We start from the raw sequence: 144,179 nt of genomic DNA, 5'->3' as shown, positions 1-144,179 counted from the left end.
TATAAACCTCACTGGTATACTAGTAAACCTGAAGTATGAAAGGTTGGTTGTATTTCTGTATTCAATATGAGCTACCAAGCGTTCTTTCAATTTGTTCACCACTGCTGAGCCTATGGGAAAAGAACAGGTTGCAGAATGGGGGCCCAGGGAAGAGGATGGAAGCAATGAAGGAAGATACAAATGAAATCTAAGGCAGTGATCACCAGGCCAACAGAAATGGTGACATAGCTTCCGTTAGAATCTGCCCTCACTTCAGTGTCATTGCAGATCATCTACCAAAGTCAGTCCTTCTCCTGCGTCAGAATTATGTGCATGCTTTGTTCTCAAGTACAGTCCTGACAAATTCCCCAAATCTCTTAGCCAAACTGGGGTTTGGTCACAAGAAGAAGAAAAGAATATCCAAGTTGATTTCTCAAGTTTATTATCCCACCACAGACACCAGCCTTCTTTAAGCAATCAGATTAGTTATCAGTCTTATTTGAACCAATATATCAGGTTGTCCCAATACCTGAGCAATTTTCTATCCATTACCATCAGTACCCATAAAGGATAGAAAGAAGGAACTAACTTGGGCCCAGAAGTGTGTATTTGATCACATCAACATAATGAATATACCATGGTCGAGTAATATAACAAGATATTTCTTTCATGTCCTGACCTATATTATACTTCTTTTTTTAAAATTATTTAGTTTACTCCTTAACTTCTAAATTTATATTTAAAGATTACTTGGGGAAAGAAACGAGAGAAACACAGATTATACTCCCTGAAACCTGTGAGAAATGTTTCTGTCTTCTATCCTCTGCTTTAAAAAATAACCTGACACACAAAATAGTTTCTTTTTCTTAAGCTCCATCATTCAAGAGAAGTTGCCCACTGCAGACAGATGCTTATTATGAATGATCTTTTTAAAGATTATATAAAACATGAAAGTAACAAGGCAGGCATAAGTGGTTCTTATATAACTTATACCAGTCTCTCCTCTTTATCTACCATATTTACCTAGTGTACACAGCTAGTGCATTTAACCACTGAAACATAGACTGTCTTTCACTCTCCTCCTTCACATGACAAAATTACTTTTAGTACAAATACAAAATAAAATAAATAATAGACAGAAAATAAATGCAGACAGTTAACATTTTATTTTACTGAACTTTGAATATACATATCATACCAATAAAAATAAGAAGTTATTTTAATATTGGGGGAGAGGGGGATGGGATAGGGCAATGGGGAAAAAAGGGACATATGTAATACTTTCAACAATAAAGATTTATTTTAAAAAAGAAGTTATTTTAATAAAGCTGAAACATCCACAAAAGTTAAAACTTCATGGCATTTTAAATCACACTACTAATGTAATGTCTTTATGTCATCATTTTTTTTCTTTAGTTTAATAATTAATAAAAATAAAATTCTATGTTGAAGATATTAGTCAAATCCTGAGAATTATATTATGTAGGAATTTAATTTGCTCTAACCAAACCAAAATATTACATCCTCTAGTGAGCACTGCTTCACTGCTTTTAATTTCAAACACAAATTTAAAACTGTTTCACCGTTTTTAATTTAAACACAAATAAAAACAAAGACTGAAGAATTAAAATCACTCAAGTTCTGTTGCTTCCTCTTTGTAATCTTCATACCACCACTGATTATCTCAGATCTACTACTTAAATGCAGGAGTATATAATACCCCAGGGTATGGAGACACAGACTTTGTCAGAAGTGACTGGAATAATTCCAAAGTCTTATGAACTTACTCTAGAAACAAGTGTGTGGCTAAACCCACATGTGTTAGGAGCCAATGGGAGAACTGGGAATCCTCCAAATTAACGTCTATGTAAAATACAATGTTTATTAAAAGACAACTAAGAAATACCTACGAATTTGGAGCATATAGAGGTACACCTATATAGGTACATATGTGTGCGTATTATGAAAACTTAGTAGTAACTATAAAAATCGTTTGGAATGTAAACCAACAACAGATTGTTTTTCAAGGATTATTTCATCGCTGACATTGTTTAGAATTGCTAGCACGTGGAGATGATTAAAAGCAGACGGACCTGTATTCAGTTTTATGATTGTTTTTGAACTCTCTACAGACAATGCACTTCCGTATTGCTGCCCAGAGGGCTGACTGCTCCTAGCGCCTCACCCTCGGAACACCACCACACCACGGAGTCTTACTAAATAGCATGTAATTGCAGAAACTCAATTTGCATGCCAATTTAAAATGTTGGAATAAATTTCCAATGTTCTATCCAGGCCTCTACTGGGCTTTTTGGTGTGTTTTTTTAAAGTTTCACTTAACAATATAACATGTAGGGGATCATGATTGGCACTTATTTCACTTCAAGAGGTTTGGTATTAACTTAAATTTTAGCTAGTTATTCATAATAACTTATGGTACTTTCATCCCAGAATTTCTCTAAACACCTTGGAACCTATTCTATTTTCCTCATGGCCCACATTAGGGGTTATGAGTACTCTACCTTTAATACCTGCTATTTACTATTCCACTTCTTGTTCTCTTTCAACTTTGTTCTTTCAAACTCCAAGGGTTGTCTCCTAGGTTCTGGATTCCAAGATTTGCTTATATAATTTTGGTCACATTTCAGAAATACATTCAGAGAACATAAAATTAAACAGTGTTTGTTGTTTTATACTTTTTAGATAATTTTTACACCTCCTCCCCCCTTATTGCTAAGCAGACATAAAACTGAGTTGAGAAAGGAGAAAAGTAAACCCTCAAGCTGTAATTAAAGCTTTATTTGCAGTAATACACCAGCACATAGAATAGTTTAGAGACAGGGACAATGGGCAGCATCCTAGAATCAGGAGGCTGTGGCCAATCTACGTTTGAAACCTGGAATGACTGAACAGCAGTGGTACCTCCACTAAGAACACAAACACACCTGTGCTTCCTATTTACGGTCGCCTGCTAATGAATACCCCCGTGTTGTTGCACAATGACTCCTGGGCTTGTAGGCGGCTGCCTTCTCCATGTGTCTTCACAGGGCCTCCCTTCAGGCCTGTTTGTGTTCCAACTTCTTCTTATAAAGACGCCAGTCCATTTGGGTCAGGGCCCACCCTAATGACTTAATTTTAACCTGATTATCTCTTTAAAAACCCTATCTCCAAATACAGTTATGTTTTGAGGTACTGGGAGTCAGGACTTCCCTGCATAAATTTGGAGGGGGACACAATTCAGCAAATAACAGTTCATAATTCTTTTTTTTCTCCTGCACCACCAATTCCATAGCGTCCCCCGAAAAGGACATGTTTGCCCTGGCTACCTTACTTTAGCCACTCATCATGCATCATTTATTGGTTTCAGTTCATACTTTCTACTTTCAAATATTATAAGCAAATCATCTAACAAATTAGAGAGTATTAGCAATTTGATTCTTTCAATTTGTAAGCATATTAATTTCCCAGGTAACAGGAACTTTCTGGGGACAATGCTGTTATTGAAAACCAGTCCTAGAATGGCAAGAATTTCAGGAATCTTTAAAGCTGGAAATAGGAGATTTGAGGGAAGATGGCGATTTGCACTTGGCTTCTAATAAAGAGGAGATGCATGGAAGGTCCCAGCCCAGGGCCTGGTGCCCACTAGGGTCTGAATCCTCATTAGTTCTCTTATGCACAGAGGCGGATGTCCGTAGATCTGACCACCACCTTGTCCACCCACCACCATCCTCTGGTCCAGTGCTCCAGCCTCCTAATGTGTTTCTCCATTTTCATTTATGGCCCCTATGCTTGCTCTCCATAGTCCCCAAGGTAAATTTGTAAAAGTACAAATGAAGTGATGTTGCAGACACCTCTCCACATTCCCGTAAAGTGCTTCAAGAAATTCTTATTGCTTAGAAAAAGTATTTGCTTCTCATCGTGGTCTTTGAGCTGACCCACTGCCTGTCTCTGTACAGCCCGTAATACAAGAATAAATTTTCCTTTTTCAAATAGCTGAAAAAATTCAAAAGAGGTTTCATGACGCACGACTATGTCATAAAATTCAGATTATAGGATCTAGAAGTAAAGTTTATTGAAACATAACTACAGTCATTTATTTACATATTGTCTGTGGCTGCTTCTCACATGATGGCAGAGTTGAACAGTATGTATTGTAGTCCCGCAAAACCTAAAGTATTAACTATCTCCCCTCTTCGCAGAAAAACTTATCAACCCCTGCCTTAGAAAATCTGGGTCATTCGACGCCTCTCATCCTTACCTCGGGTGCTCCCCCACCACTCACGATGCTTCTGCCACAGGAACCCTACGGGTCCCTCACACAAGCTGAGCACAGGCAGCCCCAGGGCTTTGAACTTGCTGTGTCCTCTGCCTGGAATGTTCTGGCTCAGCTCTCCATGAACTGGTTTCTTTTTCCTTAGGACTCAGCAAAAATGTTATTTCTTCTGAGAGGCTTTCCCTGAAGACGCTGTGAAGTAGCTCCCCAGACCACCTTCCATGTTCTGTTTGAAATTAAATAAATTACCTCTATTACACCAAGGCATTTAAGACAGTTTTAACTTTGTAGTTGTTGAAAAATAAGATAACATATTGTCCCTAATTTTTAAGCAAAAATTCAAAATAAGAATAATAACAACTTAATTGGTTATCATCTAAAGGTGATATGTGTTGCCCTGGCTCGTTTGACTCAGTGGATAGAGCGTTGGCCTGCAGACTGAAGGGTCCCGAGTTCGATTCTGGTCAAGGGCACATGCCCAGGTTGCAGGCTCGATCCCTAGTAGGGGGGCATGCAGGAGATAGCCAATCAATGATTCTCTCATCATTGATATTTCTATCTCTCTCTGCCTCTTCCTTCCCCTCCGAAATCAATAAAAATATAAAATAAATAAAAGTGATATTTGCCTATTTAGGTGATTTTTAAAACTATAAAAATATATAAAGAAGGAAATAAGAAATAACTCCAGAATGCCACCTCCTTCAGATTATCACCTTCAATATTTGATGTGTATCCTTTGATTTTCTATATAGCTTTGTTTTTAAACTGAAGCAACATAGCTAGCCTACGATTAGAGAGGCCTAACTCTAAAATATGCATGTATCTGTTTGGTGCTATAATAGGTATTAGAGAATATCAATTTATTAATTCATGAATTAAGATACTGTTTGTTTATATTTTAAGTAAGGATCATATCCAAACTTGATTCTGTATTATGAAAGGTAAATGTTAATCTCTTAGGAGATTCCAAAGCATAAGAGGAAGGAAGGAAGGAAGGAAGGAAGGAAGGAAGGAAGGAAGGAAGGAAGGAAGGGAGGGAGGGAGGGAGGGAGGGAGGGAGGGAGGGAGGGAGGGAGGGAGGAAGGAAGGAAGGAAGGAAGGAAGGAAGGAAGGAAGGAAGGAAGGAAGGAAGGAGAAAAGGGAGAAAGGGAGGGAGAAGGAAAGAATGGAGAGGAGAGGAGAGGAGAGGAGAGGAGAGGAGAGGAGAGGAGAGGAGAGGAGAGGAGAGGAGAGGAGAGGAGAGGAGAGGAGAGGAGAGGAGAGGAGAGGAGAGGAGAGGAGAGGAGAGGAGAGGAGAGAAAAGAAAGGGAAGGGAAGGGAAGGGAAGGGAAGGGAAGGGAAGGGAAGGGAAGGGAAGGGAAGGGAAGGGAAGGGAAGGGAAGGGAAGGGAAATGAAAAGAAAAGAAATTGAGGGAAAGGATGAGGGAAGAGTTATTTTTCCTGAGTTTAATTATATCTTTACAATAAATTGCATGCCCATCTCATTTCTGTGTATTCTCTTTAAAGTTTCATACTAATTAGCCTTTGAGCACCATTTTGGAGACAACTGCACACAAATTGAAGGTGCCCTTGATCTGGTCATTTCGAAGGCCTTCATTTCTCTTTCACCCCAGTGCCAGCAGCAGCACCATTCCGTTTTGCTTGGTGTGGCCACCGCCAACACATCTGCAAAGCTGTTGACACTCCTATTGGGAGGTGTGGCCCATGTTCCTCTCCTTGATTCTGAACAGGCTGTGGCAGCTGCAACCGACAGAGTGTGTCAGAAACGGTGCTGTGTGATGTTGGAAACAAGGCCAGGAAAGATCAGGAAGCTTCCTCCCAGTTCTCAGGATGTTTGCTCGTGAGCAGTTAGTCAATCGTCACGTAAGAAATTCAACTACTCTCAGACCACCACACTTAGGTTCTCTGTCAACAGGTCAACAGCCCAGCTGAGCTCCTAGCAGCCAGCCAGCCTCCACTGCCAACCTTGCAAATGAGCCATCTTGGACATTCAGCCCTAACTAGTGGGTATGGATTGAATTGTGATCCCCCAAAAAGACATTTGCAAGTCCTAACCTGTGGAACCTGTAACTGTGACCTTGTTTGGAAATAGGGTCTTTGCAGAGATAAGTTAAGATGAAGTCCTACTAGATTAGAGTGGTACCTAATCTAAAGACTGTCCTTACAAGAGGGAAATTTGTACCCAGTGACACTTACAAAGAGAAGGTGACTCTTGAAGAGAGGGACAGCGAGAACACCAGGTGACAATGAAGGCAGAGATTGACGGGTCCATCTATAAGCCAAGGATGATCAGTCGCCCTCAGAAGCTAGGAAGCGGCAAGTAATGACCCTCACTTGTGTCTTCAGCAAGAGCATACCCCTCTGTGAAGGAGAGACTGATCCATGATGTGACCACTGCTGGACCCGGGAGATAAATCCTGTGCTAAACAGACATTGCTTCTCATCATTCCCCTCAGAGATGGTCTGATCATAATCAATGCTTTCCTTCTGACATAAACGAGTGTCTTTTCCTTGTGTCCCATGGTGTGCTAGTTCCTGAAAGAGGTTATAGTCCTGATGTGGACAAGCATGTAAAGCATTTTCCCTTACCTGGAGGGCTCACTACCAGCTCCCCTTTCCATCCTGCCCTGTTCTGTAGAATCCTGTTGCTCACTAGCCCAGTGGCATGGATATATCCACTTTCCTTGCAACTTCCCAAGATGGGCCTTGAATGTAAGTTCCCCTTAATACATTCTGTTAACAGCCAGACTAGAGTGTCTGTCTCTTTCTTCTGTCTGTCCCTGCCTTCCACTTATGGAGGTAGGTTTTCAGTCTCAGGGCTTTTCCCTGGGTCTGTCTACAACATCTGGATGCTGGACTCCTGGTCTCCAGATCTGTGAGAAATATACTTCTGTAGTTTTAAACCACACAGTTTGTGATACTTTGTCACAGCAGCCCTAGGAAGTGAATACACTAGCCCTCAGATGACCGCAGCCCAGTAATCACCTAGCCGCAAACACCTGAGACACTCCAAGTGACAACTCCCCACCATGACACTCTCAATTTCCTGACCCTCCCAGTTCAGAGTGAAGTGAAATGGTTGTTTAAAACTCAAAGGTTTGAGGTGATTTGTTGCATAGCAATCGTGACTAGAATACCTGGATGGCTCCCACTCACCCTTCAGGTTTTAGTTTAGCTGTTAATCTAGGAAGACTTCTTTAATCTACTGAACCTCCATTGCATGTCCCACCTTTGAACTCCCATTGTTACTGGTCCAGAAGTTTGTGTGTGTGATGCTTCAAATGGCCAATATTCAAAACGTCAAAGTTTGGGGTAAGGGAAGGTTTATTGATCAAGAAGGTGCACAATCAAGAAGATGGGGGCCACAGAGGGTCCTCAAATCCATCCATCTTCCCCAAGTTCAAAGATCAGGCATCTTTTAAATCAAGGGAAGGGGAAGATGGATGGGGCAAAAGGTGATTGATGACCCCTATCTGAGCACCAGCAGGGATCTGAGGAAGAACATGAAATCTCTAAATCTTGAAATCTTGAGGCTCCTGCAAATCTTTGTTAAACAGTCCTTATTTTGTACACATTTCCCCACCTTACCAGGAGAGGCAACTTCTGGGAAGGAGCTGTTCTTTTCAAAATTCAAGCCTCAAACAGAATTCCTCTAATTAGCATTGGGAAATTCCTGTAATAATTAGGCCATGGGAAGAGTGCAGGCAAAAATTAAGATGGAGTCAGAGAGACCAAATATCTCACTGTTACCCCACTTTTCACTCTGCATCATCCGTGGAACTCATCTATCCCCCAAAACCAAACTTTTCATTTGACATATTCCAGTAACTCTTCACATTCACCCCAAAACATTAACTTACCCTCTTCACCTCAAAGCAGTTAAGTGCATTGTTGTTGTTTTTATTAATTAAATATGTTGGGTGACATTGCTTAAGAAGACTATATAGGTTTCAAGTGTACATTGCATTACGTGCCCACCAATCAAAGTCAAATTATCTCTTGTCACCATATACACGGTTTCCCCCCAAAATGTATACACAGTTTAACAGCTGAGAGCTCAGTTTTGAAAATGAGCTGTATTTTAATAAGCACTGACTTTATAATTATTCAAAGTGTGTGTCTGCATTTTTGGGGACAACCTATATTTGGCCCCTTTACCCTTTGCTACCCCTCAACCCCCTACCCTCTAGTGATCACCCTACTGTTGTCCTTGTCAACAAGTTTCAGTTTACCAAAGGTTTGTGGAGGAGGTAGAAGAGAAAGATTGTGATATGCACGCTCAGAGCAGATAACTGAAACATTCACCAGTGGACATATTGTTGTTTGTTTAGCCTGAAGTCCTCCAGGGAGTTCTCTACTGCAGAGATTCTCAGAACCCTTCTGATGTCAATGATGCTCCCCAAGGAAGAGAAAATATTGAGGGTTTCCAAAACTTACGAAATCACTGAATAGCTTAAATGGCGTGGGATTGTCCTAAATTTGATCCAACTATAAACACTCATTATTATAAACTCCTTGTAAGTAACGCACTGCATTCTTTCCACCAGAGGTATAGACTCTCTGAAGAAGCAAGACCCTATTGTTTTACTTTGGCTTCTTTGTTATCGTCAAGAAGTCCCAGACCGAGATTCCATAGAGACCCGTGAAGAGTCTTACCACTCTGGCCCACGTTTCCTGCACTTCATACCGAGAGCATTCCAGACAACAAACTCCCTCTGTGCTTCCCCACTGCCCAAAGCCAGCTGCAGAGCCACTTGGGGCACACAGAGTGCTCAGTTTGTCAGCTCACTATTCTTTTTAGATTGAGGCATAATACTAGTAGACTATTTTTAAAGTTTATGGCTCCTGGGTATGTGGCACCGAGGAAGTCCTGCCGGGCCAGAAGAAAGTTCTAATGGCTCTCCAAGCACAGTTCTATCACCTCCCAAATGACCATCAGCCCCAAGGAACTGTCTGGTCAGCAATGCCTTATGGCCAGTTAAAAAGTTTTGTTTGCAGATGTTTGTAGATGACAAAGCAAGTGATGTTATTCTCTAGCCACCAAGAAATATGAGTGTCCTGTGAGCAGCATGATAGCCTTGGTGAGCGCTGGCCCAGTGTGGGGTGATCCGGTTGGCAGAGGAAGGCTCCCACAGGACCTCGCTCAGGCTTCCTGTTCCTCTTTCTTTGTGTGCTCATTGTCCTCTGGTCCTTATCTGTATGGTTTTTCATAGTCATAGGAGTTTGAAATGAAAGAACTGTTCATATTTGAACTCCTATAGGGTAAAGAGAAACCCAAACATGGCCTTTTAATAATTGAAATGTTATGACCATGGTAAAGATTGTGATGTGTACTATATTCCCAGTTGGTAACAGTGAGGCCTCCTAAGGATTGCCTTTCTTTAGACTGAAGGTCATCCATCCCCTAAACTGAAAATATATTGTCCCCATCCCTCAACACACTCACATTTTCTCATATATACAAACACACACACACACACACACACACATACACACATACATACACACACACACATTTTTGTGTGACTATGGTTCCCCCTATGACTATTGTTAGGGTCACTGAAGTGGTAAAGAATTACAAATTTATTAGGTCATCTGGAAATCAGATGGGATGAGCCCCAAAATGGCATCAGCACCCAGGGACTGGGGAGTCAGAGGTTGTAAAAGACTCTAGGTGGGCTTTTTCAGCAGGGAATTGTCTGAGCAGGTCCAGATCCTGGGCAAGTCTGGAGAGGAAAGTTACTAGTCTTAGCAAATGGAATGTGGTCTAAGTGAAAGGGAATGTCTGTTGTGAAATGATCTTAAGGTTAGTTTTCCAGGGGACAGGGTATCGATTTGATTACTTGATCAGACCTAACATTCCAGCCTTTTTGTTTTATGTAATAGGGACGGAGGTCATTTCTATCATAGTTATTTCCTGCTGAGAGGGAACATCGAGATCATAAGGGGATGGACTTTGATTGTAATTGGCCGCTGGACCATTAACATTCTTATTCCTCATCCTTGTTATTGGCCCATTGTATTCTACGTAATTTTTCATCTTTCCTTCTGGACTGCTTTCCAGCCTTCACCAACCAGTCTCTCAGGGAAATTATTCTGCTGCAACCACTTGCTCCAACCATGAGGAATCCATACAGTATTCCAGCTGAGGACCTTTCCCTTAGACCACATTCCATTTGCTAAGACCAGTAACTTTCCCCTCTGGACCTGCCCAGACAAATCCCTGCTGAAAAAGCCCACCTAGAGTCCTTTAAAACCTCTGACTCCTCAGTCCCTGGGTGCTGACGCCATTTTGGGACTCAGTCCATCTGGTTTCCAGATGACCTAATAAATTCATAATTCTTTACTACTTTCAGCCTCATGCATACCTCCTTCGGTGACACTAACAACTATCCTGCTTAGCACTCTTCATTCTACCTGCTTGGTTTTCAAAATGAAACTGGGAGTGATGCTTTCTTCTTTCTTCCTCCTCTCCATCAACATTGAACAGCTATTACTGAACTGAAGGGGTTTGTTTGCCTGTGTACATCAAAACCCAAAAAATGCAAACAAGAGTTTTCAGCACACAAAGTAAAGGTTTATTTAAGGAAATGATGCTAGGCCCAGAGATACAGGTGAGCTAGTGCCCTAACACCTGGCTTTGAGATGGCCTCTAGGGGATAGATTATACAGGGGAGGGGGGCGGGGAATCATTCCTCATGGTGACTAAGGAAGTTGGGATCATGGGCTCTACTGACTGTCTGGGGCCAAGATAGGGAATAGTTGATCATTGTGCCAGGTCCTGATGCCAGCCATCATGTCATTCTGTCTGGTTTTCATGGGGATGTGGTCCGTAGGGTCCTTTGGCTCGGGCCTGGGGCTGAAACACAACTTAGGTCAAGATGTCATCTTTAGTTTGACCAAAACTCTCTTTTCTTGATCAACAGACCTGAGGCTTTATTCTTAAAACAGCCTGATGCTGACCAGGAACCTATGTCCTAAGGGAAGGGAGTGGACATGCAGCTTGTACAATGGTGGGGGCATCTGGTTGAAAGGAGGCAAGTGAGTCATGACTGCCAAGGCTGGCCTGAATTAAGGAAAAAGTCATGTTAAATAAATGAATCTCCTGTGTGGTTACACTCTACCTCTTGTCCAACCCTGATGTCCATCCCCTTCTCTGCTGACTCCAGCACTCAGCACTCAGCACTGTGCATAATCACCAAAAGCTTTGCCTGGCTCTTCCCTAAAGACACCAATCTACATTTATACAATCTTTGTGCCTTAGGCCTTGACAGAATAACACCTGGCACCTAGCAGGTCCTCAATCATGTTTGCTAAATGAATGATTTTCTTATACAACCTCTTCATACATTTGCAAGAACGTATGGCTGCCCAGGTGGTATGATTGGCAGGCAACCAAATGGAGTACAGAAGCGATGCAAACCCACCTCCCCACAACATGATATAATGCCAGAAATCTCCACTGGAAAAATAGAAGTAACTTCTGAGCTAAAGCCTTATGTTTCCAGGAGGCCTGTGTTAAAAAATCAAGCGTATCCTCTAAGAATAAGTACATCAGATCAATGTATTTGATCAATTAGCAGGGTTCTGAGTGGGATATGGGACAGGTAAGTTGTGATAACCTAATTGGCTATCAGTGGCATAAAACATTGCTCCATGGATGGACAGGGTTTGAAGGAAAATCACAGAAATAAAATTCAGGACATTTAGGCTTTGCCTCTAAAATTAGATATATCATGAGAGAGAAAAACAGATAATTCGTGTTTGAGTCAAAAATAGGAGAGGCTGTACTTCCTGGCTCAGGCATGGCCTCTACGCTCTGCTTCAATTTAGAGGAATAATTCTCATTCTCGACATGAATCTAATAAAACCATGTGTCTGAATTTCCTGGAATTTTCCTAACTCTGAATATGGACTTGTTCCCAAAAACTTCCACATTCCATCTGCCCTCGTGAGTGGGCAGCTTCCATGATGTCAGCAGAGGGAAGCAGAAAGCTGCCCGATGCCTGCTCAGCTCTGCCAGATTGTATCTCCACCCTTTCATCTGAGTCAAAATAGGATGAAATGAAAGCTAATAAAATAATTAAGTTGGCCAGACAGTGTTCTACATCCTATTTCTAAGAATGCTCCAAACCAGGTTGAACCATCTCAGGAACTACCAGATGTCACTGCTAATTAGAGTCGCTGTAAGCTCACTGGGCTTTCTCCCTTCTCCTTCTGCTCCTCCCTACTTCTCCTCCTCTTTTCTATTCCCTTTCCTTCCTTCCCTTCCTTTCTTCTTTCTCCCTTCCTTCCCTTCTGTTTCTCCTTCCCTCTCTTCTTTCTTTTATTCCTTTCTTTCTTCATCTTCTTCCATCCTTTATTCATTAAAAAAAATACTGGTTGAGGGCTTACCACAGGTCAGATGCCGCACAGAATAATGAGACAAAGATAACTGTACAAAATCCCTTTTCTACACACACACACACACATACACACACACACACACACACACACACACACACACACTCCTATTTTGGGATGCAGCAGCTTCTCAGATTGAGCTCGATGTTAGCTTTTGTCCATTACAGTTAATGGCACAGCATTCCTGTTATTAAGTGGCATGCTAAAGGCCAAGACAGGATGGGACAGTGAAGTGATAGGAGATCTGCGTTTCACTCCTGGCTCTGCCTTTGACTTTATGAATGACCTTGACAGGGAGGCATAAGGTCCTCACCTGAAGAAAAGAAGGGTGGGCCTAGATGCCTGCTCAATTCTCTCAGTCTCCACTGCTGATAAGATCTGAAAGGTCCTCTCAATGTGTGTAAAATATTCAAGTAAAATATTCAACTTGGTTTTCTGGGTCAGCCTTTGCAGGATCAATGCCAGTGAGATTTGAGGAAATGGAGTAGATAACGGAAATTTTCTGTAGTAGGGCAGCGCCACCTGCTGGATCACAGTGACTTCGCAGGTGGTAAATATAAATCATAACAAATTGTTGTCTGGGGCTTCACTGAAGCTGAGCCTTTAAACGTTGGCATGACCATCATTCTGTGGAAAGACTTCTCCACAGGTTGATTTTAGCCATGTTTTAGGTTTACTTTTGCATCAATCTGTTCATCCAGGCTATCCATCTTTCTTTATAAATCATCCTCAGTAATATCTATCTATCTAAAAGCCTAATATGCAAGCTGTCCCTTCAGGAGTTCGACCAGGAGACCAGACCCGGAGTTTGATCACTCACTATGATGTGCGCTGACCACCAGGGGACAGTGCAGAACAAAGTAAGGCCCTGGATGGCAGCAGGAAGGAAGGCCCGGATCGGCCCTGATGGCCGACCAGGGCTAGGGACCCTACCCATGCATGAATTTCATGCACTGGGCCTCTGGTGTACTAATAAAAACCACTTAGTCAAAACCTTTTTGAGTACATAACTAGGTTCAAAGGTCTAAGGCAGTGATGGGCAACCTTTTGAGCTTGGTGTGTCAAACTTTGCCAAAAAACTGAGCATAACTCGGGTAGTGTGTCACTTTGAGGAAAAAACATTATTTCGCAAATGTTTCATCCTCAGGAGCAGCAAATGTTTCATCCTCGGCATGTGACCGCCTCAGCGGCCGCGTGTCATCAGAAATGCTACACGTGTCAGTGCTGACACGCGTATCATAGGTTCGCCATCACTGGTCTAAGGTGTCCTTTAGTCCAGACTCTATTAGTAAACAACAACCCTTCAAATCCCCCACTCCCTCTCCAACTCTAGAATTCAGCCACATGGAGAAAATCATGTATTTGTTGAGTTCTTTTAAACACAAGGCATTTAATATACTGAGGGATAGAGAAAGAGAAGTGTAAGACATATTCCTGATCATTCATTGTGGAGAATTGGCATGACAAGGTACAAATGTTAAGTAGCAATTAGAAAAGCTAAATAGTTATGCCAATCAGCAAACAAAATATGTCCCAGGGTGGAGTGGACCATTACTGTTTTGATAACTATTGCTTCAGGCAGAGAACACAGAAGGTCTTATGTGTTTGTTTAGGGCAATGATTATGGCTTATGCATGCCCATTTCACCAAAACCTAGCAAAGCAGATGACATTAGCGAATGAATTTATTTTTAAAAGTCTGGAACCCAAGTGGCAGCCAGGTTGTGCTCAGGTCAGGAGCCAGGCAGCTCTGGATCACGCTTCACCACTCTCAAGAACTTGCCCAACTCTTGAAGCACAATCAACTTTCCTGGATGCAGAGAGCCCTTGGACACCTAATTTAATTGAAAGACTCCAAAGAGTTCTCAGTGCCATCTCTGAGGATACAGACAAGCCAGAGTCTTGAAGGCAGTACTCTGATGACTTAGTTCCCCATTGAACTAAGAATCAGGCTTGCAATAGAATCTTTGCAAGATAAATTTAAATAACAATGAACTCTTTTGTGTAGAGTTAAAGAGGATTCTTGAGAATGTGACAGCCCAGCTTCCTCTGTGCTCAGGATTTCATTGTCATTTATTAGTCAATTTTCTTTCTCCCTACCCTCCTTCTTTCCCTCCCTCCCACTTTTTTTTTGGTCTTTCTGCCTATAACACCCCCTATTTGGGGATACCTAAACAGGGTATTGCGGGATTTCAAAAAAGAAAATAAGATAACAGACTCTGTTCCAAAGGTATGCATTTGACATCTATTTATTCTGAAAATAATTTAAAAATTATTTTCTTTCATTTTGAAAGAAAAATCTTTCAATGTTTTGATACCTTTACTTTCTACAACTAATGAAAGGGAGATTACAAAAGATGAATTATTAAATGTTTAATTTTTTATATAGACAAAAGTAGCAAATGTTATTCTTAAAAATTAATGAATATAAAACTGTATAAAGCAGAGTAAAAGCAACATAGAAATCACAGAGTAAGAGCATGAGTGTGTCTTGGACACGTTTGTCCATGCGTATACACATTTGCAACATTTATATAGCAAAATGGTACGAGACTCTTCTTTGTACTTGAAATCTTGGCTAAAGCTCCAAAGCTGAGGCCAATAAAGTCACACTTTGTAAATATAGTGTGGAAGAACTGCCCCTCCTGCCTTCTGCCTTATATAGAGTTGGTCCTTTATCCTCACCTCACTACTCCATCCACCCTCCAGAAGTAGGTCAGGCTCAGACAAGGACAAAAGGAGTCATCCAGGTCATGAGGTCCAAGCCTGGAGGAAAGGGGCTTTTGCAGGAGCAGGGATGCTCCCTCCAATCTCCCAACCCAATCCATGCAGGGTGGGCACCAAGAGCAGAAATCACCGAGCAGGAGGGTGTCAACTGGCACCTTACTCAGCCAGGAGACTTCCTAGGGGAGCTTGCTGTGTGTCCCTGAGCACATAGAGACTGGAACTGACTTTTCACCTGGAGCTTCAGAAGGCAGCCAGGCTGCCTGTGATGGCAGAGCGAGGGGAGGAGGCAGCAGCACAATGGGGCACACCCACCATTCAGCAGAGCAATGAAGTGTGACCTGAATGCCTGGTGACTAGGAAAATATAAATGCAAATATTGAAACACCCTTATCTCATGGGTGGGCCAAAATTTAAAAGACTGATCAAATCATGTGTTGGCAAGATTATGTGGAAAAGGGCATTCTCAGACTTCACATATAGGAACATACATTTGAATATATTTTTTAGAGGAAAACTGGCAGTATCTATCAAAATTTTAGAAACATATACCTTTATCCCCAATAATTCTACTTGTAGCAATATATCTTTAAAAACAAAACACCAAAAAAATGATAACCTCCACAGGTAGTTGGGAAACATGGATAGAGCTTTTGGGAGGCTTTGAACACATCCAGATAAAGACTTAAACTAAGAGAATGGCAGTGAGGAAGAGGAGGAGATGGACTTGAGAGATAGCTAATAGGTAGAATTAACAGAATTAGAGGCTGTCATGGATTGAATTTTATCCCTCAAAAGATATATTGAAGCCCTATTTCCCAGTACCCATGAATGTGACTTTATTTGGAAATAGGTTTTTGCAGATGTAATCAAGTTAAAAATAAGGACACACTCAGTGAAGGTAAGTCCTAAATCCAATATGACTTGTGTCCTAATAAGAAAAGAAGAGACACAGAGACACAATGGAAAATGTCATGTGGGGACAGAGACAAGAGATTGGAACATTGCACCTATAAGCCAACAAATGCCAAGTTTACCAGAAAATAAGAAAAGACATGGAACAGATTCTCCCTTAGAGCCTTCAGAGAGAGCGTGACCCTGCCGACATTGGACTTGGGACATCTAGATTCCAGAACTGTAAGAGAATAAATTTCTTTTGGACTAAGCCACACAGTTTGTGGTACCTTAAAGCCGCTGTAGGGAGCTAATACAGAGACCAGCTGCTGTGAGTGGTCAGGAAGAGGGAGGAATCAAAGATGTTTCTGGAGAGAACCAGGAGGGCAGCGTAGGTAAATGCCGGTGTAGGTAAATGGCAGCGTAGGTAAATGCTCACTGCCTCCCACAACCACCTGATCCTTCTGTATTTCAGTTGTAATTCCGGATGTGGTCATAGGGTACTAGAGTGTATAAGCCTGAAGGTTCAGCCACATGCCAGCTGCCACCTCCAGATGTAATCACAGGCCAAGGCTCAGCTGCTGCTGGAAGCTGCCAGCTGCAGGGCAGGAAGTTTATCCTCCAGAGAGAGCAGAGGAAAGGAAAGCAGAATGCTTTCATCCCTGTTCTCTCCTCTTTTCCTCTCTTATTCTTTCCTTTCTCTCGGGCCATCCAATTTCCCCCTCCCTTCCCTTTTCTTTGTCTTCATTCTTATTATTTCTTCCCCTCTCCTCTTTCTATCTCTTTCATATTCTCCCCTCTATCCTGTCTTTCCCCCTTAATGCTCAACCCCAACCGTGGTCTATGGAATGAATGGGTCTGTCCCTTCCAAAAAGGTTGCAGTGCCTTCCAGTGGTCAAGGGCTGGCCCCCACGTAGTCACCAGCCCATCGTGGCTCCCTGGTTCCCTGGATGTCTGAGCATCAAAATCATCAGAATTTCATGATACTGATTCCTAGCTCCATTCTCAACTGACAGAGTAAACTGAACATGTATAGGAAATACCCCTCTACTCCCAAAATATAGAATGGATAGAAAAAAGAAGCCCTCTAATAATGGGCCTCTTTTCATCTCACAGATGACAGACTCGGAGGTATCTTGCATTAAAACCTGCTTTAATCCTGGATGTTAGCAAATAAGCAGTCAGCATAAAAATAAGCCCATTGGTTTCTAAAGTTGAATCTTTGGAATTTTGCCTGGAATCAATCATTCTTTTATTTGCCAAAACCTACAAACATAGTCATATATACCCAAAAGCCACCCCTTGTTGGGTGTTTTTTTTTTAAAATATATTTTATTGATTTTTTACAGAGAGGAAGAGAGAGGGATAGAGAGAAACATTGATGAGAGAGAAACATCAATCAGCTGCCTCTTGCACACCCCCTACTGGGGATGTGCCCGGAATCGAACCTGGGACCCTTGAGTCCGCAGGCCGATGCCCTATCCACTAAGCCAAACCGGTTTCAGCCCCTTGTTGGTTTTTATGAAAGTTCATTAACAGCTCCATTGTTGGCAGGCCATTTAGGCACACTCAGCTAGAAATACTGGCTGCTTCACTCCAGTTACGGAGTAGCAGCCCAGCAGGGCAATTCAGGCCCACTTAGATTGTGTAGCATGCACGTGAATGACTGTCTCATATTTTTATTCTAACCTTTTCCATCCGCCTGGAGAGCCACCTCCAGAATACTAACCTGAAGAAGTGGTAGTCTCCACCTGCCAATCAAATCACTCAAATATGGATTTACAATGGACTTTTTCATTTCCTTTGATCATGATAGCTTCATTTGTCTAGAATTTTGCAAGTTTACAAAATACTTTCACAGGATACCCAGTTCCAATAAGGTAGCTAAAAGAGCCAACGTGCCCTTCCGCGGATGTGAAAAAGAGGTTCAAGGAGCTTTGGTGACCTGTTCAAAGTTCCACAGAAAAGCTAGGGTTTGAATGCAGGTTTCCGGTCCACTACACCAAGTGACCAAGTAGCCTGTCCTTCCAATGACCATGACCTCCATTCTCCCTATCTTGACACTGATTGAATTTGACTATCCTGCACTCTTTTTGAAAAAAAAAAAAATTGTAGTAAAATATACATAACAAACATTAATCATTTTTAAGTGTATTATTCAGGGCATTGAATACATTCATGTTGTTGTGCAATCATCAATACCATCTACCTCCAGAATCTTTTCCTTATCCCAAATTGAAACTTTGTACCCACTAAAAGTGACTTCCCACCTCCCAAACCCCCAAGGCCCTAGTAACTACTACTCTACTTTCTGAATAATATTGCATTGTATGCACATTCTACATTTTGTTTATTCGTTCATCTGTCCACGGTGCACTGAACTCCTATCTCCTTCTGTGAGAAACAGTGCTTTAGTTTTCCTTTAAGAAATTACCTCTTCCCATGGATAAAGCCTGGTGGAAGTATTAATTAGGAAGTTAGGATGCTCTGGGCTGAGAACAATCCAAGTAGCTGTTCTCTCTTACAATCTGAAACCCAAGCAACATGATAAAAAGAATAAAAATGGAATAGGCTTTTAGAAAAATGCAGCTATAACTAGGAAAGACTAAGCAGTAGTTTTGGATACATAGAGATGTTCCAGTTCCTTATTATTATTATTTCTCAAGTGTTCCCTTTGGTTATGTGACTTACACCACAACCAGTATTAGATTCTGTTGCTAAAAACCAAAGAACTGTTAACATTTATTAAAAGCAAATGAAGGGTATCCCACTTCTACATCCTCCATTCTGGCTATGGACATGATTTCTTTTCCCCTTAAAAAATATTCAATGTTTATTTTTACATTATTTACCTACATAGATTTGCAGGAACAGGATATAGAAAGTAGGGGGTAAGGAGAAGGTAAAACAGAAGTTTGTTGCCAACTATTTGCCCTATAGATGAACTTGAATTTCTGTTTAAAACCTGTTTATTTTCACTCTTTCTTTTATGTCAATTCTGGGCCTAATATATAAGGACTTAATTGTCAGTATTAAGAGGCTTTATAACTCTCTCCAATCTAGTCTCCCCAAATTCCTTGGGGGTCTTTGAGATGGGTCTACAGGATGACCCATTTTTTTAAGTGTTCTGCAATACCAAATCCTAACTGTTATGCTTTTGTTTTCACCTACAAAACAAGGTCTCATTTCTCTCCAAATATTCACTTATTCAACAAATAATTATTGCACACCTGAAATATACCAGCCACTGGGCTAGGTTCTGGGGACTCAGCAGCAAACAAGATAGACATGCTCTTGGCACTTGTGAAGCTTCCCTTCCAGTGGGAGAGACCAAAGGTAATTAAATAATCAGGCAAAACTGTGAAATTCTAACTCAGCTAAGTGCTCTGAGCAACTTTGAGGCAGGATGTCACCTGGTCAGGGATGCAGAAAAGGTGATTAAAATGAGCCTAGCCAGCGTGACTCAGTGCTTGAGCATCGACCTATGAACCAGGAGGTTATGGTTCGATTCCCAGTCAGGGCATATGACCGGCAGCTCTATCCCAGTGAGGGGCATGTAGAAGGCAGCTGATCCATGATTTTCTCTCATCATTGATGTTTCTATGTCTCTCTCCCTCTCCCTTCCTCTCTGAAATCAATAAAAGAAAAAAAATTTTTTTAAAAGGTAAGTAGAATAAGTAGGAGTTACCTAAGTGAAATAATGGGGTCTGTGGAAAGAAGTGTTTGGGCAAAAGAACAGCCAGTATAAGCAAAAGTTGGAATGTGGCCTAGCATCTCTGTCTCATAAAATTTCAGAATTTCATTCTTATTTTACCTAATAATTATTACATGGATTTTTCTTTTGGAAAATGCTTTAATATAACATATCTAATGTTGAACTCACAACAGCCCCGTTAGACTAAGAATATCAGGTTTTGCCTGGGCCCCAGCATCTGCAGCCCATTTCTCCTTCCCCTTTTCCACGCACACAGCATCCACTTGAACTTTATAGGCAAGTTGAGCACCACATGGCCTGAGAAAGAAGGGACTAAAGGAGTTCTGGGCTCAAGTCAATGTGATGACTAGTTTAACCCTGACCTTGTGTCTCAGTTCTCATAACCATGTCGCTAAAATAAGACTATTTTACCCCACACTTAGTGACAACTCCTTTTCTGGGTAACCTTCTTGGCCCTCCCATTTCTGTGGAGCCCTGGGGTGCAGCCTTGCTTTTTCCAATCTCTCTGCTGGGAATCAGAGCCCCCCTGAATTCCAGCCAAGTCCTTTGATCTACAACCGCATTCCCTGAGGCCACGATCTGCTTGCCAGCGATTGGGAACTCTCTTTCTCAGTACATCCCATTGTAAAGTCTGCCCTGGTAGGACAGGCACCCTTCTGCTTCCAGCTGTGTGCAGTGACCGCCCCCTGGTGGTCATTGTCACAGTCACACTCTCACTTCCCAGCTCAGCTCTGCAAGGCATTAGGCCTTTCAGCACCTGCCCCACTCCTTTGGGGACATCCAGTACAGGGTCCTGTGTGTTACTAGTCTTCTACAATTAACCAGGTCATACCCCCCTCAGACCAGACCCTTGGCTGAACTACAGCTGAGCCACATCTTCTGACTTCCTGGTCCAGGGCTCATCACACTCCATCCAAGTCCTATCTATACCTTATAAATAAAACTAGCTATTAACTGGGATTTGTGCACTCTGATTTAGATGTAAAAAATAATTTGTGATTAGAGAGGGATCTTATTACTTAAGGAGCACTGTCATCTTCAGTATGTATTTCCTCGGCTGCTCAAGAAACATTTGTGATGAAGTGATTTTCTGTCAATGAAACTCATACTGTCAACAGATTGACCGAGAGCATGAGCCATAAACCAAGCGGCCAGGATCCATGATGATTAGATCAGGATATAGAAATAGATCTGACCACTTCCCCTCCCTGAGGTCGGCCAGGATTCCTGTGGGGAGAGACTACAGTTGATTGCAGTTTCTCTACTCAGCTCTCAGGGCCCTACCTCCCCGGGGCACTCAAGGCATCAGCTCTCCAGTACTGAGCAGCCCTGTGCCCAGCTCAAACGGAGCCCGGTTTCCCAGCCCTCTCAGTCATTGTACCAGGAGGGTATTTTAGTGCCTGTGAGCTCAGGGGCTGAGTCAATGCGAGGGATGACTAGCCCGGCTGGACTTTTTCTTTCCTCTGTTCCTGCTCTTTGACACAATTTGAAGAGCCGATAAGATGTCTCCTCATATGTCCTCATTCCCGGCCACCGGACCAGAACAAAACCTCTCAGCCATTTCCTTGAAAAACTGCACATTTTGCAGAAAGGCCGAGCTCAAAAAATGCGCCAGGGAATGGGAGTTGTCAGGCCACCTCACAGGAGGGCTCAGAATCTGAACTTAATACCAATCCCCATCATCTTAACACTTCATCGTACTTAGCCCTACTCGGGTGACAGCAATGCGAGTGCAGAGGGCAGGGAGGCCATGCCACAGCGCTGAGCACAGGCTGTTCTGACCGTATCTGAGAAATACCTAAGGGTGGGGAGGGGGTGGGGAGGTGGGGAATGTTTGATAACACAGATAGAGAATTTTAAAATCTGGACAACGGCACACTAATAAAATTACTGTGTAGACATACCTAAAAACAAAAAGTAATAAGTAGGATGAGAAGGAAAAGGAGGAAGAGGAAGAAGAAAAGGAATGTAAAATGGTAGAAAGCAAGAGGCCCCGCTGCTAAATGAGTCGCCTATACAGGCCTCACACACATGGTCACAGTTATTACTGCAGATCCTCTGTCCTGGAGAGAAAGTGTACCAGTGTTTTCTAAATGATCCACGCTCACCTCCTCAACTTCGGTAAGCAGATGTCACCAGGATGGGGGAAAAAACAATGACAAACATGGGAGCTGTGGTCCTGAGCCCGGAGCAGTTGCCGGAAGCAGTTCATTGATGTCATTCCCACCGAGGAGGGTTTGGGGCAGGGATAACTAGTCCAACTCCAGGTTCTCTTATCCCATTAGCTTAAAGCTGCTTGCCAGGCGCTTGAGCATGGCCCAAACCTCCGTAACTGAACACCCTCAGAGCCGGCCCAGGGCACTCCCAGGCAGCCTGCTGGTATTTTCCATCCACAGTAAGGCAGAGAAAGTGCTGAGAGCCAAGTGGTTGTGCAATGCCTGAATGAGATCAAATAGGATTTAGCAGGCATGGAGTGCCCCTACATCTGGCCAGTTCAGGTACATAGAGCATTTCGCAGCTCCAAGAGTGGGCGGTAGGTATGGAAATAGTCGCATTTAAAATCCTGTGCTGACCATTTGAAGGAAAACTCTGCTAGAGAAATAAATGTAACCATTTGCACACTTAACCTAGAAAGGCCTTGAGAAATTGTTAAAAGAAAGGAAGCTTTTCTTACAAAATATATGCTTTTAGGAGTGTGATTATTTAATCCAGTAAAGCTTGTTCAGTTAAAAATCCTATCAAACTTATGAACCAGGAGGTCATGGTTCGATTCCCAGTCAGGGCACATGCCCACGTTAACAGGCTCAATCCCCCAATTGGGGGCGTACAATCAATGATTCTCGTCATTGATGTTTCTATCTTTCTCTCCCTCTCCCTTCCTCTCTGAAATCAATACAATTTTTTTTAATCATGTCAAAAATAAGTACTTGAAATGGGGAAACTCCACACTACAAAATAAATATCTAACGGTTAATGGAAGAGCAACAATCATGGAGGAAAGGAAAGGAAATGAGGCCTGAAACCACCAGGAACCAAATGGCTCCACAGAAGACAGCGAGTGTCCCCAAATTAGACAGAGACTCCCAGGACCAGAATGCATGGCTTCAGTTTTCCTACCTCACTACCCTTGGCTTTCTTTAAGGAAACACCCCACACAATTCACACAGTCACCTCAGGCTGGGCAAGGAGATAAAAGGCATGTCTGTGTAGAAGCAGCCCTCTTGTACAAGTGCCAGTAATTCACCAGTTCCTGAACAATGGAATTATCTGCCAGACAAGGAATATAATGACAATAATGTTCTATTAAAACTGTCTCCATGCTCATGAATACATTTCCTTTCCTAGAATTCCAGCAGTCAAATAAACCCTGTGCTTTTTCAAAACTTCCTGACATTTTTTTTCATGAGAAAATACCACTTTATGGTAATTTCCACCGTGTTTTATATTTTATTTACTTATAGGAGTCGGTATTACTAATTTTGCTTCTATGCTTCAGCCATTTCTCTTTCATTCTCCCTCACTGAAAATGCTGTGATTTGATAGCCTCAGAATCTGTGTTTCTTTTCTGCTTCATTGTATGATCCCATGAAGACAATGGGCATTCAAAATATGTATCTTTATTGAATGTTCAAAGTATAACAGTAAAAATTATTACATAAAAAGATTTCTTTCAGATACAAAAGTCTTGAAAAAATGTGAAAAACATCCACTTTCGTTCTGCACCCATGATCTGAACTTCCTGTCCACTTTCTCGCGGTTGACTATTAAAAGTTAGATGTGGTAGAGTCCTTGTGGGTCAGTTCAACTCCTTTTCCATAGACCTTAACATGATGACTACCCACTGGAACTTACTCTCTTCATTTCCATTCTTAGAGTAAGCCTGGAACCCTGAAGTGCAGAATTTGTTCTCACACTTGCATGTTATCCTTGTTCATGCACTGCTCTCTGAGTACATAGGGTATCGAGGACCCTCCCAAGGTTTAGAAACCCCAATTACCCACAGCATCCACATCACTAGCCCTCCAACCTGGCATTTACTTCTTCCAGAATATACTCACCCAAGCATAACAACCAAATATGTCTTCACTTAAACTGTAGTGGATTGTTTTTCTTTAAGAAGTGGGAAACATGAAATGAAGGGGACCAGACTATGGCACCCCAAAAATATACCACTTTGGCATAAAGATTATTTTGAGCTGAAAACAACTGAGAAAAAACAGACACCAGAAGAGTTCTTCCCTCCTTTTTTTTATCTAAAAGTAGGGCATAAATTCCCCTGTGAAGGAATCCCCTGCCCTCTCCCATATCAGGAAGAGGATCACCAAACTTGGAGACAGCACTTAAATAAGTCTGCATAAACAAGCCTTAATAAATAACCCTTAGCCTTAGCTAGTTTGGCTCAGTGGATAGAGCGACAGCCTGTGGACTGAAGGGTCCTGGGTTCAGTTCTGATCAAGGGCACATGCCCAGGTTGTGAGCTCAGTTCCCAGTAGGGGGTGTGCAGGAGACAGCCAATCAATGATTCTCTCTCATCAATGATGTTTCTCTCTCTCTCTCTCTCTTCTCTCTCTCTCTCTCTCTCTCTCTCTCTTCCTTCCTCTCTGAAATAAAAAATAAATAAATAACCCTTAGCTACCATTAAATTTTTCCATATATTTACCTTAACATAATTTTGTCTAGTCACTTCTCCAGAATTTATTGCCTTTGCTAAAATGGTATATAAGTCCTCTGAGCTTAACTGATTCTTTGTTTTCATTTCTTTCCTGTAAAATAAAATTTAAAATAAAAACGTTGTGTCTTTTTCTCTTGTTAATCTGTTTTGTTTTATTTTTCAGTTTAATTTACATGCCCCAGGTCCAGATCCTAAGAAGGTAGAAGAAAAGTTTTTCCTCCCCTGCAGAAATAAGATGAAAAATATGTTCATCTAATTTTTGTTTCTCAGGCATGGACCAAATTCAAAACTTTTCATTTGCCATGATAACAGAGCTAACACAGGAATAAAGGAAATGAAAGAAGAAACAATGGCTTTGAGGTTTTCAAGAGCTAAAAGTAGAAGTTGTGGATGACATGTTCATGTTCTGTCTCCAGGGACTTTTCTGGCTCATGATGTCCCCTCATTAAATGGCCATATCATCCAACTAGAAAGCTCCATTTTATAAAATATAAATTCATTGCTTTAGTGAGTTTAATACAAAACATTTGAATCAATACTTTCTTAATTTTAAAGTCCTACAAAAATGTCAGTTCATGCTCCTAATTGACTCTTTTCTTATTAGATGGATTTATTGGTACCTTCTCTCTCTGAGGTTTTCAACTACAAAGCATCCTTTTCTGCCTTGGAGCCCAGGCACACAAGTTGAAGAGTATTACAGAAATTCTAATATTTGTTCTAGAGCTACAAGGCAGTGGTGAGGAAGCCACTGCCTTTCAGTCATATAAGGAAGCCTAGGCCCCTGGAGTCACATTTCATGGATTCTGAACACAGTATTCTTGACTAACAGGCTGGGTCAGGTCACACCTGCTTGAGTGGTGGTCTGAGGCCCTGGCTTCTGGGATGAATGTGCCTCCTTAGAAATCAGTAAAAACTAACATAATTATTACCACTCGGTTTTACGTGTGTTATTTCTCCAGGTCACAAGACAGTGCATACAGTCATAGAGTGATTTCTATTTTTATGAAATTCAGTACAGCAAACCTTTATTCAGTCTCTACTCTGTCAAAGGCCTGGGTCTAGAATCTGTAAGGATAAAGAAAATGCTGACAAGCATCTAACAGGGAAAACATTCCCCAACTTTAAGGAGCTTGCACTCCTCGGAAAATTCTCAGAGCACTGCATCTGAAGGACAGAGGTGACTCTTACATATGTTTCAAAACAATTAATCATTGAAAAAGAAAAAAAAAAAAAACAGGACTAGGCCACTTTAAGATCCTTCAGAGCTTAAATTTAAATGTTGCTTTCTGAATGGTTGACCTCTAAGGCAATCAAAATAAGACATAAAAAGCTACCAATTGCTGCTGAAGTTTAAATCATTTTTCCAAAATGGGTTTGCCAAGATAAAAGGAGGTGTTTTCTGCGGTGAAGGGAAGGTGAATGGGAGGGAGCGTTGAGCAGTCCCAAGGAATCACATGTGTCTAGGTTTCTGCATTTATCCGGCCCTCTGCTTCTGAGAGCAAAGCAGCCAAAAGGCAGAAACTGCAGTGCTCACCTCATCTTGCCACGGATGTTACATTCTCTCTATGAACAATAAGGTGCAAAGGTTCAGGGAGAGTGAGAAGTCTGACCTGAAGCAATTTTTCCACTACTTATCATTTTTGACAGTTACCAGAAATCAAGAGAAGGGATTTTCTTGTCTTATTAATTTCTAATCTTAAAGTTCAGGGGGTTAGTCTTTCTCAAGATTAGGATGCACTAAACACATCCGGAGGAAAGGGCGCAGTGCATTTTCTGAGAACACTGTCCAGATATGAACTCTCTCCTTCTATTCAGGATCTCAGAGGAAGGGGCAGGAGAGGGGAGGAGAGTTCAGTCACCTCGGCTCAGAGCGGATGCTTCAGTAAGCGCTTTATATCGCTTCCACCCGCAACAGGGCAGGAGCCATCCTGGTGATGGAACTCAGTCCCAGCGCAGAGCCCACGTCCCAGCCAGCGGCCATGGGACCCCACGCAGCTATAGAGAGCCCCCCAGAACTGCCTTGGGTGACTTGTTACTACCAAGTGGGAGCGTGCACTCCTGGAAGATCCCTAAAGTGAATGCAAAAAGGGCTCCAGAAGCATGCCTTTGGCTGAACTTTAAACATCAGAGAAATAGTTGCAATGTCTCAGAAGGCATAAATATGCTGATCTTCCCGTTTTAACCTATCTCATGCTGTGATTTCTCAAGGCGGTTGCATGAAAATCCTATTTCTCCTCTTTAGGAATCGGTGGGCTCCTGCTGCTTATTTTCCGGTGGCAGACCTTGTGACCTGATATATGGACACTTTGATGAGCCACTGTGGCTAGAGCATTTGACACCAGCACAGACATCTGCTCCTGCACAAGCAATAGGCACCTGGTGCAGGGAGGGGCCCCACAGCTCGTGCTACCACAGAAATCACTCAAGTCAGAGACTGTTCCCACCATCCCACCCCAGCAGCCCCATCACCCCAAACAGGAGCACCTCCGAGCTTAGAGTCCTCCAGAAAAGGGGTTTCCACCATTCACTCTCTCTGACCTTGAGACATTAAAATAAAGCACTTCCATGAGCGTGTACTATGTCCAGAAAAGAGGTTTCTGGAAGGGAGGGTGACTTATACAAGAAATACTGGTACTGCAATCCTATATAATAAACAAGTAATATGCAAATTGACCCTCACGCCCTCGCACAAGATGGCCACCCCCATGTGGTCAAAGATGGTCACCCCCATGTGGTCAAAGATGGAAGCCCCCATGTGGTCAAAGATGGCCTCCACAAGATGGCCGGCAGGGGAGGGTAGTTGTGGGCGATCAGGCCAGTAGGGGAAGGCAGTTGGGGGAGACCAGACCTGCAGGGGAGGGCAGTTAGGGGTGACCAGGCCAGCAGGGGAGGGCAGTTGGGAGCGACCAGGCCTGCAGGGGAGGGCAATTAAGGGCAACCAGGCCTGCAGGGGAGGGCAGTTGGGGGGGACCAGGCCAGCAGGGGAGGGCAGTTGGGAGCAATTGGGCCAGCAGGGAGCAGTTAGGTTTTGATCAGGCTGGCAGAGGAGTGGTTAGGGGGTGATCAGGCTGGCAGTCAGGCGGTTGGGAGCCAGCAGTCCCGGATTGTGAGGGGGATGTCCCAGATAGGAGAGGGTGCAAGCTGGGCTGAGGGACAACACCCCCCCCCCCAGTGCATGAATTTCATGCACCGGTCCTCTAGTAAGAAATAAATAAATAAAGTACTTCTAGGTTTTCATATAAACTCAAACCGTATTTAAGAACCTATCTCCCCCTCCCCCAATATCTTGTCCACAGTGGAGACAGAGGCCAGCCACTTGCTATCTGTGGGAGGAAACTCCAGAATTTGCAGTTATTGTTCCTTGTCCTCATACTACCTCTACCTCTTGCTAGTTATGCACATTTCCGTATCTCCAAACCTTATTAGAAGCAAGATATATAACAAGTCAATATATATAACTGACCTCTCTGTGCCTTGGTTGTCCATCTGGGGGTGGGGAGAGAGCTACAGAGGGTGATCTCAAGATCCTTGGCACCTGTACCTGGTCAGGGTTCAATGATTCCAGCAGTCCTTAATACTCCAAGAAGTGGTTTTTAATGCTTTGTGGAAATGGTTGAGTCACACTGGGATGATAATTTTAAGATGAGGTTGGAGTATAATCATATCTCTTTAATAAGATTGGATTGAGGAATGTGGATCAGGAATGCAATGTGGTGTGGGTGGGAAAGCGTAATCAGAGTGCAGCGATGGCATATCCTCAGCCCACAGACAAGATTAGGCAAATTCCCGACACTTGATGAATGATCCGCTGCCATAGGAAACATGACTCTTCCCTGAAGAGCTGCCTATCATCTGTTTGGCAGGAGCCTCAGAGTAGTGACGCCGATGGTTTGCTCAGTCCCTGGGTGAGTCAGCAATGACGGGGGTGTTGACAAGCGTGGGAACAGAGACTGACAAGGTGAAGGCCGGGTCTGTTAGGCTGATGATCGCCCGGACACATTCCAGGAGGCTTGCTGTAGACACCCATGAACAAAATGTCCTAAAACTAACCCTTGAACCCTCACTTGCGAAGCCTGAAGTGAAGGGCCTTGGGACATCCTAGGGGTGGATCCGCCCACCATGGATGGGGTCACAGGCAGCTGCAGGCACCGCCAAGAAAAGGACACGGGAAATTCCCAGGAGATAAGCAAGTGCGAAGCAAAGAAGGGCCGCATCTTTGGAATTTTCTTTCAAAAGTCGGGGCTCAGGGTTAGGGGAGTATCCAATCTGATGAGAACTATCCTGGACAGGCCTCACCCTCCCTGCGCAGTGGGAGAGGGTCCCTGGGTTGCCTCTGAGGAGCTCCACTGAGTAGCGTGGCAGCTTCCCCAGGTTCACTCCCATCGGCTGGGTCTCCCAGGCACCAGGTGATCTCAGATCTTATAAAGCAACAGGGTCAGAGCACTCAAGACCTGGAGTCCCCTTCCCAGTTCCCACACATGTGAAAAACTTCACTGGGAGAGTTTGTAAATACAAATATTATTATTTATAAAAGGTTGTTCTAACATATTTAAAAAATAAACTCCCCCATTCTTAGTTCTATTTCCCCGAAGACCCATTTTTAAATAGCTCTGATTGTAGGTCTTCTACATCATAGAACTAATCCATATGTGTGCGCCTGTGTTTCTGCCTTATCAGCTTCAAATAATAGTTTCCTACCATGAAAGGCGTGTGGATTCAGTGCACTGCCCTACCTCTCAGCTATCTGCATTTCACCTTCCTGTTCTTATGAGTTACAGTGACATTGTAAGATCTCTAATTTTAAGGTCTCTAATGGTTACATGTATAATTTTAATATGCACAAATTCTTATCTTCAGCTTCTAACGTTATCAACCTGCTCCCCATTCTGTAAAATGAGGAAAGCAGCTCACGACCTATAACCTTGGCCCCCCACCCTTTCCTCTTCCCCGCTTGTCTGCTTACTAATATCATCCAGGCTTGTAACCTTTCGCACTCTGTTCTGTAATTTTAAATTCGTTTTCTGCTCAACTTTAAAAATTGAAAACCAATAAGACACATTCATAATATATAAATAGTAATTGCAGAATCAAGACCCATAAAGATGGAAATGTGATTTTGTTACCAAAAATATGCATTCAAAAAATGCTTGAAAAACGGGTTCCCTTTACTTACACTCCTATTTTTCTAAGTCATGTCACATTTCAATTTGCTTCATCTTATCATGACTTCAGAATAGTTTTTTCTTTCCTTTATTGTAATGGATAGAAAAAATATACATGTACCTTTTTACATATCTAAGATCTTTCAGATTATTAAACATATTTTTTTCAATCCATATTTTTTAATCACCACTTCCTGTCTTCCCTGTTCTAATTAGGGCCAATTGTTTTCTAGGCCTGTTTTACAGCTAACAACTTGAAATTTTTCATTTTATTCCTGAGGCAGTTTTTTTCTGTTTATTAGATTATGTTTCCTGCATCCCTAAGTCATACCAGGGAGAGTAAATAGGAGCATCTTTCTGGGTCATTAGATACCTTACTCTGCATTCATTCTTAAGTAACAGGTTGCTGGCTATAAATTTAGGTTCAAAATAATTTTCTCTGATAATTTTAAAGACTTGCTCCACTGTCTTCTAACACCAATATTATTAATGCAAAGAGTGATGACACTTTTTTTCAGGTATTCTGTTAATTCTCTCCACAAGCTTTATACTAGGAATTTTTTTTTTTTTTCAACAGAATAGTTCTTGGCACATGGTGAATATTTTCCATCTGAAAATATTTTTTTAGTTCAGGTAAATTATCTTTTCTTATTTACTTGATTCTTCATCTCTGTTCTGTCATCTTGGATTAGTTACATAGTAATAGCTTTCTAGATCTATCCCCCATCTCAACTTCTTTCTGATAGCTTTCCTTTCTGTCATTCTCTACGTTCTCAATTTTATCTTCTCTATTACTTATTTAGTTTTCAGCCGTATCAATGATTCAAGTAATTGATTTTTAAAAATAATTTGGGGAACCAATGTTCAATATTTCAAGGGCTCTTTCACGTTCCTCCTTGCTCCCTTTCTTAGTAGTCTATTCTTCTGTATGGACACACCATCCCCTCAAATCTCTCTGAGGAGTAATTCAGTGTTTAATGCCTTCCTTCTTTCTTTTACCTGTTTGTCCCATGGTTAGTTGCTTGTTCACACATTTTGGTATTTCTCATTTACCAAATATTTGATGATCCTTCATTAACCACCATTTTTAAATATATTTTATTGATTTCAGAGAGGAAGGAAGAGGGAAAGAGAGATAGAAACATCAGTGATGAGAGAGAATTGTTGATTTGCTGCCTCCTGCACACCCCACACTGGGTATCAAGCCCACACCTGGGTATGTGCAACCCAGGCATGTGCAACCCAGGAATCCAACCGTGACCTCCTAGTTCATAGATCGAGGCTCAACCACTGAGCCCTGCCGACTGGATGATCACTAATTTTTTAACAAAACAAAACAAAACACATATTATGTAAGTATTTCCTACTTTAAAAAAATAGTATAGTAAACACCCAAATACCCACCATCCAGCTTAGAAATAAAACTTTACAAATATAATTGAAACTCTTGTGATTACCACCACCACCACCACCCGGATTTTCTTCATTTCAGTTCTGAGCACAGCATGGCAGGGGCCCTGGCAGCCCCACAGCTGAAGGCACTTCTCCAGGGCACTCTGTCCTGGGGTGGGCACAGACCTAAATGGCATGTGGCCATCAAAACAGGACTGATGTGGGGCTTGAGATAGTGGGATAGCCTGGGACGGGGTAGGATCTTGGCATGATACTCACCCAGTTGGATGGGCTAGAATAAAGGAGGAAAGGCCAAATGGGATGCTAAGACATAATAGCCACTGCTTTCAATGAATGAGAATTGGGATAATGTTGGCATGGGGAGAACAGCATTTAGTCAAATACGTGTTAATCAGACTGCCTTGTGAGCCCAGGAGTAGCTTCTGAAGGTCCAAAGAGACACAGAAGCGGGGAATGGTATCCAGAGTGTCTGTCAGGAGAAGCAAGCCCCTTCATAAGGCAGGATCCAGAGCCCAGAGAGAAGTGACAACAGCTGGGCTGGCTCCAAGTCCTAGAGAGAAATACTTGTAGGCAGAAAACAAGTGTGGGAGATGGGCTTCCAGGCACAGGGAGCAAAGAGGTTCAGTTGCCAGAATTTGGAATCAAGATATGCTTAGGTCTGAGAAGTAAGGATGAGCTTGGCCAGACCAATGACAAGAATGAAGATGAGCCCTAGCCAGTTTGGCTCAATGGATAGACTGTCAGCCTGCTGACCAAAAGATCCCGGGTTCGATTCCGGTCAAGGGCATGGACCTTGGTTGCAGGCTCCTCCCTGGTCCGGGCCCTGGTCAGGGCTCGTGCAGAAGGCAACCACATTGATATTTCTCTCTGTCTTTCCCTCTCTCTTCTGCTCTCCCTAAAAATCAATGAAAAAATATCCTCGAATGAGGATTAACAAACAAACAAAAAAATAGAATGAAGATTCTTAGAGACTGGAGCTGCTGAAATTCCTCCAACCGATACTCAGAATTGGTCTTAGACTTAATTAATCAAAGTCAAGAATTCTTAGCCAGGGAAGACGGGAGGTGGGGAAAGGAGGGGGAAAGGAAGATAAACCTTAGGAATCAGGTATGGTCTGACACCATCACTTGACTTCAAGGGGATTTATATTTTTCAGCATTTGTGAATGAGCCAACATATCCAAAACCCTATGCAAAATTATAAAAACAAAACCCTATGCTAAATTATAAAAACAAAACCGTATGCTAAATTATAAAGATCAATGTGCCAACCCCCCCACACACACACACACCAGCTCCCTATATACCATCCAATAAATATCCCAGAGCTCCAAGAAGACCTGGTTCCATTCCCAAAACATGTTTGGAGCACCTTCTATGTGCCAGGCACTGTGCTGTGAAAGGAGACTTCAGAGGGGATAAACATCTGCTTGGCCATCAGTGATTCCTGTCCTGTCGGGAAGTCGGACTGTTTCAGGCAGTATGAAAAGGGCTGTGCTGGAGGTGAAGAGGGAAGAGGCCAAGCAGGAGGAGACAAGGAAGGGAGACACACCGTGATGTTCTATGAACTATAGTACTTGGCTGCTTCTGGAACACAGTTCAAGGCAAGTATTAAGTGGTCAGAAAGCATGGCATTGGAGTCAGAGCCCTGGCGTTGGAGTCAGACCTACCTCTTCCCATACCTTTTGTGTAATCCTGAACATGCTATTTTAAGGTCTATAAACCTTGTCACAGCACAGTGCCTGGCACATAGAAGGTGCTCAAAACAAGTTTCTCCTCTGATCACCAGGGGATCTAGAAAAGAAAGCACTAGAAATACCTTTATTACTTAGTATAAGGCCATACTCCTGAGAGGATGGGGATAAGGAGGAATAAAGGACAATTCAAAAAGAAGATATATGCCATACTGGTTACTAAAATTGCTTAACATTTATTGCTTCCTTTAGGATTAGTAAATTGTTAAGTCTCATTAGGTACACACACTAAGAATTGGAATTGATTAGACATCATAGTAGGAATGGATTGATTTCTTCTTGTCCTAAGTTTCCTCCAAAAGTAATAGTTATGTTATTTTTTTTTTGTGCTTATGCAGATATATTTATTGGGAGATACCATATGTTCCTTCTCTGACAAATCCCATGCTGTGTTTATCATTGACATTCCCGGTCCCTTCATAATGAGGTACAGTCAATTAACAATTAGCCATGCTGCTGACTGATGGATAGGAGACCATCTTGACAATCTCCCTAAAGGTAGGAAATTATGGTGATTTGTTTCTCTTTGGCTTTGTAGGTTTATTTTAACTACTTACTTGCAAATGAAAAAAAAAATCTGATTATCTGTGAATTTCCAGGAGTCTAATCAAAATGATTTTTTTTAAATCCTATGAACACACAACATAGGAGGACAATTGTTTGGCTTCCTTTTTGTGTCTTCCTAAGCAGAAGTATTACATTGTTTTTCTTCACCTTTAAAATAGACAGCATCTCTTCACCAAGCAGGTAAAAATACTAACTACTGAAGATAAGCTAGAGATAACCTTCAGCTGAGTCAAGCCCTGGCTGGAATTTCTGTCACTATTTCCATTCACCACATTGCACCACTGATTGTCTGTAGCCAGGCATTGACCATAACAATTTCTCCACTGGCCAAGGTCAGTGTTTAATGGTGATGGTTTTGACTTCAGTGAAGAATTCATAAGAGTCCTTGGCGCCTTCTCTACCCACTCCAGAACTCTTCATCCCCCCGAAAGGAAGGTTCAGCTCCCTGATGAGCCAGCAATTGGTCCAGACCAAGCCTGATTGCAACTTCTTAGCCACCCGGTGGATACGCCCCACGTCGCTAGACCACACGGTCGCTGCCAGCCCATATTTCACACTATTGGCTCTTTTAATCACTTCCTCTTCGCTATAAAAGGGGACAACACACGTCACAGGGCCAAATATCTCTTCCTTCATGCAGCAGGACTCGTCCTTAATGTCTGTTATCACGGTGGGAAGCATAAAATAGCCTCCCTGATTCCTGGGGGGAAGATTCAACTTGTCCACTCCCTCACCGCACAGAATCTGGGCCCCTTCAGCACGAGCTTTCTTGATGTAACTTCGGACCTGGGTGGGTGAAAACCATGATTAGTAACATCTTACCTTCACACAAAGCAACAAAAAATTCAGTATTTTGAAATCATCTAGGAAAGACGTATGAGGTCATTGCCAAGAAATCTAAGATCGATTATCTTATTACTCAGCTGCTGAGCCTGAGGAGCACAAGTGCTCATCACTTGGGCATTCAGTCCTCATATGGAAAAGGAGAGAGTAATTTACTTAATGTTTAAGTACATGTGTGCCTTACATATACTCTCAAAAGTCTGTTGGCAATGTATTGTTATCCTCTACTTGCTGAAAATGTCATTGAGCCTCAGAAAGGGTAGGCATTTCATAAAACTAATAAACGGGAACACTAGAATTCACATTCAGCCATATTCAGTAATTAAATACACAAAAAGAATATTTTATCACTTTTTGAGGGGCTATGCCCATTGTAGAAAGTGTGAAGTGGAATGGTGTACAAGATTTAATTAAAGTCCAGGATATCCTTCAAATATCTGAACTTCCAGAACAAATAATTTCTAGTATCATTACTGATTATATTCAGAAATATATCTAGGTAACTATAATGGAAAATAAGTTATGTAATAAGCTAACCCAGTGACTTAGAGATAATGACAGATACTTATTACTAATGGTTATAGACTTATAATAATGATATATGTATTTATATATGGAAATGTTTAAGTCACAATGATATATGAGTCTGCCTCTGAGCAGTATTATAAGCATAGGAGAAATATAAAAATAATCCCCAAAATTTAAAATACAGAACAAGAGTCAAGTAGTACAGCAAAGGCAAGGTCAATTTTGAAGGGGCATTTTAGGTTCCTACTTATTATTTATCGTCTGAGGATCCTGTCCCAGTATTGAATTAGAACTCCACTGTAGAACTATATTCAAAATAGAGCTATATATTTGCCATGTAAAAATAAAAAAGGTAGTGTTATCTTATTACTTGTTGCTCCAATTTGGAGCACACTTAATACGCCATAAGTCAAAGACTTTTTAAAAACAGAACATTTGGTTCAATTTATCCTCCCCTCTGCCACACCTCCTCCCCCAGCTGGCACGATGAGCTCAAAGCCTTCCCAGAAAACCCCTAGGCCAGTTTGTGGGTAGAGATTAAAATAGGTCTGGACTTCTCTTCTCCCTCCTCTCTCACTCCTTTTAAAACAACCCACCCACATTAATGAAAAGATGTTGAAGGCTGCCTCTGGGGTGAATGAAGGAAGTCCAGGCCAGGGTCTCCAGCAGCACATTCTGGAGGCAGTGCCAGGAAATATGTCACAATTCCATGTACAAGGAGTGCTCTGGCTTCACATTGTCACGTCTAAACGGAATTACAGGGTTATCTCTTAGAAGCTCTTGGGATAATCAAATATGAAGAGAGGTGTTAGTTTCAAATTGTGGGTTTATCAAAATATTTAATGCATAAGGTGACTCATACTAAACTGAATTTATTTTTTAGAGGGATGATAGAATGATACCTATACTAGCAGCTCAGGAACTGAGATTTTCAGTAAAATCTGGGGGGAAAAAAACAACCTTGGGACTGTTAATATGCTATGAAAGGTAATGAATTATTATTACAAAACTTTTCCTGAGTGGAGAATTGTTAGTACTTACTAGCTTTGCATATAAAATCAGAGCACAGAGAAGAGTGGACTTGGGAGCTCAACTGTGCTCAAATTACTTACTAGCTAAGGGATTCTAAATGCTCTGTCTCAGTTTCATCATCTGAAAATAAGATTAACACTGCCACCTATTCATAGGATTAAATAAAATATGTACAATATTTAGCATAATGTCTGGGGCACAGTAAGTCTCTTGGATGCCAGCGGTGGTCATTGCTGTTGATGAAGATGACAATGAATGCATGATCTGACACTTACGAGCTAAGAGACTTCAGAGGTGTCACCCCTCTGTGTGTTACTTTGCTTAGCTGACAGGAGATAGGAAACTTTAAGAGTGGACCTCATTGCCTGGTCCAACTGGGAGATGCATCTGTGAACATCCTCTGGGCTTCCCCAGCCTTCCTGTAAACACTCGAGAATTCTATATCACTAGTTACGTGCATGTATGGGAAGACAGGCATACAGCCAGATTCTCCAGACAGACAAGTAGGGGAGGATTATGGAGGGTAAAAATAGAAAGAAAAAGCAACTGTCTGAAATAGGCAAGGGAGACTTTCCTTCATTCCTTGAGGACAGAATCATTGCAATTTACTTTGCATCCCCTGTAGCTACTAGGAACCTGGGATATGACATTTCCACTTAGGAACATGTGAGACACTCTGTCTCTGTGAGTTTCTGAACCCTTTGCCATTACAGCACAACCTTTACACATTCTACTTGGATTCTTCTGTCACTGCATCACCATTCTATTATGACAATCACACAGAGGTAGGATGGACACAAAGACCCCAGACTCTGCAGGGCTATTTCAATTTGGAGAGGATATAGACATAGTGCAGAAGAGGAGATGAGGAATGCAAAGATGGCAAATAGACCTTCCTTGGCACACAGCCCCCAGAGCTTTCTGCTGAAAGGCAAGGAAAGATGTCCCCTGTCTCCTGATCCCAGATGGTTTGACAGACTGAACTGAAAAGTCACAATCTGAAAAGGCCAAGAGGAGGAAGTGGGGGAAAACCAGGCTCTCCCTTCGTATCTTAGCCTGGACTCAGATGAGAACTAGCTCACTTGGTGAAACTCACATGGGGAGCTGGGCTGAGGCAGGAGATGGACCTGGGGTTGGGGTTACCCAGAACCTGCAGGTGGTGCACTCCTGTCTGTGCACAGGTGCTAAGGGGACACACACATGCTAAAGGAGACCTCAGCTCCCACCTGCCCTTGATACATTCTCAGTCTGCAGCAGGTAAGTCCTCAGGATCCACCAGGACACCCCGTGCGTGGGGATCCCTGTCATTGGACCCCAAACACCAACATACTGAAAAGAAGGTGATTTAAGGTCTTCTCTGTGGAGCCACTTAAATACACAAAGTTTAAGGTGTGTATTTTACCCTAGAACATTTTTTGAAAATTGTATACAAAAATTGTATACAAAAACTTGCTAAATTCTCTGTGTTCATTTTAGGGGTAATTAAAATTACTGGGAATCACCAAAAACAAAATGAAACAAAAGTTTGATAATTTGGAGGAATATGTTGTTTTCAACTAAAATGTATTATAATTGAAAAATTGTGGTACCTTTTTATAAGTTGGTTCTTGAGAAAGCAAGAACATTGGGGGGCGGGGGATGTGAACCTACAGAAAACGGTCCACTTGCCTATTTGTAGTAATTCTGTAAAAATCTCTAATGAATTTAGAAAATAAGCTGATCATATTTTTTGAAATTCTTAGTTGACATGTAAGAAGTTGGATTTGTATAATAATGAGGAGTTGAACACCAATATTTTTTCAAAGATTTTTAAGAAACTAAAATTCCGTTCTAAAGTTGCCTGTGACATAAGCTGAAATAACCAATGAAAAGATGAAGAGTTAGAGGAGAGTCTGAAGCAAAACCTCAAAGGCTTGTATGTGTTTATATGGATTTTTTATTGTTATTGTGATTTAATGATCAGTGAGACCAGATGCTTGTGTTCAAGTGTTCAAGGAAAATGGAATCCTCAAGTTTGGGGGTATAACTAGAACACAAGATGTAGTGTTAATTCAAACATTTGTCCAACAATAATATGCAACTATTATGTTCCAGGCACTTTTTTGGGATGTAAGGATCTAGCAGTGAATGAAACTGATCATGGAGCTTGCATTCTAGTCAAGTAAAAATAGTTAATAAAGGAATAAATAATACATATTATATGTCAGGTGGTAGTAAGAGTCACGGAGAAAAATAAAGCTGCAAAGAGACAGAGGAAGTTCTGGTGGGTGTGACTTTATATAGGGTGAGCAGGCAAGCTCTAATTCAGAGGGTAACATTTGATCTAAGGAGAAAGCCAAGTAAATCTCTGAAGGAAGAACATTCCAGGGGGCATGGGCAGCAAGAGCAAAGGGCAAGAAGGAGGGGCCTGATATTTTCAAGGAAGAATAGGGAAGTTAGCATGCAGCAGCTGAATGAGAGAGGGGAAGGGTGACAGAGGTAATAGGGACAGTGGTAATGGGTGACAGACTCCCGGGTCACTTTAAAGACTCAGGCTTGACTGTGAACAAGGTGAGGTATGACCATACATAACAAGATACATCACAGCCAGGTGTATCAAATAACTATGATACTAAAGCAAGGTTTAAAAGTAACTTGGCTAATCTGGAAATATCAGCATGGACACAGGATCCTCTTAAAAGGACAGTATGTGAGCTCAGCACAACCAGGTTTTAAGTTGCCTCCTCTTGATTGCTATCAGCATCCTGGGACATCTAATGAGCACCCACACGGTCTGATGCTGGCTTTGAAGAGGGCCTATTGCCCATGTGAGGAAGAGCAACTCATATGGCTGAAGCTGTTTGTTGTCAGAGAGCAGAGATGCCTACAAGGGGGCCTTGGGTGGAGCTCAGAAGAACCATGAGGCAGCCTAAAGAAAAGGCCACTGTGGGCAAGTAGGGTCGTGCTGAGCATAAAAAATATCATGTTATGACCAGCCAGTGTGGTTCAGTGGTTGAATGTCAACCTATGAACCAAGAGGTCACAGTTCGATTCCCAGTCAGGGCATGTGCCTAGGTTTTGGACTCGATCCCCAGTGCGGGGAATGCAGGAGGCAGCCAGTCAATGTTTCTCTTTCATCATTGATGTTTCTATCTCCCGCTCCCTTTTCCTTCCCCTCTGAAATAAATAAAAATATATTTTTTAAATATTATGTTAAAGCCCACAGGAAAATCAAATACTTTTATTTACTTTACTGATATATATCCCTTCACTGGGTGAATTATGGCCTAAGATAGAAAAAAAAAAATAGTCTCTCTGTTGATTTCCTATAGAGAGAACTTTAAACTTCAGGTGAGTGGTGAATTGCAAAGGGGACTTCAGACTGCACCAAGCCCCTGAGCCTACTGCAAAAATGCTTCTGGAAGTTAGCTTTTGCTCCATAGGAAGCATTCAGAACATGCTTAACTTGTTTTGCAACAGTTATTTGCATGTATGGGTGGGCAGGCATGGAGGCCTGGTGTGCAGAACAGCCGTACAAGAGAGGACAAAGAAGCCTCCTGCACCTGGTGATTCCTCATTCCACGAGGGGGCAACATCCACAACTATAAGTCCCATGGGCGCTCTGAGGACTGCTGCCTAGGCACCTGGAATCTTGCAGGTGAATTTGACTGGAAGAAAACAGCCATGCTGGCTAGCCTCACTTTAAATAAGTGACCACAAGCCTCAATGAGCCCTTAGAGTTGCCTGCTGACAACACAATCATTTCAAAGTCCATTCTCTCTCCTGATCTGCAAGACTATTCCATACCTTCTCCTCTCTCCTGAAACCCCCAACACCTTCTCTCCCCATCACCTGCTTCCTATTTCACTGAGAAAAAAAAAAAAAAGAAGAGACCATCAAGCAACATCACCCTCCCACCTATGACCTCTGTGCTTCACAATATTGTGAAGGTCAATGTTAAACTGTGCTAAGTCTGCCAAATCAGTGCAGTGCCACAGATTTCTACAAACTTAAGTAACGGCTTCGTCCCTTAGTGACTGATGATGGAGGCACATTTTCCTTGGTGGGCCTTAGTTACTGCAGCTGAAGACAAGAGCCTTCCAGTACCAAAATCTATGACTTATTTTGGGAAGAGTGACATCAGGTAATAAATTAAAATGACTTTAGAAATCGAAATTCCATAAACCACCCATACACCATCAATGGCTTCTCCCATGTAAGCCACCGCTAGTCACTCCACTAACTAAAGACCACATAATTTGGACTGTGTGTTCTGGCAATTACAAAATGCTATCTGCTGTAAGCCAGAGGCAGTACCCTCTCCACTGGGAACAGTGACTTATGGAGATTTTGACCTTTATGCTTTGAAAATTGCCTTTCTCACTCTTCTGGTGGTATCTCCATGCTGACTTCTCAAGTGCATTCATTTCACACAGATGCTGTTTTAAATCTGCACTACATTTGTTTATTCACATCCAACATTTTTAGACTCTGTATCCAGAGATAATTTCCCACAGGTCATAACTGCTCAAAAATAAGGTAGTAATTAACAATATTTCAAAGCATGCCTTGCACTGAGCTTCTCTCCAAACAAGAACTCTTCCTGTGAGGTACATGGCAGAGATTTACTTACTTTCTCCAAATGAGCTTTACTTATCAGAGCTCCCATGCTGGCCGACGGGTCGGAGGGAATGCCTACTTTCCACAGTCTAGTAGCTTCTAGAAACCTCTTTAAAAATTCACTATAGATGCTCTTCTGGACAAAGATTCTGCTGGTACAGAGGCAGATTTCACCCTGCCAAGAATGACACATGAGGAAAATGACAAGACTGCAGGACACACTCCTTCATGGACAGATCATGCTGCATTCTGAGTAATATATATATATTTCTAAGCCACTTTCTGTAGGAATTTCTGAGAGAGAATTAATTACAATTATAGTGATCATGAAAATAATCATTATACAGAATGTTTTTCACAAAAACCCTATTGGAAGGCATAATTATTACAATTTCCATAATTTACTGGTAAAGAAGTGAAGGTTCAAAAGATTATGCAAATTATTCAAGTTAGGTTGAATAAAGATATATCTCATTCCACTCATCTTTCCTTCTATGGAAGTTCTAACTCTTTGGCTTAAGTCTTTGTTTTTTATCTTAAAAAAGTTAAAACACAGCTTTGGAGAAAACCATTCAATATGTATGCCCCATCCTAGGGACTGTCCTGGGTGTTGAGGCTAATACGTTGCACAGAAGCAGGCACAATTACCCTCTCCATGAAGCCTACAGTGTAGGGTATCTGATCTCGTGTTCCTCACCCTCTGGGATGCTATGGCCTTGAAGACCCTGATGAGAACTATGGACCCCAGGAAAACACCTGTTACACAGTTTCAGGAGATGCAAAGTTGCCCTGAAACTCATCTGTGACTTTAAGGTAAGAAACCAGCTCTAGACTGGTTCTAGTATTTATTTCTAAGGATAAGAATGCATTTGAAAGGCTTCTGAGAGGAGAAAAAGGTTTACTGGAGGTAGGCCATCTAGACAGCAAGAAGAGTCTGGGGAAATCGATGAATACCAGCATGGATAAGCTTGGAGTAGCAAAAATCAATCATTTTGCCCATGGCTGCTCCCTGATAAAAGTTGTGTAACTCAAGAAAAGGAATGTGCTGAACAGAAGCTGTGACTCCAAAGGCTATGGATTGACACTAAGATTGAACAGATGGTCAATGGAGTAACACAAAGTAACGATTCTCCTTTCACTGATATAGCACCGGATTGACCTACTCCTGGCTGGGCATTGAGATGAAACAGATCCTACTTGACAGGGCAGCAGAGTTCAAAACCAACCAACAAACAAGCAAACCAAAACCCAGAGGACATGCCTGGTTGGCAAAGCTGGACCTGACAGTGGTTGGAATACACTCCTCCAGGTTGGCATCCTCAAAGATGATGGCAGGGTTCTTGCCCCCCAGCTCCAGGGAGAGCCTCTTGCAGTGGGGAGCACTCAGCAGTGTGATCCGCTCGGCTGTGGGCTGGCTCCCAGTGAAGGAGATGAGGGGCACCTCTGGATGGGACACCAGGGCCTCGCCTACCCTGGGCCCTGTGCCGAACACAATATTTACCACACCTGGTGGAACACCTGGATGGGAAACAGTATCCGTTACAGTAAGTATTCTCAGCATGCTGAGGACTTTGAGTTACATGTCAATTCTCCTTGAAAGCCCAGTAGGTGGGATTGAACTCTTATGGCCATCTCTAGTTTAATAGTAAAGCAAAAACTACAGTATCACCTCTGCCTAGCATACACCCTAGGCGGAATTCTCCAGATGCTTTGCCCCAGAAACTTCAGGGTACGACATTCTACATAATTCATTCTATAAAACTGACTAGGCCTCCGAGGCTGAGGATGCAGAGATTCTTCCAGTAGGTCAAGCCCTGTGAGGGAGGAGAGCCCTGCTCCAAGCTGGCATCCAGGAGTCACAATGCAGTGTGAAAATGTCAAGTAGAGGGGAGGGCAAGTGCTGCAAAATCCAGGGAAGAAGTTGACTCTCTTGGTCCAGGGGAGTGAAGGCAGCTCTCCCCACCCCAGGAAGGTAAGTTTTGAGTTGAAGGTCCTGAGCCCCATGATATAAATGTGTCATTACAATCTAGGTCTGACTTAAAGTACCAAGAACACCCAAAATTAGATGCCCCAGTCCAGTCTTTTCTATCATGAGATCCTACTGCCCTATGTCTGCATGTATTTACTTATATGTTTACCTGTTTACTAATATGTATACCCTCCACTAGAAGGTACACTAGCTAAGGGCAGGTTAGTACCTGATTTTTGCTCTCCATTGTATGTACTTCCTGCACACAGCCTAGTTTGCCACATAGGATTAATACCAGTAAGTGCTAATTCACATTTACTGGATGCTTACTGTAGGTCTGTCATTGCTGTGAGGGATTTACCTTCTTTAGATTCCCCCAACACTTCTATTAGGGAGGTAGCATTATTAGGAAATAATTGTTAAGTAAATGGATGCTTATCTAAATGTGCATTATCTGAATTAGAAATGGCCCTTGACTTCAAGTGTTCAGAGAGAAAATCTGTGTGCAATTGTGTTGTGTCCTGGAAGCCCTTAGGGTTTGCCTGGAGGCAGCTGAGTTTGTTCCCTCTGTTTCTCCAGGCTTGAAGTACATCAGAGACAGAAGTCTCCAGTGTATGAGGATTTTGAACTACTTCCTGCTCCTAGTATTTTTCCCTTGCTCCAGATTAGACATTCTCTCAACAGAAACATAATTTTTTTGGATTAGAACATTCTCTTCAAGGATATGCTTTTAAAGTATAAATAATAATTTTACATTGATGATTCATTATCATCCAAAACATATTTGCGTAGAGCCACAGCCTTAGTCCAATCACCTTGAGGCCACAACCGAGGCCCCATTCAGGTGAGCCCCCAAGGAGAAGATTCAAGCCTCATTTCCAGTGATGGCTCCTCTACACTCAATGTGCACATGTTGAAATCTAGCATAGAAGTCAGCTTTCTGGGTCATATATCTCTGCCAGGTGAGGGCAGGCCCAAAGCCAGGCACCATGTGACAGCAGCTAGGCCCTGGGTTGGGGCAAAGAAGATGCTTGGGGGAGAAGTCCTCCCTGTGGCTGATGGGAGGAAAACAAGAGCAAGTGTCCCATCATTGGCAAGAGGGGGCCCTGCATTGCCGTCAAACATCGGGCATGTGGTTATTTATCTGATATTTGGATGGGGGTGGGGGCATGAGAAGGTGGACTCTATTTTGTAAAGAAAGGGATTAGAACCTGATCCCTGTGTAAGGGAGGGATGGCACATTCTGGAACACGAGAGAGTCAGGCACATTCACATCATACACCCTCCAGAGGCCTAGGGCATCCACAGACGTGATCCCAAAGACCTAGGCTGGGAGGCCTCGTGCCTCGGTAGGATACAAGGGGAACGGGCAGCTGAACAAGGTTATAGGCCCAGTGCTCTTCTCTAAACAGGCATGGTTTAGCCTGTCCTCTAAATCTTAAAGAACTGACTCAACTTTCCTGGGAGCCAATGTGCACGTTTTTTACTTCGAGAGAAAAGACATCCAGAAAAGAGAGATGGGCTCTTTCCAAATAGCCACTCAGTGGACACAGGTGTGCCCAGTAGTACCTCCTCTGTTGGAAGCTGCCCGTTGCCTTCACTAGCAGAAAGGGGTGGACAAGGAGTCCTGAAGGCTGGTCAACCTTGAGGCTCTGGCAAGGGTCAGAGCCATACACCCACTGTCTGGTGGAGACAAAGGGAGCTGAAGCAACTTCCACCTTTTAGTCTCATGTAAATCCTTGCTGATGGGCTATCATTGAGCTTTTACTGGAATTGCCTGCCTAAGGGCTATAGGTGGATCCCAAACCTGAATAAAAGGGATGGCAAGGCCAGAGCAAGGCGTAGTCCTCTCTTGGGCTTCCACCTGGCCCCCAATTCCCAAATTAATATTTTCTTGTCTTGTCTCTTTCATTTGTGTGCGGCCTCCTCCAGAGCCCGAACCCTGAAACTGAACCCTGAACCACGTGGAATGTGGGGGGGACGCTCGCACTCCTCTTTGAAGGAAGCACGCACAGCAGAGACCAAGAGAGCCAGAAAGACAGCCCCCTCCCTAACACCCACCCATCATTCCCACCCAGGCCATGGAAACACGAGCTGAGGGACCTGGCAGCGAGCGGCCTTCTCATGGGGTGCAAGACAGGCTCTCCTGAGTGCTACCTTCCAACCCTGGTGCAGTGTCAGGCTGAACACCCCAAAACTAAACCAGAAACCCACCCTGAATGTGGTCATTGCAATATTAGCAAAAAGGGGACACGAAGCCAGGTTATATCAGCACCTGAGTAGTGATTCCAAATGCAGGGGAAACAGAGGGGTGTATTTCAAATCTCTTGAAAATGGGCTGTTCCTAGCAGGTATTCTATAGCTATACAAACCAGAGAAGTACCAGTAGTACTCTTACTTTCATCAAGATTAACTTGTGGTTCCAACATCAGATTTAAATTGACTATCAAGGACAGCCCCTGGAGCAGGCTGGCATCTGGCTCATTGGGGCTCTTTAAGCCTGTCCTTGTCTTCCTATCATGTGCCCTTTGCTGCCACCTGAGCCCGCAGGGAGGAACTGTCCTGCAGTGGCACGTTCTAGGGTTGAATAGAGGAAGCCCTGTGAGCAAGCCCCACGGACGAAGGGAATTTCTCAGAAAAGGAACAGGGAGACAAAAACCAAAGATGTCCGTGGAATCTGTTTTGCTGTTTAGTAGGTTTCTATCCAAAATGACTTTTCAAATGTCAGTAACCCTAAGGGGACTAAAGCCTACACAAAGTGCAGCCCCAAAGCCAATCCTCCCTCAAACTCTGACACCCAATTACCTGCTTTCTCCAGGAGTTTGCACATCATCCACGCAGTCACTGAGGTCAGCTCGCTGGGCTTGGCGATCACAGTGTTGCCCGCAGCAATCGCCGGAGCGATCTTCCAGGTCAGCAAGTAGAGTGGCAAATTCCAGGGACTGATCAGACCAGCTAACCGAGAGCAGAAGCGTGCCAAAATGACATGCCCCTCAGAGCAGACCGGCCCTACGGGGTTCTCCTTCCGCTGCATGGAACCTAAGCTCCTCAGACCCCCAACTTTGCTTATCTGGAGCCAACTTCAGGGAAATCGTTCTAAAATGTATTACCAACAACTGTGCCTTGTAAAACTATAATCAATACAGTTCAGTCTTTTCCTGATAGCTTACAATTATATTAATGAGCAACAGTTGTATAAATTTGGGGGCTAAACAGTTCCATAATGTGATGAGTTTTGAGATTTATGGACTCATCTTTACATGTGTCTAAATCTCTCCCTCCTCATCATTAAACTGTCCAGCTACCATTTCTTCAGAGTTTATTGGATGGAGACATAAAATTCAAGCTTTTTAGAACTATTTATAAAATAAGAGCAAATAGGTTCTGAGGTTGTGAAATCCATCTTAGATCGGCCAGAGGATTTTTGCATTAAAAAAGTTTCTCTAAGTTCTCACCTGTATCCTGATCAGATGGGTTTTCTCTTTAGTTAACAGAACCAACAACTAGAATGTATCTTCATATGATAGTATGAAACTGCCCAGCCTCCCAACCATGAAACAAGCAAAAATAAAAACAAAGTCACTTAATTTATAATCTGCCTTCAAGTCTGTGCTATAAAAGTATATAAGCATAGTTTATGTTATTACATTTCCCATTGAAAACTCTTTGCTTTAGGAGATAATATTTTTGCAGCATAATGTATTCGCATACTTCTTAGGATGATGTCTGAGTTTTTCATAATGCCTTGAAAATACCATTTCCAAAGGTTTCAAATAATCAAATTGGTAAGATGTCCCATTTTCTTTCCTTTTAACATATTCTTTTATCCTGTCATAAAACATAACTAGTAAAATATGAACAGTGGGGGTTTTCTGAGAGGAAATATTGACATCTAGTGGAAATTTTCAGTCATTGCAGATAATTAGGGGTCTTCAAAAGGCAGGAAGCAAAGAAATGAGTGAGGAAAGTAGATAATTCAGCCAAAGCTTATTTACCATGTACCTGGCACTGTTCTGAATGTTCTACACTTACTAATTTATTTAATTCATATAAAATATATAAAGACAAAATCAAACTATTCTTTCAGTTTTTCAGATAAGAATAGTGCAGCACACAAATGCTATGTAATTTGCCCCACACACATCCAGAAGCCATGCTCTTAATCTACTTCCTGGAAATAGACATTTTTTTGTTACAAAGGGCGGTGGGGGGAATCCTCCTTCATGAATTTCCTCTCTGCATCATTCTTTTACCTGTGATTTCCCAAGAACAAGCTTCCAGGAATAAGTAGAGAATTTCACACAAAGAAAATAAACCAGAAATCGATTTTTAAGGCCAAAACTGTATTTTAGTCACAGTAGAAGAAGTCTTTCCTTTGCCTTAATCTGTCCCTTTAGATCAATTCTACAGAACTGACTGAGCTGCTCTCTGTGCAGTCATGTTCCAGGCTTTCCTGGAAAGGCACCTACCGATCCCCACAGGGGCCCGCACGGTGTAGTGCAGACAGCCCACGTGGTCCATCTGGGTGCACTCTGACGTGTGGTGCAGGATGGAGGAGGCAAAGAACCGGAAGTTCTGTACAGACCGGGGAATGTCCATGGTTCTTGCCAGGGTTATGGTTTTCCCTGTGAAAACAGTCAACAACAGAAAGCACAGTCGGTGTATTTCACCACGGACAGTGGAGACAGGATGACACACATACCCCGCTCACCCTGCCGGTGCCCCCGTTCCTTCCAGCCTGGGACAGACATTCACTGACTATACAAAGCATTGGTCGTGGTTTAATAAAACCATGAAATAATTAGATATGAAGTTATAAGGTGAGGTGGGGGAGGTAAATTGAGTCAAATGATCGTTGCTTTGTGGACTGCACAATTCAGAGAGCTGTCATCATAAATCTGCCAGATGCTAACACTTCCCCCACACCAGCTCCTTCAAAATCGCAAGCTTTGTACACGTCCCAAAGAGGGAGTTGGCATCGTGGGTGTAAAGATAGCTGCTATTTGCACATCACCAAAAATCCACTTGGATAAACACGTGATGTATATTAAATGTACCCCTTCCCCCAACACAGAGAGGGGTCATTAAGATGGGCACGTGGCAGAACTACAGCAGGAAACCCCTGGCGCTGCTGTGGCACTCGATCGCCCATCACGTGCCCCACGCGCATCCTAGCTCCTGGTTGAACAAACCAGAAACCCAAGCTTGCCTGGAGTGTTCCTTAGTTGCCCTCAGAGACGCGGGGACACTGCGGTGCCAGGAGCTCCAGGAGGAACCATTTTCTTCCTAAGGGCGTGGAGGCAGCCTGCTGCCTAACTGCAGGCTGGTTTACAGCACGCACATCATTTTAAGCAATTGCCTTTCCTAATAGATATTATTGCAAAGGCCTACAGGCATTTACTCCATGACCCTGACTTCTGGGAAGCAGGTAAAAAATTGGGACAACTGTGTGGGAAGTAGAACAGCGGTATCTCAGATCGCTTTCTAAGCAACTTGACTGTGAACTGCTCTTCAAATTACCTTTGCTTTCTAATTCGCCTCTTAGAATTGGTGGAAGATGACGTGATCAACCCTAGTTCTTCCTCCCTCCCCAGCTCCATGCCCTTTGACATGCATGTTTGCAGTTCCTTCCACCAAACAGAGTGTATTTATTTCCCTGCCCCTTGAACTTGGGTTCAGCGGGGACTCGCTTTGGCCACGAGAATGAGGCGCCTCCGACCTCAGAGGCCTTGGGTGGTTTTGCTTCCCCCTCCTCCTCCGCCAGGAGAAGCCTGGGTGCCTGTGGCCTGGTGGTCCCAGGAGGGGTAACACGAAGAGAGTGCCCAGTTCCAGCGATTACAGTTGAGGAAGAATCGTTGTCCAGCCTCTGAGGAATGGGTTACACTTTCCATAAAGCATTTAGTAAGCGACAGGTGCACTCAACCCCCGGCTCTGGCAGAGACAGCCCTGCAGATGCGCCCGCCTCACCTTGGTCCTTGGATTCGGCCTGAGCCAGCTCCTCCAGGGACTGTTCCAGCAGGTCCGCCAGGCGGTGCAGCACCTGCGAGCGCTCCTGCGGGCTCCTGGCCGACCAGCCCGGGAAGGCGGCTCTGGCAGCCTCCACCGCAGCCTCTACCTTTGAGGAGCAAACAGAAGAGGGTTGTCTTACTCCTTACGACTGTTGTTGCTCCCAGGGATCGCAGGAATCCAGAATCCATACACGCCAAGATTATTTCCTGCCTAATTCCGAATATTCCCAGTGCTGATTTACCCACAAGGTGTTTGCTGATGTGACCAGCAAAGCAGGGGAACCACAAAAACAAAGAAAAATGCTCCATCTCGAGCCCCGTATCCAGAATGTGGCAATCAGATAATTAGAAAGAAGCTATTTGAATTTTAACAGATGCACATTTTCAGTCATTGCATAATATAGACTTTTAAAAATATCGTATGAGAGGGGAAACTTAGTTGAGATCCACAGAATCTCTAAACTCTTAATCCAGCTCAGACATACCTGATAATTTTGTTTGAAATCACTGTCATCCCATTTGGAATGACCAGTCATATTGGTCATTTATTGACTAACTAGAGGCCCAGTGCTTGAAAATTCATGCACTGGTGCGGGGGGGGGGGGGGGTCCCTCAGCCTGGCCTGCCCCCTCTCATAGTCCAGGAGCCCTCAGGGGATGTCCTACTGACAGCTTAGGCCTGCTCCCCACAGCCGATCAGGGGAAGGCACCACCCCCTCACTGCTGTTGCCTCTGGCCTCCCTCTGTGGGAGGAGACCTGGCAATCAGGGGACAGCAAAGCCCCCATCACACCTCTGCTGCTGCTGCTGCTGCTGCTGCTGCTGCTGCTGCCACTGCTAGCCACACGGCTGCCTGAGCCTCAGCCTTCACAGCCACCATGGTTTGCCTGAGCCTCAGCCCAGCCCTCATTGCCTGAGCCTCGGGCCCTGGGCAGCAGCAGCCACCATCCGCAACTTGCCTGAGCCTTGGGCCAGCCCTGGGCAGCTGGGCAGCTGCCATCCGTGGCTTGCCTGGGCCTCAGGTTGCCATTGTGGCTGTGTCCAGAAGGACAAGGCGTCAAGTCCCCACCCACCCACGTGCACCTGCTGTGCACACAGCCTCCTGCTGATCGGTTGTTATGGCGTGATGGCATGATGACCATTAGCATATTAGCTCTTTATTATATGGGATTTTTATATATAAGGAAATCTGCTAAGTGCTATTACACAAATTATTTCATTTAACCCCTTTTAAAATTCTGTAACATGAGTATTGCTTTGCCCATTTAGATGAAAAACACTGAAGCACAGAGAGCTCAAGTAACTTGCCATAGGTCACACAGCCAATAATTGGCAGTCAGGATTCAAACCCAGATCTTTGTGGCTGCCAAGACCACGAGCTGGCCTGCTATGGCATAACAACCACCCCTGCTCCTTGCTCCCTGCCTATCTCTGCCCAGTGGAAGAGGCCTCGTTTGGAGAGAAGGGTATCTGTAATGGAACAGAGAGCTTGGGGACCCAGTTTTAGAGCTAAGTCCAAAAGGAAATAGTGTATGGGAAGGTAATGTGCAAGGCAGAATAAATTTTCAGGCCACCTGCTGCCTCTCTCCTCTCTTAGGCGATGTCTAAGATAGCAAATCCATAGAGTGTGTTGCCCTCTCCTCTCTCACGTGCATGACAAACATTTATCATCATAGAGCCTTCCCCACCATTGGGCCCACAGGCTCAGCCCCAGAATCCTCTTCCCAGGCTTCCAGATGCCACAGCTTATTTCTTGTATCATGTGACCTGACAATTCCACCACCGGCACTGAGGCCCTCTTACCGAAAACCTGATCTCACTTCTCTCCTGTTTTCTTTATGCGAACAAAGTCACTTTCAGAGGAGCTGAGGTAAGGTATAAAATGATCCTCGCCTTAATTAGACATGTCTGGAAAGATGATGGTTTCACCTCAAAAACTGAGTCTCTAATATGGACCTGCAGACAGGATGAAGGAAGACATGTGGGCCTTAGTGATCTCCACCACAGATGCAGGCTCGTGGACACCCTGTTGCCAAGGCAACAAGAGGAGAGTTCATTTCTACAGTAATGTAAAATTCTAATCTTCCTATAGTTGTCAATATAAAACTCTAATCTTTTTGAGAAGCAGAAAACTCAATTTCAGTAATGTCTTCTAAACTGTTTAATGCCACATGTCCTGTGTCCATTTAATATAGAATGCATATTCATCTACAATATACAATATTAGCAAAAGCTAATACTTAGAAAGCTTTAATAGATGCCAGACACTAAGGGTTTTACCTAAGTCAGTCTGTTTAATTCTCAGAACACCACTGTGAAGTAGATATGATTTCCCCCCATTCATAGATAAGGAGACGGAGGCAAAAGGAGGTTCAACTCAAGCTCAAGACCATAGGTACTAAGTGGTGCAGCTCGTCTTCCAAGCCAGGCTGTCTGACTCCAGTCTGTGCTTCTGTCTGCAATGGTATAAGGCAGAGAGAGAGAGAGAGAGAGAGAGAGAGAGAGAGAGAGAGAGAGAGAGAGAGAGAGAGAGACCACTGTCTGAGCCCAAGCAGCAGAGATGAATGTTAGCATACTGTACTCTGCAAAATAAGGATGATGACAGAGTCCAATTTGTAGGTTATGACTCCTATTTGGGACAATTTATACTAAAGGGCTGTGGATGCAAAGTATATCTCAAAAACTGAATAAATGGGAACCACTGTGAGCAGCACCAGCTGTACTTTCTGTGAGTGACTTTTGGGGAAGTTGGCATGTAGTTTGCATGGTGACCATATATTTCAAATCGGGGGGGGGGGGGAATAGAATGGGATCAAATAGAATATTTGGGATCAAATAGAATATTTGGGATCAAATAGAATATTTGCATGGTAGATTGCTAGGAACTCCAAAATATTTAATCCTCTACTAGTAGGTGCAGCCATAACTTGAAAACTCATGAGCATTAGCTGTAAAAAATATTTCAACTGAATTTGTCATACTTTTCATTTTTAACTTCCCTTTGGAAAACACGCTAAGATGAGGAGGATTGGAGAAAACAAGGATGAATTTCCCACATCTATCCAAGGTCATTAGAAGCAAACAAAAGTGTGGGTACAGTTTAACCAACATTAGCCAATATTTTCAAACTTTAATCCACAAGATAAGGTTCTTTTTAATGCAAGACAGATTTAAAATATATTAACAATAGAAAAATAATAGTTCTTTGAAAAACCTTGCATATAATACTATATATTAAGGTTACAGTTATCTTTAAATAATCTAGTTCTCTGTACCTTAAAAAATAAATTTATGGGGGATAAATGGTGATGGAAATAAATAAAATAAAAATAATTTAGAGTCCATTAGGCATTAGATGAATATACATACATCAGCCACATTTATCACCCCAAATATATTTACATTCTCAGTGCAATAACTGATGAAATATACTTCAAATATTTTATAAAATTCTTCCAATAAAATTAATTCTACATCACTAAAAATTGTAATGTGTGTAACATGAAGCTCTTGAGTAAGAAAAAGGATGCTGTTAAATTTAATTCTAAAAAAATGGAAATTTGATTTTTAATTTCCCCATTGAAATGGTCAGTTTTATTTTACTAGATATTTTGAAGAAGTAAGTATTAGAGGATAATCCTATATAATAAAAGGCTAATATGCAAATAGACAGAAGGGCAAAGCAACCAGAACAACCAAACAACCGAACAACCAGTCGCTATGACGTGCGCTGACCATCAGGGGGCATATGCAGAACATGGCGGGCATTGGCTGCTGCGGAATGCTGGAGCAGGTGAGCAGGGGCACCAGACCATGGTGAGGCGCTGGTCGCTGTCATTGGGGCGAGCCTCTAGTGGTTACTGAAAATTCTTTGCTCCTGCATGTCACGGTCCCACCCGGTGCTTGCACCTGCTGGTGGCACCAGCCCCGCTTGCACCCGCAGCCGATGCCAGCCCTGCTCGCACCCACAGCTGGTGCCGGAGCCGCCACTTGCACCCGCTGCTGGTGCCTGGCGCCGGTCTCGATCACTCGGCGCCATCAGTGGGTGTGAGTGGCAGCTGCCAGCCCTGATAGTCCCTGAGGGCTTCTCCACCTCTCCCTGCTCCTGAGGGGCGATTGGGGCAGCAGCCGCCACTCTCACCCGCTGATGGCGCCAGCCCCGCTCACACCCACTGCTGGCGCAGGCCCCATTTGCTCCGTGCCATCAGCAGGTGTGAGCGGGGCTGGCACCGTCAGCGCATGGGAGCTGCGGTGGCAGGAGCAGGGCTGCTGGCAGACAGGGGACCAGGGGCTGCGGTGGGAGGGGCTGAGCAGGGGCGCAGAGGATGGGCCGAGACCCGCCCCCGTGCCTACCGCAGCCTCGCAGCCCACAGTTCCTTTCCAGGTGCATGAATTCGTGCACTGGGCCCCTAGTCTAAAATAAATGCCTGGGTTTTCTAACTTTGTGTTTTAGTAAAGTAACACGTCTTTTAGAAAGCCATGGATATACTGGCAAGTTTAAGCAACACTCGGTAGAGCACGTAATACTGACAATTCTTTCAAACAATACTTTTTACTAGACCCCTATTAAGGAATGCCTGAGACTTGTGTCTGTGTCGTAGGTGGCCTAGATTAATGATTTGCTTCTAACATATAATTAACCTGAGATTTGCTCCATGTACCATACATGACCAGTTAGTTACAAAGTAAATCTTTCTAGAACTAAAACTTCTGTTAAAGTTTAACCTTTTCCCAAACCCCACATCCTCCCCGTTGCTTCTAGAAAATTACTTAGTTATACACAAGTCACTGACATATTAAGACCATTTCAGTCTTTTACTTCTAGAAAATGAAGTTACACATAATTCACCAACATAATTAAGACCATTTCAGTCTTTTGCTTCTAGAAATGAATTTACACATAATTCACCGACCTATTCAGACCATATCAGTCTCCTAAGTGAACACACTCACCTCTTCTTTTCCACTGTCTGGTACTCTGCAGTACACCTCCCCTGTAGATGGATCGTAAGAATCTATATATGAGTTACAAGGTAGAAATTTTCCACCTATGAAGTTTTCCAACATCAGAAGTGTCTTTGTTCCAGCCATAGTGAGAAAACTCATGCCTTTCCCCTTGACAGTCCTTCAGCCAGGTTATCCCACCGCTTTCCCCCACTGCTGAGTTAGTCTCCTCCTCCTGTCCAGCCAGGTCTCCATCTGCCAATCAGCGAAAGGGGAGGTGACCTGCCACTCTCAAACAGTATTCCAGTCTCCAGACTCTGAGTGAAGAGAGTTATCAAATACTTCACTGACTTCCAGTACATTGTGAGAAGTGGATTAACAGTATTAAACTAATATCAGCTTAAGTGTTCATGGTCCTTTAAAATTCTCAAAAGGCGTCTGTATCATAGTATTGGGCTCACGCTATAAGCTATACATGGCTCAAACGCTGACGGAGTGCCAGGCCCTGAAGCAAGTCCTTCACAGGAATTTACTCATTTATTCCACACAGCAACCTTCTATAAAGTGAATGTCATTACCTCCCCAACTTTGTAGAAGAAACTGAGCTTCAGAGAGGTTAATGTATTCAAGACTGAATACAAAGTTGGTAAAGAATGAACTTTAATCTTTTTGTCACTAAACCATGTGCTGTTTCCTCACTGCATCTCTGCCCTCACCCTGCAAAGGTGACTGAGAGCAGGCAGGCATCTCTGGTAAGGGTGGGGGGTAGAGCAGTAGGGGGCAGGAGTCATGGAGGGACTGAGAAAAAAAGAAAAAGAAAAGAAAGAACTCATGGACATGGACAACAGTGAGGTAATTGTGGGGGTGGGGTGGAAGAGAACATAAAGGGGATAAATGGTGAAAGAAAAATAAAATAAAATAAATAATAACCAAATAAAAAAGAATACCTATCCAAAAAAAAAAAAAAAAAAAGGACAGATTCTCTTTTCCATTGCTCATGGCTGGCTCCTGTACCCTGGATGCCTTCTCTCTACACTCCCTCTCCATCCTGACACCAGGGCTGCAGAGGCAGTGCCCATATTCCGGGTGGCCATAGAGATGAAGATACAAACCAAAACTCTGTCTGAGATATAATATATAACATACAAGAAATCCCTGTTCGATGCTTCTTTGTCTTTTTATCTATTTTTGTTCATCAATTTATGATGTTCATTATATTCCACAAATGAGTGAGATCATGTGATGTTTATCTTTCTCTGACTGGCTTATTTCACTTAGCATAATGCTTTCCAGTTCCATCCATGCTGTTGCAAATGGTAAGAATTTCTTCTTTTTTATACCAGCGTAGTATTCTGTTGTGTAAATGTACCACAGTTTTCTAACCCACTCATCTGCTGATGGGCTCTTAGGCTGTTTCTAAATCTTAGCTATTATAAATTGTGCTGCTATGAACATAGGGGTGCATATATCCTTTCTGATTGGTGTTTCTGTTTTCTTGGGATATATTCCTAGAAGTGGGATTACTGGGTCAAATGGGAGTTCCATTTTTAGTTTTCTGAGGAAACTCCATACTGTTCTCCACAGTGGCTGCACCAGTCTGCATTCCCACCAGCAGTGTAGGAGGGTTCCTTCTTCTCTGCATCCTCGCCAGCACTTGTTGTTGATTTGTTGATGACAGCCATTCTGACAGGTGTGAGATGGTACCTCATTGTTGTTTTGACTTTGAGCAGGTAGGGGAGAGGTGGGGTTGTGGGTAAGAGATCAACCAAAGGACTTGTATGCATGCATATAAGCATAACCAATGGGCACAGACACTGGGGGGGGGGGGGGGGCGGTGAGGGCATATGCCAGGTGGGTGGGCGAGGCTGGGGGAAGTCAATAGGGGAAAAAGGAGACATATGTTCTACTATTTGTAATACTTTAAACAATAAAAAAATAAAATAAAATAAAAACATTAAAAGGAATTGTTACAGACACCTATCCATGGTGTCTGTAACAATTTCTACAAATGGTAAGAGAAATGAACAACCCAACAGAAAAAAATGAGCTCTGGACACACACACACACCCTCCAGGAGGATAGTTGTTTTGTATCTTTTCTAGGTTTTGTTTAGTTAAATGTTTATTTAATATATGTTGATAATAATATTTAAGGCTATACTCTGATTCCACTTTATATTATATAATACACATATATACATATATATTTGTGTAGTTAGTTCCTTACATATTTGTACATATATATTTGGTGTCACTAATTCTTTTTTTAGTAGTACCTAATCTGTCTATCTAAATACTAGTACCAGTTTTTCATTTCAATTATATTTTTCATTTTTAAGAGTTATATTTGGTTGACTTTAAACTTGTCATTTTTAGTCTATTCTTGCTTATTCACATTTCCACCTTTTATTTAAATTCTAGAGGCCTGGTGCACGAAAATTCGTGCACTCGGGAGGAGATCCCTCAGCCCAGTCTGTGCCCTCTTGCAGTCCGGGAGCCCTTGGGGGATGTCCACCTGCCAGCTTAGGCCCGCTCCCTGGGGGATCAGGCCTAAGCTGGCAGTCAGACATCCCTCTGGCAGCCCAGGAGACCTCAGGGGATGTCTGCCTGATGGCTTAGGCCCACTCCCCATGGGTATCAGGCCTAAGCTGCAGTTGAACATCCTTAGCACTGTGGAGGAGGTGGGAGAGGCTCCCACCACAGCTGCTGCACTGGCAGCCATCAGCCTGGCTTGTGGCTGAGCAGAGCCCCCCTTGTGGGAGTGCACTGACCACCAGGGGGCAGCTCCTGTGTTGAGTGTCTGCCCCCTTGTGGTCAGTGCACATCATAGTGACCAGTCATTCCGCTGTTAGGGTCAATTTGCATATTACCCTTTTATTATATAGGATTAAAGATTTAATTATTTTAATCTTTGCCTTCCACTCAGCTATTTTATACTATGTAATCAATAATTCCAGTATCTGTAATACAGGAAAGGGAGCTTAACCTATTTAAGACATTCTAAAGCTGAACGATAATGCCATACCCATGGTCTGATCCATTGAGTTGCCTTGAAAACATAACTCTCCAAGAGTAGTATTTACATTATCAAATTCTTGAAGGAAACCTGATTTATACCTGCTTTCTTTTTTACTATATGCTCAATCTTTCTACTTTATTATGTTACTCAAGTCCTCTGTGACCTTCTGTTTCCATGATCTATGAGGCAGGGCTGTTGAGAATCCCTTGATAATTTTATTTATATCTTTTATTTTTTTTATTTCTAGTAAATTTTCATTATGCATTTTGATGCTATTTGGTACTTAAGTTTCATTTTTGTACCCATGGTTGAGCCTCATCAATATGAAATGGATCTCTTTATCACAGTTAGGGCTTTTTGTTTGCTTGCTTGCTTTAAATTCTTAGTCCAGTATTAACCCTTTGCACTCACTTGCTTTTTTCTCGATTCCTTTATTCTAATGCTACCCGTGTCGAGTCACACTCGACATCCGAGTGCAAAAGGTTAATGTTATTCCTGGTTTCTAGAGAGACAATGCAGTGTAATGGACATGCCTTCCAGTCAGGCTTCAATACCAATTCAAATCATGGCTCTGTAATTGATTTATTTGTTTTTATTCAACTTCAGTCTTCTTATCTAAAGATTGAGGTTAATAATGCCTGCCTCATATAATTATAAAAATGTCATATTAACTGAACTACTGTGTGAAAATTGCCTGGCACATGGTAGACACCCACCGCCTGGTAGTAACTGTTTCTTCTCTGATACATTTGTGCCTTTTTCTTGCAATCTCTTTATTTTAGGTGTATCTTTGGTAAATAGCATATCATTAGCTTTGCAGTGTGAGTCTATCCTTTTAAGAGAAAATCTAAACATAATACTTACTCTTTCCATACTTTATGATCCCATATTTGAGGTATAATTTCATTGATTTATTATTTTGTTTTATACTATTAATTTACTTCACACATTTCAGGGGTTTCAATGTGTGAGAGAAAAAGGAGCATCTGGGAACTAAAAGCTGGCCTGGCACTTGCAGCGAGGCCCTGTTGTTCTCCTGTTGAACATGAACAGCTCCCAGATCTCCTATGTCAGATAAGGAACTTGAAGTGAGAATGACCAAAAGTCACTGTGCAAACCACAAAAATGACTGGGCAACCCCCTCTTGTGGCTAACCTGTGCAACTGCTGCTGCTTTACCTTGTTCCATTTCTCTGTGCTAGATAAAAATCGATACCAATTGCAAAATCCCTCCCACTTTCTGACAGCACCTAATCAAGAAGAAACCCTCGCTCACTTGAGCCCTCCTCAAAATTACCTAACCACGCTCAAATTCTTTCAGCTCTCCCCCGCCCCCAACACCTTCTTACTAAGAAGCACCAAGGTGTGTGGTCTCTGTTGCTGCAGAAAGCAAGCCTATGTATTTTGAGTGGTATTCATTTCACATCCAACCCCAAGATTGCCCCAAGGAAATAATGAAATTCAGTTATAGTCAATGATGGCATGTTTCTAGGGCTTCTGGAAAAAGACATGTTCTCTTAGCCTGCCCTTGCCCTGAATGAGGGTCTGAGGATCTAAATGTAAAATCCCAGGGGGGGTCTGTTAGGAGTCTGAGGGCAAACCAACCCTAGAGAAAGCAGAGTACAGATGAGTCCTTGCAGACATTGTGAGCTGCTCCATCAAGACTGAGTCAAAGCCAGGGCTAATGGTACTTTCTTTTTTGCTTAAGTCACTTGAAATTAGGTTTCTGTCAGGTGCAGCTATTAAATTCCTGCTAAATATAATAAATAAATAAAACACGTTCTCGCCTTAGCAAGTTCACTCTAAAGTGACAAGTACACAAATACTTCTTAATAAAGAAATGAATTTATTAAACTGGTGTGTTCACCTGGTGATCATTCACCAAGCAGCACATTCATGCTCTGTGCACTTTATCATGAATGATATTTTTCAATTAAGAAGAAAACATTGCTGTTGTAGATGGTAAGCCTGATCACACCGTTCCCCAACTTTAAGTTACGTGGTCCATCAAATCAGAATTCCAGGCTTAGCTGCGGATGAAATCTACCCAAAAGCAACCCGTACCCAGGAGGCAGTCCAGTGACACTTGTTATGTAAATATGCCTTGGAGTTGGTTGTTGACACTTTAAGAAAACCTTGACTCTTGTTGGCTTATGAACCAGGAGGTCACAATTTGATTCCGATCAGGGCATATGCCTGGGTTGTGGGCTCGATCCCAGGTGTGGGGTGTGCAGGAGGCAGCCGACCAATGATTCTCTTTCATCATTGATGTTTCTATCTTTCTCTCCCGCTCCCTTCCTCTCTGAAATCAATAAAATATATTTAAAATAAAAATAAAATAAAAACATGATTCTTACGGGGACTTACAGTCTATAAGGCATGCTAGATAAAGATAAAATTATCACGTATGTAGTTTTAAAAATGAGAATGAAAAAAATAAAGTTATGGTTAAAAAATGGATGAGACTAAATTTGATCTGCTAGTAAGATAAAAAGCAAGAATTCATGAGAAAGAGTTGGGAAACTCATAACTGAAAAAGATCCCATAAACCCTGGTCAGTGTGGCTCAGTTAGTTGAGCACTGCTGGTTCGAATCCCAGTCAGGGCACATGCCCAGGTTGCAGGCTCGACCCAGGGTAGGGTATGTGCAGGAGGCAGCAGATCAATGTTCCCCTCTCACAATGATGTTTCTCTCTCCCCCTCTGCCTTGCTCTCTCTCTAAAATCAATAAAAACATATTTTTTTAAAAAGGAAAAGAAAAAAAAGATCCCATTAAACCCCAAAGTCATATTTAGTGACAGTGGTAAAGAATCTCATATACATTTAAGAAACAAAACACATTTTGCTGTTATGCTCAAACTAAGACATTTTATTAGTTGGCTTTACACCTTAAATAATAGTTTGGATAACAAAGGAAGAGTTTCCACTAATTCCAACCTAATCTTTCAAAAGTTTACTTGTTGGAGGAAGAACATTCTTATGCTCAACACAAAATACCTTTATGATTATAACCTTCAGTAAATCTTTCCTTAGAGTTAACAAAAAAAAAAATTTGCACTGGTCAAATATTAACTACCTCAACCACCCAATTTAGTTATTTTTCCAAAATGTATGCAGTAGAGTTGAAAACCAAAAGGAAACTGTAAACATTCCGTAGTTTGGCTGGAAGTTGAGTTCATTTCATGATGATTCAATTCTTCTAATACGTATTTCAGATAGTTTCCATAAATCTTAGCAAAGTAAATCCATTTACTAACATTTCAAAGGGAAAGATGGTTTGGCAACTTGACATTTTTGCAGGAGTGATAATCAATACTTCTTTGCTGCTGATTATATCTCATTAAAAAATAATACCAATTGCACATTGTTCCTTTAATTGAATAACTGGATTCTTTAAAAACATAGCTTAGTTATGTCCTTGCATTTGGAAACACTGGAGAAGTTCTGACCCATCATTCTTTTATCTGTAAAGGAGAAAAACGTATTTGCTAAAATTCAATCCATCATATTAAAAGAACAAACAACAACAGGCAAATGGCAGTGAAATCATTTTATCAAGATGAATCTTTTTTCTTTTTCCTGCCACTGTTCCCTTCCCTAGTCATATATTTCTGAGATTAACTATAATCACTCCATTATTTCCCACAAGGGACTGCATCTTATTTTTAGAATGCGCTTTTATAAAGAGTGCTTTGGCAGATTAGATGTGATGTTAATGACAATGACATGAGACAGCATTTATGGAATGGTTTATGTGTGTCAATTACTGTGCCAAGTCTTTCCACTAATCATTTCATTTCACATCCACAGCTCCGGGAGACAGAGCCCATTACCCATCTTTATAGAAGAATAAATCCAGGGAGAAATGTTGTGCTTATGCTGCTAGGAATCAGCGGAACAGCAACATACACAAAAAACTCCAGAGTCTTTTACATGACACACGTGTAACTGGATTTTGCTCCAACCTAAAGCCCTCTGTTCAAAGTACGGTATACATACAATTAAATGACTTGAATAAGTTTCATGCAGAAAATAATTATCTAAATGAGTAAATCCCCCCTTAAAATATAATATTCCTAAGACTTATGTTGATCATGATAGTGTAGAAGAAAATTTAAATTATTGAAATTTTCTGGTTTATTTCTGGCTATTTTCTCCATAACTCAGCTGCACCTCACATTATATAACAGGTCTGCTTCAGAAACATTACTAATATGTTAACTGAACTTTTTGAATGAATCATTTCAAATGTCCTGAAAGCCAGTCATATAAAGAAAAAATGTTAATGTGGGCTCTTCTATTAAATGAAATTACTGCCCCCAACTTATTTGACTTTCAAAGTTTGTATTCTCATAATTTGGATTGCATACTTAGAGACTTTTCAATGGATTTCCTTTAATTTTGAGCAATGTTACTGATGGAGAACATGGTTTGGAAGTCTCACTGTAGGAAATTCCAAGACCAAACATTTCTTGCCATTTTTAAAAATTTTTAATATAAATTTAAACATTTTTATAATACCATAACTGTGTTTCCCTTAAGCCATAAAATCTCATTAGTCACCCTTAAAAAGTAGAAAAAGACATCATAACCATGGACACACAACCGGTCACTTTACAATACCTCAGTGACTACACCAGCAGCTACTGTAGAACCACTGTAGCGTAGCATGAACCTCCCCAGTTCCTTAAAGTCTTTGTATAGCTCAAGAGCCACTGGTCTTTGTGTCTGTAGCTCTACCAACGCATTCTGACCTTTAGTCAACAACCTATCAAGAACAAAAAGGAAAAAATGAATATCCAATAGAGGTGAATAAATGAAATAAACAACCTGGAAAATAAATATTTCACATTCAATCAACAAATCAACTTAGTCTTTCAAAAACTTAAAAAGAAAATTAGTTTTTCTTAAAATGAAAATGTGTCCTTTGAATTTTTTTAGGTTGAAAAAAAAATCACAGCAGAAATTCTAGATTAGTTCATATATATACACACATATATATACATATTTTAAGTATTTTTATTGATTTAAGAGAAGAAGGGAGAGGGAGAGAGCAAGAGTAGCATCAATGATGAAAGAGAATCATTGATCGGCTGCCTCTAGCATGCCCCACACTGGGGATGAAGCCTGCAACCCAGGCATGTGCCCTGACAGGGAATTGAACCGTGACCTAGTTCATAGGTCGACACTCAACCACTGAGCCATGCTGGCTAGACTACACACATATTTTAAGAAATATTAGTTCATCTTTCTTTCTCTCTCTCTCTCTCTCTCTCTCTCCCTCTCTCTCTCTCTCTCTCTCTCTCTCTCTCTCTCTCTCTCTCTCTCTCTCTCTCTCATATATATAACCAATCTTTCAAATGTAAAGCTATCCCTGGGAGGATGCTATAACGTAAAGTATGCTCAAACCCCCTCTGTCAAAGCCTTCCCTGTCATTACCTCAATGAAACAGAGAGTTTCAATTATCTAACCAAGAAATTGAGGCACTTGTACTTTACAAGAAGAATGCAATGTCTTATGTTTTCCCTAGTAAAATTCTAATTAATAAATTATGTGTTGAAGTTATCTTTTCAGAGAGAGTCATCTCCTAGTGAGAACACAGAAATCGGTTCTTTAACAAAGGTTCAGGACATAATCACATAAGATTTTTCCACAATATGATGTTTGTAGGAAATGAAGGGGATGGGGCATGGGCCTGATTATAAGAGGTTCACACAGATAAGCCAACCAACAAAAATCCAAAAAATGCACGGACACAACACCCTTATTTACTACAAGAAGCAGAACCCCACAGGGGACATTCTGACATTGTTCTCTATTTTAATTTTGATCTGCTCTAGAAAGACAGAGAACAACAATCACAGACTCATCTTCTGAAAAATTAGTTCAGAGACAGACTGATAGAATAAGCTACTAGTATTGCAAAATTTCCAAATATTGATTTTAGACAATTTCAGGCCAAAGTCTCATTTCTTAGGAAGGAGAAGATCCAATACATTTATGATTTGCGCTTAGTTTCTAGAAAGTTCAATTCCATTCCATATAAAGCAATTGAGTCTACAAAGTGCCTTTAGTGGAAAAAAAGAAAAAGGCCAAATGGCATTGGTGCAAAATAGGAGGAAAGGACTAAATTATAAATAAGATGACAGGGAAAACTAATATGAGAATATATTAAGACCTAATATCACTGAGCTAGGACTTACAGCAGGATGGGGAATTCAGGATTAGATTTGATGAGACAATTTCAGATTGAGAATTCTCCAAATCACTTGACTGGGTCAAACAACCTGGCTTCTGTCAAAAAGGATGTGACTTATGTGAACCAACTGTGTTAGAATCCTGGCTCTGCTATTTGCTAGTTCTGTGACCTTGAACATGTGATACAACCTCTCTAAGTTTCAGTTTCCTCATCTAAAAAATGGGGGAAATAATAGTACCTTCTTCATATGGTTCCTGAGCATATAAACATGTGAAAGCATTCATGACAGAGCCTATGAAACAACAGTCCTCCAGAAATGTTAGTCCTTAGCACATTTCTCAGCACATTACGGCAGACACTCATGCTAGAAGCTAAAGGCTGAGGTTAAAAATAAACAAGGATCTTTAAGAGATAAGAAGCCCTTTATAAATAATGGAGAAATAGGCATGGTTTAGAGCAGTGTGAAGATTCTCTCTTCCACTTGCAGCCAACCCATTAACCCACTAACCACCTTTGGCCTCTTACACAGGTGCAGATGAGGAGGAACACCCAAGGACAGAAAAAAGGGGATTTTGGGTGGGATTCCCCAAAGAGAAGAAGGGAGGAAAACCCCAAGGCTGAAGCAGCCAAGCCAAACTGTGGTTAGCCTTTAGTTGATTTAGGGTAAGAAACTTAAGTTCTCAGGAAGCACTTCCTTTGAAAGTGCTAGCCTTGTCCCAGCCAAAGGGGAATGGTCCCCACCTAGGCCTAGATATTAACAGTAAGCAGAGGGGACCAGCGTGATGTGATGAGCTCAGCTAAGGTTCCAGGTGACCACTGAGCAGAAGGAAAATACTTTCCAGGTGGAAAACACTGGGAGCTACAGTGTGTGTAGTGCGCTTTCTCCCTGGGTGTTCTTAGCATAGGGCCGTGGTCAGCAAACTGCGGCTCGCGAGCCACATGTGGCTCTTTGACCCCTTGAGTGTGGCTCTTCCACAAAATACCACGGCCTGGGCGAGTCTATTTTGAAGAAGTGGCGTTAGAAGAAGTTTAAGTTTTAAAAATTTGGCTCTCAAAAGAAATTTCAATCGTTGTACTGTTGATATTTGGCTCTGTTGACTAATGAGCTTGCCGACCACTGGCATAGGGAATGAATGACTCCCTGTAAGGAGAAGACAAGAAACTTAACAACACTCAGCTGGAATTTGGAACCAGTGGCTAGGCATAATTCAAGTTCATCTTTTAAAATGTAGGACTGGTGTGTTTTTTTAAATGCCTTTATTTTTACATTGCTTGATACATACATGTAAATTTATATTTCCATTTTATTTACAATCACACCCCATCATTACCACCATGCAGAACAGAAATTACATCTAGCATTCATACCTATGTAGGAGCTTAAATATTTATTTTTGTGTCTGTTTTAATCTAGTCCTTAAAAAAGTGATTTCTGGAACAAGTGAAAAGAGAGTTCACTTACCACCCCTAAAAATATTACACAAAAAAATTAAACTGTAAGAAATTTGCTTAAATTGCTTGTGTTTATTATTTATGCATTAAAACACTTACTTAGGCTTCTTCTTGGTGACCTCACCCGTGCTTTTGTTCAAGACGCTAATCAATCGTTTAATAACAGCAGGCTCACTGACAGTCTGGTAGTGTAACAGCACCTAAAACAAAACATTGTAACCCTGAATAATTGCTTACCACAGCATCTCTGGCCTAGTACTTGCTCACATTTAATTATATTAAATGCAGCACTATTGCCTGGGGTTTTTAGGATCTCCAGTTGCCTCCTCCAAGTCTCACCATTCTAATTAGCTTGTTCCCCAACTTACTAGGGGGAAAAGGTCACGGGAGGCACTTCAAACATCACCACCACTCACTGTGTATACTTTAGTGAATTGCATAACCTTCCTTATAGGGTGAGATGAGAATTAAATAGGATCAGAGACAGTGACTGGTACAAAAAGTGTTCAACAAATGTGAACTGTTTCATCATAAAAATTAGGGAAGGGGAATCATGTGACATTAAAGCAAGAATTAATATATTCACTGTTGGATAATGAGAATAAAATATTATAGGGGAGTTTAGAATGGCTTTGAAGTCAGACAGATCCGAGTTCAAATCTTAACTCCACACTTTCCAGCTGTACAATTTGTGACAAGTCCTTTAACCACTCTTAATCCCCAACAGCCCAGCTTCAGGATCCTTATCACTAAAATGAGGAAAATCAGATGTTATTTTAAAGTAGTGCCTAGCCACTTTAAAATGGTAAACATTCAGTTAATTGATGGCCTTACATATTAGCTATTATTGTTCATGTTTTATATATAAGAAAATTTAATATCAAAAAGGCTAAGTAACCTAATGTGGTTATGGTGACGTGTGTCAGAGACAAATTTTTGCTGAGGTCAACTGGAGTCAGTTAGGCTGTCCTCCATTCAAATAGTAAGGACTGAGTGTACACTATGTCTATAGCTAGGTTAGTGGAAAAATCAAATACCCAGGAAGTGGCCAAGCTATCAAACGTTTAAGTGGTTTGTAAGTACCATGTTATGCTATTTTCCTGAAGAAACACTGACACTTCTCTTCTGAAATGTCTTGGCTAAAATAGTTTGCATATTCAGAAAACAGAAGCCTGAAGAGTTTCAGATAAGGTTTAAGATTCTGTACTTCATGTGGGGTTGAAAGAATTAAATTGTCTACTGTTTTATAAACGATAATCTGTTAAGTAGCACAAAGTCAATGAGAAAAGGAAATTTCTTAAAAGGAAAATTGAAGGGTTATTTCCCAAAGAAGGAGGTAAGAGTTCAGGGCACCATCAAAAGATGAATAAATAAACAAAATGTGGCATTTACATAAAATGGAATATTATTCAGCCTTAAAAATGACTGAAATTTTGATACATGCTATAATATGGATGAACCTTGAAAACATCATATGAAGTAAAATAAGCAAAGTGCAAAAGGGTAAATAGTATTTGATTCTATTTATATGAGGTACCTAGAATAGTCAAATTCAGAGACAGAAAGTGGAATAGTGATTACCAGGGGACAGGGGCAGGAAAGGGGAGTTAATGTTTAATGGGTAGGTAGTTTCAGTTTGGTATAAGGAAAAGGGTCTTGAAATTGATGGTGTTGATGAATACATAACAATGTGAATGTACTTTATGCCACTAAACACTTAAAAATGGTTAATATAAGAATGAACTCTGTGTTTCATACACTCACAACTGTAAACCTACTTTTGCATCACCCTGTATTTATGTAGCAATAATAAATAAGTCCCTAAATAGTAAAATTTTAATTACTTAGGAAGCCTTTTCTTGGTTAAACATTACATTTTGAAAGGTTTCTTCCCACAGGAAGTGGACAATGACAAAACGTGACTGCTTTTCTGAAACACATTTCATCCTGCATTCGTGAATCGATACACGTGAGAGCAATCTCATTAAGCAGCACTGAAAAACTTTCAATTCAAACTTATTTTTAAGAAACTACAGTAGACAGGAAAACAGTATTACTATTCAAAGTAACTACTGACCTCTTGACCTATGTACCTCTCCATTGGCAAAAATTATTGCTGCATGAGTAAAAGCATGCAGAAACCAACCTCTCCAGCTTCTCCACTGGACATACTGCTTTCTAAGAATTAGTGCCATTTGTTCATAGCAATTAAATTGTAGTTCTTTGCCTATCAATACATGCATTTTGAATATTTAAAAATTAAATATTTTCATCTATAACAGGTTGTGGGTTTTTTTTGGAGAGAAGCTTCTACTCCCTTTTTTAGCTTATGGGAGAAATGGAATATAATTATAAAACGAAAATACTTAAACAGTATCTTATAAACATTTTATATGATCTAATTTACATAGGATTACAAAAAATTATCAGCAAAGCACATGACTCAAATAAAAGGGTGTAAGTATAAAATGAATTTAAAATAGCTAAATAAATGTATGTTTAACCCCTTAAGTATTATCACTAACTTAAATAAAGCTTAAAGGTCCATTAACTATTACTGTCTTACTTTTATTGCAAAGATGCATTGAATGGTGAGCTGTTTATATTTTCAAAGGGAAGCCATTTAATTCCACTGAGGAACCTTTTTTTTTACTGTCATGAAGAATCTGTACTATATAAGCTGATCAAGATAAAAGAAGTCTCATGGGAAAAATGCTCATTTGTCAAGTGGCAAAAACAAGTTACCAACCTATAAACAGAGTATAGCCTGAATATCTGAAAAAAATTACACATAAGAAAAGGAATTCATGCTATGCACAAGTAGCAGTATCTTTTCTGGATAAGTAACATTATAGCATAAAATCATCCTCTTCCCATAAATGTGTATGTTTCAAATGAAGCTGGTCCATGATAACCAGCAAACCAACCTCACAGCATGCAGAGTCTCAAGGTGTTGCTTCAGCACAATTAAGTTTACTCTATGGCAAGCATCCCCAGAATATATCCATAAATACCAATGGGTAGATAGCACGTACACAGAAAAACACACCGAAATGTAAAGAATATATATTTATGGATTATGCAATTATAGAACAATCTTACTAAGTTTATTTTCTTGTGTTTTTCAAAGTTTTCTCTAACAACGTATCACTTTTATAATCAGAAAAACTACAAATAAGCATATTAAAACAAAAAAACAGAAAAACCCAATTTACAATTAGTCAGATAACCTTTAGAACACAGTGAAAAAGGATCTACCAATTTCCCTAGATGAGCTGTATTATTACCATCAGTTTGTATCCTATTGATTATGAAATATCTACTCAATGCCTCTTTGAAAAATACTCAGGCTCAAGGATCACAATACAAAGTAAAATAAAAATGATTTTCAAATTCTAATTTCCTATTTTTCTGGATTAGAGTAATAAGATGTTAGCTGAAAATAACCACAGCACTATCAATTTTTAAAAAAATTATTACTTTTTAGGATAAAGTGACTTTGAATTTGTAAAAACAGTAACAACTGAACATTTTGAAACTTACAGGAAATCCTTTAGTGATAGGAATTTCAATATTAAAGATGAGGATTCGGGCTCTGAATCGAGTGCAAGCTTTAATGGGTTCTTTGGGACCACAAAATATACAGCCAACACTGTAACAAGAAAAAAGAAGAGAAGGTAGTTGGGGGACAAATAAATATACATCTAATAGGATTATCTCTACAATCATTTACTAAATAAAACAAGCAAGCAAATTAGGGTCTTTTTCTAAATATTCCCTTCTGGGTCAAAGTCTGGCTTTTTACCTTACTAGAGGCCTGGTGCACGAAATTTGTGCATGGGGGGGTGTCCCTCAGCCCAGCCTGCACCCTCTCCAATCTGGGACATCCCTCTCACAATCCAAGAGTGCTGGCTCCCAACCACTCACTTGCCTGCCTGCCTGATTTCCCCTAACTGCTTCTGCCTGCCAGCCTGATCACCCCCTAACCACTCCCCTGCCAGCCTGATAGATGCCTAACTGCTCCGCTGCAGGCCTGATTGCCCCTAACTGACCTCCCCTGCAGGCCTGGTTACCCAAACTGCCCTCTTTTGCAGCCCTGATCCCCACAACTGCCCTCCCCACAGGCCATCTTGTGGCGGCCATCTTGTGTCCACATGGGGGCAGCCATCTTGTGTCTTGGAGTTACAGTCAATTTGCATATTACTCTTTTATTAGATAGGATATCATTTTCACACATAACAGCTTTCACTCAAAGAACAAGTACGTGAGCTGACATGTATTGATTTCAATTTTAAGTAGGTTTGCTTATTATCCTTATACTTCCACAGTGCCTGGTTTTGGCCAAGTAAGACTCAGAATTAATACTCATTCTTTCATTTGAACTGGTCAAATGCAAAATGTATGTGTTTTGAGGTCCTATATCTAAAACAATGGTTGATTAAATTCATTTTCTCACTCACTTAATTTTGATGATATCCATCCCAACCAACGTAAGACTAACATGATCGCCTGCTGCTGCCCAATCGACAGGTTCATCATGCAGAGTGATTCCTGGAAATGAGTAAGAACCAAAGAATACAATGAAACACCTCAATATTGAACCATAACAACCAAGAGAGTTTGGCTGATTTGTGCCTCATCAGTCACTACTCATCATTTTCAATATGAATGGATCGAGAGTGAGAAGAGTAACTGTGAATGCTGAGGAAGACGCACTTCCTCTACACTTGACTCCTCTGGCAAACCACCCTAAACATTAAGTGACTTGTATTTGTCCATAAAAGGCTGATTTCTGCTTTTTTAATCGAGAATTTTAAACTCATTTACACAACTAGGTATATTAATTAAACAGGCCCCATTCAAATATTTGTTATATTAATGGATGTAGGTATAACAATACAGCTCCAATTACTTTTAATAACATAAAAAATGGGACTGGGGAAGCTGTCTAGTCTTCAGTTTTACGTCGAATTTGACAACCACCTAAACCAATCCAATGTTCTCCGAGGAGCCCATGGGCATCACTGCTCCGTCAGACGTGCTCTTGGCAGACCCTTTCACTAACTCCTGTCTCAAAAGAATGGCTGCCCAGAGACAGAGAGATGCACAGTGATAACTGGTTATATAAAAAGAGATTAATAATGTAAAAATTTTAATTTAAAAATGATCCCAGGTGCTGCCACATACCTCTCTTACCTAGGGATTAGCCTGGAGAACAACTGCAAGGGCAATCCTCTGCTGCCTTATTCAAAGACTTAAAAGGAATATCATATTTTATGATTCCATGGGTTAAGTTTATGGGGTAAGCTCCTTTCCACTGGAACTTTAGTCTTGTGATGAAGACAGTATGAAGGGCAACAACTGTCGAATAGTTCTTAAATGACATGTTTTTAGTAAATTATAATTTACCCTCATATTTCTGAAAATACTTATTTTTCCTATGTAGCATACACTTATGCAAGTTTCTTTAAGACTTTTTGAAAATTCGAGAACTTTAAGGGCTCTGAAACAACCTACACTTTTATTCAAAATTTGAATTATGTGCACATCTGAATTACTCTGAGAAAAGAGCCATAATTTTCATCAAGGTATCAAAGAGGTCCTTGACTCTAAAGTTGTTAACAATTCTGATATTAAGGAATATTTGCTAAATTTTCAACTAATTAAATTTAGTTTTCAAATGTAGATTTTAAATGACCATGATTTTGCTATGAAATGTGACATTGAAGACAGGAGCTAGCTACTTAACATTCACTAGAGATTGCCTTAATTTAAGATCGAAGGGCATTCATACCAGAAGTTCAATTAACAACAACAAAATCTGCAGATAATATATAATCTAATTTTCTGCCCCCAAACATGTTACACTGTCCTATATATGATATCTATCTTCTTGAAGACCTTCTTCACTGGACAGACATTACACACAAAAAGTTCTTTTTCAACACTCCATGCACTTGATAATGTTAATAAGGTAAAAATGTAATTAAGAATTTCCACTTGTTGGTTGCAGATTTAGTCACTTCTCTCTTTTAGGACACAGCTGGTTAATGAGCCACAGTAGCACCTAAAGTGTTCAGATAGAAGTGTGCATTAAACAACCAAATAAATGAAGCAAAGCACAGGGTTAGAAATTGAGAACGGAGAGCCTCCATGCTGGGGTAGAAGCACAGCTCTCAGGAGAGGTTGCAATACTCTCCAGGGGCTTCTGATATGGTGTCTCTTTAAGACCACTGGATTAAAGACAAATGGGTAGAGTTTTTCTGGAAGGGAAGTGACAGGAAGGAGTAAGGCGCAGAATGTGGGACTTTCAGAAGTGACCAAATTGTCACAAAGTAATCAATCTGTAAGGTCCATGGATAATTTTTAAAACATGGTTTTAATTAATGTCTACTAGTTATTAAAAAAACAACACTTCCTATTCTCAAAAAAGCTTGTTAACATAAATCAGTATTTCAAAACTATTATAGCTCTTGATCATTTTAAAAAACAAGAGATCTGAACCTGCAAGTTTTTAAAAAAATGTATATGTATTATTGTTTATCTAAACAGAATTTTCATGATCCCTAAGCAAGTCGAAAGAAAAAAGTAAAATGGAAATAATTTTATCTTTCATGCCCTTATTCATCTTTAAATGTAGGTTAAACACTATTACTTAGACACATATTCATTAATTTCTTATAATCATTAAGAAATTAGCTTTTAAAGTAATAAGCAAATTAAATTTTTTAAATGTACATTCAAATTTATAAAAAACTCTGGATATAAATTATAAACAAGATTAACAGAAGAAGAACTGAAATTTCAAAAAATTTTAACACTCACAGTAGATTACACTTTAGTTTAAAATTGTTACAAATACTATTACTTTATAGTATAAGCAGATCTGCATTTTTAAGTTGAAGTCCGAGGCTTAGTTGAAAGATTTAATCTTAAGGTAAGTATAACATTATACACTTTGAAGCACAATTTAGAAAAGAATAACATGTACACATGTAAGATCAAATGATTAAAAGATGAGAACAGTCATCAGCCATTATGAAAGGTCATATATTAGATTATGTACAAAAGCAATAATTGGTGTACTTTAAACTAGCTCATAATTAATTTCTCTTTTCAACATCAGGATTCTCTACATTTACATCTTATTTTCTTAGGTCTTCCTATAATTTTTGGGGGGAGGGTATAAACATGATCAAAGCTGTTACCATATAGTGATTTTGAAATGCACATTTCAAAACAACAGACTGCAGCAGTCTGCTTTGCCACTGACTGTTTAGTGCCCGGTTAGGTTGGACTTAATTTCTGCTACTGAATACTATTTTAAATGTATCTGTCAGGTGTCTCTACATCTGGTTAAATCCTAAACAGACTTCTCACATCAGTGTAAAAAAAAAAAAAAATGCTACCACAGTTAGAATGCTATAGGTACATATATACACACACAGTCACAACAGAAAAAAATCGTTTAATGTTTTCACATTTTTATCTTCAACAGTTAGTATCATTTTGACAGTCAGTTACAATTTCAGTAAGAGGTTATTTACTCTGGAGTAAATTATTGCACTACTTTTTAAAATGTGCTGTCTCAACGTAAGGGTTATTTAGCAGAAGAATTTTGCAGAGGAATACCTTTTGCAGTACAGGTTTCATTAGGAGGCATTGCTAGTAGTCGGTCACCAGTTTGGATATAACCAGCCTCAATTTTCCCAGTTACACAAAATCCAGATCCTTGATCTGCAAAACATACCCAAAGCTTATAATGATTCACAGAGCAATGTTATCTGATGATTAATGCTATTAGCTCTATTTGGTTCTCTAGCAGTTATATACAAAACTGTAGTTCAATGAACATCAATGTTAATCTCAGAATTTTTAACATATACTAATATGGCATACCACATTCTACTCTTGATTTTCTTACAAATAAAATTATTCATATTATAAAAAGTGGAAATTCATTTCTTCTTCAAATATATATTGAATGTTTACTAAGTACCAGGCACTCTGGGGATAAAGAGATAAAAATATAATCACCTACCCATAAGTTTACACCAATGAAGAGAAAGACAAAAACAATTACATTGTCCAGAGACAAATGTTATTTATAATGAACACTTAGAAACAGAAAAAGGCACACAGAAGAATCCATGTTGAGGGGGAGCAAGTACAGTTTAGCTGGGCACTTAGAAGGAGAAGGAACAGGAGATCACCAGGTAGCTTGTGTGTATGGGTAGGGGAAGCAGGAAAACACTGCTGACCCAGAAAACTTCATATGCAAAGGTGCAGAGTTATAACCGCATGTGGGATGTGCTAAGACCCAGTGTCATTTATATGAAATTTATAGGGACCACATGAAATAATGAAGTGTCTACAAGACATACATGTGGAGAAGATGCATTCCAGGGGGCACCAATCACACCAAATTCCATAAGAATGGAGCCGTGGAAGCACATTCCCTATGGGGATGTCCAGGAGCAGGTAGTACATTTACCTAGAGAATGTGAACAGATGGGTTGGAGATACAGATCTGGGAAGCATCAAGACACTGGAGGTAGATGAACTCATGCATGTCTGTACAAGAGGAGCATGCAGAGTAAGAGGACTGAAACAACAGAACACTAGTTAAAAGACAGAGGCAGAGGAGCAGAGAAGATATAGAGAGGTCAAAGACAAAGAAATGAGAGAAGGAGAAAGTGGGTCACAGAAACCAAGGGAGAAAAGTTTTAAGGCAGATGTGACTACGGTCTCAGAAGTAACACCAAATTCAAGTAAGGTGGAATAAGCAACCCAGCAATCATTTGGTAACCTCAGTGGGAACATACTGAGGAGAGCAGTGTAGTCAGAAGCCAAGAAGTAGCCAGAAGACAGAATAGCAGATGAAAAAACAGAGTCACAAACATTGCTAATCAAAAAAGAAATTTAAGCACCTCTAGTATTTTAAATAGATAACAGTAATTTGGAAAGCATTGCCATATATACTCTTCTACTACCAGAATGCTAGAAGCTAATAACAATAATAAATTTCAGCTTTTTAACCAGTTAACTGCCACGATATTTTGAATTTAATTAAAAAAGGTTCGCTGCTTGCGCCGATACTTGTGGCGTACAAACGGTTAAAATGATTTTTGTGAGACACCTTCATTCATTCATTATTAAACATTTATTAAGCATGTATGAGGTGCCAGGTACTGAGCCTGGTCCTGCAGATGCAGATAGAGAACAGACAGTCCTTGCCCTCAGGGAGTTCGCAATCTAAGTGAAATAGACAGCACTCAGACACTTATACTACTGCATGAGAAATGCAATGACAGAGGATACAGAAAACACAGAGAAACACCTCAGAGGATGTGTTTGGTGAACTCGCCAGTCATCAATTTAATGCTTCTCAGTTCCAAATCCACTCTTTACTGCCTGCTCTGTGAATAATGGAGATATGGGGGACAAGTGACATTTTTACTGTATTGACTTTTTAAATATATAAATATGTTACATCCTTCTGTTTACTGAGATTGTTTATTCCATTTCCATGTTATATATTTCTATACTAGAGGCCTGGTGCACAAAATTCTTGCACTCGGCAGGGGGGTTGGGGGGGCAGTTCTCAGCCCGGCCTGTGCCCTCTCGCAGTCTGGGAGCCCTCGGGGGGATGTCCGACTGTCGGACATCCTTAGCGCTGCCGCCAGCTGTGAGCCCAGTATCTGGCTGAGTGGCGCTCCCCCCATGAGAAGTCACTGACCACCAGGGGGCAGCTCCTGTGTTGAGCGTCTGCTCCTTGGTGGTCAGTGCGCATCATAGCAACTGGTGGTTCTGCTATCGGGCCGAAACCAGCTCTCCGACACCCCCCGAGGGGTCCTGGATTGCGAGAGGGTGCAGGTCAGGCCAAGGGACCCCAATGGTGCATGATCGGGGCCAGGGAGGAATGCAGGAGGTTGGCCAGCCAGGGAGGGACTGCGAGAGGGCTCCAGGGTGTATCCGGCCCATCTTGCTCAGTCCTGATCGGCCAGACCCTAGCAGCAAGCTAACCTACCAGTAAGAGCATCTGCCCCCTGGTGGTCAGTGCACATCATAGTGACTGGTCGACCGGTCAAGTGTCTGCCCCCTGGTGGTCAGTGCATGCCATAGCGAGCGGTTGAGCGGTCTTAGCATATCATTAGCTTATTACACTTTGATTGGTTGAATGGCCAACCGGATGACCGAACACTTAGCATATTAGGTTTTTATTATATAGGATAGGGTCTTACACTCATTAAGTGAGGTGTATTCTTAGGTATTTAATACACCACCTCCTCCAGCAATGTCTGTACCCTTCTGTGTTTGGGTACCTTCCCTCAGCCCTAGGGTACCACATAGTTTCCTTATCTACACTAATGAAAGAGAAATATGCAAATTGACCATCACTTTGCAACGCCCACCAGCCAATCAGGAGTGAGTATGCAAATTAATCCAACAAAGATGGCGGGTTACTTTGCATACGCAGGCGCCAAGCAGCCAGAGGCGCAGCAGCTGCTTGTGCGCGTGCTGGCACCAAGCGGCCTGGGTCCCGGGGACAGGCTTCCTCGGGACCAAGGCCACTCTGAACCACTAGGCCTGCACTCTAAGCCTATAGACCTGGGCCTATGCACGCAGGACGTCCTCAGGAGCCAGGCCACTCTGAGCCTGTAGGCCCATGCATACGCCTGGAGCAGCCGGGGTCCCAGAACGCCTCTGGCCACTCCGGGCCTATGCTCGTAGGCGCCGAGCAGCCGGGGGCGGGGCGGAAACATCCCCGGGACCCAGGCACTCCGAGCCGACGCACCCACAAGCGGCCAGGGGCAGGGCGGGAACATCCCCCGTAGCAAGCGAGCCAACAGCAGACTGCAGGGGAGCAGACAGCTGGGCCCTGCTTGCCCCTGGCCGGGGCAGCAAGGGGCAAGCAGTCCCCTGCAGTGAGCGAGCAGACAGCAGGGCCCTGCTTGCCCCTGGCTCTGGTGGTGAAGGGCAAGCAGGCCCCCACAGAGAGCAGATACCAGGGCCTGCGGTGGCATCAAGCAGAGAGCAGAGAACCATGGAGAACAGGCCTAAGCCATCAGCAGGACTTCCCCTGAGGGCTCCCAGATTGGAGAGGGTGCAGGTCGGGCTGAGGGACCCCCCAATGCACAAATTTCATGCACCTGGCCCCTAGTATCTTATATCACTCTTTTTTCACATTAACAATCCTTTATATTGAACTTCCTATTTTACCTATGTGGAGTAGATATCTCCTGATTGAATCCAGACTCCTACAGATAGATAGGAAATGAATAGAGAGAAGAACAAACCTTGGGTAGGCATTGTGGCAACAGGGACCCGCCAATGTGGTTAAGAAAGAGTGTACAATCCAGTTTGGTAGAAGAATATAGAAACTAAGGGGCTCTACTATGAGAAAAAACTATGAGGCTAGAAAGATAAAGGATAAAGTATTTTCATACCTGAAAAATAAATGAGTCGGGGAAATAGTGAGTAAACTGAAGATTTTTCTGGGCAGGGGAGTTAAGAAACTAGTACTGTGCCCTTTAAATTTGGCAGTGATCCTCACATTGGCATAAAGAAGAGAGAATCTGAAAGACAATATAATAATTTTGTCCAAGAAAAGAGGTCAGGAGATAACAGAAAGGCAGGGGTCATACTGCAATAGTACTGTAGAGGTAGCAGTACTGCAGAGGGAGCACTTACCTTTGAAAACATCAGATACACATAATCTAAAAGGCTTATCGATAGATCGTTGAGGAGGCTTGAAGGAATCTGAAAAAAATGGCAAAAAAGCTAGGTTTAATTTAAAAGTAATTTTTGACTCATGCCCAAAGAGCCCAATAAAGCCCCATCTCTCTTAGAAAATAATTATTTTTTATAAATATAAAAATTAATAGCAAATTGACATTCATATAATACTTTGTAGTTTATAAAATGTTTTCACACATATTAAATCATTTAATGTCAACAACAGTCTGTGAGGTGGGTAGGGTAGGTATTAGCCTCATTAATTCAATAAGGAAAAGTGAGTATTAGTTTAAATATTGCATGTTACTTCAAATCTGGTAACATAGCTCCTCTAAATACAAATCCAATGCTTTTGCACACACAACACTGTCTACCATAAAGAACTCTAAACAATAATTAATAGCAAATTTATAATGCATCAAAATTAGTAAGGCAATATTCTTACCAATTTGTTCTAGTAAACATAGTCCTTTATACCATTTTGTAAGTTCACTCGACTGGGATCTAGTGATTAGATTTTCACCACTGAGACCACTTGTAGGGATAAAAGCAACATCGCTTTCCTATTAAAAAAGATTGGATATATGAAACTTAATACAACATTGTTTCTAAAAAGTTAAAAGGTTCACTATTACCATAATTGCACCAAGTTGGCAAAAGCAACAACAATGTACTTTTTAAAAGTAATAGAAATCATAGTACTACAATCCTGATCTCATCCAACATTTTCAACTTTTTTAATTTTGTGGGAAATTTACAAATATGTTCCAAAACATGCCAAGCATTTTACCTAGTAACATAGGCATATTTCACATTTTTGCTGGAGAAATTCCTCTCTACTGCTTTCCACTTTTCTCTGTGATTGCCCTAAACCATACACCTAATTGAATAGGTGGGAAAAAAGTATTTTATTTGTATTAAGTCCAAGCCAATTTACAAAATATATGCAATTTAAGGTGAAGTAATCCAAAGAACTAAGATATAATATACACATGATACCGGGGTAAATAAAAACAAAAAGAATTCATGACATTTAACAAGAACACCAACATATTTGTTTTTTCTCTCATAATAATAAAATGAGACTTAAGGAAAGTAACTACATAAATAAATTTAAAATTACCTTACCTTAAAACCTGCTTGCTTAAGAAAGTGCCCAAGTTTTCCAGTAATCTCTTGAAATCTTTCTTGTTGCCAATTAACCTGATAAAGATCCAATTTAGGTTTAAAACTATGATTCAGACACAGGCTATATATAAAATTTAAATTTATACAATAAAATGTAAATAATCAAGACTATAAGACAAACATAAAATCTATTAAATACAAAATCCTTTAGCCAGTAAATCTATAGATGCAAGTGGTGGATCTTTTTTAACTGAATTCAAAATACCGTGGCAGTTAACTGGTTAAAATTAAAACTCAAAATATAAGTTTTCACTATTAATATGATCTAAAAGTAACTTCTACAACAGAAAGCCTAGAAACAAACTCTAATACACACAGACATTTTTGTATATGTTAAAAGTGATTTCAAATCTGGGGAGCAAAATGGATAATTTATTAAATTGTGCTTGGACCAACTGATGAAATATAATACAAAGCCAAATAGACTAAAAATGTAAATGTAATATGAACTCTAGATAGCATTATGCATACTGTATTATTTAGAGGTAAGGGTAGCAATGTCTGTAACTTACTTGGAAATTCATATCAAAATGAAATGCATTAAGATAGGTACAGGGGAAGATAGACAAAAATGTGATCAAGCAAGTAGTAGAATCTTTAGTAGTGAGTATAATATAGGTGTTTACTTTAAAATTCTTTCAACTTTTGTTTACATTTGAAATTTTTCATACTAAAATACTGGGAAAAGATAAAAGGTATATGTGATAATGATATCACAGAAGAACTATGTAAAAAAATGTAGGTGAATATGTATCTGATTCCAGGGTAAGAAAATGCTTAAAAGGAAATATTTATAAATTTGAATATATGTCAAAAGCACACCACAAATAAAATGAGAAGTAAAATAATAAATTGTTAAAAATATCTAAGACAAAGATAAGAGATTAATATCTTTAATAAGTAATGCTTACAAATTGATAAGAAAAAAATTCAAAAATGAGCAAATTTATAAATAATTCCAAAAGAAAAAATATAAATGGTCAATAAATATACAAAGTATATTTACATATTATTGTAAATACTAAAAAGCAAGTTAGGAAAAGAAATATCATGTTTTATTTATCAAATTGGAAAACAATCCTTTAAAATCAGCAATGTTGATAAAATGTGGGTAAATAACTATGCCATAAGTATCAAGAGAAAGCAACTAGAACTGCTCTCAAAGGTGTTTTAAAAATTTATATGCTCTTAAGCCAGAAATTTCCACAGAATAAACTATTTCTAAACACACACGAATACACACAAAACTAGAAATATTCATAAGTGTGGGACTGTTTGAATAAATTGTATCTTTAAAATAAACTAGAATAAAGTTATAAAAACAATCTCTTTATATAAAACTTATTATTACTTGGAAACATGCACAAAACTACTGTCAACTTTTTGAAAAGGCAGATAATAAAAAATATTATTTATACTAAAATAAATGTGTATTATTTTACAACTGAAAACAAATTTAAGATATTTTAATTTTGAAAATAAGAAGACATCTTTTTGCTTAAAATTACTAATTAACCATTTATTTAATATCAGAATCATGACTTTCTTTTTTCAGATACGGCAACTGGACTTTTAAAATACACTAGTCACATCTAAGGTCCTCAATATGGCAGAATAACATCTTAATTAGTATCTATAACCGTCATAAACCCTTTACATACCTGATCCATTTTATTGACTGCAACTGCAAGCTGTGTTACTCCAAGAGAACGAACCAAGAGGCCATGTTCTCGTGTTTGTCCCCCAGTCTCAAATCCAGCTTCAAACTCTCCCCTGCTGGCATCTACAACTAAGACAGCTACATCTGCCTAGGGAAGAAAAAACAATCAAAACTAGAAATAATGTCACAATTTTAATTCAAAGGAAAGATTTTTCAGCTGATTGTGTATTGGTCAGATCTGAAAGGCAGATTCTAACCCGACACCAAACAACAAAGCAAATACAACAAAAGAATTACACAGATGATTTATTATTTTTCAATTAAAAGAGTACCAGCATGCAGCAGGGGGAAAATGATAAAGAAAAAAAAATTCTCATATTTGATTATATTACTAGAGGCTCGGTGCACAAAAATTCGTGCACGGGTGGGGGGAGGGTCCCTCAGCCCAGCCTGCCCCCTCTCACAGTCTGGGAGCCCTCAGGGGATGTCCTACTGATGGCTTAGGCCCGCTCCCCATGGGAGCAGACCTAAGCCACAGTCTGGCCTCCCTCTGAGGGAGGCTACTGGGCAATCAGGGGGAAGGCACTCCCCCCATCACCCCGCTGCTGCTGCTGCTGCTGCTGCCAGCCACCGAGGCTGCCGGCCCTCAGCCCTTTCTTCTTAGCACTGGCCCTGCCCCCCGCCCACTGGTGGGGCGGGTAATCTGGGGCCAGGCTAGCTGGGGGAGGGGCTGTGGGAAGTTGAGGCACCGCAGCTGCACACCGTCCAGTCTCTGCGGAGGCTCCGGAACCATGGCACTGCTATCTCTCCCAGCGCTGCCTCTGCTGAAGGAGGGGCCACGGCACGGGTGGGACCGGACCAGGCCCGCCGCGTCGCTGCCTCTCCCACGCCGCAGCTGCCCTCGGCCTTTCACAGGCCTTTTGCAGCCTTGGTGGCTGCCCTTGGCCTTTCACAGCTGCAGGCAGCCACTTCAGCTTTGTCCAAAAGGACGTCCAGAAGATATCAGGTCTAATTAGCATATTGCCCTTTTATTAGTATAGATTAGAATATGAGGGTAAAGGAGGAAAAACAGAAACAAAATTAAAACAGAAGTCACACTATTGTCAGGTGACACGGGCAAATTTTTTAACTCTCCATATTTTCCAATAATCATCTGTTATAAAAGAAATTAATGTCCTATATGTGCAGTGTTATATGTAAGTTTACAAACTATTTTTTAATCCTATAAAGAATGTAAAGAGCCCTAACCGTTTTGGCTCAGTGGATAGAGTGTTGGCCTGCGGACTCAAGGGTCCCAGGTTCGATTCCGGTCAAGGGCATGTACCTTGGTTGCGGGCACATCCCCAGTAGGGGGTGTGCAAGAGGCAGCTGATCGATGTTTCTCTCTCATTGATGTTTCTAACTCTCTATCCATCTCCCTTCCTCTCTGTAAAAAATCAATAAAATATATGGAAAAAAAAAAAAAAGAATGTAAAGAAACCATAGGGGGAAAACTCCCAAGCTTCATTATTTCTGCATAAATTCACTCTGAATATATAGGACTTGAATATATACGACTTGCAAAAAGGCAGATGTTGAAATCATCACTCCAACTTAATAAATGAAATGTATATCTCATCAAGCATTTTTACTATTATCCTCTACCTAATAAAAGAATAACATGCTAATTGACCGTACCTTCGTGACGAACGTACCTTTGCGACACCCACCAGCCAATCAGGAGTATGCAAATTAACCCAACAAAGATGGCAGGTTAATTTGCATACACAGGCACTGAGCAGCCGGGGGTGGGGCGGGACGCTTGCGTCGTCACCATGGCAATGACGCAGGCGTTCTGCACCACCCTAGCCACTCTGGGCCTCTGGGCAGCGTGGGAAGGTGGAAAGGCGGCTCGGGGCCGGAGCAGAAAGGTGGCTCTGGCCAGAGCGAAGGTGGTGCCAGCAGCCAGGGGAAGGAAGGCCCATTCTTGCACGAATCTTCGTGCATCGGGCCTCTAGTTTTCACTATAAAGAAATTCATAGCTTTTACACGTTTGTTTCTTTGTAATGAATTAGAAAAAGTTTTATAAAGTACAGATAAAGAGATCATGAAAAATATTTCTCTATTTTTTCTAACTTTTTAAAAGTTAAAATTTTAAATGTTATAACCTAGAATTATAACCTCAGCATCAGGAAATTTTATATACATGTAGTGCACTATCATTAAGGAAATATCTGGTACCTGGGCCGCTCCCGTAATCATATTTGGAATGAAATCCTTATGGCCTGGAGCATCCATTAATGTTATAACTTTGGTTGTGGTCTCAAACTTTGTCATACCAACATCCATTGTTACTCCCCTTAAAGAAAACATAAAATGGTTATAATGCACTATATAAATAATCAGTGTAATGGATTAAATTATTTCATAATATAAGTTAAATTACAGTCTAAATTCTTAAGTAATAATGGGGATTTTATTATATAGCTTATTACTTTGAGAAATTAAGCTATCAATTTGGGCTAGAATTTCTGCTGTGACAGAATTACACCCATAGAACTTTAAAATAAAGTGTGGATGCAGCAAAGATTTTTTTTTCCTTTCTTTTGGTAAGCAATGTAGATTGGAAACAAAGGAGGATATGTGGAGAAATCTCCAAAAAAGAGAACAGTAAAATGAAGAATGATGACTATCAGAGGGTAGTTTTCCTCTCCTTCTTATGTGTATGCTTCACTAATTATAGAAACAAACTTAGGAAACTTTCATCTGTAAGACCAGTCAGTATGTTACACATTAGAAAACAGGAGATATCAAAGGCAAGGCCCCATTTTTTAAAAATTGAGAAAGGTGAAGAGTAGTTTGTTTCACATCCCATTTCATCCTTCTTAAAGACCAAATACAGTGCCTCTTGATAGCCACACAAATGCAGATTCGGGTTATAAGAAAGCCCAGGGAGGGTCTGCAAAGGAACTAAGTCATTCTAGACTTTAGGAATTTAGAAGAGAAATCAGGTGGGCAATGAACTAGGTAATTACCCATATGTTCTGCCCAGGATAATCCAGAGTGATGAATAAGCACTCCCTTTTACTATCTAGTATCCCAACAACTATAATGATATATTACATGTTCACCCTAACAGGAAGGTAACTGTGGTCTCCTTACTCAAGTCATTCTAGTTTAATCTGAACCCATGGGCCATTTGAACTTCTGAAATTATGCTTCATTCTCTTTAATAATCCCGAAATAATTGCTTTTAGATTAGTGATGAACCGAGACTTATTCCAAGATCCTCCCTAGACTTCTTTGACCACTATATACTCTTCACTCAGCTCTGGTCTAGATTTGTAAGCCTACAGATGTCATTCATTTTACTAATTTCTGTTCAACACGCAATTAGAATTAGGATTTACAAATATTTAACATGCTGGGATAAACAACACATCATATTTTTTAAATGTTATTAAGGAACATAAACTGGCGAGTTAAAACTCCCATTCTATGTCTGGAAGCTTCTCCTAGCTACAGAATGAAGGAATATTCTAAAAATTGCATCATGCTGAATAATGGAGAACTAGCAGCAGCAGAAATATGACAGATAACCAGCAGATGTATTCTTTTAAAAACCACTAAAAGTAGTGACTACTCTAGGAATGAGATTATTATGTCACTTCCCAGCTCAACTCACTTAAGGAAATTCACACAAGTCATTCTAACTTAGTGTCCTAAATCTGTTTATGTACTTAATAGATGACACAAAGCAAAAAAAACCCAAATACTTTAATAATCTTCACAGTAAACTTGTAGATAAAAATTTGTTTAGTCTTCTGATATCATACATAAATTTCACTGTTTTCCAATATAAGTTTTTTAAAAATTTGTAGCTGTCCCACTAACTTTTCTTACTAGGTTGGAAAACAAGCATGTGATACTATATGTAGAATAAAGGGGTCACCTATAAGAGAAAAAACCACTGTAACATAAATTCCTATTTATCAAAAGAGCTAAGAAATATTAATATCCCCTTTATTGAGAATTACCTTATATATTATAATGTAGACTATACAAGACTCCAAGAAAAAATACACATTTTTAAAAAGCATGAAAATCCAAATATATTCTCTATTCACATTCAGAATGAAGACACAGGCACAGAGAATAACCACTGTTGAATCAGGACTTTCAGAGGACTTCAGGTCTTTAGAGTAATTATTTTGAGACAGCTGACACATCTGCCATTTCACTTAATTATTAAGGTTCTCTTTCTTTCTTCACAAAGGTGCCACTGCCTCCCCCATCCCTACAATTCTAACTTGATATATATCACCATTCTAAAAAGGCTTCAAAAGAAATATTATGAGTATTTCTAGCTGCATTCTCCTGCTAGAATCTCTCCAATATTAGCACTGAACATAGTAACAGATACAGAAGAAGTAACTGACTTGATTAAAACTATATGGTAGGAGATAGGCTTAGTCACTTGCTGACTTTTGTCTCATGAAACATAGTACAAAAAATATAAAAGTAAATTAAGTCTGGTCATTTGCATTTGCTAGACATTTTACTACAAAAAGTTACCTTTCCTTTATAATCTGACATAAAATTAAAAGTCTTACTCATAATTTTAATTCAAAATCAAGGCAATTTGACATATACTTAGGGAAGTAACAACAGAAACGTCACTCACTGAATAATTAGCTAAGCATTTTTACTGCTTTTTAAAAAGTTTTAACAAACTTTCTTTTAAACTATTCTCATAGAAATTGGAAGAGTAAAAAACATGTAGATGCATTATGTATGTAGTAATGAAAACTACAGTAAAAAAATATTTCTCAAATAATAGAAATCTTTTTTCTAAAAATAGTATAAAATATTTCATGGTGTTTCACACATATTCAACACATTTTACATACTTAATTAAAAATATAGTGACTACCTTTCCCTTTCTTCTCCAGTCTCATCCAAGACCCATGCATATGCAAACGAAGCTTTCCCAGCCTTTTTAGACTCTTGTTCATACTTATGCATAGTTCTTTTGTTTACATTACCCAGAAGATAAAGCATATGGCCCATCAGAGTACTTTTCCCAGCATCAACATGACCTAAGGAAAATTGATTCAGGATTAATACTAGGTACATTTTCCAGATGTTGTTCACATTGAGGCATTGCATGAACATGGAACTCAATAGTTCACAGTAGTGTTTAGAGTAATAAATACCAATTTTTATTAAATGATATTTAAAACAATTAAATGGAGGGAAAAGAGCATGTCTTTTCAAAGAGGAGGGGAATTTTCCTGATTTTTGTAAATTAAAATTGTCAACAAGACATGCCATTTTCAAAATGGTCACAAATGAAAAGGTCACAGTGAAGTCTAATGACCCTGGTAAGTTGGTATTATTTCACCCTGGGAGACTAGAAAGCATTATGATTCAATGCCCCCTTGCTTCATGTCCATTACACCCAGAGAGACGCAGAGTGGAACGAGTTCCCATGCTGTAACTAGGAAGCTGTGAGGCTGAAGCAGAGTTGACTGACAGTCCAGTGGGGCAAAGGACATTACCAATGACCACTAAGTTGAGGAGTTGCTTCCCTCCTTGCCGCTTCTCCAGCTCTGCTTTGACATCTATCTGCTGCTTCAGCTTGCCAGACTTTCTCACTGGTGTTTGTGTTGAACTCTGCTCCTCTGATGCTTGAATGGTGTGGGGTGGAACAGCTGATTTAGAGACGGAATCGAGAACATCAGAAGAAGCGATGCTGGTATCGTCACTAGGGTGTCCTTTTTGAGGTGTGTGGAAACCATGACCATTTTCTTCAGCTGTTACTCTAAAGAAAGCAGAGATAGGAAAAGTGTTAAAACCAACTCAACAGATGTCCTATAATGTCAGAAGGGCAGAGAAGTCCTCTCTTCATCTTCCTTACACTTGCAATCCAAAAATGACCTCTGCTAAGTGGTTAGAGTCTGTTAAGGTAGAAATGATAAGTAGCTAGACCCAAACCACACAAATACAGACTTGGAAGATCTCAGAAGAAAAACAGTCTACCAAAACGATGATAAGAAGAAAATATCCTGTAAAATAACTGAAATTCAAAGTCTAATTAAGCCCATAGTCTTAGCCATTTAATCCTATCAAAACAGATGGCATAAAGGGGGCATTTTTAAAAGATTGACACAAAATGTGTTCCCGGAGATAAATTAGTAGTAAAGAAAAATTAGTTTTATCCCTAACTTATTCTGACAAGAGAGAGGACTTAGAATCTCTTTTGCTCAAACTTTAAGGGAGCTATCTCTAAATGTCTACATTAATACTTTTGGCAAAGGAGTCTCAATTCATTAATTCAAAAAATACTTGATTGATTTACTAAAAACTATAACACATACTAGGCACTGATGTTGAAAAGAAGATATAGAAATGAGAAAGTTACCTATTACTCTCAGAAGCTTAGAATCTAGCAAGGGGCTCAGACACATAAAGTAGAAACAAGGCCACCTAGCTTAACTTATTCTCTCCTTGACAATGAAGATGCCTCTTTGGCTATTCTCCATAGAAACTATAGCAGTGCTATCCTGTGGATAGCTATAAAGAATGTGACTTAACCCGCCAGACTGTGATATGCCTTACATTTCCATCATTGACCATAGATAAATAGAATCAGGACAAAGAATAGGTTAAAATGCAAGTTTCCCTCTCAGGGCATTTTTATATGCTCCACACTTAATCCACAGGAAAGAGACAGATTGTTATTATCTACAACTTTGTTAAAAACCTCCTATCCATTCCCATTTTATTTTGTTTTGCAAAATCTCCAATAGCCAATTTTGGTGTTCATTTTTTTAATAATGCTTAAACTAGTTTCATCTTGAACTACAGAGAAAAAATTTTACTAATGTGAAAAATGCTCCCATCCTTTAAAAAATTCCAACAGGCTAAATTAAGTGAGATCAAATTTAGACTATAATTTGCAAACATTTATCTGAATGCCCAGAGCTAGCTCTAAATCCAGTTATGAGTATGTGAAATAGAGTTTATTCTTATATTATTCTTATTTATTAACTAGAGGCCTGGTGCACGAATTCATACACCAGTAGGGTTCCTCAGCCTGGCCTGCAGGATCGGGCCAAAACCAACTCTCCAACGATCCCCTGAGGGGTCCTGGATTGCGAGAGAGCACAGGCCAAGCCAAGGGACCCCACCAGTGCATCATCAGGGCCGGGGAGGGACATGAGAGGTTGGCCAGCCGGGGAGGGACTGCGGGAGGGCTCCAGGGAGTGTCTGGCCCATCTCACTCAGTCCCGATTGGCCGGACCCCAGCAGCAAGCTAACCTACCAGTCGGAGCTTGTGCCCCCTGGTGGTCAGTGCATGTCATAGCAACTGATCGGCTGATCAACTGTCTGCCCTCTGTGGTCAGTGCAGGTCATAGCAAGTGGTTGAGTGGCCTTAGCATATCATTAGCATATTACACTTTGATTGGTTGAATGGACGACCGGACACTTAGCATATTAGACTTTTATTATATAGGATTATTGCATTATTTATTTGTATTGCAACTGTAAACCTACTTTTGCCCATCCCTTACAAGTAATTCCTAAATGCTACTTACCTACGCCATCTAGTGGCACAAGAAGTCCCTATCTCAACAGTGTTAGATTTCACAAAATCATGTTTTTAAAGTAGCTATAAATAATTGAATTTAAATAAAGAAATTGATAATGAGATTATGTTACATACATGGGTAAGTCTAGAATCAAGTCTAATTTCTTATCCCCTTCTTTTGTACTATGACATATTGAAGACTGTGGGTAGCTCAATGTTAATGATATATTTTCTGAAAGTCTAACAGGACACAAACTAATTTCAAAAAAGGAGGGGGGAGGGTTATAAATCTTACCCAGGCACTTCAAATCCCATGGTTGGCTTCTTTCCAGATACAGTCATTTTAGCAACTTTTGGCACAATATCACATTCACTTCTAGATGACTGGGAATCTACTGATTTTCCTAATTAAAGAGTAAAATACAGAAGTTTAATTAATTAAAGTTCATTTCTAGAAACATATATATTAAATAAATATATAATGAAAATTACATTTCATAGAATTCATGTCTTTATAAACACATATTCTTTTCTCTAAAACATTTTAGTAAAATATTAAAAAGCTGAAAAAAATTCTTCTGATACCCTATTCTGGAAAATCCCCTATATCAGGCCTTTGTTGGGCTTAACCTCCACCAAATCTCTTCCTAATTTTGAATTGACTCTTAAGTTTCAGTATTAAGAGGTCACGAGGTGGTTTCTGCACTGCACCTTGTTCAGACAATACACATAGACCCTCTATCTCCCTCTCCCACCACACCCTTTCACAATACTAAAACTGTTTGGTCAGTTAGCAGATGGCTAAACTATTTTTAATCCTGTGATACCTATAAACTGATGAGAAAGCTGAGAGTCTGCTGAATTGTGCTGAACACTGCATTTATTTCACTTGCACACAATAATAAACTTAGTAAGACATCTGCTATCTATAAATGTGGGGGGAAAGGTCATCGTAGAAAAAGTGAATTAAGAACATGGAGGAGGATAAATTATGAGCTACATCGAAGTACGACTTAATGCATATTTGATCCTTTATATGCACACATAGACACACACACACACACACACACACACACACACAGAATTCACGGAATTGCTTAGAATGTAACTTTATAATTTTCAACAAGAGTCCTATCAGGATTGGGTCCACATAAGACTACAGAAACTGCGACACTGAAGAAATAGCAAGCAGCCAGTTGCCTGCTGAGACTGAGGGTAAATGAGGAAAGTAAAAAGCCTGGTGAAGCAAATCAAGTTTTCGACAATCGTTGCACAAAGGAGAATGATTTTAATATTAAAAAATTAGGAGGACTGTTGGATAATATTGAGAGCCCACTTAAGACTTGTAATAATGAATTTATGATGGAATCAATCTGCCTTTCTCTGTGACTTTCTCTAGCAATGTTCAGCTCAGGAACATGCACAGAGAGGACATTATTAAATGCTTCATTCAGGGTTAAGTTTCTACCTAACAGGTGCAAGAAGAGCAGAAAAAGAAGGTAGTTGAAGGTACTGGCAAAAGTTGACATTATCTATAATAATAAAAGCGTAATATGCTAATTAGACCGGACATTCTTCTGGACGACCTTCTGGATGAAGCCGAGGCAGAGGCGGCCACCACAGCATTAGGTGCCAAGCCCCTTGCACGAATTTTGTGCATCGGCCTCTAGTAAATAATAAACTCTAAACTACATTTTAAAAAATAAAATATAAGAGTACTGATGCACTGGGAGAAAGTAAGAGAAAAAGTCATGACATGAGCACAACCAGGCAGTTGTGGCCAGAATGAAATGTGTGAACTAGCAATTCTGAAGGAGGGGGCATTAGTGAATTGCTGATGAGAGGTGAAGGTCACTGGAAGTGAGGTAGTCAAGGAACTGAAAGCCCAGGGTGTCAGACTTGGTTTTTCCACAGTGATACACAGGCAAGCTATGGTTGTGAAGAGTTTAGGGTGAAGAAGGAAACTGTAAACCTGCTGCTAAAGTCTTCAATGTATAAGAAAAAGTAGATGAGGGCAATGAGGGCCAGTAGATGAGGGCAATGAGGACTAATGAAAGGTTGGTTCAGGCAAAAAGACGGGCATATTAAGGGAACAGAGATTTAAAAAATAAAATAAAAAGGATAAAGGAATAGCAATGTTGGAAAAGGCAGCAAAAAGAACAAAGCTGCTTTTCCAGACCCTGAAGTTTGAAAGGATATTAATGAAGTAAGGCAAGGAAGTAGAAAAATACTAGAAAAACATTGAGAATTATAGAGGTATTTGCTTCTCATAAAAAACACAGTTCCTTGGATTATAGCAAATGTAGAGAGGAGTGAAAGGTGAGTGAAGGTTAGGAAAGAGGAAACTGAAAGCATTATCCTGATGTTTTGTGTATGAGGGTTGGGGGGAGGACACCCTAATTGACTAAGACAAGAAAAAGGCACGGTGGATTTTGGCCTCAGTTAAAAGAAGAGGGGAAAGAATCATAAAGCACAAAATGTCTCAATCCAGGCGATATGTTCCCACTTCCCATTAAGTTATTTCTTGGCCCACTTACACATTGAGTACATTGAAATAGTGTAACTTTGACTTTAAAAAAAAGTAGGTGTGTCATGAAATAACATAAAAGGTCACTAAGCATAGAGAAAAATCATAATGTGATCCTATAATATTTCTCAGGATGCAGTATATTATTTTTCATTCTGGTGATTCTTATTTATAGGACATCAAACACAAGATGTAGTATTTCAAATATGTGGTTATGTAAGTGCAAGACTTTTCTTAGAGGAAAAATGTCTAGTATTATAGATCTGAATATCACCCACTAAAGAGTCAGTCTTAAACCTTTTATTTCAAACTCTTGCTGAACTTAAACGAAAACCTCTGCTTGCACATCCACAATTTACCCTCTTCAGACTCACCCCTTTGGTCTTAAAGCACACTCAGCATTCGACTACTAACTCTTTGAAGGTAGGAACTGCTTTATGGATATGTTCACCTACTCCACAGAACATCACCCAGTGCTCTGCCAACAAGCATCCAATAAATAGTTTAATGATTAACCCCTAGTGGTTTAAATTTGGAAACCATGAATGGATCTCTTTCACTTTTGCAAATTATCTTAGATCTCTTCTTTGGACAATAACCTCCTCTACCTACTCTACCTGCTCTACCTACTTCTTACACTTAACACCAGCTACCTCCTAAGATTTAGGGATCCTGGCACTTGCTATAGGCACTCTCATGTGCTCTCCTGCCAGGTGCTCTGCATGCTCTTTTCCTTCGTAACAACCACAAGGGTAGGTTTTTATTCCTACTTCAGATATGCCAAGGGTGTACAACTTGTGACATACTCAGATTAAAAAAAAAAAGAAATTAATCAAATGGTGGCTATTATCAATGAGGGTTTACTCTATTGAGAGACATTTATAAAAGTTGGAGATGAGTTAAAGAGACAATAAGCAAGAGAATTCAAAGTATGTACCTAAGTGATTATGGAAGACTTAAATGAAATGAGATTTAACCTGACCCTGAAAAATAAAGAGGAGACAAAAATAATATGAGAAAGGACATTTTTAAGTATTATTGGGGCAAAAATTCTGAAAAAGACTGGGCAAAGATCATTAAATTTTTATAGTAAGACTATGAAATTGAGGCTTTGAATGAAAGGCTTTAAAAAAAAAAAAAGACCTTTTACAGATTTATTTTCATCCAGTAAGTAAAAAAGTATAAAGGAGAAGTAGTATTAAATATTCTAAATTAAATTAGGAAAGATAATTAGAAATGGAGAAGGCCAAATTAAGATTAGGTAAAACCATAAAAACTTACATGTGATTTTTCCATAAATTATGCTACTCTGTCTCATCACTATAATTCCTTTACTTTTCCCGCTAACAAGGCATCCCCCAGGCTTCAGTCCTAGGATGCTATTTAAATTCTACAGATAAAAGAATAAGGGAAACGTAATCAACTCTAATTAGTCCAGTATGGCTAGAAATCTAAGGCTCTGTCACCAGAAAATTCTAGAACTTGAGCCTTGACCTAGCCATCAAAGATTCCAGAGACCAAGTTTATCCCACTGCAAAATGAGGATATTACCACCTACATCGTCTATCTCACAAAGATGCTATAACTAATATTATATATGTGAAAGTACTCAACTACTAATTTAAAAAATATTCTTCAAACAAAACTAAAAAAAAAGATATCTTCATTCTACAGAATTATCATTGTTCATATAATATTCTTGCCAGAAAACTCTTAAATCAAAAATAATTTAAGTTTGTGGTCAGTACATGTTTACTGTAATTATTTTTAGTTTGACTGAATAGTGCTGCACCCATTAACTTCTCCTTTTAAAATGATTATATATGACAGGGTCAACAAATGTTAGATGTACCTAGTCATTGACAGTAGCACAAAAAGTGTGCCATACCTCAGCTTGAACCCAGTTGTGTTTTGTTTTTTGTTTTTTAATTTATTTAAGTGTCATACAAGTAAGTTTAAGGAGTACATAACAACACACACACACACACACACACACACACACACACACACAAACACAAAAAGACCCAAAAGTGCAAAATCCAACCAATGGAACTATTTGGGGGGAACACAAGCCAAGTTGATGTTGAAGTTCATCTGGAAGAGTAAATATGAGAGGATGGCCAATAAAATTTTAAATTAAAAACCATGATAGAGGAACTGCCAGATATCAAGACCTCCTATAGCCCTAGCCAGGTTGGCTCAATGGATAGAGCATCGGCTTGTGGACCAAAGGGTCCTGGGTTGATTCCAGTCAAGGGGACGTACCTTGGTTGCAGGCTCCTCCCTGGCCCAGGCCCTGGTCAGGGCTCATGTAGGAGGCAACCAATTGATGTGTTTGTCTCATATCAAAGTTTCTCTATCTTTCTCTCTCTATTCCACTCTCCCTAAAAAATCAATGGAAAAATATCCTCGGGTGAGGATTAACAAAAAAACAAACAAAAAGACCTCCTATAAAACTGAAGTAAATTAACATGGTAATGGCACAAGAGTAGCTTGATGAATCTGAATAAAGTGCAAATGGACCCATTAATAGGAATATATTTTTATTTGTTATATATCGCAATAATACTTGAGTATATGGAAAAACATATAGGAATACATAGGAATGTGTTATATACATTTATAAATAGAAATTCAGTATATGCAAAGAGATGTTTCAAATCAGTGGAAAAGGATGGGTTATCCAATATTGTATTTGAAATACTGGCTATTCATTTGAGGAAAAGGCTTTATCAGGTCTATGGTAAATCATATAAATTTCTTGATTAAAAATATGAACTTAAAGAATTATTATAAAAATATATTTATAAATTCAGGTAAGACTGATGAGTCTTATATAAAAATTTTAAAATTTCTCCCTGATTAAGGGTACCACAAGTGGACATAAAGTATGTGGGGAAATATAATAAAAGAGCTCCTACAAACCAATAATAAAAAAAAAAATCCTCAGAAAAAGTGAGCAATCAATAGACCAGGTCAAACTACACAACAAAGAAAGATGTGGCAGAGAAAAGGGAAGACAGGAATGGGGGGGGGGGGGGGGACGAGGATCAGGAGGAGGACTGAAAAGAGGAAGTAGTGGAAGAGGGGGCATGGAGAGCAAGAGAAGGAGGGAAGAATAGCAAAAGTATTTCTCCTTTTGAAAAAATATACATTTTTATTGATTTTAGAGAGGAAGGGAGAGGGAGAGATAGAAACATCAATGATAGAATCATTGATCGCCTGCTTCCTGCACACCCCTACTGGGGATCAAGCCCGCAACCCGGGCATGTGCCATGACCACTGAGTCACACTGGTCAGGCTATTTCTACTTTTTTATTAGCATCTAGTGTTGCCAAAGCAAGGGGTTGGAGAAGAGCGCTATCTGACACTGTTGGCTAGAGTTCAGCCTAGAACACCATTGGTAGGGAGAAATGTGATAAAATTTTAAAAAGTATTATTATATACTTCTAGGAATATGTTCTCTCCCGATTTTTCTTAGAATAAAGTAAAAACCTACTTAGCAATAACAATTAGAATTAGTGTACCATAACCCAAACGCTTCCCATCAATGATCCTTATTACAACATAATACTGAAAACATCCCCTAGAAATTTCATGCTTTATTTTCTAATCCTCACATGAGACTATGTTATTGAGATACATGCTTTAGAGAGAGGCAGAGAGAGAGAAACGTCGATGTGAGAGAGAAACATTGATAGGCTGCCTCCTTTATGCACCCAGGCCTGGAATTGAACCTGCAACTTTTTTTTTTTTTTTGGTGTACAGGAGACAAAACTCCAACCAACTGTGTCAACTGGCTGGGCTGGAAAGTTCATGTTTTGAAACAGAGTTCCAAGTTCATCCAATCAATCATTCAATGACAACTTTATATTCAGAATGCTCTAGTAAGGTTGAAAGTAATGCTCTAAAGCAACGATTTTCAACCTTTTTCATCTCATGGCACACATAAATTACTAAAATCCTGTGACACACCAAAAAAAGGTATAATTTTTTATTCATTCACACTGGACAGCTATTGTGTTGGCAGTTATCATTTTTTACTTGACAATCTAAAGGAAATGAGGTCAGTGCCCCTGACTAGTCAGGTATTGCATGTTCTAAAAATTCTTGCAGCACACAGATTGAACAATTTTGTATTTTGTGTTAAGTAATCAATCCCCTTGTTTAGACTCCCAGGCTCCTTGACAGCAGGGACTGCATCCTTTGGATTTCTCTATTTCCACAACCCACATAGTTAATGTGTACAAACTAAATCATTTCCTGATAGCTGTCAACATTCTGGTAAATTCCTAAAAAAATTAAGGTGAAAAACTAAAAGGGAATTATAAATGTGACCTCTTTGAACATGTATTTTTACTAGGTTAAAAAAAAAATCATGATAAAGTCTATCTTGCCCTTCTTGGATTCTTTGGGTAGGATCTCTCAACCTGACATTTTGGGCAGGATATTTCTGTTGTCCGGGGCTGTCCTCTGCATTACAACATGTTTAGCAGCATCCCAAAAATGTTTCTGGATATAGCCAGATGTCTCTTTGTGGGGCAAAATCACCTCCAGTTGGGAGCTACTGCTCTGAAGAGTTATTAGCAAAAGAATTAAATACATATTACAAACCCTACATACCCTCACCATATCAAATGCATACATCATCCAAACTTACCCTCTTGTCAACAAAACGACCAATTCTGAAGTCTTTTCCCATCCAGCCAAGCTTAAAACCTGTCACTGATTTCTGATTCCCTTTTCTCTTGAAATCTCTACATCCAATTAATACTAATTATATTGACTTTTCCCTCATAAATATCTCTCAAATTTTTCCTTTCCCACCTACTTAAGTCAGGCCCTTAGGCCCTTAGTGTTAGATATGGAGTCTCTCTGCTTTCTGACTCTTAGTGTTAGATATGGCATCTCTCTGCTTTCTGACTCTTATCAAACAATGTCCTACCGTTATTTTCATGAGAATTATTAATACAATGAAGCCAGGCTTCTTGGTAATGCATGAATCAGAGAGGCCAACTTCAGCACTGCATGATGAAACATTCTTGGATTCATTCCACAAAGATTTACCAAGCCTATGAGGCAAAAACACTAAATAAAGCAGATGTAAATTTGCTTGCATACTTTTATGGTCCCACAGGAGAGACCCGATAACCACTACATGTCAAAACTGCCAGTTCACCAGTTACTCTGTTTGGTAAAGTAGGTAAGATATGTATTCTGCAGCCAGACAGCCTGAGTTGAATCCAGGCTCTGCCACTTACTAGTTATGTGACTTCAAGGGAATCATTTAACTTCTCTCTGTGCCCAGTTTCCTCATGCATAAAATAACAATACTAGAACCTACTTAATAGTGAAAGAATTAAATGAGTTAATATATGTAAAGTGCTTAGAGCAATGCCTGGTATATTTTAAGTACTCAATGCTTCCCTCCATGACAGAAAGCAACACAATTTTCGGGTCTCTGATATCACCAAAATGCCAACTTCCTTTTCCTCATTTGACACCAGGGAATCTACATACACAAATTACTCTCTGGCAAACACATATTAAGTCATGATGGAAAGGAGGGAATGCCAGCAATGTGACACTGTAGTAGGTAATGGGATAAACAGATCAAAGAATAAGATGTGATTATTATCCTCAAGTATAACCTAGTAGAGATACCACACAAGCATATTCTTATCATGTGAACTGCTATAATGCAGGCACAGAATGCACATAAAAAGGACTAGCCTGCCCATACTAAAAAATCAGGCCAGGTTTTCTTCAAAAGATTCCTAATGAACTAGGAGGAAAAAAATAAGGAAAATAAGATCAGGGGACACAACATAATGCTTGCTACTGCCAGTGGGTCAGATGGCTGAGACATAGGGTGAGAGATGAAGTGGTGAGAAATAAAGATAGGTTTAAAGCCATGGACAACATTTAGGCACTTGATTTTGAAATGTAAGAGCCATAAAAGGAATTTAAGCATTGGAATACTGTGCTTTTAAAACTTACTCTAACCATAGAATAGAAAATGGATTGTGGCAGCAAGAATGAGGGCAGAGCAGTCAGCAAATTGTTATAGTAATACGTGTAAGAAATGCTATGGACTGATCGAAGAACAATGGAGAAAGGGATATCTAAGAAATTACTAGGTAACTTGGTGCAGTTCCCAGATTTCTCTAGCAAGGAAGGAAGAGGAGATGGTTATGTCATCACCAAATGGAGAATACATTCTGGAGAACTAAGAGAAGTCTGTTGGTCAGGATATTACTCCTCTTGGATGGTCCTTTTATGTAATGTGAAATTATAGAGGTCCACAGAGGAAATGCTTTCTCCTAAATAAGTGGTAATTGCCACCAAATATATATTTTTTTTAAACAGTGCCTAAAGCCCTAGGTGGTTTTGCTCAGTCGATAGAGCATCGGTCTGCGGACTGAAGGGTCCCAGGTTCAATTCCCATCAAGGGCACATGCCCTGGTTGCGGGCTCAATCCCCAATAGGGGGCATGCAGAAAGCAGCTGATCAATGATTCTCTCTCATCATTGATGTTTCTACCTCACTCTCCCTCTCCCTTCCTCTCTGAAATCAATTTTTTAAAAAACCACAGTGCCTAGATACTATCACAGGTCTTTCCATTTTTCAAGTTAAATTGTAACATGTTCTTGGCACTGGAGACACAAAGATGAGTAACTGTCTCTATTTTCAGGTAACTAGATGTGATAGACAAGATTTAAAGAAAAAAAAGACAAGGAAAATAAGAGAAATCTGCAGACCACAGATGCTATGACTGCAGCTGAGCAAGTACAAGAGCACAGAAAATGAATAAGAGGGGACAGGCATGAAAGACATATATTAAGAAATAATGACAATAAATGAAATACTAGGGAGGCAAAAAAAAAAAAAACAAACACAAAAAAATAGATGAGATCTAAATCCCGAGGATTCTAAATTAGATATGAACATAAAACACATTGGGTTTGAGATTCAAAGACAAACAGAAATTGGATAGAAACCTTGATAATCAAGTTTACAAAGAAGAAATGAGAGCATCATTAAAAGATGTAAAGCAACATAAGACTTGGGAATGGATGAGATAGCCTTCTGGAAAGGAAGGGTGAGAAGGCAGCCAATGAAGGAACTCTGACTAAGAGGAAGGCAGAAAAATAAGTATTCACATTCCTTGTAAAGTCCTTACATGAACTGAGATTCATACAATCATGCAGTTTTGCAGGCTATTTTTTTAAGAGGTTATTTGGTTCAACCCATTATTTTAGAGATGAAAATTAAGTATATTTCTAAAGGTCACATGTCTAATCAAGAAATTTTGCTCTTGTTTTCTTCAGGCTATTTCCAAGGCACCCACCCTCCCCTTCCCACTGTGTCTGGTTATACCTCCTCAGAGCTTCATGGAAGGGATTTTCCCAATATGAATGAACCAGGTTTATTTTGAAGCTAAATGTATATAAAAACCGCTTAATCAAGTATCTCTATAAAACATCAATGCTTGCCCTAGTCAGTTTGGCTCAGTGGATAGAGCATCAGCCTGTGCAGTGAAGTGGCCCAGGTTTGAGTCCAGTCAAGGGCATGTATCTTGGTTGCAGGCTCGATCCCCATACCCTTACCAGACTCTGCAACCAATCGATATGTCTCTCTCACATCAATGTTTCTCTCTCTGTGTCTCTCCCCCTTCCTCCCACTTTCTAAAAGTCAATGGAAAAATATCCTCAGTGAGGATTAACAAAAAAATAAAATAAAAATAAATTTCCTATTTAAAAAAAAATGTCAATGCTTTGTCTACATCATGATTTTGTGATTTTAATGAAGCTAATCATGATTTCAGATACTTCTGATAACAGTAAATAAAATCACCAATTCTGATTTGGTTTAATATTTTCATTTCAAAAATCTCCTAAGGATATACATAGTTAGAGAGCCTAGCAGTTAAATCATTCTCTGCTTAATAAAGAAAAAATTGCTACTACAATTTAATTTCTGATGGGAAACCAGAAAGCTAAGCTTGTGTTCCTAATAACACCTGGATACTATCTTTTTACTTTTTGCTCATGTCGATTTTAAGTGTGGAACGAGATACTTAGTTTATAAAGCATGCATCTAGCATAATTATATCAATTTTAGGTCACACATAATCTCAAATTCTTGAAAATGAAAGCTCCAGTCCAAAATGTTATGACTTGAGATTAAAAGGCCTTTATTGTATATCCTCATATAGCAAGTTATTTCCGTCTACATTATAAAACATCCATATAAAGAATATGCCTTACCTATCCAACCTATGAGCACCAGAAGGGAACTTTTGATATTTTCCAGAATATCCAATCCAGTACCTGGTACATACTAGTCACTCAAATATTTGATAAAATTATATATGAAAAAAAGTAATATATTATCTAAGCCAGTGATTCTCAGCTTGGCAGATGTTGGATCAAAATAACAGACAAACAATAAAAAATAATAAAGACATCTTTGCCTCTTCCCCTTTGAAAATCATTGTCACTGGCAGATAATGATGCTGACAAGAAAGTGTCAAATTTCTCAGAGGTCCTGGGACAGAAAAAAAAAATGACTGAAAACGACTTATCGTGTATAAAACTAATTATTATAGATGAACTGAGGTTCTTGTAAGTTAAACAACTTGTCCAATTCAGTTTAACATTATTTGCAAATTATAACTATCTGCCACTTGTTGACTGGTTTTAAGTTAATAACTAAAAAGATGCTTGAAAATCTGCCACAAATCAGGAATCTATTTCAGATGACCTCTTAAGGTTCCTGGCCTCACAATCTTATTTTAAAAAATAACTACTTAGCCTATTCAGTGAGAATCTCTCCCCTATACACATATGTATCAGTAATCACTAATGACATCAACTGAAATTTTTTTGACTATTTAATACTATCATCCACATCAAATAGGGTATTAGTTAACAAAAACTGTTCTTAAAGAAATAATATTATTAAATCCAATAAAAAAAACAAGGTTTGGGGTTTTTAAATATAAAATCCATAACTAAACATGAGAAATATTACTAGGGACATTTTTTAAAAGTAAGCTTTTTTACCTGGTGGTGTTAAGTAATTTCAGATTTTAAAAGTACCAATAAAGATGTGAAAATACTGGTACAGAACACTATTTTTGTTTGAAATAAAAAATGCCTTCTATAATTTCTTAATCAATGTTTAAAAGTATACTGTGAATCAAACTGGGATCTAAAAAATGATTCCACATTTAAAAATGTGTGTGCAGATTGGCAAATAGATGAATAGACATAGATGTAAACTAAAAAGAGGAAAAATATAGGATACAAAATGGTATGTATAGTAATTGCATGTAAAAACCTTAATAACACAAAGAATAAAAATACATTGGAAGGAAATATGACAAAACCCAAGACTGTTGTCTTTGAGTAAGAAAATCATGAGTAACTTTTTCCCCTTTATCTACATTAAGAATGTATTACCTTGATATTGAGAAAAGTAGTAAGTTAACAGGTGACTTGAAATATTTCAAAAGGAGGAAGTAATTTTTTATATTTACAAGATTAAGAGAAATATTCAAAATAAATTCACAATAGACTCAATATAAAACAGATTCACAATTTAAAGTCATTCAGATCAAAACACCTTGGGCTAAAAAACATTTCAGGTTATTTAGAAAAAGAAAAAAACAAGTTTTCTAAGTTCACTCTTTGCTATCAGTCATATTATTCCTATAAAAATTTCAATATGCTAGTACATACTGGTACATGCAAAGAAAAGATTCTCAAAAATTCAAAGAAATCATTGTTAAATTTTCAGTGAAAAATGACTTCAAATATGAAATCATTTCACTGAATCTGACTACACATTTAAATTCTAGTTACCAGATGTATATTCAGAAAGTACATCAACAGGCTATAGTGAATAAACCACTTCCTTAGAAATTACAGCTGCACTGTGATTTATTCAGTAAGAATTATTTTTTCACTGTAAAACATCCTTTATGGCATAACTTGCCTCATCAAATCCATCATGCGGCATCCATCTCCTACAGAAGAAAAAAACTTGATACCCCAAAAGATTCACTGGGATCAGAGTTTAATGTTCTATAACAGAGCCAGCAATTTTTTAAAATTAATAAACTTTGGATGAACAAACCTCAACCTGTATATTAGACTGGATTATATACCTTGAGGTAGTATATACACAATTTATAATCTAATGTAGGAAATAAATTTTAATTATGATATTATGACCATTCTATATCAATAGGAATTCTTGCTACTTCAAGAGTTTAGGAATAAAGGCAATACTGTGCTACTAATAATTTTTCTGAAAAAAAAAAAGAGAAAACATTTACATCTTATTTGTAAATATTTAGTGCTGAGATAAAATTTTTGTTAGATGAGAAAGAGGGCAGCCACAAAACAAAGCCTTTTTATTTTACTGAAACTGTATATAACCAAACCCTTTAAAAAATACTACACAAATATATCCATGTTGCTCACCATTCTTCCTTAGGCCTCCTGTTTCACTTACTATACACTTTTCCTAAGAGATCTAAAGCCCTATCCCTGCAATTACCTACCACTGAGCATCTCCCTCACAAATGATGTTAATCTTTCACATCTTAAATTAGGCATGATGTTATTATGGGCAAAACTAAGAATGTATATTTGAGAAATATCTCAACAATACAAAATAACCTAAATTTAATGAGCTACTATGTGTCCAGAGATGCTAAAATGGCTTAATATATACTTCATTTAATATCACAACTACCCTAGAAAATAAGAACTATTATTATCCTAATTTTGCAAATGAGGAAACTGTGATACAGGGTGTTAGGTAAAGTGCTAAGTGGTTCAGCTGGAAGATAAATCCTAGCAGTCTATACAAGTACATGTGCTCTTCCAAATTCCAGTAGAAATTAACAGTGAGAATCAGCAATTTCTAGTCATAAAATCAGAAAACACTGAATTGAACAGAGGAAAAGGTACAGGGGAGAAATAAAAGTCTCACAGTATGCATATGAGCTAAAGTAAGAAAAAAAGTTTACAAGAAAGTTGAAAATTTTAAGATGGGGTCGAACTAGCAACAAATGATAAATAAAAATTAAACTGTATTAATCAAATCTAAAAAGGTATTAAATTTCATTAATAATTTCATTATTTAGGTGTCATTTACACTGTTATTTTAGTGACTATAAAATACACACACATGGATACATACTAAGGCCTACACAGATTCAACCTAATCCTATCTCAACCTAGTTCTGAATTTCTTTCCTAAATTCTGCCTTCAGAATTTCTCAAAGAACATGACCTTAAAGACAGGGAGAGACTACTGTACCTGAATGATTGTAAACATACTTGAATAAGTCACACACTATATCTCTAGACATCATGTTGAATTTATATATGGGACCAAGAGTCATTCTTAAATGGTTTAAGACTTGGTAATACCCAATATTATTTAATATCCAGAAATAATTAATTTAATTATTTAATAATTTAAAATGATTTTTAAAGCAATTAGTTAAAAGGAAGGGAAACTAACATTGTATTAAGGGACTACTATATGGTAGATGCTGGGTTAAAGGATAAGTTATCATAAAACTTTGAAATAAAAAAAAAAACTTTGAAGTAGACATTACTGCCATTTTGAAGAAGAAACCAAGTCTCAGCAATTTTACTGAGATCATGCAGATAGTAAATGACAGAGCTAGATGCAAATATTGATCTATTTGAAAGCTACCATCCTCTCCCACTATATAACACATTACTTGCCACAGCATACAAACTGGTGCATCTTTAAAATTCTAATGAAAATTGAAAAAGTTTGACACTTCTCTACACAAAAATAAATTTTGAGAAATTAAGTATTAAGTGTAAAAATGAATATAATAATTTTCCCCAAAGATAGGTATAACAAAGATGTTGGGGTTTGTTATTATTTATTTCATCTGGTAAGTTATAAATGAGAGTGATATAAAGTTTTTAAATTTTTCTATATAAAAAGATCTAAGCAAAGAAAACAAAAAAAAATTGGAAAAATTGTTTACAATGCATCTTATCTAATAAAAGAGTAATATGCAAATTGACCATACCTCTGCTACACCCACAAACCACGCCCACCAGCCAATCAGGAGCGAGTATGCAAATTAACCCAACCAAGATGGCTGCAGCCACAGAGAGAGCAGGAGGCTTGGGTTTCCCCGGCAATGGAGGAAGCCAAGCTTTCCACACACCCTGGCAGGCCCAAGCCTCCACTCAAGGCTACAAAGTTTCAATTAAAGATAAATAAATCCCAACAAAAATGGCTGAGGCCACGGAGCAAGCAGGAGGCTTGGCTCTGCTCAAGGCTACAAAGTTTCAATTATAGAAGATAGATAAATCCCAGATACCAGGGCCTCTGCTTGGGTCGCCGGGGGCTGTGGCCGGACTGCAAACCACCACAGGCCCCTCGCCCAGGCCGCCCCTTGCCCCAAGGGAACTCCCACCCTGATCCGGGACACCCTTCAGGGCAAACCAGCTGGCCCCCACCCATGCACCAGGCCTCTATCCTATCTAATCCTATCTAATAAAATAATAATATGCAAAGTGACCATCACTCCAACATACAAGATGGCTGCCCCCATGTGGTCAAAGATGACTGACACCATGTGGACAGAAGATGGCCACCACAAGATGGCCAGCAAGGGAGGGCAGTTGGGAGGGACCAGGCCTGCAAGGGAGGGCAGTTAGGGGTGACCAGGCCAGCAGAGGAGGGAATTTGGGGGCGACCGGGCCTGCAGGAAAGGGTAGTTGGGGGGGACCCAGGCCTGCAGGGGTGAGCAGTTGGGGGTCCCAGGCCTGCAGGGGAGGGCAGTTAGGGGTGACCAGGCCTACAGGGGAGGGCAGTTAGGGGCAATCAGGCTGGCAGGGGAGCAGTTAGGCATCAATCAGGCTGGCAGGGGAGTGGTTAGGGGGTGATCAGGCTGGCAGGCAGAAGCAGTTAGGGGCAATCAGGAATGCAGGCAGGCGAGCAGTTGGGAGCCAACAGTCCTGGATTGTGAGAGGGATCCCAGATTGGAGAGGGTGCAGGCTGGGCTGAGGGACACACCCCCCCATGCACGAATTTTATGCACCGGGCCTCTAGTCCTATATAATAAAAGGCTAATATGCAAATTGTCCCCTCAGGAGTTCGACCGACTGGGAGTTCAACCGCTCACTATGACATGCATTAACCACCAGTAGGGAGCACGGAACGAAGGAAGGCCCTGGCCGGCAGCCGGAAGGCTCCAATTGGCTCTGATAGCCGGCCAGACCTAGGGACCCTACCTGTGCACGCATTTCGTACACCGGACCTCTGGTATAACTAACAAAAGGTTAACATCTGTAATAGAGAAAAATCTACATCAGGTTATTAAAAATGGGATATATGCACCCCTATGTTCATAGCAGCATTATTTCCAATAGCTAAGATCTGGAAACAGCCCAAGTGCTCATCAGCAGATGGATTATAAACTGTGGTACATTTATTTACACAATAGAATACTATGCAGCTGTAAAAAAAGAAGGATCTCTTACTCTTTGAGACAGCATGGAGAGACCTGAAGAATATTATGCTAAGTGAAATAAGCCAGTCAGAGAAAGACAACTATCACATGATCTCATTTATATGTGGAATCTAATGAATAAAATAAACTGACAAAAAAGATTGAGAGACAATGAAGCATGCAACAGACTGGCATATTTCAGAGGGAAGGGGGGGTAGGAAGAGATCAGCCAATGAATTTATATGCGTGGCCCATGGATAGACAATAGTGTGGGGAAGGCATGGAGAGGGGACAGGAGCAGGGTGGAGAGGATTAAAGGGGGGGAGGGGACATCTGTAATACTTTCAGCAAATTATTTATATGAACCTCAGTTTCTTCAATCTTCCTCATAGTCTCATAATGACCAAATAAAACATATACAAATAAAACATCAACAATAAAGATAAAATTTATTTTTTAAATGGCTAAGAGCTAAGAAAGAGGATAGGTAATCCCCAAGGGTATTATTTTTATAAAATCATGATTTTTTTAAAGCCCAAAACAGTCAGTAGAAGTCATTTACTATTAAGCACCTCAATTCATTAGATTTTAATATAATCACTTTTTAATAGCACTTGTTCCTTGGGTGATAATAAAAGGATACTTCTTGAATTAAGTTATCACTTGTTGATAATTTTCTATGTGCCACACACTGTGCTAACTGCATCACATGGGTTATTTTGCTGCTCCCAGAATCTTCTAAGTTAGGTACTATTTGCTCATCAATGGTATTCTAGACACTGACAACCTATAGCAGCATGCATAATGCACCATGGATACAATTTCCAGGGACACATAGATGACTATCATTACAAGTCCCCCCGCTCCCAAAAACTGCATAATCCATCTTTGACTGCTATCCATTCTATTAATGAAAATTTCAGTAGGAATATAAAGTCCTGCAGTGGAATATAATACCCTTTATAAGACTATCATATATTATTAAAATTAACAATTAATTGTAAGTAAATTAACAATTAATTTTAAGTAAATCTTTCTGAAGGGTAACTTCACAATGTATACTAAAACCCTTAAAAATGCCCATAGCTTTTTTCTAACAATACTATTGTAGAAATATCGTTTATAAAATAATTTTTAAAATGCAAAAATGTACAAAATGTCTACTGAAGTATTTTTTAAAATAATAAATTGAAAAACTAAAGTTCCTATAATAGGTGTTGGGTTCAATGAAATAATGGAATACAGTACTATGAAACCTAAAATTATCCTATATAATAAAAGGCTAATATGCAAATCGACTAAACGGTGGAACAACCAATCACTATGACACGCACTGACCACCAGGGGCAGACACTCAATGCAGGAGCTGCCCCCTGGTGGTCATTGCGCTCCCAGAAGCTGGGCTCATGGCTGGCAAGTGCAGCTTCGGTGGCGGGAGCCTCTTCCACCTCTGCGGCAGCGCTAAGGATGTCTGTCTGCCAGCTTAAGCCCGCTCCCCATTCAGAATATTTGGGTGGGTTTGGGCAGGGAGCAGGCCTAAGCTGTCAGTCAGACATCCCTCGAGGGCTCCCAGACTACGTGAGGGCGCAGGCCAGGCTGAGGTACCCCCCACCCGAGTGCATGAATTTCGTGCACCGGGCCTCTAGTTGGTAATGCAAAAAAAAAAGTCTATGGGTGGTTGCTAGGAGCTGGCAAAGGGGAAAATGAAGAGTTGCTGAATGAGTATAGAGTTTCAGTTTTGCAAGATGAAAAAGTCCAAGATGAAAAGGTATGGGCATTTTAAGTGTTTTAGTATATATTATGAAGTTACCCTTCAGAACTTTTTCATCTTGCACAAGGTGAATATACACAAGATTGCTAAACTGTATGCTTAAAAATAGTTAGCATGGTACAATATATATGTGTATCTTACCAATAAAATTTTACCAAGTTTTTTTTAAAAAAATTGTAAGTAGGTCTATAGTTCATGATTACGTTAAAAGGGATTTAAAAAGTGAAGTGTATTCACATATTTTAACAAAATAATATTCTCTATGTGTAAAAACACATAAAGTATTATAGAGAGGAGGGCTTTGATATTAGAAGCATCTTATTCTGAATGTTAGTTCCATTGGCTAGTTTTGTAGCCTTTGGCAATATGTTTAGCCATTTTTGAGCATCAGTCTCCAATTGTAAAACTAGGATAAAAATAATCCTTACTCTAAATTATTATTTTGAATATTAAATGAGGTAACAGATATAAAAGTTTAGTACACCATTTGGTGTGTAGTTAAGTGTTCATTATTAGGGCCTACTATTACTTCTTATGGTAAATGCACCAAAATGCTAATAGTTAATTCTGCCTAATGAAATTAGTTACATGTTTTCCTTCCACTGGCTTATTTGAATTTTCTACTTTTACTCAACAAACATAAACTCAATAAAATGTAAATATATTAATTATTGAATCTTGTGCTTAAAATAGCACTGTGCTAGCAACTATAAAAAATTACTCACGATTTTGAATCAAACAGAATTGTTGTTTAAGTAAGGAATCAAGACTACAAACTGAATAAAAGTAAATAACCTAGAAAAGGACTTCAATTCTTAGGACTATTAATGTGCAAGTATTTAGAAAATGATACCCATTCTCTAAGAATGTCAGTCTCTTAATACTAGCAGAAAAAATACTTCAAAGTAGCTTTTACATATCTCACTAATAATAAAGCTGGTTTCCCTAACAAACCAACATTTATGCTTAAGATACTTAACAAAAAACAAACAAGGTCAAATCATTATAACGTAAAATTTTGTTGCAAGTAATATATAACGAAAAGGACATTGGAGTGCAAAAGAACTCAGTTTGAGTTACAATTTGCCTCATGTCATATGGAATTAAGGCAAATTATTTATATGAGCCTCAGTTTTTTCAAACTTCCTTATAGTCTCATAATGACCAAATAAAACATATACAAAGCCTGACACTTTGTTTACATTCAACATTATTAATTCACTTCCCTTGAGAGATAGCAGCTCCCGGCACAGAATATTATAAACATAGCCAACAAAAAAAAACAGGTAACACGTTCAGTGAGAAAACTCCTGGCTATATCAGGTGCTGTTCTTAAATCAGACCTAGCCCCTGAAGGACTACTATAAAGCCCTAGGGGAAAGTCTGTGACTTAAATCTATGTTCTAAATGGCTACCACAAATTTTCTGATAAAAAGTGAGTATTAATAAATGCTGACTAAACTGAATTTTGTCTTTTCCTTCCTTTTGATCCCTTACTAAAATACCAAGCACTCAAAAAATATTAAAAAGATTTATAATTGCCTTGGAATGAAATAAGAAAGTACAGCCCAGCCGGTGTGGCTCAGTGGTTGAGTGTCAACCTATGAACCAGGAGATCCTGGGCTTGTCCCCAGTGGGGGGCATACAGGAAGCAGCCAATCAATGATTCTCTCTCATCATTAATGTTTCTATATCTCGCCTCTTCTCCCTTCCTCCCTGCAATCAATAAAAATACATTTTAAAAAAGTACATAAAAACTAATTATAATCTGATTATAATTTATATGGTCAAAAAAACATAATTGAGATTAAGAAAACTCTGCACTTAACATTCATGCAATTCACATATGGTCTGGCTATTATGAAGGTAAGATGTTTTGAGTCTGTAGCAAATTATTTTTAAATTAAGCAATTAGTGTTTCAGTTTTTCCAGTGTAGGTGTATATACAAAGAGAATCTTAAGAGATATCTGAGAACATTCTGAACTAGTTTTTTTTCACTCAAATAAACCACTTCCTTTCAAAAGCCCACGTAATTTTAAAGCAGAAAGTCAAATGATTCTCGTTTTCTGTACATATAAAATTATTTTAATTGCTTGCACAAAATTAGTGATTAAATTTTTTTTACCAATTTAGCTAAGAAAAATATATTTAAAAGACCTAAGAAATTGCAGTTAAATATGCCTACAAAAGAGGGTTCATTAGTAAAATGAAATGTGTAAGTACATTACTAAAAAGTTCATATAGATTTAGAAGTATTCATAATATCTCATACAATTTCTTGGTATTATAGACTTTGCAAATTAATAATAGGACTTATTTCCAGAATAAGGATAAGGAGAAAGAAGTTAGATCTCCTCCTAAAAACCTTACTCTCTCTTCCATTTAGTCACTCAGGTAACATCAAAGAAAGAGACACAGAACAATAAACAAGTAGAAAAAAATAATCTTGTTGGAAGTGTTTACAGCTCTGCTGCATCTTTTTAATTTCTTGCACCTTCTCCAGGGAACAACCTGCCATCAAGACTCAAAATTTGAGAATCAACATTTGAGTATTAGATACAAATAATATTTTACAGATATTCAAATAGCAGTAAACAGATATACTATGTGAAGTTAAATAAACTGCTGACACTGTAAAACTAGCAAAACAATGCTACCAAATAACTATATCCTCATTATGTAAAATTAAACTTTATTTTCTGAAGAAAGCTTAAATGGAAAACCAGATGAAATTCAAAGGAAAAGGAAAATGAGGCACAATAGTTTTCTAAACAGTATGAGCAAACCAGTATTGTAAAGGCAAACTTTTTCAAAAATAGATCAATTGTGCAGTACAGTATTGAAGTATATTTCTCCAAAACCTCCAACACAAAAATAAACAACCAATTCTCTTAATGGTCTGATTAATATAAAAATGTATTGGCTACATTTATTGTGAGGCAATGGAAATATCAAGTTTAAGAACTGTATAAAATGTTAAATTTAAATTACATTATTCCTTTGACATATGTGTAACTATTTTTTCTTAATGCTCACTTATTTTAAATCAACTACTTTTCTAAAATAATCAAAATAAACCCAATGTTAGAAAAAGGTTCAACAGCAATCAAGAGTTCAACCTCACTTCTCACAATAATGTTCATTTTGTCTAAACTATTTCTCTTTCAACTTATGTTGACTAACTATAAAATTTTAAACCATAAATAGTATTTTTCTACAAAGAATGTTTCTTTCAAACAATACTATACATATATTTCAAGCTCTGTTTTTTTTGTGTGTGTGGAATAACAAATAAGACTGTTACTTAGTTTTATAATTTGGGGAGTGTTTTCCCCCTTGGTTGGTTTAAGATGGCAAAGAAATGACCATAAGAAAAGTCCAAGATTGTCCCACGATTTTACTCCCTAAATATTCACTTGCTTAGCAGTCCATTCATATAAATGTATCACAAAAGTATACGACAACCCATTCTAAGCTTACTTGTATTTGCTACTGGTGACTTTCAATATTATACGTGTTAACAAAATGAACCAAAATATTACCTAAGAAGACATAATGGCAGGGGAGGGGAGTTGGGTTAGAGAGCAACCAAATGACTTGTACGCATGCATATTACCATAAACAATGGACACAGACACTGGGGCAGTGGGGCTTCCCCGGGTGGAAATGGCTGGGGGGGAGGGGGTGCAGTCAATTGGAGAAAAAGGAGACTTATGTAAAACTTTAGACAATTTTAAAAAATTTAAATCAACTTTAAAAAATTATTATACTCTAACTTAACTTTTTTTCACCAAAATCATAACACACTATTTAGAATAAATGTAACTTAAATAAATGTATTCACATATTTATTGATTCAATAAATATTTCTTGAAGAAAAAAGACAAACAAAAAAAGAAGACATACCAACAGCCCAGCTGGTGTGGCTCAGTGGTTAAAGGTTGACCCATGAACCAGGAGGTCACAGTTCAATTGCTGATCAGGGCACATGCCCAGGTTGCAGACTCAATCCCCAGTAGGGGGTGTGCAGGAGGCAGCCGATCAATGATTCTCATCATTGATGTTTCTATTTCTCTCCCTCTCCCTTTCTCTCTCTAAAATCAATAAAAATTTATTAAAAAAAAGACATACCAACATTAAATATATTATTTTAGAAATTAGAGTTCCAATTTACTATCATGATAAAAAGCTAATTTTATATATGTAAGTATTAAGGTCTCATTCTAAAATATAAAAATATTGAAAATTTCTCTAAATGAGTAATAAAAGAAATTTCCTTCCATAATCTTCAGTAGATTGTCATGACAAAGTCCGGTTGATATGGATAGTGGAATCATTATACCTAAGCATCTAAACCTTTGGGACAAAGTTTGCCCTATCACATATGTAGAGAGAAACAGCAAGGCTCTCAAATCAATTTAGTTTCACAGGTAAAAGGGGGATTTAATCTTATCAAGTATCCTATGGGTAAAAATATCCAGTTAAAGAGACAAAGCAACGATGCTTCTATCCTATTATATGTTTCTATCTTATTTTTCTCCCAAAGAGAGAAACAGAGAGAGATAAAAGAAAAGGTGATAAAAGATAAAAGCAACAGCAAGTTCAAAAGTATGCCAGTGAGCTCATGAGAAATATGGAGAGGGGGGAACATCTACAGAAATAAAAGCCACACTAGAAACAGAACTGGACTAGGAGCAATACAGTAATAAATGGTACAGCAATGTCTGCACCAGAAGAAAAGATGGATCAAAGACTATGACCTGTTTATGGCATGCAAATATAGGTCACAGGATCACTTTTATATATTTAACAACTTGAGGAATATTTCAAACATGTATATCTTAGGGGAGGTGAAGGTGAGAGGTTGAACCAGATGTCAAACAAGAGACAAATAGAAGCCTAATCATGAGAATCAATCAATTTTAAAGTAACTATGGTTGGTGTAAAACTAAAGAAATTTTGAGTACAGAATAAAATTAAAATGTTATAATCTTGGCAATAAATAAATAACATGACAAAATATCAGGAGAAAAAGGGAGAGAAGAGGTCAAGTATGAGAAAGTATAACTCTGATGAGCTCAACTTTTAAAGCCAGGACTCATTAAGTAGCTGTTTAAAGTTAATAATTCAGTTAATAGAAGTTTAAATATAGTATAAAAGTTATAAAGGTAAATACCTTATCTAAGAACTGAAAATATTAACAAAAATTATGAGAAATAAAGGAGAAGCAAAGTATAAGAATGTGGTTTTCCAAGAAAATTAAAATTTTCAAAATTGACCATAGAATAAAATAATTTCAATGTCCTTTAAGTTATATAAGGATAAAGAAAAACTTTCTAAATGTTCTATTTTAAAAAATCACAAATAACACACATAGCTATAAATTAATTTTATAAATAGATAAAATAATCTTAAATAAAATATTAGCAATGACAAAAATGAAATTCTGAGATGTTCTAAATTAAAATTACAGCAGAGCGAGAGGACAATTCTTCCTTGTGGACTTTGCTGGTGTTTTCCCAGAATTAGCACTGCTTTACTCTCTCCCATCCTCCTCACCTATAGCTAATGTAAATCCTCTCAGAACTACTACTTATTTGTCCTCTGCCCCACTTGATGTTTAAAAATGCTGCAAAACTCTGGGATGATGGACATATCTTTCCTACCTAGACACACTATTGGTGGTGTACACTCTGTGTCCCAAGACAGGTCTTCTTTATTTGCTAGCAATGGCCTAAACCCTTTTTAAAAAAAAGACTTTTAGCCATGGAAGTTAAAAAAAATTTTTTGTTTAGCAACAAATAAGATTCACCAAATTAAAAGAAAAACCCATTATGAGCAATTAGGATTGTTCCAATATCACAAGACTAAATCAATACTAGAAAACCTGTTTAACAGGGTAATGTCTAAAGTCTTTTGCATCTATGAAGACAGTATATTTTTTCTCCAAAAATATTTTGATAACATTAAACATCTCAATAAAAATTACAATTGGATTTTTTTCAGTAGCTCAACAAGCTGTTTCTAAAGCTCATGTGGGAAGAGCCATGTGTAATAAGTCGGGAAATTTATAAATAAATAAATAAATAAATAAATAATAAATAAAAGAATGAATGAATGAATGAATGAATAAATAAATAAATAAATAAATAGAGTTCTAGCAGGTTTGGCTCAGTAGGCAGAGCTTCGGCCTGCAGACTGAAAGGATCCTGGGTTCAATTCAGGTCACGGGCACATACCTTGGTTGCAGGCTCAACCCCAGCCAGCTATGAACGGCCAATGCAGGAGGCAATCATGATGTGTCTCTCTCACATCGATGTTTCTCTCTCTTGGTCTCTACCCCTCCCTTCCACTCTCTCTAAAAAATCCAGTGCAACTCTTCTACCTGCTCCCACTGTACAATTATTTTTATGACACCATAAATATGCCTTTGGATGTATGTCGTGTCATAACAGTAAATAGATGGGGTTTTTTTTAAAAGTATGTGCCTTTTAATGTTATTGACCTCCTAATTTTGATTTAGAAAAATGACTATAAAATAAGTGGTCAATAAAAGTTATCCGATTCTGTAATTGTCTAGTTTAAGGTAAACCTTCTAATCCATTATGGTAAAAACGGTATGCTTGAAAAATGTAAATAAATACAGCTATTTAACTGTGCTCTAAACTATAAAAAAAAAAAAAAAAATCAAGGGAAAAATATCGTTGAGTGAGGATTAACAAAAAACCAAAAAAATAAAAAGTAAAGAGAGAAAAAACAAGATAGCCTACAAAATATTAAAAACCTAATAGTAATAAAAAGCTACAGTAATTAAAAATGTGGTATTGGCATGGAACAAAACAAAAAAAATAAATCTCCAAATAGAGAAACAGGGAGAAATTTAGTATATGTAAAAGATGGCATTTTAAATCATCAGGTTAAAAAAGAAAAAGAATGTGTAATTCAATAAAGGGTACAGTGAAAAATACAACTATTGGAAAGAGGAATGATGTCAGTAGAAAAAAATGAATTCCTAACTTCCCCCCTAATAACAGCTGGGTCAAAGACTCAAATATTTTAAAAACAAAAAATGAACTTGTCAAACACATTAGAAGAAACAAATAGTTTTTTAAAAATTATATTATAGTACAATGGAACTTTGAAACAAATCCCATGAAAGATTGATAAATTCAAAATTAAAATTAACAATTTGTCTTCTAATGACCTTGAAAAATGGCAATCAGAAAATGTATTTTCCATGTATATCACAAAAGATGAATTTACTTAGCATTTAAATACATAAATTAAATATAAATATGTAAAATACGCACACATTCCTAAAAGTCATGAAATATAACTAGCAGAAAAATGGGCAAAGATTAGGAATAGACAGTTCCAAGTAAAAGAAATACAAGTACTTAAATATATGATAAAGCAGTCAGCCTCACTAATTAAAGGAATATAAATAAATGAAAAATTTTTTCTAATTATCAGATTGCCCAAAAATTATAAATGATAGATACAGAAGTGTCTAGTATCCTCCCATTTATGTATAAATACACATACATTCACATATATATAATATGCAAGTCAAGTTTCTAGAAGAATAAAGAAACAATTTGCTTACAGACTTGTTTATAGCTTCCCATGGGGAACAATACGAAACTGTACAGGGGTGAGACTCACTTTTTTCTTTAAATCCTTTCCTACTTTTATGTGGACATATTCTAAGCTGGGGATACAGCAGAGAAAACATAAAATCCTTGCAGCGTGGAGACATAATAAACAAAATCAACTGTACACACACACACACACACACAATGGCAGATGATATAAGTGATGTGAGGAACAATAAAGCAGGGTTACAAAGGAAAGGGACTACTTTGTCCAAAGCTAAGGGGCTTTATGAGAAGACACAGCAATAGGACAGAGAGTAGTGAGTCGAAAAACGTACAGTAAATCCTCATTATTCAGATACCAAATTTGCTAATTCACCTATTCGCTAAAACTTATTTGTAACCCTAAGGTCACCTGCGGCACTTTCACAGTCACTCAGAGAAACAAGTGCAAAGGAACAAAATATTTAACCATCTCAGCTGAGGTCGCACAAGGTAACACTCTGCCTTGTTTCAGCTCTTATACTGTACACAAGTGTCCTTTTCATGACTGGATAGTGCCACATTTTTTGCACTGTGATTTTAGCTTGTAATTTTGCTGTTTAAAATGGCCTCCAAGAATAGTGCTAAAGCACTATTGTGTCCCCAAGAACAAGGCAGCTATGATGGGCCTGATGAATACAAGATGTTTTAGATAAGCTTCAGGCAAGAGTTATAGTGCTATTGGCTATGAGTTCAAAGTTAATGAACCAATAATACATAAACAATATATATTAAAGTATCTTTAAACAGATACATAAAATAAGATTATGTATTAAATTGTTTGACAAAAATGTTGTGACCAGACAATCACAGGAACCTAACCCTGTAGGAGCAATGATTCAGTATTCGCACATTTCATTCAGTGTTCACTAATTTATGACTTTATAAAATATAACTATACGAATGACAATCAACTGTATATGTACATACATATACTTACTTATTTGTAAAGCAGAAAGAATAGGACTGGTAATCAGTTATAAGAAGTAAATGAAGGACAGAAATCAAGGATTATCTTAGCTCGATTTCTGGCCTAAACAACTACCGTATTTTCCGGCGTATAAGACGACTTTTTAATCCAGGAAAATCTTCTCAAAAGTTGGGGGTTGTCTTATAGGGCGGGTGCTGAAACTTCCAAGCCGGACTGGAGAATCTGCAGTCGCTGCATATGGTGGGGGGAGCTCAAAAATGGCCGCACTCCATTCATTTCAATGGAGCCAGACGGAGACCCCAAGTGTCTCCGGTCGGCTCCTTTTTGTGCCGCATACGGTCTCCGTCCGGCTCCATTGAAATGAATGGAGTGCGGCCGGGTGCTCGCCGCATACTGCAGGGATGCGGCCTGGGCCGTTTTTGAGCTCCCCCCCACTGTATGCGGCGACGGTATGAAAGCAACAAGGGCGGCGCTGTACAAGTACGGTAGAAGAAACCACTCACCAGGATTCGTGGGAAGAAGTGACTTAACACAGTCCTGATGACAAGGTGAGGGGGCGCCTCACCGGGAAGGTGTAAGTGAAGGGCAGAGCAAGCTGCAGGCGTCCGGGACGCCCAGGGTATGGAAAAAAGAGAGAGAGCTGTGCCCAGAAAAACATGCCTCTTTCACCTGTCTGGCCCGCTCTTGTATCCTATTACCATATCTCCCTCTCTGCCTCTCAGATCTCGCTCCTGAGGACTGCAGTGAAGCTGCGTTGCTAACTCGCCAGGGACTTGCCCGGCACTTGCTCTCTCTCTATTGTTTGTTATCTTCCTCCTATCATCATCAGTTCCAGTTTGGTTGACAGCTTAGAAAACAAACAGCATGGCAGTTCCCATGGGTTTATTGTCTTATCCTTCCTTTCAGCTTTAGAGTGAATTAGGAAAAGTTTAATCCACTTGCACTGTTTTATGTTTACATGTTTGATGACAAACAGCATTATGTTTATAAGTGACAGTTTTCCTGCTAAGTACCTGCATGTCATAAGCATTTGAATTAAAATTACCATAATGAAATCAAATCTGATGTTTTTTAAATTTTTATTTGGTGTGCTTTGGAAGAAGGGTAGTCTTATACGGTGAGTATATCCCAAACTCTATATTTTAACTGGAAAAGTTGGGGGTCGTCTTATACGCCCAGTCATCTTATACGCCGGAAAATACGGTAGAAGATGGTAATCCTATATAATAAAAGCCTAATATTCTAAGTGTCCAGTCATCTGGTCAGCCATTCAACCAATCAAAACATAACATGCTAATGATATGCTTAGGCCGCTCAACTGCTCCCTATGATGTGCACTGACCACCAGGGGGCAGTCAGTCAACCAGCTGACCAGTCGCTATGATGTGCACTGACCACCAGGGGGCAGACGCACTGACCGATAGGTTAGCTTACTGCTGGGGTCCGGATGATCGAGGGAGAGTGAGACGGGCTGGATACACCCTGGAGCACTCCCGTAGTCCCTCTCTGGCTGGCTAACCTCCTGCGTCCCTCCCTGGCCCCTATCGTGCACCAGTGGGGTCCCTCAGACTGGCCTGTGCCCTCTCGCAATCCAGGCTGAGGGACACCCCCCCCCAGAGTGCACGAATTTCATGCAATGGGCCTCTGGTACTACTAATAAAGATAGGAAACAGAGGAAGTGGTGGCAGCTTGGACCAGGAAGGCAAAGATGTCAGCTTTGAACAGTGTAATGTATGTATGCCACACTGTAATAAATATAATTGTGTGTTTAGGATGCAAATCCCCCACCTTTTGAAAGTTAAGAATCATATCTTTGTTCATATCTCCTACAACTAAATGATGCTTTCCTTTAAGTCATATAATATAAACCAGGCATGTCAACACCAGAAATGTACACTGTATCAATTCTTTTACCTTCTACTGCCATCTTTGCCAAGTACATTACTCATATTCACCATAACCTATAACAGTGTTTCTATGTGAGTCCTAAAAAGTAAAAATGTATATAATTTTATCTTTTTGAAAGCAAGAATTCTAAATAACAAATATCTTACAATCAGGCCGTTTGTTTTCTAATATGTTTACAGAAACATAAATTATTAAAATACCATTCTAAAATATTAACCTTATATAAAAAATTCTAATGAATAAATTATGGCATGTTTTCATACTTGATTTAAGAAAACCTCAGAATTATCATTATTTCTATGTAATTTTTACAAAAATGTACACACACACTCAAAAAGTGACAAGTCTTTTTATACCCTAAAAACTAAAAATTATAATAAACATCTATATACACTGAACCTTATATAATTATAAAAGAAACCTAATAAAGATACTCATATCTATGTCTGTCTAGTCAACATTACCTTTCTTTATCTTTGTAACAGAAGACAATTTCTAAGCTACCACAAAACTGATTTTATAACCAAATATATACTTGTATGAGCAAGAAACAGAAAACTGATACATGGTCCTTCCTGAATATACAATTGTGTACTTGTTTATTTGCAATTGGCCACACAGAGATTCAGGGTCAATTTAAAAGGTAAATAATCAGAAATGCACTGTATTAATTTTATCTTTGGTGTGACAATTAGTTGCATGACCTCCCACTGAATACTAAAAATTAAATACTGAGAATGGTTATTACTACTTATATTATAAAAGAAGTTTAAATAACCAGAAAAGCACTGTACAAATTTTATCTTTGGCATGACAATTAGTTGCATAACCTCCCACTGCATACTAAAAATTTATACTGAGAGAATAGTTATTACTACTTATATGATAAAAAAAAAAAAAAAAAATGAAGGAACGTTCAAGAAAGAAGGGCTCTAAGCCAAAGGGAGAAAAAGAGGTTAAGATGCCAGTTTAGTTAATAGGAAATAAAGAGAAAGATAAAACAAAATAGGAAGTTCAACAAAACGTTCTGTATGGAAATGAAACACCAGTTCTTAGCAATCAATGGTAAGAACCATAACCAAAAAAGCCAACCAAAGACTTTAGAATGCACTAGGACAAAACATCTACTAGTATGATCTTTTAAAAGACACAAGAAATTAAGAGTAAAATGGTCACTTTAAATGTCTTTTGTATTTTATATCATTTAGAATGTAATTACAATATTTCTATTCCTAAAGTAAAATATTAATGTACTTGATCATAATGCAAATAAAAAAGATTTTGCACCTCAAAATTGATATTTGAACTGGAAAGTAAACCAAAAACAGTTAATATACCTGAGCTACCAAGACAGCAGTCGATGCATAATATGCATTTAGTGGGAGCAATCATTATCACTAGCAGCGTCTCCATGAACAAGCAGACCCTTGTCTCTTTTCCAAGTGCTAATGGCCAAGAAGGGAAGGGGCAGAGGGTCTTCTTGGTTCCACCCTCTGAATCTCAAGACAGTGACATTTCCCTAGTCAACAGGGCAAATGCATTCCATGGACACTCCTGACAGACTAGTAGCCATGACAAGTAAAAAAAAAAACAGGGAGACATTAAAGAACTTGAGGCCCAGTGCACAAAATTCATGCATGGTGGTGGGGGGGGGGAGGTCCTCTCAGCGCAGCTTGCACCCTTCCAATCCGGGACCCCTCAGGGGATGCCCGACTGCCGGTTTAGGCCCGAGAACATCCCTCTCACAACCCTGGACCACTGGCTCCTAATCATTAGCTCACCTGCCTGCCTGCCTGGTTGCCCCTAACTGCCCCGCCCTGGCTGGCCTGGTCTCCCCTAACTGCCCCCCACTGCTGGCCAGGTCACACCCAACTGCCCCCCCCCGGCCCCGCCAGCCTGGTCACCTCTTACTGCCCCCTTTGTTGGCCTGATTGCCCCCCCTGCCAGCCTGGTCGCCCCCAACTGACCCCCTGCTGGCCTGGCCATCCCCAACTGCCCCCCTGCCAGCCTGGTTGCCCACACAGCCTGCTTGTTCAGTCATTTGGTCATCCCTCACTAAGCCCCCTGCTAGCCTCGTCGTAGGCAGCCATCTTGTGAGGGCATGAGGGTTAATTTGCATATTACCTCTTTATTGAATAGGATAATTGCCTTCCCTATCACCCTATAATATAGAATTTTCCCTCTAAAATAATCTTATAAATGGTAGTTATAATTCTAATCACCCAACAAAGGGACATTTCGTTCACACTGCAAGATCTATGTGACTTAAAAAGTATTGTATTTCCTACCTGAAAATTCGTTTGTTTAAAAGAAGGTACCACACAGTTCAACTCAATATGAGTTAAATAAGTATTTGTGGATTCATGTGCAAAGTGGACCACATATGTAGCACTAACTCTATCAGGAATTATTGTCAATTCCAAACAAACTCTTAGAACACAACTGACTTCTAAATTGGAGACTGCTTATACATAAATCCAGTTGATGAGTCATATACTAAAAGTTCAAAACTGTAAAAATGTTTGATTAAGGTCCAAGACTACAAAATCAGTAATTCAAACTTTAAAATTAATCATAAAATATGATTTATATGATCTCCTAAAAAGCATGTTGTGCACTGAAATATGTAATTAAAAATTAAGACATCACAAGGAAGTTTTTGGTCAAGAACTATAAAGACAATGTTGGCTTAAGTGTTCCCACCAAAACAGTGAATATAAGAAGATCATACATAGCTAAAAAGACTGGAATGTCATTCTATAAATAAAACTAGAAATATAAAAAAAAAAAATTTATTAAAAGCAGATGTCAGAGAAAAATATATTTTTCCTGGTAAAAGGTCAGCTACTCCATTTTCATTAAGACATAATATTTTAAATAGTATTTTTTCTTCAGGAAATATTAATAATATAATACCAGCATCCTCTTAGTAGTATGTAAAAGACCATAATTTCTACTCAGAAATTTTCCTTGGTATTCCTGATTACTAGAAAATATGAATTATGAATTCAAGTTGGTCAGATGTTATTCTAAGCATTAGTAATTCCTTTCATTCTACTTATTTCTTTCTCTAAGGCAGTAGTTCCTCAGCAGAAGTAACATATCAGAATCACATAGGACTATTTTGAAAACACACATTCCCAAATGCCATCCCCCAGAGAGGGGTTGACCACGTCTCAAGTGAAGCCACAGTATCTGTTCTGAAAAAATTCCCCCAGTGATTCTGATTGCTAGGTGAAAAAACTGCTTTAAGGGAAGAATTACATACTTGTTCTACTGTTCAGAAGAGCTCTTATTTGGTCTGGCATTGCTGAAACTTAGCATGCAAAGCTATCAGTAGCAAAGAGAAAAACTCTACATTTCATTACTTATAGTAAAAAAGTTAGAGATCTGATAAAACTACCTATTCAAAAAACATACAACCATACTTAAAAACTTTCTATATATTTATTTGGAAGTATGCATTTAGGACAAATGGTCTTGAAAATATATAAAAATACTTTGTGTTTTAATTCAACTTCAATATTTACACAGTCCCTTAAAGAATTTTCATTTTATTTTCATCAAAAAATGTATTTCAACAACCTCCACAGTATTCTGAAAAGTCAGGAATTTAAAGATTTTTCTAATAGAAAAATTTTAGTTTCACCTCCAGAAAAAAATGAAACTTGGAATGATACCAGTAATATTTTAAAATGTAATTCTGTCTCAGCTATGCTATGCCACATATAAGAAAAACATTAATCACTAAACTATAGTAATCTAAATGGTAGCATTTTATTTAAGAATAAAGCACAAAAATATTTTATAAAAGAAAATGTCTCATTGTAAAAAAGTTCAATGCTTCAAACAAAAATATTGTATCTGAGGTTTGATTTCACAATATCAAGTTTTCATATGCAATTTGTAAACATACACCCAGTATAAGCTATCAACTTAAATAAAGCCAGTTATCATTAAAAAAGAGTAAAAATGAAATTTCAGTGCAAAAATTCATATCAACTAAACTTATCAACTTAAGACAATTTTAATATAAAAATCACAACTTAAATTCATAATAGTCATCCTATAAAGACTTTAAATCACTTTAAAATAAAACGCTCTACAACAGTTATCATGTTTTCCGTTTTGTGACTATTCTCTAGTAAAAACTTTCTTTTGATTAGCTTTTACAATGTCATCAGGAGATGCTGATTTGAAGTCAAATGGTGTTATTGCTATAAGAGGACTTATTTCTTTGTCCTTTATGTCTTGAACTTGTCTACTATAAAGAAAAGTCTTATAAAGGTCAAGGGTGCGTCGCTTGCAGCTTTTCAATGGGTAACGAAGACATAGTGTTGAAGCAAAAGCTGAAGGTCTAGCAGCAAGGGCCTTGGTCCAAGACAGAGAAAAAGGTGGTTTCCTACTCAGAGAGCCTTTATTGTTTTTCTTATTATCCTTAGCAGAAATGGAATGTTTCCCTAGCTTCGAACTCAGAACTTTAGTTCCTGGTGTTGGAGCAATTGATTGGTCTACTACAGGTTTTGGAACAAAATCTGAAGTTTTTATAAGAACACTAAGGTCAATATTTGAATCTATTTCAGGTGACCTCATTTCAGATAAACTGAGCTTAACGGAATCTTTCTTATTCTGAGTGCTGTCTATATCAATCGTTTCTGCAATCAAATCAGAAAGTGACAAATTCTCAAAGTCTCTTGTAGGAGTAGTTTTATGAAATGCCAAAGATGACAGAGATCCTGTTAATTCTGATACTCCAGTTGAAGACATACACCGATTTGCTAGTTGTGATAGGGGAAAGGATCCCAAACTGGCAGATGACTGGTTACAAAGATCAGATAAAGTACAGCATTGGGTTGGATTGTTTTCTTTGTGGTCCTGAAACAGTTCAGCTAGGGATGGACTTCCACATTGGAAAAACTGCAAATTGTCATTTGTTAAAATATAATTCTTCGGACTTTGTTCAACTGAAGAAATGCTTCCAACTTCAGTCATTTTATGAGCGTTTGAATTATCAAGAGCCGTATTTTCCAATGAGCTAGTCGGGAGCAAAGGATTATTTAAACTTTCTAAACTGCTTCGTACTGGAATGTTTTGCAAATCAGGTAGTGAATTATTTTGAATAAATAAAGAGTTATTCGGTGTCGTGTTCTTAATCATTAAGGATTTTAAATCTGGAATTCCTTTGAAAGCAGAATCATCTTTGGGGACACATTCAGATGCATGAGGTCCTAACAAATTGGCATCTGGACTCTTTGAAAGTAGACTTTCCAGACTATCTGCAGATGATAATCTGACAGATGGCTGACTTTTAAAAGAATCTCTTGGCATATCATCAATTAGTTCAGCTAGTGACAGCTCTTTTGTTAACTTACATGATTCTAGTTTCTTTTCACTTCTAGGCCTGTCCAGTTTCTTTTTTTTATGGAGTAAAAAGTGACTTGGTACAACTGAGGAATTATGATATAATCCACATTTTGCTACTGGACCAGAAAAATCAAATGGTTTGCTACTGCAATCCAAATGGTTTGCAGACTGAGGACAAGAGCTTTGAACATTATCAGCTGAAACTTCAGAGTAAGATAATAAGACTCCTTACCTTACAAGAGCCATTAATTTTCAGATGAATAGGTTCACATATGCAGAAGACAGTCACAGCAACCAAAAGGAAACATGAAATGAGGCATTAATTACTAAATGTTTCTTTGATTATGACATGAATAAAGTGATAATTGATCATTATTTAATAAAAAGTGAACACTCTAAAAATCAATAAGAGAATTTTACCTTCCTTTAACTATCCAAAGTGACCTTCCTACTTTGTTCATTGACATATACAAATAAGTACCAAGTTAATTAATGTTCTAATTTCCATAAATTTTATAATGTGAGGCTATAACACTTAAATTATAGTCAGGAATGTCTCAAATTCAAAATGTCTTAAAAACCAGTGGAAAAAAGTAGGCTCATTTTCTGTATTTTTAATGTATTAAAAACAAGCAAATGTCATCCTAATAATTTAAGTTCTACAACGATCTGGGATAAACTATTGATATAGATGACATATTACAGACTCATTCTCATGTTTGGTTAGTTAAAAGTACTTACCACAAAATTACAAAACAATTTTTAAAGAAAATAAAAATCACCCTTACTGAATGGTAGCAGACTACGTATAACTTTGTTATGGCAAAAATCTAGTCCTCAGCTTACAGTAAATATCAACCCATTAACAAATCATCACGTTCCTACTGATAGATCGCATACCAGTTACTATAAAAGTATCTCAGTTCCCTTCTTATGTCAACTAGATCCCAAATTTAATCACAAACTCTACAAACTTAAAATTAAACATCTGGCTATAAATGCAAGAGTAGTATAATTATGATATTTGTGATATTTAACCATCTGTACGCCATAAGCATCTATAGACACAAGCAGCGGACCTTTTTTAATTAAATTAAAAATATCGTGGCAGTTAAGTGGTTAAATAAAACTAAATTGCTTTTGTAAATAATATAAGCATAAAGGGATTTTTTTTTTACATTGTCGGGCTATTAATTTCCATCTCCTGAACCATTAGAGTTAAAAAACAATAGTAATTTAAAAGCTCTCTAAGCTACTACCAAAAGGCTCGTGTCTTGTCTAGTTTTTAATAGGACTTTATTTCCCCTATATCCTGTTAGTTATGAAAGCAAGCAGAGGGGCAAAAAGGCTTTGACAGAGGGAACAGAGCACTCAGCTTAAAATTTCACAAACTAGAAAACCAAATGAGTGATTGTAACATGCAAAATTTTCTGCCCATTTTCCTTAACAGCTCAAGCAAATCACAGCCTCTTTTAAAACATTAACTATAAAACAAACTAAAAGAGAACAAGTAAAAGCATACCTTTTGCTATCTTTCCTGTCGATATTGCTCCCTCATTCTTGACCTTCAATTTCTGCATTTTATCTTGTTCCAGAACCACTGACAAAGCCTTCTGCACATCAAACTTGTTCTTCAAAACTGCTTCAATCAATATGTCATCTGGCACAGCATCTCCAAATACCTCTCTCATATGATCAAGGCATGAATAAAGACGAGCTAGAACAGACAGCAATAATTAAAAGCTATGCTAAATGGTATCATGAAAGAACCCTCAATCTTCAAACCTGAAAGAAGAATTTGAAACCATAGTAGGATGTTCAACTCTACTTTTTCCTCTACAACTTATTTGTAACTAGAGACCCGGTGCATGAAATTCATGCACAGGGGGGTCCCCTCAGCCCAGCCTGCACCTTCTCCAATCCGGGACTACTTTGGGGATATCCAACTGCCGGTTTCGAAACCGGCAGTTGGACATCCCTCCCACAATCCGGGACCGCTGGCTCCTAACTGCTCACCTGCCTGCATGCATGATTGCCCCTAACTGCAACCCCTGCCAGCCTGATCACCCCTAACTGCCCCCCCAGCTGGTCTAGTCGCCCCCAAATGCCCCCCCCACTGGCCTGGTTGCCCCTCACTGCCCCCCCTGCTGGCCTGGTTGCACCCAACTGCCCCCCCTCTGTCGACCTGGTCGCCCCCAACTGCCCCCCCTGCCGGCCTGGTCACCCCTCACTGCCCCCCCTGCCAGCCTGGTCACCCCCCACTGCCCCCCCTGCCAGCCTGGTTGCCCCACGCAGCCTGCTGGTCAGTCATTTGGTCATCCCTCGCTACCCCCCCCCCCCCCGCTGGCCTGGTCGCCCCATGCAGCCTGCTGTTCGGTTGTTACTGTGAGGGCATCGTTACCAATTTGCATATTACTCTTTTATTAGTATAGATGATTTATATTTTTATCCAAACATACCCATCTTCTCTATCAAAGGAACAATTTCATTAATTAAGAAATCACTGTAATAACTGTCTCCTAAATAACAATGATTAATGCTTGAAAAAAATTGTAAATTGTATACATTAATATCTACTATATAATAGAGCAGTGATGGCGAACCTATGACACGCATGTCAGCACTGACACGCATAGCCATTTCTGATGACACGTGGCCGCTGAGGCGGTCACATGCCGAGGATGAAACATTTGCTGCTCCTGAGGATGAAACATTTGCGAAATAATGTTTTTTCCTCAAAGTGACACACTACCCAAGTTATGCTCAGTTTTTTTGCAAAGTTTGACACACCAAGCTCAAAAGGTTGCCCATCACTGTAATAGAGGAATACCTAAATACAAATATTTTTGTTAAAATGTTTAAGAGAATTGTAAAGATGCAAATTCAGAACCAATGACATTACCATTTATGAGTTCTATCTTGACACTTAATTTACATGGATATGACCCATCAGAACACTTGCACAGTGTTACTTTGGACTTAAAATTTAAAAAGCAAACAAATAAAAACAGCCTCTGGAACCTAATGTTTTGTAAAGAAATAAACTTCTATAATCTAATCATAAGTTCTACATAGAGCATATGAAACAGTAATTATTACTAAAAGAAAACAAATCACTGAAGTTTCTCTCTTAAGAAGATCAGGTGAAGATTTCAATAAAAATTCCAGTTACTAAATAACAGCCACACAATCAATTTTCAAATACACAATCATATGCTAACAAAATATACTTAATAAAATGTATATTCCTTCAAAATATAAGATACATTTATACCATTACTACCCACAATCACTACTATGAACAATCACAATAAAACTGACGTTCTAGTATACTGGTTATTAATCATTTTCAGATAAAAAACACAGACTACTCTTACTATACCTTGATCAAATTCACTTAGCTGATGGTTCAAAAGAGAATTGGAGGATTCTTTCAGATCTTCATAATCATATTCTTCTACAGGCTCAGCAGGTTTGTCACGTCGTGAGTAAATAAACTGAGCAGCTAGAATATAAAATGATTGAAGAATGCTTTTATACAGTCATTTCTCATTAACTTTTTTTACAAAAGTTAAAGCAAAAATTAAGGATTCTGATCTACTATCTATAGCCATTTATCTACATTCTATAATACTGGATAAAAACAAAGACAAAACATATCATACCCCAAATCCTTCTCAAATGTCCTTACTAACTACTCATTAGCTTCTTATAATCATCTTCCTTATTTCCTCCTATTTTCAAAACCATTACCCTGAGTTTACTTTCTCTATAGTTTTCAAAAACTACCTTTCCTAATATCTCATCCTTGTCTACTACTCTATCCTCCTTAAAAATTTCTCTTCTTTGGTATAAATATTCCAAACCTCATATCAAACTTGCTTATTTGTATAATTATGAAAATATTAGAAACAGACTAAGTCTTCAATTTCCAAAAACTGCTAATTTGCCTAAACCCAAGAGTTGACCAAAATCATAGATCTTAACTTTTGAACAACTCATATTTTCAATCATACACTGATAACCGTATACTAGTATCATATTCCTAACTTTGACTTTCAGACCTCATTCTCCGCTACTCTGCAGTACTGGCACAGTGTCAGTATGTAAATGGGTATTATATATTTCATTAAAAGGAAGAAGGACAAAACATCAAAGTGCCAATATATGCCTGAATATCACACACAAAATACAAGTGAGCAAAGAAGAAAATATCATGCATGCCCAAAGTGTTGACTTGACTAGATGCCCACTGAGCTCAATTCTTAGAAACTGTGTTCAATTGTGAAGGTATAAAATTAAAGAATAGGGAAGAAGGATAGAAATCCTATCTAATAAAGAGGGAATATGCTAATTGACCATCACTCCATCACAAAGATGGCTGCACCCACAGCTGAAGCCAAGTTCCCATAAGGAGCCTTAACGAGCAATCAGCAGGGACCTGAGGCTACGCCCTCCCCCACCCCCACCCCCATGGGGCTAGACAGGGGACCTCAGGCCATGCTCCCCATCCAGCGAGGCTTGATGGGGGACCTCAAGGTGCACCCCCAGTGCTGGTTGGGTGAATTCAGGCTGCGCCTCCCTGCCCAGCGGGGCTTGACAGGGGACCTGAGGCTGCAACCCCCTCACGGTGCTGGGCCGGGGGACCTGAGGCTGCACCCCCCTGCCAGTGGGGCTTGATGGGGGACCTGAGGCTGTGCCCCCCTCCCGGTGCCGGGCCGAGGGACCTGAGGCTGCACCCCCCTGCCGCTGGGGCTTGATGGGGGACCTGAGGCTGTGCCTCCCTCCAGGTGCTGGGCCGGGGGACCTGAGGCTGCACCCCCCTGCCGCTGGGGCTTGATGGGGGACCTGAGGCTGTGCCTCCCTCCAGGTGCTGGGCCGGGGGACCTGAGGCTGCATCCCCCCACCTGGCAGGGCTTGATGGGGGACCTCAGGCCATGCCCCCCACCTAGCGGGGCTTGACGGGGGACCTCAAGTCACGCCTCCCACCCCGGTCTGGGCTGGGAGACCTCAGGCCACGCCCCCCGTCCTGGCACCAGGCCAGGGCTTGACAAGGGTGGGACTGGCCAGGTCTGGATCTAGCCCAATGGGGGTGGGGGCCAGCCGGGTCTGGGTCTCATGCGATTTTGAAGTGCATGTGGGTGGGCGGGGACTTGACTCTGGGTCCCATGTTGAGCCCCAGACTCTGACAGGAGGAAGGTTTTCATATACATTTTACTAATTTTCTTTCATCTCTGACACTACTATTATAGAGAAAGGGCAAATAGCAGTATTAAATTATTTCCTCTAATTAATCCCCTTTTAATGTGCACGAATTTCATGCACCGGGCCACTAGTATCAATATAATATTCTAAAGGCAAGCCATTATTAGAGATTTTATATTCTTTGGCTTTCTGGAAGAGCATGTGACATGGAAGTCTATTGCTAAGCATTCCCACATTTGACTTTTATGCATGTTTTCAGAAAGTTATTACCTATGAAAGGAAAACTAACTACATTCAAAATTTATAGAAAATGCATATATATATATATATATGTATATACATATACATATATATGTATATGTATATACATATATATATGTATATAACTAACTACATTCAAAATTTATAGAAAATGCGTATATATATATATATGTATATACATATACATATATGTATATGTATATACATATATATATATACGCATTTTCTATAAATTTTGAATGTAGTTAGTTATATACATATACATATACATATGTATACATAGAATATATACATATACATATACATATATATATATATATATGCATTGACTAGTAGATAACACTATGGCTTATGTAAAACCTATAATCAAAATGCCATGGCATAATGCTACCTATTCATAGTATAAATCAATGATGGCCTTATAGATTAGCAGGAAGGCAAAAAGTAAAATGAATTGACGTATTTTAAAAGTCAAATGAGTAGTACAGATAACAAGTACTGTAGAAGCAGAGAAGATTAAGTAATCACTGAAGACTGGAGCACTTATAACAAGGAGGCAAGAACATCAGAAAAACTAAAGAACAGAATAAAAGAAATATAGAGCACCTGAGAGGATTCAATCTATTCTGCTATAATGCACATTTCCTTAACCAAACTAGCTCATATCAAATGATAATTAGGGGAATAATTAAAGTATACTATTCAAGTTGCTTTGGTTTATGAGATATTCCCCCCCAGTACCTCAATGTTTTGCATCACTGCATAATGGCAACAAGTACAAAGTCCACGACACCAACCATAGAAGTGCCTATATAATAAAAGTCTAATATGCTAAGTGCCCAACCATTCGTTCAACCATCCCACCAGTCGCTATGACGCGCACTGACCACCAGGGGGAAGACACTCTGACCGGTAGGTTAGCTTGCTGCTGGGGTCCAGCCCATAGAGACTGGGCGAGACTGGGCAAGATGGGCCGGACATGCCCTGGACGAATCCGTGCACTGAGCGGTTTCGGCCTGATCCCTGCAGGCCAGGCCGCAGGACCCCACCGGGCCTCTAGTTACAACTGTAATTGTATTGTGATACCAGATAGCCCCACATGCTTCCTCTGGGCTCAGTTTGGCCATGTGTCCTGTCTTTGTGTGTGCTTATTGCTTGGCTCTCTAAGATCTGTAAGCATTTTGCCTCTGCAACATTACTCATCAGTATTAACTCTTTCTTAACATCGTTTTTACATCAGGCTTTCACTTTTTTTTTTTTTTAATATATTTTTATTGATTTCAAAGAGGAAGGGAGAGGGAGAGAGAGATAGAAACATCAATGATGAGAGAGAATCATTGATCGGCTGCCTCCTGCACGCCCCCTACTGGGGATCGAGTCTGCAACCCAGGCATGTGCCCTTGACCGGAATCTGAACCTGGGACCCTTCAGTCCACAGGCCGAAACTCTATCCACTGAGCCAAACCAGCTAAGGCTCACCATTTATTTTTATAATGTAATGACCTATGTTTACTGGAATATTTATTAGAAAGTTCATGTAGCCCTGGCTGGTATGGCTCAGTTAGTTGGAGTGTTGTCCTGTGAACAGGAAGGTCTCAGGTTCAATTTCCCATCAGGGCACATACCTAGGTTGTAGGTTTGGTCCCTAGTCGGGGCACATATAGGAAGCAACTGATTGATATATCTCTCTCAAACATTTCTCTCTCACTCTCTCTCTCTCTCTCTCTCTCTCTCCCCCTTCCTCCCTCTCTGAAATCAATAAAAAAAATAAGGGGGGGGGGGGAGAAAGTTAATGTATCTTTTCAAAATGTGCAAGAATTTTTATTAAGATGATTACTGTTTTTGTTAGTACTTTATAGATGAGTGGTCTATCAGGATCCTATTTTTTTTCCAGAAGTTCTGCTTTTTTTAGCATACAATTTTCAAGACCACAAGTTGGTCATTTTTCAAGAATTCATATATATCCCTATTTCCCTCCCTCTTGTGCAAAGAGAATGTAACATTGCTTTATAAAGTCAGCCTGGCTAAAACAGCAGAAGAAACATCCTACTTCATAGATACTCTAAGATGACCACTTTTTTTTCACGTTAAAATCTCAGAATGAGGGAATGTCTCAATCACATGGCATCTTAGCATTATAGCTAAGACTGATGGGTGATTTTTTTTAAGTAGTACATAAAATTATTGTACAATCCATAGCTTTTTAGATTTAATAAAATGTGGTAATACTAAAAAAATGTAAACAGGGCCATTTTGTGGTTGGTCACTTACAAATTACTTTCCTGGCTGAAATAAACCATTCAGTTTAGCCTAAAAGTAACAAATGAACTTTTCCCAACTTCCTCTCATAGCTCTGAACTGTGAAGAAAAACCTAAGAGAAATAAAAAATTAAGTGAGGTAATAAGTCATATACTCCTCTCATCAATTTTCACTTAGGAAATATTGACAAAGAAAAGGAAGTTGTCAATGACCCGGCTTCTACTCTACCTCCTAGAAGCTATTTTTTCTACCCCAAACCCAGACACAAATCAACTCAGAAACTTATATTGTGGCCATTGTTTTGGAAATATTAATGGCTGGATTTCCAGGGGAGACAGGCGAGGAGGAGGAGGGAAGTTAGAGGGAGAAAAAAATGTCCAAATATTTGAAGTTGAAATGAGAACCCAAAAGATAACAAATACAATTTAAAAAAAGACAAGGGCAATGGCAAAAAAGGGGGGCAAATATAAAATGCTGTTTCTTTCTAAAAATTTAAATGCTTTCTGAAAAATTGGACACCTATAATGACTTTCAAAATTAAGGTTTTTTACAAGCATAGAAGTTCAAAGAATTCAAAACCTGACTCTTGAAATCGCCTAAAATTGTTTCCCAAACACCTTAAAATAAAAATCATGTATGAGGCATTCATTCAAGATTTGACTTTCTAGGTCTCTTCCCCTGGAAATAGTTGGATTCAGTGGTGCTGGAATGGGGCAGAGAATCTGTATTTTTAAAAACACTTCCAGCTGATTGGTATCATCAGGGAAAGTTAGGAAACACTAGCCTACAAGCCTCCTCAGCCTCCTCTTCCATCTGCCTCACCTGTAGTCCAGTCACTTTGTATTACATCATCATTACTCCCCTAAAATCAAAACTATTAATAAGCTGACACTACACACCTAAAATTAAAAACTGCCTTCCATAATTTGGCTCCTATTTCCTAGCCCTCTTTCCTACCGCAATTGCATTTATCTTGTGAGTCTTCCCAAACACATCTCACTCAGAAGCCACTACTTAAGCATGTTGTTTTTTCTATCTAGTATGCCATTCTTACTCCCTTATTTACCAGTCCCAATCAGTTGACTTCTTGTTGTGTACAAAAGTAACTCTCAAAGAGTCAGATTGTCTTGGATGTGAACCACAAACTAGACACACTTCACGAGCTGTGAGAGACAAGGTAAATTCTGACCTCAAGAAAACTAGGTCAGCCCAGCCGGTGTCGCTCAGTGGTTGAGTGTCAACCCATGAACCAGATCAGGGTTTGATTCCTGGTCAGGGCACATGCCCAGGTTACAGGATCAATTCCTAGCAGGGGGCATGAAGGATGCAACCAACCAATGATTCTCTCTCATCATTGATGTTTCTATCTCTCTCTCCTTTCCCTTCCCTCTCTGAAATCAATATATATAAAGAGCCATAGCCAGTTTGGCTCAGTGGATAGAGTGTTGGCCCGTGGACTGAAGGATCCCGGTTTCGATTCCGGTCAAGGGCATGTACCTTGGTTGCAGGCTCAATCCCCATGGGGGAGGCAACCAATCAATGTGTCTCTCTCACAACAATGTTTCTCTCTGTGTCTCTCCCTTCCACTCTCTCTAAAAAACTCAATGGAAAAATATCGTTGGGTGAGGATTAAAAAAAAGAAAGAAAACTAGGCCAATCTCAGAAAAACACTCTCAGAATGCCTAACCTTATGTATTCTTAGCTCACTACTCAAGATTAAGCATAATTTATCCAAATAAGACTAAATGTGTTAATCTGCAATATTAAGATGTTTTTCACTAGTCCCTCTCTCTAATGAAGCTTTTCACCCATGCAAGCCATACCCAACCAACTTCCAAATCCTGTATAAACATTATGGCCTATAATTATCTCTGGAGCCTATAGGTCAGTGATGGCGAACCTATGACACGCGTGTTAGCACTGACACACGTAGCCATTTCTGATGACACGCGGCCACTGAGGCGGCCGCATGCCAAGGATGAAACATTTGCTGCTCCTGAGGATGAAACATTTGCTGCTCCTGAGGATGAAACATTTGCGAAATAATGTTTTTTCCTCAAAGTGACATACTACCCAAGTTATGCTCAGTTTTTTGGCGAAGTTTGACACACCAAGTTCAAAAGGTTGCCCATCACTGCTATAGGTCCTAAACAAATGGTTCTCAAAGAAAGTCTCAGAATACCCTGGAGGGTTTGTTAAAACAGTAGTTATATCCCATCTGCAGAGTTTTTGACTCTGGGATGGGGCCAAGAATTACTTTTCTAACAAATTTTCAAGTCAAGTGGTACATGGACCACATCTTGAGAACACTGTCTAAAATATCCTCACCTCTTCCAGATCAGTATAATTGTCTCCTAACTAATCTACCTGCATTTACTCATGTACTGCCTTCAATCCAATCTCTACGTAGAAGAGATTTTTTTAAAATCTCCTAATTCATGCTACATCATCTTCCCAGGTCAATGGTGATAATGAATTGTAGGAGCCCAAAAGTATTATCCTTAATCTCTACAACATGTGGTCTTTTGAATCCCTGAATGAGCTTTAAAGAAATGCAGATTAAGCCACCCCTCAGCTTCTAACCAGGCTTTTTCTATACTCTATTTCCTGATGCTAAGGTTAAGTCTATGCAAAGTATATTTCTTATTGGACAGCTAGCTCTCTTTTAGGAAGACTGGAAGGCTGGAGGAGGAAAACACGTGCTTCTTTCCTTTTTGCTTCTTATCCAGTCACCCGAGCAACAGTTCACCTTAAAGAAGCAGTCTGTTCCAGTAACATCAATTAATATCAGACTGCTTCTTTAAGATGAACTCCCAGAAACAGCGTCAACACGCCCCCCACCTACATCTTCAGACACTATGATCAGCCAGTTGGCTAGAACTGCCTCTTCAAAGGCTGATTCCAGCTTCACAGGCATCCTTCCGAGACACCAGTGCCAGCTATGCAGTGTTCCCCTCCTCAGAGGTCTGAGATCCAGCTCCACAGTACCTTCTCTGAACTTCAAAGGCAAAGTAATAAAGCAAAACCTGGGTTGCAGGTTCGATCCCCAGCCCCAGTTAGTTGAGACATGTTTGGGAGTCATGCAATGGAAGTATCTCTCTCACATTTATCCTTTCTTTTCTCTCTCACCCACCCCCCATTCCTCTCTCTCTAAAATAATTTTTTTAAAAAAGAGCTAGATGTATTTCAGAGTAACAAGAAAAGACAATGGCAGGAAGAATGGAAGTGCTAAGACAACTTTTAGAAGACCTATCTTATATAATAAAGAGGGAATATGCAAATTGACCATCACACCATAATGGTCAAGATGGCTGCGCCCAGTGGAGACAGGGATTCCTTAACACAAGATGCTGTGCCCACAGAGGCCGAGTTCCCATAACAAGCCTTAACGAGCAATCAGTAGGGACCTGAGGCTGCGCCCCCTCCCTGGTGGGGCTTGACAAGGGTGGGGCCAGCCGGGTCTGGATCTCGCCCAATAGGGGTGGGGCCGGCTGAGTCTGGGTCTCGCACAATTTCGAGGTGCCGAGGGTGTGCGAGGGCTTGATTCTGGGTCCCATGGCGTGCCCCAGACTCTGACAGGAGGAAGATTTTCATATACATTTTACTAATTTTCTTTCATCTCTGACACTTCTATTATAGAGAAAGGGCAAATAGCAATATTAAAGTATTTCCTCTAATTAATCCCCCTTTAATGTGCACAAATTTCATGCACCAGGCCACTAGTGGCTTTATAAATAAATGGGACTTCTAAAAAGTCAGAAGAGACATATATGGTCTATAAGTGGCACAGTTTTAAATAGGGGTGGGGAGAGGCAGGAAAGGGTAAAGGGAGAATAAATGGTGATGAAAAGAGACATGACCTCCTAGCTGGTTTGGCTCAGTGGATAGAGCATCTGCCACCGAAAGGTTCCGGGTTCAATCCCAGTCAAGGGCACATGCCCGGGTTGCAGGCTTGATCCCCAGCGTGGGACGAGTAGAAAGCAGCCAATCAATGATTCGCTTTATCATTGATGTTTCTCTCTCCCTCTCCCTTCCTCTTGAAATCAATAAAAATATATTGAAAAGAAAATGTCAGAGTTCACTGCACACATTAAAAAAAAGAGAGACATGTCTTTGAGTGGTGAACACACTATAGATGATCTATTATAGAATTGTACACCTTAAACCTACATAATTTTATCAATCAATGTAACCCCAATAAATTCAATTTATGAATGAATGAATGAATGAATGAATGAAGTGGTACAGGTTTACAGGACAGGTCAGGTTTTCAGGAAAGTAATGGGTTTATAGGTCAGCTCAGCGGAACACAGTATTAAAGAAAAGGCAGACTGATAAAAATGTTAATCACATTAAATCTTTAAACTTGTGGAAAATGAATTTTATGAATTATACCAGCATTTATGCTCTACTTAACTATATTTAATTACACTCCCTTTTATAGCATAGTAAAATTAGCAGGACATTTTAACTAACTGTTTACAGAGTAGAATGAAATTTGAAGACAGCCCTCGTTTGGCTCAGTGGATAGAGCATCGACCTGAGGACTGAAGGGTCCCGGGTTTGATTCTGGTCAAGGGCACATGTCTGGGTTGCAGGCTCCATCCCCAGTAGGTAGTTTGCAAGAGGCAGCCGATCAATGATTCTTTCCCATCACTGATGTTTCTATCTCTCTCTCTCCTTCTCCCTTCTTCTCTTAAATCAATAAAAATATATTTTAAAAAAAGAAATTTAAAGACAGATGTATTATTTGAGAAATTAGTGAGAGGAGAGTCTGGATTAAGATTCAGTCTTGCTGCAAAGAACACGTGAATGTTTTCTTTATACAGTGGCACAAAAGAAAACTTTCAGCAGATTAGACAGAAGATACAGCTCTGATGAGTAATCTGAACTCTAAATCAATCTATGGCTCCATCAAAAATTGGAACTACATTTATCTGGTTTATTTACCAAATTAAGAGTAGATAAACTAAAATACTGTGAAGGAAATTCTATGCATAACGCATCAATGTTTCTAATATTCAAGATTCCTGAGAATATATAACAAACTGCTGTCTGCCTTCAAAAGTTTTAGTTTTAGATAAGATTATCATTTCAGTACAATTTAGTTTAATTACATGTTGCAAAGAAGATTGGAAAAGCCAGTTTTCAGAGTTTTCTTCCAATTGATTAAAGCCAAGTGATGTAATCAAAACTTTAAATTCTACTCACAGGTAAAGAAATTATTTTTTCACCTTTAAAAGTTAACATACAATTACTTTTTTAAATATTACTTAATATTAGTCTTATGGAATCACTCTAATCATAGAATGACACTAATAATTACTTAACATTTTTAAACACCTAAATAATGAAAATCAAATTATTTTTAAAATTCACCTGTTGATGGAGAAATGCAATAATCATCTTCTACAGACTGGCCATAGAGATCATCATCTTCAAAATCTAAAATAAAAACACAAGAGATAAATTCATTTATAAGTTCTTTATATATTCTTAGTTATTAATAAAAAAAGCATTTGGATTCTTTCCAAAAGAAATTAAATTGTTCATCAAAATTAAAGGAACTTGGATTGTCTACTTTTCCTAAAAATTTTACCTACAAGATAGGTATTTATTGATTTTCTGCATTTATACACGAAATTCGTGCAAGAGTAGGCCTTCCTTCCACTGGCTGCTGGCACTGGCCTCCCTCTGGCCCCAGGGACCCAGGCTTCCCTCCGGCTCTGGCTTCATCTGGAAGAAAGTCCTGAATGATGTCCGGTCTAATTAGCATATTAAGCTTTTATTATTATAGATAAAAACATACATGGTTCTTCAGTTTTTAAGATAATTTGGTCCAATTTTTCACCTCATATGATTAAAAAGTAATAATCCCACAGACCACATACTTAAATTGACTTTCTGGAGTTGACAAATATCCAAAATAAAAACCATCCATTTTTTTCACCAATGCTCTCTAAACACAAAGCATTTATTTTTCATAACTTTATGCAAGGCCCATAATTGTCCACTGCATAGAGATGTAGTGCTTGTCCTAATTTTAATTTTACTATCGGTCCCCAAAGCACAGGTTATAAAATCAGACCAAGAAAGCAGTTTGTCTTCATGTAGAACAGTGGTTCTCAACCTTTCTAATGTCTCGACCCTTTAATGCAGTTCCTCATGTTGTGGTGACCCCCAACCATAAAATTATTTTCGTTGCTACTTCATAACTGTAATTTTGCTACTGTTATGAATCGTAATGTAAATATCTGTGTTTTCCGATGGTCTTAGGCTCTACAGCAGCCGTTCTCAACCTGTGGGTCGCCTAAGACCCTGCTAGCTGTTCTTTTCCTCAACAAAATTTTGGGAGTATTTACTTCATGTAAGCAATGTAGCGGCTATTGGAATAAATATCAAACATATGGACTTTGTCTTCCTGGCACTTTTAAATTAATAGCTAAGGCAGTCATGTAACGTGCTATGCAAATTACAGAGAAGAACAAAGTGAGGGTTAAATAGAGGAACCAATAGGTTTTGGAGCATAAACTCTCCCTAATGAAGTTATATTAGTTTTGAGAATTTTAAAATTATTATTCTGAGAGTACAAAGGAAAGCTTAACTGGGAAAATGAGAGATACTGGACCCTTAAAATGAGTAGAACTTTGTAAGGAAAAGGGGGTGAACCTCCTATTCTATAGGAATAGCTTGGTTATGACGTCATCAATTGTTCCAAAGAAACCTGACAACCTAAGCAGGAGTTTAGCACTCCCTCCCGCAGGCCAAGCACTTCTCCGGGAAGCTTTCCTTCACATGGAATTCATACACTACTCCTCCAACACCCTCTGAATAAGGTGCTCTTACTTCCATAGCTTCCTTGAAACTTACTTTTTGTAGCATCTCATACTCACTTTAATCCTCTGTGACTTGCGTATCTCCCCCTTTAGACTCCCTCAAACATTTTACTATCAGTCCCCAAAGCTTAGAACAGTACACCAAGCATTCAATTAAAGAAGAATAAACAATTAATGTTGTTTGAGGAAGTAAAATTTATTAAAGAAAAAAATTATTAAAAAAAGTAATTACTTTATTAAAGTAATTAGGCCTATTCATGTCTTTTATAGCATATCTGCAAAAATACTTCCCAGGCTAAAGTCATGTCTAGGTAACTGTGGTCGACACGCAATACTTATATCCACTGCAATACTTACAACGGCCTCCATTCTGAGGTGAACACTAGGAACCTAACATATATATGTGTGTATATATGTATATGTATATATGTATATATATGCCAGGCTGACAGAGTTACAGCCTCCAAATGCAGTTCAGAGTGTTAGCCTCCAGTATGGTGAGAGCATATTGATGCTCTACAATAATCTACCGGGAGTGCCAATAATAACCACCAACATATCAAGCATACTACATGCTCTGCACTCTACAAAGCAATGGGTCTTCATTCCTCTTCTGCACTCAAACTTGTCTGTAATTTGTTTGTATTATGCTTAGCATGACCCATAATTATCCATTGCCTAGAGATGTTGTGCTTGTCCTAAACTAATTCTAACTTTTTAAAAAACTCCTAGAGAACATTCAAATACATTTTCTTTTATTTCATTTTTTAAAATCCCTAAGTCCTTTTCGAAGCCTTCTTTCTTCTATTACTGCTTTTTTTTTTCCCATCCCAAAATGCATTTGCATTGAGAACTTTCAACCAAGAATGAAGTATACACCTAATGGATCTTTTTAATAGGTATCTTTTCTACCATCCCCTACATTTCCAATTTAATTTGAAACTCATAGAAAATAAATTAATCAGTTAGCTCAAGCCAGATTCTGCACTGAATATGTATGAAAACACAAAACGATTTACCATGTAAAACTAACACAGTTAAAAACGAAACAGTTGGATGTAACCATTAAGTCAGTCAATCCGTGTGTTACAAATAAGCAAGGTTTCATGGGCATGTTTGAAAGGGGGTTGGGGGGTCGGGAAAAGAAGCCAGAAGTAGGCAGTGCGTGCCAGACGCGGAGGAAACAATGCGAGGGAGACGTGACGGTGCTTTACGTGCACAAACACCGCCGCGTCCCCACCTCGCCGAAACCTGACGCGGTACTGCACCTCCCCGGCCCTAAATAAGCTCAACCCCAAAGGCAGAAATCACGACATCAAACAATGCCATTCTCTGGCATTATTTTCTCCAACTGAGCCTCCTCTGAATGCCAGGCTTGCACCTCAGACGAGGAATAAACAGATCCTAGAGTGATGCCAATAAGCTGGGATTCCACCTGACACGGAGAACAGGACATCGCGGCAGAAGCCTGCCACCTACCTTCATCGTAGTTATAGCCCCGAACATTCCGATGCCGGGCCATGGCGGCGAAGAGGGCGTTCGCCACAGCCTCTTACAAAACACCCGCTCAGAAACTGATCAGGCGCCAACTGCGGCCCGGAGAACACCTAGACGCCATTTTGGCTTCCGGCAGGCCCCTGCGCCGAGCGCCTGCGCACGCCGGACGTCCTGTCTGCGCACTGCGCGCGACGGCAACCTCTCAGGGTCACCCGCCGCATGGGGAACGCTTGCGCATTCGCGCAGATCGGAGGTTCCTTTTTGGCGTGGCCCCGCCTACAGGCAGGTTGACTGACAGGAGTTCCAAAGAGGCGGAATTCCACTGCTCACAATTTGTTGATTTGGATCAACAGTTACTAGAAAGTTGTCCTAGACCTACACCCGCGTTCCAGATTATTTTCCGGATTTGGTTTCTGATGAACTACTGAAAAAGCTGACTGAGTGCCAGCACTCTGTCTTATACAACTCTCATCTGTTGAGGCCTAGTTAGGCCCATAGTAAGCACTAACAAACTTGTGTGTATATTTTTAAGAATTAACCCAAGCTTTAGAGGGAGTGGAAAGGCTCTTTTTAAATTGAGAATCTGATTACAGTAAGTCACCAGGCTTTCATGTAATACGTGGTTTCATGTATATGAGTCTTGCATTAGTACCTCCAGTAAACAATTATCTGGCCACATAAAGGATTATCTCCATGATTCTCTGAGCATTCATTAACAAACAATCCTGTGTAACATGCTAAGAGTATTAAGTATAGCTTTTTAGACATAACACATCTAGGGCCACTTATGATAATGCTGAATGTTGTTGAATAAATCTATAACCTATTATTAAATGCCCTCATTTCTTAGAATGAAAAGTGAATGATGCTATGTAAAAAACAATCGTTATCTTACTGAACAAACTACACTTCAGTTTTAGCTTGATTTTTTGAAATGGTGGTACTTTAGAGACATAAAAGATAAGTCTCCAATTTTTGAAATAAATTAAAAGCTTAATCAGCTTTTTATCATCCATAATAGAAAGAAATAAGAATAAAAATTCAATTCATATCCATAAGTGACTTGAAATGTAATTTATACATGCATTTGAATGTGTCTGACTACCAAATGTTTGTTCTGAACTATCATTGTGATTTAATGTAGCTTCTAAAACAAAATTTTACGCAAAAATAGTTGCTGATTTTATACAGTTTAAGTGTTTTCTTTATTTTACACTTTTAGATAATTTTTATATTACAGCCTTTTTCTTTATAAGTAAAACCAGGGTTCCAGTGCACGAATTCGTGCACCTTGAAAGGAACTGTGGGCCGCGAGGCTGGTGGGCACATGGGCAGGTCTTGGCCCATCCTTCGTGCCCCCGCCCGGCCCCTCCCACCACCACCCCTGATCCCCTGTCTGCCAGCAGCCCCGCTCCCATGGCGCTGCTCCCACACGCTGAGGGCACCAGCCCCGCTCCCACCCGCTGATGGCGCAGAGCGATTGGGGCCAGTGTCAGCAGCAGGTGCAAGTGGTGGCTGCTGCCCCAGTCACCCCTCAGGAGCAGGGGAGGTGGAGAAGCCCTCAGGGGCGATCAGGGCCAGTAGCCACTGCTCGCACCCGCTGATGGCACCAAGCGAGCGCCAACAGGACCACGGCATGCGGGAGCAAAAGATGTTCAGTAGCCAACAGAGACTCACCCCAATGACAGCAACCAGTTTCCCACCTTGGTCTGGCGTCCCCACTCACCTGCTCCACCATCCCACCACAGCTGATGCCTGCCATGTTCCACGCTCTGCCAACAGCTGCCAACACCTGCTATGTTCCAGGCGTGCCCCCTGGTGGTCAGCGCACATCATAGCAACCGGTTATTCGGTTGTTCGGTTGTTCCACCATTTGGTATATTTGCATATTAGGGTTTTTATAGATAGATAGATAAGGGTAGTAATAGTATATAACTCATAAAGTTGTGAATAATAAATTTATCTAAGTAAGTGAGTTCACACAAATCTTTAGGAGGTGCATTAAATTTTCAGATGGTATTAAAATACAAATAGCACGCAAGCCAGTTTACCTACATGGTTAGAGCATTGGCCACAGACAGAAGGGTTGAGGGTTTGATTCCCAGTCAAGGGCACTTACCTCAGTTTCAGGTTAGATCCCAGGCCCAGGTTGGGCCACATGTGGGAGGCAATCAATCGATATGTCTCTCTCAGGTCGATGTCTCTCTCTCTCTCTCTCTCTCTCTCTATCTCTCTCTCTCTCTTTTCCCTCCCCCTCCTCCCTCCCTTCCACTCTCTAAAAATCAATGGGAAAAATCTCCTTGGGTAAGGATTTAATGAAATAAAATACAAATGAAAACTTCCAGCCCATTCTAATTGTTAATTACAAACTTCAGTGGAACTCACTGAGGTATGAAGTAGATGAGTTATATAAATTGACCACACAAACAAAACTACAGGAGCAATAAAGATAAAACACACACACACACACAATACTTCTGCCTTAGGAGTACTATATAATTTGCCTCTGATTCATCATTAAGGCACTCCCTTAAAATTCTAAATACTTGAGAGCCTTGATTACATCTCAAACAAAATAAGGCTTCAGTAGCAAAGCCTTCACTGATTTCCAAATTTGATTTCTGATAATCTAGTGAAAAAGCTGACTGTGTAAAATACCAACAGCATATTTCACAGAACTAGAAAGAATTCTCCAAAAATTCATCTGGAATAAAAACAAAACAAAACAAAACAAAACAAAAAAAAAACCCGAATAGCTGCAGCGATCCTGAGAAAGAAGAACAAAGTAGGAGGGATCTCAATACCAGATATCAAGATCTATTACAAAGCCACTGTTCTCAAAACTGCCTGGTACTGGCACAAGAACAGACATATAGTCCAATGGAATAGAATAGAGAACCCAGAAATCGACCCAAACCACTATGCTCAATTAATATTTGACAAAGGAGGCAAGAACATATAATGGAGTCAAGACAGTCTCTTCAATAAATGGTGCTGGGAAATTTGGTCAGACACATACAACAAAAGATGAAACTAGACCACCAACTTACACTATACACAAAAATAATCTCAAAATGGATAAAGGAGTTAAACGTAAGACAGGAAACCATAAAAATATTAGAGGAATCCACAGGCAGCAAAATCTCAGATATATGCCGAAGCAATATATTCACCAACACAGCTCCTAGGGCAATGGAAACTAAGGAGAAAATAAACAAATGGGACTACATCAAAATAAAAAGCTTTTTCTCAGCAAAAGAAACCAACAAAACAACAAGAAAACCCACTGCATGGGAGAACATATTTGCCAATGCTATCTCTGATAAGGGTTTAATTTCCAACATTTACAGGCAACTCATACAACTTAACAAAAGGAAAACAAACAACCCAATCAAAAAATGGGCAACGGACCTAAATAGATAACTTTTCTTTTTTTTTTTTCTAAATAGATAACTTTTCAAAAGAAGACATAAGGAAGGCCAAGAGACATATGAAATCATGCTCAAAGTCACTAATCATCCGAGAGATACAAATCAAAACGGCAATGAGGTGCCATCTCACACCTGTCAGAATGGCTATCATCAACAAATCAACAAACGACAAGTGTTGGCGAGGATGCGGAGAAAAAGGAAACCTTGTGCATTGCTGGTGGGAATGCAGACTGGTGCAGCCACTGTGGAGAACAGTATGGAGTTTCCTCAAAAAACTAAAAATGGAACTCCCATTTGACCCAGTAATCCCACTTCTAGGAATATATCCCAAGAAACTAGAAACACCAATCAGAAAGGACATATGCACCCCTATGTTCATAGCAGCATAATTTACAATAGCTGAGATTTGGAAACAGCCTAAGTGCCCATCAGCAGATGGGTGGATTAAAAAACTGTGGTACAACCAAAGGACTTGTATGCATGCAGATAGGCCTAACCAACTGACACAGACAACAGAGGGGTGAGGGCATGAGTGGGGGGGATGGAGGGAAGTAATGGGAGGATAAGGAAACATATGTAATAACTTAATCAATAAAGCATTAAAAAACTGTGGTACATCTACACAATGGAAAACTACGCTGTGGTAAAAAAGAAGGAATTCTTAACATTTGCAACAGCATGGATGGAGCTGGAGAGCATTATGCTAAGTGAAATAAGCCAGGCAGAGAAAGATAAATATCACATAATCTCACTCATTTGTGGATTATAATGAACATAAGCTGATGAACAAAAACAGATCTAGAGACAGAGACGCATCAATCAAATGCTCAAACCTCAGAGGGAAGGCAGGGGAGGGTGGGGGTAAGGAGGAGAGATTAACCAAAGGACTTGTATGCATGCATATAAGCCTAACCAATGGACACAGACAACAGGGGGGTGAGAGTGAGGGCAGGACTGGGGGGATGGGGGAACAATAGAGGGGGTGGGTAAGGACACATTTATAATACCTTAATCAATAAAGACAAATCAATGAAGAAAAAAAAAAGAAGTGGGGGGAAAAAGCTGACTGTGTGCCCCCAGAGCTCTTGGGATGTGCTTATAAGTTTTGTATTGTGGTTAGATGGAAAGGACCATGGATTTGGAGCCACACAAACCTGGATCTCAGTACCTCTTCTGCCACTTTCTGTATGCTAATGTCTTTGGGCTCAATTTTTTCATCTGTAAAATGGATATAAGAAGATATGTCTTCTATTTTGTGAATAGTCAATGAAATGATGGCTGTAAAAACAGTAGCTGTTACATAACAGGTCTATAAGGGAGGAAAAATTTTCTACCTGCTTTAGGCCTCCAACTGGGTCTAAGAAATAAACTGACATAAGACAAGTTAATAGGAAAAAAAGAATACATGTTTAAAGTTTTACTGGTATATGGGAGCCTTCACAACATAATAAAGACCTGAAGAAGTGACCACAGCAGAAAGCTCTTATACATCTGAGACAAAGAAACAGTCAACTTATGAAGAATTGACAAGACAGTGGGGCTTGGGCATGGGTAATAAATTATGGGAAAGTGACTAGAAGATATATGGTGTGGATGGTGGTGGCAAAACTGCTAGAAGATAAGGGATATTTCAGTAACTTTGTGGTGGTCATTGTGCAATACATACAAATATCAAATCATTATGTTGTACACCTAAAACTAATACAGTGTCATATGTCAATTATATCTCAATAAAATATTAGGAACTTCTATTCATCAAAAGACAAAAAATTATGAAGGCAAGTTTCAGCCCAGAAGAAGATATATGCATCACATACTATATCTCACAAAGAACTCATATGTAAAACACACAAACAAGCTTATGTACCCCCTCAAGTTTTTACCAAATAAAAAATATTTTTAAATAAGTATAAGTCCCATATAGACACATCACAAAAGAGAATATACATATGGGCATTGAGCATTTGAAAAGGCCCTGAACATCCATTAATCATAAAAAAAAATGCAGATAAAATAAAATGGGTCTGCCCCACCAGAATGACTAAAATGAAAAGGATTGACAATAGTGAGTGGTGGCAAGGAATACTGTGTAAATAGTGGAAGTCTCAAACATGGCTAGTGCATGTGCACATTGGAACAACCACTTTGAAAAACTTTGGGCAGTTGTCCAAATACTAAATGTATGTGTGCCCTATGACCCAAAAGTGCCATTCCTAAATGCATACCCAACAAAAATTAGTGCTTGTGTACAATAATGTTAGAAATGTTATTCACAGTAGCCCCCAGATGTAAACAAGCCAAATGATTATCAATAATAAACCAATAAATTATGACATGTCCACTTAATAGGAATCCACATAGCATTGAAAAATCACTAGGGAGGTTTTATACATGTGTAAATGTTTACTGTTCTGTATTTTTAAGACTTCTGCACCTTGTAGTATATGTTATACCACAGTAAAAAAAGGGGGGGGGGCGAAAGTATTCAATTAAATTTTTAAAATATCTTTGATATAAATTATATATATTTTTTTCAAGTATTTCCTTTATACCTTCATAGTGTCCTGTTTTTAAAATATGAATATCAACTAAGAACTTTTATATAACTGGATTAGAATTCATTCAGCAATATATCAATATTTCCCAGAATAAAGTCTGTTCCTTATTTTCTATTTTAAACTGAACAATTACTGATCCATTTGGACTTAAATTAAAATTTTTTTGTTGTTTCTCTCGGTAGCTACTTAAACACTCATAAGAGTTTTAATAAATTATGGCAACTTCTGCACTCAATTATTTTTTAAAAGAAAAAAGGAATTGACCTTAATCAGTAGGAAAGAAAAAGTGGGAGGGAGGGAAGATAAATAATTGTGACATTAAACACTTCATTAAGAAAGTGTTAGAGTTTTCTAATTAAATACCCAGGGAAGTATGGCATATACTGCAAACTATAAAATGATTTAGGTGTATAGAAGGATCCTTTTGGGGTCCTTTGCAATTCTGTGATTGTGGTTATACATTAATAACAAATATTTTTGTCCTGATTATTATTGCCAAATATCTATAAAATCTATAAACAGATGACTTAATTTTCTTGTTGATCTTCTTAAATTAGTTCTATAACTCTCTGTCTGACCTAATGATATTCTTACCCTCCTCTATGGAATTTCCCCTGACTTTCTTCACATATTATTCATTTTATCCCTTTCTTCTTCTTTCTTTTTTTTTTTTTTTTAATTGAAGGCAGAAATTTAGTTGAGTGAAAATTGGCAAGAGCCAGTGAACAGGTCCTTTATCAAGACAAAGCTTTGCTCTCAAGGGGCTTGAGGCTGTCCAGGATTCCATGCTTGACAGAAGCAATGACAGCATAACTAAACAAACAAGGATGTGTTCAGGGAAGCTGAAACCGGATCTTCAAAGATTCAGTGGGTGATTTTTAATTTCTGTGTAGCATTACAGAGCTTAATGCAGAACATATCAAAAACTTGGAAAGGCACTGGTAAGGTCATGAACTTCATAAAACAGAAAGATTCTTGAGAAGAAATAAATAGAAATCAAGAGTTTTATATTTAGACTAGAGGTCTGGTGCATGAAATTCATGCACGAAGGGGGGGGGTGTTCCTCAGCCCGGCCTGCACCCTCTCCAATCTGGGACCCCTCGGGAGATGTCCAGCTGCCAGTTTGAATGTCTAAACTGGCAGTCGGGCATCCCTCTCACAATCCAGGACAGCTGGCTCCTAACCACTCGCCTGCCTGCCTGATTGCCCCTAACCCCTCTGCCTGCCTGCCTGATCGCCCCTAACCCCTCTGCCTGCCTGCCTGATCACTCCTACCTTGCCCCCTGCCAGCCTGATCATCCCTAACTGCCTCTGCCTCAGCCCCCTCTGCAGGAGGCGACCTGGCAGATCAGGGGAAGGCACCGCCCCCATTACTCCACTGCTGCTGCCACTGCCGACCTGAGCCTCAGCCCTTCCCAGCCGCCCATGGCTGCCTGAGCCTCGACTCTTGCAGCTGCTGCTGTGGCTTTGTCTGGAAGGACTCTGGAAGACGTCCACTCTAATTAGCATATTACCCTTTTATTAGTATAGATTTGGGGACCATTACATCCACGCAGAACTTAAAGAAAACACATGGCCCTGGCCAGTTTGGCTTAATGGAGAGCTCATCGGCCTGTGGACTGAAGGGTCCCAGGTTTGATTCTGATTAGGGGCACATGCCAGGTTGTGGGCTCAATCCCCAGTAGGGGGCCTGCGGGAAGCAGCTGATCAGTGATTCTTATCATTGATGTTTCTATCTCTCTCTCCCTCTCCCTTTCTCTCTGAAATCAATTTTAAAAATCTTAAAAAAAAGTAAACACATGATCTTCACTTTGGGCTTTGTCATTTTACATCCTTTGTGCAGTATTTTAACTTCCCTCAACTTTCCTTTACCCATCCATAAAATGCAACCTATTTTGGGGAAGATGATTAGGAAAGTGATTCTAGTGGATAGATGTTATTTTTTTGGAGGTGATGGGGTCGTGAAAATATTTAAAAATTGAGCATGGTGATGGTTGTACCGCTCTGAATTTACTTTAGAAAACCAGTTCATTGTACACTTTAGGTGACATGTACAGTACATGAAGTATATCTCAATAAAGCTGTTCTTTTATTTCTTTTAAAATAAAAACCAGTCTTATAGTCAATTGCAGATGTTTTCAGAGCCCCCCCCCCCCCCCCCCCCA

The 144,179-nt window shown here is 39.5% G+C and overlaps 2 protein-coding genes across 9 annotated transcripts; both read right to left on the bottom strand.

Moving 5' to 3' along the window:
• Positions 1-33,887: 33,887 nt before the first annotated feature.
• On the bottom strand, positions 33,888-53,622 carry ALDH8A1 (aldehyde dehydrogenase 8 family member A1). Of its 3 annotated transcripts, XM_008162213.3 has the most exons (7): positions 53,485-53,622; positions 48,493-48,640; positions 46,995-47,150; positions 45,331-45,480; positions 41,818-42,074; positions 40,570-40,731; positions 33,888-34,340 (listed from the first exon to the last, which is right to left on the bottom strand). In XM_008162213.3, exons 1-7 carry the CDS (start codon positions 53,620-53,622, stop codon positions 33,888-33,890), a joined length of 1,464 nt encoding a protein of 487 aa, XP_008160435.2. The 3 variants fall into 3 exon arrangements, with proteins under 3 accessions (XP_008160435.2, XP_054578309.1, XP_054578308.1); XM_054722334.1 differs by lacking the exon at positions 40,570-40,731; XM_054722333.1 differs by lacking the exon at positions 45,331-45,480.
• Positions 53,623-59,339: 5,717 nt separating this feature from the next.
• HBS1L (HBS1 like translational GTPase) lies at positions 59,340-136,272 on the bottom strand. 6 transcript variants are annotated; one of them, XM_008162182.3, is made up of 18 exons: positions 136,008-136,210; positions 133,072-133,137; positions 123,349-123,471; positions 121,489-121,683; positions 86,598-86,706; positions 84,270-84,532; positions 83,642-83,807; positions 80,950-81,067; positions 78,731-78,877; positions 77,010-77,084; positions 76,327-76,444; positions 75,837-75,905; positions 71,775-71,879; positions 68,603-68,693; positions 67,686-67,794; positions 64,242-64,342; positions 61,115-61,259; positions 59,340-59,955 (listed from the first exon to the last, which is right to left on the bottom strand). In XM_008162182.3, exons 1-18 carry the CDS (start codon positions 136,048-136,050, stop codon positions 59,944-59,946), a joined length of 2,055 nt encoding a protein of 684 aa, XP_008160404.2. In that variant the 5' UTR covers positions 136,051-136,210; the 3' UTR covers positions 59,340-59,943. The 6 variants fall into 6 exon arrangements, with proteins under 6 accessions (XP_008160404.2, XP_054577705.1, XP_054577707.1 ...); XM_054721730.1 differs by lacking the exon at positions 136,008-136,210 and adding an exon at positions 133,296-133,315; XM_054721732.1 differs by lacking the exon at positions 136,008-136,210 and adding an exon at positions 133,292-133,310.
• Positions 136,273-144,179: the final 7,907 nt, after the last annotated feature.

Source organism: Eptesicus fuscus, chromosome 10 (genome assembly GCF_027574615.1).
Source record: "Eptesicus fuscus isolate TK198812 chromosome 10, DD_ASM_mEF_20220401, whole genome shotgun sequence".
Lineage (NCBI taxonomy): Eukaryota > Metazoa > Chordata > Mammalia > Chiroptera > Vespertilionidae > Eptesicus > Eptesicus fuscus.
This window is presented reverse-complemented; position numbering and strand designations above follow the sequence as displayed.

What these genes read in the sequence shown, in the direction of transcription:
- ALDH8A1 (XM_008162213.3), bottom strand. Translation starts at nt 53,622, where the DNA reads ATGGCTGGAACAAAGACACTTCTGATGTTGGAAAACTTCATAGGTGGA. An exon ending in GCGGGCCCCTGTGGGGATCG is followed by an intron (nt 45,481 to 46,994) that starts GTAGGTGCCTTT and finishes GCTCTCGGTTAG; the next exon opens with CTGGTCTGATCAGTCCCTGG. An exon ending in GTAAAGCTCATTTGGAGAAA is followed by an intron (nt 34,341 to 40,569) that starts GTAAGTAAATCT and finishes TCACCCACCCAG; the next exon opens with GTCCGAAGTTACATCAAGAA.
- HBS1L (XM_008162182.3), bottom strand. Translation starts at nt 136,050, where the DNA reads ATGGCCCGGCATCGGAATGTTCGGGGCTATAACTACGATGAAG. An exon ending in GACAGGAAAGATAGCAAAAG is followed by an intron (nt 86,707 to 121,488) that starts GTATGCTTTTAC and finishes CTCTTTAATTAG; the next exon opens with GAAAATCAGTAGATTCCCAG. An exon ending in TGTATCTGATGTTTTCAAAG is followed by an intron (nt 71,880 to 75,836) that starts GTAAGTGCTCCC and finishes TATGTTTTGCAG; the next exon opens with ATCAAGGATCTGGATTTTGT.